Here is a 142,241-nt window from a genome sequence, read left to right as displayed (position 1 = left end):
TCTTTAAGGTGAAATCACTTTTTCATTCTTTTAGAAATTATCAAGTACTTGGATAAAATTTTTAAATGAATCCACCAACATTTGACTGTAGTGCGGTTTATTTAATTACGACCCAGGTTTTGGCCTTTTATGCCATTTTCAAGTGACTGCTGAAAGCAATAATTGCAGACAGTAAGACCATGTGAAATTTCAAAAGATGTAAAATGTCTTAAACAATGAATGTAAATTAGTGTATAATTACAAAATATGTATGTCCAGTTTATGTTATTAACATATTTAGCAGGACATTAATAAAGAAAAATATTCACTCCCCACAAAATGCCAGATGTAAAATCATCACCTCGTAAAAAGATCAGCAAATAATAGTGGGAGCAAATCATGTTTAGTATGGTAAAAACAGTTTTACTTTGGTATATAAAAGATGAACACGTCCTTGAGTCATAATGATAGTGAAATCAATGAGAATGGGTAACAGAACAACTGAACACTAAAACAACAAATGTCAAACATATATGACTATTAATGATGAATATCTCCAGAGTTTTTTTTTTTTTTTTTTTTTTGGGGGGGGGGGGGGGGGAGGGGTCAGTTATATGTTTGTTTGCCTGGCCGTGTTACAGGCAATGCGCAGGGTTATCCCAGTAGTGGGGCTGCCACTGTTCTGCCCTGAGCTGGCAAGATTTCTTTTCAGAGTTTACTTCTTTAGGAATGCTGGCTTGACCATGCCCCTAGAGACTTCCCTGCCCTCTTTGTTGGAGAGGGAAAAGAAAAATGAAAGACACCCTCAGGCCGAGAAACCTAACACTGTTGGGGTCGAAAAAGACACAAGTAAGTGGAAGTAATGTCAGACTTAACTAATGTTCTGTGTGGTTGCCATCCACATACTTCCAAGGTGGGCGCCCCTTGGGGGACTACTCTTTGTCTGGAATCTCACCAACTGACCTGTCTAGCATGGGCGACACTGCCAGGAGCATAGCTTCTGGCAGCACAGCTCAGTGGATCACTGAGACACACAAACCTCCCCACCAATGTTAAGGTGGTAGTCCTTGAATGAATATCTTCAGGCTACATATAATTATCTTTGGAGTGGTGGCACTGGGTACCATCATTTTGCAATAAACATGTATACAACTGACATCTTGGGTTGTCGGGTGTTCTGCCGGATATCAGCGTCGTACTTGCACGATATTTCGGTCACGTAGCTCGAGACCTTCATCAGGTGCGACCTGAGACTGCTCCTCGAGTGGATCTGGTCCAGTATTTATGCCTATGGACTTCCCCCTCCACCAACGGCTGCAGGCGCTTCCTCTGTGGTCCGCGCCCATTCCCTGTGACCTGCTGGAGCGTTGCTGCTCCGTTTTCCGTCCGCTGCGGTTCTAGGTGTTCCCTCTGCGGTCCGCGCCCACCAAACCCGCTCCTGGGGGTTTCATCTACGGTCTGGGGTACCAGGCGTTCCCCCTGCGGTCCGCGCCCGCTCACCACGACCTGTTGGAGCGTTGCCGCTCCGTTTTTCATCTGCTGCGGCTCTGGATGTTCCCTCTGCGGTCCGCGCCCACCAGTCCCACTTCTGGGTGTTCCATCTTCGGTCTGGTGCTCCTGGCAGTCCGTCAGGGGCTCGTTTACCATCTCCATGTCTCTGGTTCTTCTGTTTGTGTAGTGTTGCAGCTGGCCCCGTTGCTCCTTTAACAATTCCAGAGCCGGATCCCAGGCTCTGCTTAGCTGGTACCCTGTGTCACGATTCATAAGATCGTCAGCCATTTTAATCTCAATCGATTCTCTTATGACACTGTCCCAAAATCTGGGTGTTTGTGCTAGAATCTTGGTATCCTCATACTTCATGGCATGATCTAGCTCTAGACAGTGTTCAGCAATGGCTGACTTAGTCACCTGTCTTAATCTAGTGTGCCTCTGATGTTCTTTGCACCTGATCTCCACAGTTCTTGTCGTCTGGCCAATGTAGGACATGCCACATTGGCAAGGTATATTGTAAATCCCTGGTTTTCGTAACCCCAGGTCGTCTTTGACACTCCCCAGCAGTCCCCCGATCTTGTTGGATGGACAGAAAACACACTTGATATTGTGTTTACGCAGGATCCTACTGATTCTGGCAGAAATAGAGCCAGCATAGGGCAGATATGCCACCTTCCTTGCTTCATCTTGGTCTTCTTCAGGAACCTGTGGTATAGTGGCTGGTCGGAGTGCCCTCTCAATTTGTCTGTCCATGTATCCATTCTTGGAGAAAACTGTTTTGAGACGTTCTATCTCTATGGGTAGATTCTCTTGGTCTGATAGGGCACGTGCTCTGTGGACCAAAGTCTTCAGAACCCCATTCTTCTGTGCAGGGTGGTGACAACTGCTGGCCTGCAAATATAAATCAGTGTGTGTAGGTTTTCGGTACACACTGTGGCCAATTGATCCATCTGCTTTCCTCTGGACTAGTACATCCAGAAATGACAGCTGGCCATTCTTCTCCAGTTCCATGGTGAACTTGATATTAGGGTGGCATGAGTTAAGATGTTCAAGAAACTCATTGAGCCTGTCCATCCCATGTGGCCAGATCACGAAGGTGTCATCCACATACCTAAAGAAGCATGTGGGTTTAAATGTGGCTGTCTCCAATGCCCTCTCCTCAAAACTCTCCATAAACATGTTGGCAACCACAGGGGACAGTGGGCTGCCCATAGCTACACCTTCAGTTTGCTCGTAATATTGGTTTCTGTACAGGAAATACGTGGATGTCAGTGTATGACTGAACAGGTCCAACAGAGCACCATCAAATTTCTCTGCAATCAGTTCTAGTGAGTCCTTCAGTGGGACCCTGGTGAACAGCGATACCACATCAAAACTAACCATGATGTCCGAATCTGTGATGTGCAGTTGCTTGAGGCGTTGCAGGAAATCTTCTGAGTTGCGGATGTGGTGAATACATTTCCCCACATATGGAGCCAGGAGACCCTTCAGGTACTTGGCTGTTGTGTACGTAGGTGCCCCAATATTACTGACAATAGGACGTAGGGGCACACCCTCCTTGTGTATTTTTGGCAGACCATACAGTCTGGGTGGCACTGGCGCTCTTTCCCGTAGTTGTCTGATGATCTTATCGGGCATCCCTGTTTCCTTCAAGAGAGCACTAGTCTTCTTGGCCACCTTGTCCGTGGGGTCACACTCCAGAATTCTGTATGCAGGGTCCTCCAGAATTTGGCGTACTTTCTCATCATAATCCACTCGCTGCAAGATGACAGTGGAGTTCCCTTTGTCTGCTGGCAGTACCACAATGCTGTTGTCTTCCCGTAGTTTCTTGAGTGCAAGCCTCTCCTCGGTTGTGATGTTCGATTTCGGCGGCCTGGCCTTGGTGAGGGCCCTGCAGGTCTCTCGGCGGACTTCCTCTGCCACATTAGGTGGAAGTGTGGCTGCAACTTGCTCTACTGCACTGACGAAACCTGAAATGGGTACGTTTCTAGGGGTCGTAGCAAAGTTGAGACCCCTGCTGAGTACCTTTAAGGTTGTATCATCAAACTGTATGCCACTCAGATTCGTCACCGTGCGTGTCTCTTCCATCTGCTGTGCTTTCTTGCTCATGCGGTCAAACTTTGCAGATTGGCAAGATGAGGCATTCCTTCTAGCACACTCAGCTAAAGACCAGGAGGCACGGTCTACCCAATCCCAATCTTCTCTTGTTAAGGAAGCTGCCATGTACAGATGAATGTGTAACAGCTCCCTGGCCACAACATCTAACCTGTGGCGCATATCTCGAATCCTCTCTCTCACCAGTGCCATGCTAGCTCTGCGTTTTATCTTGTTCGCCGCTCTGGAGTTGATGTGATGTTTAATTCTGGCAAATACTGGTACCACTTCTCCATCTCGACACCTCAGCAAAAAGCTGAGAGAACTCAGCATCTTCCCTTTCTTCTGCCGTAGCTTGTCCAGCTTCTTGATATTCTGATACATCTCCTCCCCGTAGAGACTTTTGATGTAACTCTTCAGGCTTTCCCGGCGATCTAATGACATCTTGGGTTGTCGGGTGTTCTGCCGGATATCAGCGTCGTACTTGCACGATATTTCGGTCACGTAGCTCGAGACCTTCATCAGGTGCGACCTGAGACTGCTCCTCGAGTGGATCTGGTCCAGTATTTATGCCTATGGACTTCCCCCTCCACCAACGGCTGCAGGCGCTTCCTCTGTGGTCCGCGCCCATTCCCTGTGACCTGCTGGAGCGTTGCTGCTCCGTTTTCCGTCCGCTGCGGTTCTAGGTGTTCCCTCTGCGGTCCGCGCCCACCAAACCCGCTCCTGGGGGTTTCATCTACGGTCTGGGGTACCAGGCGTTCCCCCTGCGGTCCGCGCCCGCTCACCACGACCTGTTGGAGCGTTGCCGCTCCGTTTTTCATCTGCTGCGGCTCTGGATGTTCCCTCTGCGGTCCGCGCCCACCAGTCCCACTTCTGGGTGTTCCATCTTCGGTCTGGTGCTCCTGGCAGTCCGTCAGGGGCTCGTTTACCATCTCCATGTCTCTGGTTCTTCTGTTTGTGTAGTGTTGCAGCTGGCCCCGTTGCTCCTTTAACAATTCCAGAGCCGGATCCCAGGCTCTGCTTAGCTGGTACCCTGTGTCACGATTCATAAGATCGTCAGCCATTTTAATCTCAATCGATTCTCTTATGACACTGTCCCAAAATCTGGGTGTTTGTGCTAGAATCTTGGTATCCTCATACTTCATGGCATGATCTAGCTCTAGACAGTGTTCAGCAATGGCTGACTTAGTCACCTGTCTTAATCTAGTGTGCCTCTGATGTTCTTTGCACCTGATCTCCACAGTTCTTGTCGTCTGGCCAATGTAGGACATGCCACATTGGCAAGGTATATTGTAAATCCCTGGTTTTCGTAACCCCAGGTCGTCTTTGACACTCCCCAGCAGTCCCCCGATCTTGTTGGATGGACAGAAAACACACTTGATATTGTGTTTACGCAGGATCCTACTGATTCTGGCAGAAATAGAGCCAGCATAGGGCAGATATGCCACCTTCCTTGCTTCATCTTGGTCTTCTTCAGGAACCTGTGGTATAGTGGCTGGTCGGAGTGCCCTCTCAATTTGTCTGTCCATGTATCCATTCTTGGAGAAAACTGTTTTGAGACGTTCTATCTCTATGGGTAGATTCTCTTGGTCTGATAGGGCACGTGCTCTGTGGACCAAAGTCTTCAGAACCCCATTCTTCTGTGCAGGGTGGTGACAACTGCTGGCCTGCAAATATAAATCAGTGTGTGTAGGTTTTCGGTACACACTGTGGCCAATTGATCCATCTGCTTTCCTCTGGACTAGTACATCCAGAAATGACAGCTGGCCATTCTTCTCCAGTTCCATGGTGAACTTGATATTAGGGTGGCATGAGTTAAGATGTTCAAGAAACTCATTGAGCCTGTCCATCCCATGTGGCCAGATCACGAAGGTGTCATCCACATACCTAAAGAAGCATGTGGGTTTAAATGTGGCTGTCTCCAATGCCCTCTCCTCAAAACTCTCCATAAACATGTTGGCAACCACAGGGGACAGTGGGCTGCCCATAGCTACACCTTCAGTTTGCTCGTAATATTGGTTTCTGTACAGGAAATACGTGGATGTCAGTGTATGACTGAACAGGTCCAACAGAGCACCATCAAATTTCTCTGCAATCAGTTCTAGTGAGTCCTTCAGTGGGACCCTGGTGAACAGCGATACCACATCAAAACTAACCATGATGTCCGAATCTGTGATGTGCAGTTGCTTGAGGCGTTGCAGGAAATCTTCTGAGTTGCGGATGTGGTGAATACATTTCCCCACATATGGAGCCAGGAGACCCTTCAGGTACTTGGCTGTTGTGTACGTAGGTGCCCCAATATTACTGACAATAGGACGTAGGGGCACACCCTCCTTGTGTATTTTTGGCAGACCATAGAGTCTGGGTGGCACTGGCGCTCTTTCCCGTAGTTGTCTGATGATCTTATCGGGCATCCCTGTTTCCTTCAAGAGAGCACTAGTCTTCTTGGCCACCTTGTCCGTGGGGTCACACTCCAGAATTCTGTATGCAGGGTCCTCCAGAATTTGGCGTACTTTCTCATCATAATCCACTCGCTGCAAGATGACAGTGGAGTTCCCTTTGTCTGCTGGCAGTACCACAATGCTGTTGTCTTCCCGTAGTTTCTTGAGTGCAAGCCTCTCCTCGGTTGTGATGTTCGATTTCGGCGGCCTGGCCTTGGTGAGGGCCCTGCAGGTCTCTCGGCGGACTTCCTCTGCCACATTAGGTGGAAGTGTGGCTGCAACTTGCTCTACTGCACTGACGAAACCTGAAATGGGTACGTTTCTAGGGGTCGTAGCAAAGTTGAGACCCCTGCTGAGTACCTTTAAGGTTGTATCATCAAACTGTATGCCACTCAGATTCGTCACCGTGCGTGTCTCTTCCATCTGCTGTGCTTTCTTGCTCATGCGGTCAAACTTTGCAGATTGGCAAGATGAGGCATTCCTTCTAGCACACTCAGCTAAAGACCAGGAGGCACGGTCTACCCAATCCCAATCTTCTCTTGTTAAGGAAGCTGCCATGTACAGATGAATGTGTAACAGCTCCCTGGCCACAACATCTAACCTGTGGCACATATCTCGAATCCTCTCTCTCACCAGTGCCATGCTAGCTCTGCGTTTTATCTTGTTCGCCGCTCTGGAGTTGATGTGATGTTTAATTCTGGCAAATACTGGTACCACTTCTCCATCTCGACACCTCAGCAAAAAGCTGAGAGAACTCAGCATCTTCCCTTTCTTCTGCCGTAGCTTGTCCAGCTTCTTGATATTCTGATACATCTCCTCCCCGTAGAGACTTTTGATGTAACTCTTCAGGCTTTCCCGGCGATCTAATGACATCTTGGGTTGTCGGGTGTTCTGCCGGATATCAGCGTCGTACTTGCACGATATTTCGGTCACGTAGCTCGAGACCTTCATCAGGTGCGACCTGAGACTGCTCCTCGAGTGGATCTGGTCCAGTATTTATGCCTATGGACTTCCCCCTCCACCAACGGCTGCAGGCGCTTCCTCTGTGGTCCGCGCCCATTCCCTGTGACCTGCTGGAGCGTTGCTGCTCCGTTTTCCGTCCGCTGCGGTTCTAGGTGTTCCCTCTGCGGTCCGCGCCCACCAAACCCGCTCCTGGGGGTTTCATCTACGGTCTGGGGTACCAGGCGTTCCCCCTGCGGTCCGCGCCCGCTCACCACGACCTGTTGGAGCGTTGCCGCTCCGTTTTTCATCTGCTGCGGCTCTGGATGTTCCCTCTGCGGTCCGCGCCCACCAGTCCCACTTCTGGGTGTTCCATCTTCGGTCTGGTGCTCCTGGCAGTCCGTCAGGGGCTCGTTTACCATCTCCATGTCTCTGGTTCTTCTGTTTGTGTAGTGTTGCAGCTGGCCCCGTTGCTCCTTTAACAATTCCAGAGCCGGATCCCAGGCTCTGCTTAGCTGGTACCCTGTGTCACGATTCATAAGATCGTCAGCCATTTTAATCTCAATCGATTCTCTTATGACACTGTCCCAAAATCTGGGTGTTTGTGCTAGAATCTTGGTATCCTCATACTTCATGGCATGATCTAGCTCTAGACAGTGTTCAGCAATGGCTGACTTAGTCACCTGTCTTAATCTAGTGTGCCTCTGATGTTCTTTGCACCTGATCTCCACAGTTCTTGTCGTCTGGCCAATGTAGGACATGCCACATTGGCAAGGTATATTGTAAATCCCTGGTTTTCGTAACCCCAGGTCGTCTTTGACACTCCCCAGCAGTCCCCCGATCTTGTTGGATGGACAGAAAACACACTTGATATTGTGTTTACGCAGGATCCTACTGATTCTGGCAGAAATAGAGCCAGCATAGGGCAGATATGCCACCTTCCTTGCTTCATCTTGGTCTTCTTCAGGAACCTGTGGTATAGTGGCTGGTCGGAGTGCCCTCTCAATTTGTCTGTCCATGTATCCATTCTTGGAGAAAACTGTTTTGAGACGTTCTATCTCTATGGGTAGATTCTCTTGGTCTGATAGGGCACGTGCTCTGTGGACCAAAGTCTTCAGAACCCCATTCTTCTGTGCAGGGTGGTGACAACTGCTGGCCTGCAAATATAAATCAGTGTGTGTAGGTTTTCGGTACACACTGTGGCCAATTGATCCATCTGCTTTCCTCTGGACTAGTACATCCAGAAATGACAGCTGGCCATTCTTCTCCAGTTCCATGGTGAACTTGATATTAGGGTGGCATGAGTTAAGATGTTCAAGAAACTCATTGAGCCTGTCCATCCCATGTGGCCAGATCACGAAGGTGTCATCCACATACCTAAAGAAGCATGTGGGTTTAAATGTGGCTGTCTCCAATGCCCTCTCCTCAAAACTCTCCATAAACATGTTGGCAACCACAGGGGACAGTGGGCTGCCCATAGCTACACCTTCAGTTTGCTCGTAATATTGGTTTCTGTACAGGAAATACGTGGATGTCAGTGTATGACTGAACAGGTCCAACAGAGCACCATCAAATTTCTCTGCAATCAGTTCTAGTGAGTCCTTCAGTGGGACCCTGGTGAACAGCGATACCACATCAAAACTAACCATGATGTCCGAATCTGTGATGTGCAGTTGCTTGAGGCGTTGCAGGAAATCTTCTGAGTTGCGGATGTGGTGAATACATTTCCCCACATATGGAGCCAGGAGACCCTTCAGGTACTTGGCTGTTGTGTACGTAGGTGCCCCAATATTACTGACAATAGGACGTAGGGGCACACCCTCCTTGTGTATTTTTGGCAGACCATACAGTCTGGGTGGCACTGGCGCTCTTTCCCGTAGTTGTCTGATGATCTTATCGGGCATCCCTGTTTCCTTCAAGAGAGCACTAGTCTTCTTGGCCACCTTGTCCGTGGGGTCACACTCCAGAATTCTGTATGCAGGGTCCTCCAGAATTTGGCGTACTTTCTCATCATAATCCACTCGCTGCAAGATGACAGTGGAGTTCCCTTTGTCTGCTGGCAGTACCACAATGCTGTTGTCTTCCCGTAGTTTCTTGAGTGCAAGCCTCTCCTCGGTTGTGATGTTCGATTTCGGCGGCCTGGCCTTGGTGAGGGCCCTGCAGGTCTCTCGGCGGACTTCCTCTGCCACATTAGGTGGAAGTGTGGCTGCAACTTGCTCTACTGCACTGACGAAACCTGAAATGGGTACGTTTCTAGGGGTCGTAGCAAAGTTGAGACCCCTGCTGAGTACCTTTAAGGTTGTATCATCAAACTGTATGCCACTCAGATTCGTCACCGTGCGTGTCTCTTCCATCTGCTGTGCTTTCTTGCTCATGCGGTCAAACTTTGCAGATTGGCAAGATGAGGCATTCCTTCTAGCACACTCAGCTAAAGACCAGGAGGCACGGTCTACCCAATCCCAATCTTCTCTTGTTAAGGAAGCTGCCATGTACAGATGAATGTGTAACAGCTCCCTGGCCACAACATCTAACCTGTGGCGCATATCTCGAATCCTCTCTCTCACCAGTGCCATGCTAGCTCTGCGTTTTATCTTGTTCGCCGCTCTGGAGTTGATGTGATGTTTAATTCTGGCAAATACTGGTACCACTTCTCCATCTCGACACCTCAGCAAAAAGCTGAGAGAACTCAGCATCTTCCCTTTCTTCTGCCGTAGCTTGTCCAGCTTCTTGATATTCTGATACATCTCCTCCCCGTAGAGACTTTTGATGTAACTCTTCAGGCTTTCCCGGCGATCTAATGACATCTTGGGTTGTCGGGTGTTCTGCCGGATATCAGCGTCGTACTTGCACGATATTTCGGTCACGTAGCTCGAGACCTTCATCAGGTGCGACCTGAGACTGCTCCTCAAGTGGATCTGGTCCAGTATTTATGCCTATGGACTTCCCCCTCCACCAACGGCTGCAGGCGCTTCCTCTGTGGTCCGCGCTCATTCCCTGTGACCTGCTGGAGCGTTGCTGCTCCGTTTTCCGTCCGCTGCGGTTCTAGGTGTTCCCTCTGCGGTCCGCGCCCACCAAACCCGCTCCTGGGGGTTTCATCTACGGTCTGGGGTACCAGGCGTTCCCCCTGCGGTCCGCGCCCGCTCACCACGACCTGTTGGAGCGTTGCCGCTCCGTTTTTCATCTGCTGCGGCTCTGGATGTTCCCTCTGTGGTCCGCGCCCACCAGTCCCACTTCTGGGTGTTCCATCTTCGGTCTGGTGCTCCTGGCAGTCCGTCAGGGGCTCGTTTACCATCTCCATGTCTCTGGTTCTTCTGTTTGTGTAGTGTTGCAGCTGGCCCCGTTGCTCCTTTAACAATAGATATCGTGCAAGTACGACGCTGATATCCGGCAGAACACCCGACAACCCAAGATGTCATTAGATCGCCGGGAAAGCCTGAAGAGTTACATGTATACAACTAATCGTCAACAGCTGTAAGTGAACCCACATTAAGTTGCATGAGTAACCCAAGTCTAAAATGAACAAAATGAAATAAAATTGAAAGACAATTAATCACAAAAGAATAAAGTAAATGCCATAGATAATAAAAATACAAAAGTTAACAATAGGGGTAAAACTGTGATGGGAGGGGCCATGGCGGGTTGACGGGTAGGGTGGGAAGGGTTAGATGGATGCTGGAGAGGTGGGTATATGTAGGGGAAATGGATGGGGGTCTGGATAAAACAACAGTAGGGATATGAGTGTATATTTGATTAAATGTTAAAGTAGGAAAAATCAAAATGAGAGTGTATATGTGGGATAAAGTTAAGGGTGTTGGTTGGGGAGAGTGGGGGCAAGAAACTTCAAAGGACCTATCAGTAGGGGAGTGGTTGAAGGCTCCAAAAAAAGGGGGGGAGGGAGGTAACAAGGGACTGTGGTATACACTGACAAACAAAGTGTTATGGAACGGGCGAAGGGGGAGGGGGGGGAGGGGAGGATGGGTAGGGAAGAGTAAAGAGTGCTAAACAATTAGAATAGGTTGGTATAGCAGAGTGGAGATATGGGGATAGGGGAAAGGGAGAGAAACCAGAATATGGGGGCGGCGGGAGGGGGGGCAGGGGGGGGGGGATGCATGAATAGGGGTGTCCAAGGTGGATAGAAAACATGAGACTGCAGTCACAGTGCAATATTTATGAAATACAGTAAAAGTAAGAAAATGTATAGTAATCACACTGTGCTTATGGAATTGTAAAAATGCATCACTCTTGCATAAAATAGAGTAGTTGCCCTTTATTAGGAAAAACTCCTAATGAAAGCTACTTTGGTGTTACATACCACATATAGAATCATGTATGTCTATAGTCTATCTTAATCACAATAGATACAGATCTTATTTATTACAAGGATGTTAACTAAGGACAGTATGATGACATTATTTCCAGCACATGTAGATAATCTTGACTTGACATAGGGGCTATGTATATAAAACTTGCTGCATGTTTGGGTTGTGGAAGTAAGAACAATAGTGAATTGGAAGGATAGAAAATGTAGTTTTGGGTGTGGTGCAGGAACTTTCTCATTTAAAAAAATCATAAATCAGAAAGTATTAGAAACCTCAATTTAATTTTTTTTTCTTTACAAAGAGTAACATCTAAATTATTGTGCATTAAGTTTTCCAAAATATATCTTGAAGGTGGCCTCCATTCTGCTCAATGCATTTGGGGACTGATGACCTCAGATATTAAGTCCCATAGTACTTAGAGCCATTTGAACCATTTTGAAGAGTCAAAATCTGAAGTTTCGGTGCACTTTTTCCAACATGTCTTTGTCAATGTTGGCAATAGCAACACGAATATTGTTCCATAGCTCAGCCAGGGTTTGCGGACAATTGATATACACCAAGGATTTGAGATAGCCCCATAAGAAAAAATCGCATGGTGCTAAATCTGGTGTACATGCTGGCCACTGCAGATAGCCCCTCAAAGAGATGAGACGATCGGGGAAGTGTTCGTGCAATACGGTCAACAATATTCATGCCGTGTGAGCTGTGGTGCCATCTTGTTGGAACCAGACATCACCTACATCAATTTCTTCAAGCTCTGGAAGAAAAAACTGTTCAATCATCTGAACATAATGCTCAGAAGTACCCGTCACTACCTTATCATTATATTCGAAAAACCATGGGCCTATAATGCCAACTTTAGATAGTGCACACCAAACAGTCACACGGGTTGTATGCAGGGACTGCTCATGAAGTTCTCAGGTGTTTGTGCCACTCCAATACCACACATTTTGTTTATTCACACAGCCAGACAAATGAAAATGTGCCTTGTCGCTGAAGAACACTAAGGCGTCATGACGCAGCTCATTGATCAATGCTTCACATGCATTTTTTTGTGAAACAAAATCATGTGGATGAAGTGTGTGCACCACTGACAGTCTATACGGATGAAATTTCAACTCTTCATGAGGAATACGTCTCACTCTGCATTCAGAAATTGGGCAGCTGTATGTTTGCATGCAGATCGCTTGGGAGAAGACAAAATTGACGTCCTCACCTTCTCAATGTTTCCAGGTGTTCTGGTGGTTCTTGAAGGTACTGTTTTCTTCTTCTGCACACTTCCAGTAACCATTAAGGTGTCTATCCACATAACAATTGATTTCCCATCAGGAACACGACCTGCAAGCACGATGTGTTCTGATTGAGTTCTGATGACCAAATGTCCATTCAAAAAGTAGGCCACAACGGGGAACGCACATTTCTCTCTTGCCCAGTGCCTGATCACTACTAAACTAACCTTTTTTTAAAAAAAGTTAAGTCTCGTACTTTTGATTGCACTGAAGCCCACACAACAATGAGTAACAGCCACTGAGTGCTGCGTGTTTCAAATAAGGAAGTTCCCACGCTGCACCTTGTGTTAGAAGTAGGTCTTAGAGGAGGGAGAAGGTTAAAAATGCATGGAGAGTGAGGAGGGAGGAGGTTAAAAATGCACGGAGAGTAGGAAAGGTGGGCAGTAAACGGGGGAGGGTCATTGGGGGAGGGGGGATAAATGGGAATACAGAATAAGGTACTGTAACTGCACCACAAAAGTGCAGCATCCATGAGTGCACATGATAAACAATAGACACATATAACATATTTAACAGCTGTGATATGTCTGCATTGTAAATTCCATAGTCTGGAGTAATTGCTCCTTAGCTGGAAAATACCTAAATAAAACAAATCTGGTTTAACTAAGCAGTACACATGTCATCATGTCTTATTAGCAATGAATATAAAACCATTAAGCATTGTAGATATGGTGTGACTCAAAGAACATGTAATTTTCATATTGCCAATGACAGAAGCACCAAAACAGATGCATTTGCACACACGATCCACAATACAGCATCCAATATATACAATATTCATATAACTCATGTTCTTGGATTTTTTTAACAGTGCACATTAGCTCATAATATCTTTGTCATACTTACTGATAAGGGAAAGCTGTCGGCAACATAGAAATAAAATGCGTCATGTTATTGTAACAAATAGCAAGGCAGTTAAATATTGTGGGTATGATGAAAGCCTACAGGCACAGTATATTAGAAAATATTACATTACAACATTGGCTGTGAGTAAAAGAGTTATTTGGATTTTAACTTTTGAGATGAGGGCTTTTTAAAGACCATTTCTTTCTTTTCTTTTTTTTTCACATACATTCACATCAATATGTTGCAATGTAGTCACCATGTGGGCACCTGAAATACACTGCAGAAATTGGGCATGTATGGTAACTATGATACTCATGAATAAACATATAAACGCATTATAACTGTATGATGTGTGATAATAGAGCCTTATTGACAAACTCCTAATAAAAGAACTGTATTTTAACACAACTGTATACACCGGTGAATAATGTTCATCATATCTTATCAACAACAGATGCGCACAAGAGTAAATTAAAGAAGTACGCTAGCTGATGGAAAATGCCAAAACCTTTATTGTGCACAATCAACATTAATGGCCATTATATGATGTAGTTATATACAATTCCAATATTTGATTTATTCTCAGTATGCTGCATGTAGAATGTTCAATTGAAGGCTTTGGCGAAAAAAGGGGAAAAGTAGGCAAAACCAGCATTAATTTAATTACTAGCAGTAATAGTCAAACTTACTTCTTTTATCCACAGCAAATGTTGTAATATTTTCTAATATACTGTGCATGTAGACTTGCATCACACCTACAATATTTAACTGTCTTGCTATTTGTTACAATAAGAAACAGTATGAGGCATTTTACTTCTATGTTGCCCATAGTTTGCCCATATCAGTATGTGTGACAAAGATATTATGAATTAATGTACACTGTTAAAGAAACCATGTACATGAGTTGTATGACTGTTGTATACATTGGATGCTCTATTGTGGCTTGTGTGTGCAAAGGGATCTATTTTGGTGCTTTTGTCATTGGCAATACGAACGTTACATTCTTTGAGTCATACCCGTCTACAATGTTTAATGGTTTTATAAACATTTGCTAATAAGATATGATGTACATGTGTACTGATATATTACTGCTTAGTTAAACCAGATTTGTTGTATTTAGTTATTTCCCTACTAAGGACCAACTACTCCAGACTATGGAATTTATAATGCACTATTACATTTCTGCGGGCATATCACAGCTGTTATACACTGAAGTGCCAAAGAAACTGGTATAGGCATGCATATTCAAATACAGAGATACATAAACAAGCAGAATAAAGTGCTGCAGTCAGCAACACCCATATAAGACAGCAAGTGTCTGGCACAGTTTTTAGATTGGTTACTGCTGCTATAATGGCAGTTTATCAAGATTTAAGTGAGTTTGAATGTGGTGCTATAGTAGGCACACAAGTGATGGGACACAGCATCTCCGAGGTAATGATGAAGTGAAGATTTTTCCCATATGACCATTTCACGAGTGTACCGTGAATACCAGGAATCTGGTAAAACATCAAATCTCCAACATCGCTGTGGCCTGAAAAAGATTCTGCAAGAACAGGACCAACGACAACTGAAGAGAATTGTTCAACATGAGAGAAGTGCAACCCTTCCGCAAATTGCTGCAGACTTCAATGCTGGCCCATCAGTGTGTGAACCATTTAACGAAACATCATCGATATGGGCTTTTGGAGCTGAAGGCCCACTTGAGTAACTTTGATGACTGCTTGACATAAAGCTTCACGCCTCACCTCGACTTGCAAACACCGACACTGGACTGTTGATGACTGGAAACTTGTTGCCTGGTCGGACAAGTCTCGTTTCAAATTGTATTGCGCAGTTGGATGTCAGCAGGGGACAGTTCAAGTTGGTGGAGGCTCTGTAATGGTGTGTGGCATGTGCAGCTGGTGTGATATTGGACCCCTGATACTCTAGATATGACTCTGACAGCATCCTGTATGATCACCAACATGCATTCGTGTCCATTGTGAATTCTGGATGTATGTGGGCACTTCCAGCAGGACAATGCGACACCCCACACGTCCAGAACTGCTACAAAGTGGCCCGAGGAATACTCTTCTGAGTTTAAAGTCTTCTGCTGGCCACCAAACTCCCCAGACATGAACATTATTGAGCATATTTGGGATGTCTTGCAACGTGCTGTTCAGAAGAGATCTCCATCCCCTCATACTCTTACGGATTTATGGACAGCCCTGCAGGATTCATGGTGTCAATTCCCTACAGCACTACTTCAGACATTAGTCGAGTGCATTCTACATCGGCTGCAGCACACATGCAGGTGTATCAGCTTTTTTGGCTCTTCAGTGTACATTTTATTTGTGTATCGTGTATCATATGCATGCATGGATGCTGTACTGTTGTGGTGCAGTTGTACCTTATTCTCTATTCCCATTTATCCCCCCCCTCCCAATTGCACAATGCCTTTCCTACTCTACACACATTTTTAATCTACCCCCAACTCTAACACCTACTTTTAACACTACATTTCCTACCCTTCCAGTTTGCTACTACTCTTACACCCATAACCTAAACATGCTGCAAGTTTTATAAACATAACCCCTAAGTCAAGTCAAGATTATCAACATGTCCTGGAAATTCTGTCATCATACTGTCCTTAGTTAACATCCTTGTAATAAATAAGATTTGTATCTATTGTGATTAAGATAGATTACGCACATACATGATTCTATATGTGGTATGTAACACCAAAGAAGCTTTCATTTGGAGGTTTTCCTACTGAGGGGCAACTATTTTATGCAAGAGCAATGCATTTTTACATTTCTATAAGCACAATGTGATTGCTATATATTTTCTAACTTTTACTATATTTCATAAATATTGCTTTGTGCTGCCCCCCCCCCCCCCCTCCCCTCCCATATCTTATGGTCTCTCCCCATTTCCCTTAATCCCAGCCCTCCACTCTGCCAGCATTACTATACCAACCTAATCTAATGGTTTACCACTCTTCCCTATCCCCCTTCCCTTTCTTAATGCTTTGTTTGTCAGTATGTATCGCAATCTCTTGTTACCTCTGTCCCCCCATTTTGGAGCTTCAACCACTCACCTATTGGTAGGTCCCTTGAGGTTTCTTGCACCCTCTCTTCCCCCAGCCCCATCCAACACCCCAACTTTAACCTACATCTACACACTCACTTTGATTTTTCCTGCTTTAACATTTAATCAAATATACACTCTCATCCCTAGTGTCACTTTATCCAGCCCCCATCCATTTCCCCAACATATACCCACCTCTCCAGCATCAATTTATTCCTTCCCACCTCACCTGCCACCGACCCCCCCCCCCCCCCCCGCTCCCCCACGACCACTCCCCTAGCAGTGTTACTCCTATTGTTAACTTTCATATTTTTATTATCAATGGCACTTACTATATTGTTTTGTGATTAATTGTCTTTGAATGTGAAACTTCCTGGCAGATAAAAACTGTGTGCCAGACTGAAACTCAAACTCAGAACCTCGTAACCCATCTTCACTGTGCACATTCTGCTGCAGAGTGAAAATCTCACTCTGGAAACATCCGCCTGGCAGTGGCTAAGCCATGTCTCCGCAGTATCCTTTCTTCCAGGAGTGCTAATTCTGCGAGGTTTGCAGAAGAGCTTCTGTGAAGTTTGGAGGGTAGGAGACTAGGTACTGGCAGAATTGAAGCTGTGAGAATGGATTGTGAGTCGTGCTTGGATAGCTCAGTTGGTAGAGCACTTGCCTGTGAAAGGCAAAGGTCTCGAGTTCAAGTCTTGGTCTGGCATACAGTTTTAATCTGCCAGGAAGTTTAGTATCAGCACACACTCTGCTGCAGAGCAAAAATCTTATTCTGTTGTATAAACGTTTATTGAAAAGATGATGGTACATAGTGCCACCCCAAAGATAATTATATATAGCCTGAAGATATTTAACATTAATAGTCTTATATCTTTGACATCTGTCATTTTAATATTCAGTTGTTCTATTATGCATACTCTTTCATTTCACTATCATTATGACTCAAGGACATGTGTTATCTTTTATATACTGAAGTAAACCCGTTTTTATTACACATGACATGCTCCCACTATTGTTTACTAATCCTTTTACAAGAAGATGATTTTTACATCTGGAATTTTGTTGGGAGCGAATATTTGTCTTAATTTATAGCCAATTTTGAGCTTGATGTCCTGCTAAATATATTAATGACATAAACTACACATACATATTTTGTAATTATACACTAATTTACATTCATTGTTTAAGAAATTTTACATGTTTTGAAATTTTATGTGGTCTTACTGTATGCAATTTTTGCTTTTAGCAATCACCCGAAAATAGCGTAAAAGTTTGAAACCTGGGTCTTAATTAAATAATCAACAATACAGTCAAATGGTGGTGTGTTCATTTAAAAATTATTGTATTACTGTTGCTCAGCAACATCAAAAACTGATAAGCTCCATCTTTCACAAAACATAAGCTCTATCTCTCACAAAACATAATTGATCAAAGCAGTTAACAATAAATACTTAATCAAAAACCTGTACTATCAGATACCAACACAGAAAGAAACATCCTTGAATGTTAATTATCCAGTTAGTCACATGGTACAAGGAATATTTCATATCAATAATATCAAAAACACAAAAAATCTCTTAAAATCATATCTGTAGTTTTGATAATTCTGAGATCGGGCTTCATGGACAAATGAGCTGCTGGCCAACCACTATGTGATCCTTTAACAAGACTGATATGCTGGAGTATATGGTTAGCACACTGCCAACCCTCCTTCAACGTCTGCTCTCCCATTCAGACACCTTATTTCTTCTTCAGGCAGTGCCACTGTTGTCTTTCCAAAATTGAGAATACCCCACTCTAGAACCTTCTTACCAAGTAAAATCCTTGGTAGTATCGGGAGAGTTTTAAAAATTAATTTATCATCATCTTCATTAGTGTGGATGCAGTAAGCATCACTGAATGGTATATCTAATATATTTTTTTAAATTATGTAAGTACGTACAGAGCACATAGTAAATGATATGGGATTATAGCAGAACATGTTAATTACAGCAAACACAATTCTTTTAGATTACTGAGGGGAAAAAGTTAATAACAGTACAAATAAACTAATTTCTTGTGAACTGATAATGCGGCTGTGGTGGAAATTTTCTCTGCTCATGGATTGGGTGCTGTGTTGTCATCATCATCATCTCATCCTCACTGACGCACAAGTCACCCAATGTGGCATCACCTGAAATAAGACTTGCACCCTGTGGCCAAAATTCCTGGTATGGGGCCTCCCGGCCATCAGTGCCACACGGTCATTTCATTTCATTTCATATCTTCAAAGTTCCTGCTCACAAATATAATGTAAATTAGTTGTAAATTTCAGCTCACACATTGCAGTGTACTCTGTAATACATCAAGTCACTTGCAAATAATATTTTTTTGAGCAAAAAAACATTTGTTGACATATAAATACTTATCTTGTTGGACTGGGGCTGCCCATGATGTTGATCAAACTAGTAAATCATTCTTGTTTGCCTCAGATGTTCTGGGATGACTTTTTGGAATTTCCTCCAGTCTTAGGTGGTAGTAGGGGTTTTATTTTTCCTACATAATCTTCTCACAATCAAACCTCACACATTCTTGACTTATTTATGGTTTCTCCACTTTCAATACCTTAATTACAAGACTTATAAGAGTTACTTACTCACAATCCCTATCTTATAACCACTAACTACTGACTGTTTTTGCCTAACACTGGCCCTTGTGTAGAATTTTGACAATGTACCATCTCTTCAGTTTATTACAATTATTATTTCATGTTAATTATGGTGTCAACAAGATTAATATAGATAATTTCAATTTGATATCAAGGTCAGCAGAAAATAAAAACAAGTATCCAATTAACTACTCCATGAAATGCAAAGCTTTTGTATGTTAAACTTCACAAAATGAGCCTCTTAAACAATTAATACTGAAATATCTCAATTTTCATGAAAATTAAATTAGTATTTCAGCTCCTCACAATAAAGATAACTCCAATGGCAAAATTTAATCATTCTATACAAAAAACAGTGTTCCACTTTTTACTAAAGACTAGTATTGTGAAATACGTTTACATAATGATCACTTAGTTCCATTAACTGCTAAAATTCTATTAATCTACATTGTTCTTTAAAATTAAATGTGGTTCCCAGTGTTGTTATACAATGATTAGCATATGTAAAAAATTCAGAGATGATCAAAAGTATAAGTTTATGCAACAAAATTACAGTGAATTGTGATGTTTAGTAATCAGATGTACTGTAAAGTACAACACGTGGACTGCAGTCTGTTATATTTCAATTTACACCTGTACTTCACAAGCCACCATATGCTGTGTGGTAGAGAATAAATACTGTATCAGTATTATTTTATCCCCCCTCCCCCCTCCCTTAGTTGCATTCATGGATGGTATGTATAATCCAAGTTGCCAGCCTCAACAACCCACTCCATGTCGTGTACAGGCAAGTTGGAAGAAAACACTATTGGTAGCCCTCTACCCAGGCCTAAATTTCTGCTATACTTTACCATGATAACATCTTTCACTTTTAACAAAGTCTTGAGTACATGGGAAAAACGGAACTCAGTGAGCCCTCATCCTACAATGAAGCATAGGGCAGTTGATAGGACACTAACAAAATTGAAAATTTTGCTGAGGTTTCAGACAATGTCCTTCTTCAGAGTTAGCTAATACAAAGCATCCTTAGATATATATGACCACGTTGTCCAGCCTACTACACTGTCCTGACATTTCAGTCCAACTGTGTGTATTAATATTTTTGTTGTTTATACTCCATGTAACACTATAGCTGCAAATACTGACTACATAAGCTGGATAAGAAACTGACAAAAGAACAAGTGCACCTGCTTGTGCACGTGAAATATATTTAACAAGTGTATATATATTATCCCATCCTGGATTTTCCATTGTTTAACAAGTATATAAATTTATTCTGACAAGGACTGGAAGTAATTTCAGTTGCAGGCAACTAACCCTATTTCCTCCATCCCACATCCACATCACCTAAACGTGGTTTAGTTTTTATGGTAATTTGTTCCTCAGTTACAGGTTATGCTGTTGGAGGCTGCAGTGCATTAGCTTTGTTGTGGTCTCACAATTCTGACATGACAATCATATTTTCGGCCATTTACATAGCATTACTTGCTGTTAGTCATACTGTCAGCATGGCAGTGGTCATAGATGCCTTCCCCACATCTCTCAGGTAAAGAAATAAAAATTACTATTAGAATGTCAAATCATGAAATAGTTTACAATAGCAAAATTTTTATGAGGGGTGTCCAGTAAGCAACGCAACACTTTTTTCCTCAGCCAATTTCACTTGAAAAAAATTTGGATTTTGTTGTGACACATTCAGTCTCTTTAGCTTCATGAAGTACCAATAGGTGGTGGTGCTAGAGGTAGCATTCAAAATGACGTCTGTAATGAATGTGCATTCCAAGTAGAGAGCTGTCATTGAGTTTCTTTTGGCGGAAATCATAGGCATTCATAGGCAATTACAGAATGTCTATGGAGACATGGCAGAGAATCAAAGCACAGTGAATTGTTGGGCAAAGTGTGTGTCATAATTGCAACAAGGTTGTGTAAACCTATCTGATCCCCCCCCCCCCCCCCCCCCCCCCAATGTTGGAACATGCAGGTGCTCTCATTCAAGGTGATCTATGGATCACAATCAAGCACCTTGCTGCTCAGCCAGACATCTCCGTTGGTAATGCTGACATACTCATCAACCTTATGGGGTACTCAAAGGTGTGCACATGCTGGGTTCCTCGCTGCCTAACAGAAGACCATAAAGAGCAACAACAGACCACCTGTGCAGAATTGCTGGTGCTTTTTGAGGCTGATCGTGACAATTTTCTCTTGAACATCACCACAGGTTATCAAACATGGGTTCATCACTTCGAACCACAAACAAAATGGCAATCCATGGAGAAGCAGCACATCAGCTCTCTTCTGGAGAGAAAGTTCCAAGCTACACTCTCAGTCAGTAAAGTCATGGCAATTGTCTTATTCTGTCTGATGTCCTCCCCCACAGTGCAACAATCAACTCGGAAGTGTATTGTGATACCCACAAAAAATTGAAGAAATGACTTCAGTGTGTTTGGCACCACAAAAATCCAAATGAATTTCTCCTTCTCTGTGACAATGCAAGGCCTCATACAAATCTGCGCATCTGAGAGGGACTCACAAAACTTCATTGGAATATTCTTCTTCATCCATCTTACAGCCGGGATCTCGTACCTTCTGACTTCCATCTGTTTGGCCCAATAAAGGATGCACTCTGTGGAGAGTAGTACATAGATGATGGTGATGTTATTGATAGAGCAAGACATTGGCTTTGACGACGGCTAATAGAGTGGTATCATGTGAGCATACAAGCCCTCCCAGTAAGGTGGTGTAAAGCCATCACATTGAATGGAGTTTACGTTGAAAAATAGGATTTTGTAGGCAAAAGTTTAGGGGAATAATATGCTGTATTGGAATCCTAAATAAAACCAACCTGCATTCAGAAAAAAATGTATTGCTTTACTTATTGAATGCCCCTTGTATTTGGCACATAAAACAATAAAAACATTTGATCACTTCCTCATTTCTCACAGTTTCACTTCGTCTGAATTTGCATCTTCTGATATTCATGCTTTTAATCATCGACACCATTCTTCTCTTTCCGGTACCTTTTAATGTGAAATGAGTTAACAAGCACTAGTATTTCATTTTGATTAAAATGTATTCACATGTTACTTCAGTTTTTGTTGGTTGTGTTAATCTGCTTTTAATGAGTTCTTCATTTTACCAATGTCAAGCAATTTTCTTGCATAAATAGGATTAATGAATAACAGTTTTGAAAGGTGCTAATTTGTTTGCTATTGTAGCAACTAGTCTTGAATTTTAGTATCTTTCTTTGCGCCAAACAATACAAGAGAAACAACATAAAGACAAATCAGTTCTAAATGCAGTGTCAAAGAAAGATCAGTGGAGAACACTCATCACTGAATACACTGAAGGAGATTGAGACATAATAAGTTCTACTGTATATTCCATGTTTCAAAAACTATAGAATGGTAAAACTACATAATGATGATTTCCATGAGACTTATTACATGGTAACTGGCTTATCTTCTTCATTTGGGCTGTGAACAAGAGAGGACTTTCGATCCTTTCTTTCATTGTAATCCCTTGTTAGAAAATAATTTACACTGTCACAAACATTTACATTGACAGACAATCTGCAATAGTGTTATCCCTGTACAGTGTAAATAATGGTAAAATAACAACACAATCTGTCACAAGAGTGTTGTTGTTGATCTACACTTATAAGATACAGACAACTTCACCTTAGGATCTTTCCAATTTTTTATTTTTTGTTTATTATTTCATAACAATAGCCCATGATCTTTAAAGCTGAAGTATGCTAAATACCATCACACATTTGTTGTTGCTAATTATGTGTGTATTAATTTAATTATCACTACTTGCTAAATACGAATATTATAAAACATTTAAAAAGTAACATATAAACTGAAACTTCCAAGCAGACTAAAAATGTGTGCCGGACTAAGACTCAAACTCATTCCGGAAACATCCCCCAGGCTGTGGCTAAGATATGTCTCCACAATATCCTTTCTTGTAGGAGTGCTAATTCTTTGAGGTTTGCAGGAGAGCTTCTGTGAAGTTTGGAAGGTAGGCCCCCGAGGTACTGGTGGTAGTAAAGCTGTGAGGACGGGTTGTGAGTCATGCTTGGGTATAGCTGAGTCAGTAGAGCACTTGCTCGCAAAACACAAAGGTTCGGAGTTAGAGTTTCAGTCTGGCGTACAGTTTTAATCTGCCCGGAAGTTTCATATCAGAACACACTCCGCTGCAGAGTGAAAATTCTGGAAATGTATAAACTGATGTGTACTATTACAGAACTATGGTTCATCTATAGATCACCATCTGATATGGTGGTGTTATACTAAATTAAATCTGCCAAGTGCTCCTGTCTGCTCTCAGGTGTGAAGAGACTTAAAAAGGCCAAGCTCACACTTAGAATGTTTATGCGACCTTTTATGACGGAAGTTCCTCTTCACATCTATGAAAATTTTACAGTAATGCTACCATTATCCTGGCACTTGACTTGTACTCTGATGGATAATTTAGAATTGCTACACATTTCTTGAACTCTGTGAGTAATCAAATCATATGGTCTAGAACCTTATCTGGAATTAAATCTACATGTATACTCCATATGAAGGTGAACATTCACAATCATAAAGGCAATATAAAATTACATTTGGAATATTTTGTTGAATTTAATTTTGCCCACTGGTTGCCACAAATAAACAAAGTTACTGAATCAATTATCTCTGTAACAACAGAAGCCAAAACATCATGCCCACCTTCCTTGATTTATGGAGTCATCCATGTTTAAAGTCATAAACACTGTAGTATGAGGTACTATATCTTCAGTGCACACTTGCTGCAGTTATTTCTGTGCCATATGCTTTAAAAAATGGAATATTATAACTCATCTTATTATACCTCAATTCTGTCATCTGTGACATTTGTGTGGGTTCTTTTAACTTCAAACAATGATGTTACAAATAAGTGAATGATACAACAGTGATTTTATATACAGCTGTTATACAAAAGAGCCCACTGTTTTCAAATAAGTACAAGCAGGTAATTGTTTACAAGAGGTCAGCTCAGCTCCAATCTCTCTTGATCACACACATCTGCACGTATCTAACCTTTGAAAGACTGATGGTTCATTCATGAAAACACTGCCAGTTGTTTCAATGCTGTTGTTAACGTTTGCCAAAAAACTCAGTTTCCCTTCAAATTTGAAAATATTTATTTTCTTTATTATGCATTTCATTCACATTTTTGATTTTGTACTTTAAAAAACAAGAGACAACAGCACTTTTGTTGCCATGAATTCACCTATCGTAAATGGAATAACATTGACAACACGGTTTACTGCATTTTCCCCAAATTGTTACATTTCTTTACAGTAGTTGCTAAATAATATGTGTCTTCAATGAATCAGTTCTTGAATGCACATATCTAAGATTCAGTTCTGAGAAATATGCTCACCAGAAACTGCTTATAACCTATCTTAGGCTGTTGCTATGTGGTCTAACTGCACAAAATTTAATGGGGAAGCAAATAAAGAACTCATTTTAATAGTATTTATTCATATCTGTTATAAGCTGTCTTCTTTTATCTCACTGATGGAAACATTATAATTTTTTTCAGTAGGTAGTCACCCCATAAAGGTCAATATGTACAAAAACAATATTATACAACTTCACTACTACTTTTTGTTTCAAACAATGTTTCTTATTTTACAGGAATACAGCTGTAAGTTTATCTCTCATGTTTGGTCAGCTCGGAACAATTATAGGGAACACAGCATTTCCAGTTCTTCTGAGGATGACTTGTTCCACTCCATTTATTATTATAAGCTTCATGACAATGGGTATGTACAAATTTATTTACTACATTTACATGAACTCTAAAAAATGTAACATGAAGAGGTTTGCTGTTAAAATACAATGAGCAGACATTCCAAGAAGAGTCACGCAGCATATTACTTGGTCCCAAATACTGGGTGGTTAGAATTAAAGTTCAGCTACTCATAGAGGTCCAGTGTGGGCTGAAATCATCATAAGGCACCAAAACTTAGTAAATATGCTAATGTGTTAATGATTTACAGTGGAAAAAGATTAGTTCCAATTTTGGCCACCATGTGCAAATCTGGCACTATGTACTGTTTGTATAATGGTTTGACTTCCAAGCTACATTTGACAAACCATAAAAGTTAATAATAAAATGAACATTATGCCTTTCTCATTTGCTTAACCTTTTCTGTCCATGTCCCATTCCGTTCCTACTCCATTACGTATAGAAACATTTCAATACATTTTTTTTATTATTCTCAGCACCAGTTTTGCACCTGGTGGCCAAAATTGGAACTAATTTTTTTCCAGCATAAATTTTTGTCACATTAATACATTAGCATATCTACCACGTTCCACTGCATATGATGATTATAGCCCACATTGGACCTCTGTGGTTAGCTGCACTTTAATTATAACCATCTGGTACATCCTGAAAAATGAGTACATGCGACAATCATGGATATAAGAGCTCATACAGGGGCTTATCAACAGTAACTCATTCCATACAATAGTCTTGAATGAAATAGGAGAAGGGGGAAATGAAAGTCATATCAGACCTGTTCTTGATCAGATGCCTTAGTGTAGGTGTAGATGTACGAGTCGTAGTGTCAGAAAATTCTGTTAAATTTATCCTGAATTATGTGATAGTTCAGTGTATGATAGATGCATCTTATTTCATGAGAGCCATTCCTAAGCAAAGCTCACCTAATATGTTGTTGTTGTGGTCCTCAGTCCAGAGACTGGTTTGAGGCAGCTCTCCGTGCTACTCTATCCTGTACAAGCTTCTACATCTCCGAGTAACTATTGCAACCTACATCCTTCTGGATCTGCTTAGTATATTCATCTCTTAGTCTACCTTTATGATTTTTACCCTCCATGATTCCCTCCAATACTAAATTGGTGAGCCCTTAATGCCTCAGAACGTGTCCTACACACCGGTCCCTTCTTTTAGTCAGGTTGTGCCACAATTTCGCCTCCTCCCAATTCTATCCAGTACCTCCACATTAGTTATGTGATCTACCCATCTAATCTTCAGCACCACATTTCAAAAGCTTCTATTCTTTTCTTGTCTAAACTATTTATCGTCCATATTTCATTTATATACGAGGCTACACTCTACACAAATATTTCCAGAAAAGACTTCCCGACACTTAAATCTATATTCTATGTTAACAAATTTCTCTTCCTCAGAAACGCTTTCCTTGCCATAGCCATTTTATGTTTTATATCATCTCTACCTTGACCATGATCAGTTATTTTGCTCCCCAAATAGCAAAACTTACCTACTAATTTAAGTGTCTCACTTCCTAACCTAAGTTCCTCAGAATAACCTGATTTAATTAGACTACATTCTATTATTCTTGTTTTGCTTTTGTTGATGTCCATCTTATATCCTCCTTTCAAGACGCTGTCCATTCCGTTCAACTGCTCTTCCAGGTCCTTTGCTGTCTCTGACAGAATTGCAATGTCATTGGCAAACCTCATAGTTTTTATTCTTCTCCATTCCTACTCCAAAGTTTTGTTTTGTTTCCTTTACTGCTTGCTCAATATATAGATTCAATACCATTGGGGATAGGCTACAACCCTGTCTCACTCTCTTCTCAACCACTGCTTCCCTTTCATGCCCCTCTACTCTCATAACTGCCATCTGGTCTCCACACAAATTGTTAATAGCCTTTCGCTCCCTGTATTTTACCCCTGCCACCTTCAGAATTTTAAAGAGAGTATTCCAGTCAATATTGTCAAAAGCTTTCTCCAAGTCTACATATGCTAGAAATGTTGGTTTGCCTTTCCTTAATCTATCTTCTAAGGTAAGTCGTAGGGTCAATATTGCCTCACATGTTCCAGCATTTCTAAGGAATACAAACAGATCTTCCTTGAGGTCAACTTCTACCAGTTTTTCAATTTGTCTGTAAAAGATTTGTGTTAGTATTTTGCAGCCATGACTTATTAAACTCATTAAACTTTCTTTGGGATTGGAATTATTATATTGTTCTTGAAGTCTGAGGGTATTTCACGTGTCTCATACATCTTGCTCACTAAATGAAGAGTTTTATCATGGCTGGCTCTCCCAAGTCTATCAGTAGCTCTGATGGAATGTTGTCTACTCCCGGGGCCTTTTTTTTACTTAGGTCTTTCAGTCCTCTGTCAAATTTTCACGCAATCTTGTGTCTCTCATTTCATATTCATTACGTCCTCTTCCATTTCCATAATATTGCCCTCCAGTACATCACCCTTGTATAGACCCTCTATGTACTCCTTCCTCCATATACTCCTTCAACCTTTGTGCTTTCCTTTCTTTGCTTAGGACTGGTTTTCCATTTGAGCTACCTAACATGCATTTGCCAGTTACTTTTAATCATTGTCACTAAAATAAATCAAGTGGTATACCACCAATTTCATAGACGTTGTCCATTAATTCCTAGTATCTCATTAAGTAAGTAATGAATTTATAGTAAAAAGATACGATTAAATGTGTGCAAGATATTTTAAGCATGTATGTGTCTCCTGCAATTACTTACGTGTAAGTTAAAATTACAGTGCCATGAAAAAGGCATGCAAAAAATATGAAATTGGAATGAAGTGTACTATATCCCAGGATATGCCAATGATAAACATTTTAGAGGATCCATATGAAGTAGGTAGGAGTACCACATCTACATTCTTTATACAGGGTGTTCGGAAATTCCTGTTACAATCTTCTAGAACTTGTAGACAGAAGTCAGTACATAATATTCTTAATAGGAATCCGTGCCCCGAAATGTGCCGTTTCCGTTGTATGATGGTTTCAATTCAGATGTTTAAGTCATTCACTCCTGCTTGAAAAACTGAATTAGGAATGACACAGTACAATTATTAGGTAACAGTTCTAAAGGAAACATAATGAAACATCCATTTCACACTTACGTACATTTGTTTGTATTAACACTTAAATTTTACGTGTTTACATTATTCCAGAACAAAAAGGAACCTAGCATAATGCATGTACAGAACAGTACTGATGCATTACAACAACGGCTCAATGCAGCAACCACCACTGGTGTTACAGACATTGTACCTATGAAGCATGTTCTCGTACACACTTTCCATCATATCTGGTGTCTGTTCAGTTTGTAGTGCAGCAGCCAGAACCCTTGCCAACAGATCTTCCTCTGTCTCTACAGAAGTCTTGTAACTCAAACTTTGCATATGAGCCCACAAGTAGTAGTCCATAGGAGTTAAAACCAGCAATCACAGCAGCCATGCCGTTGGACTACCTCAGCCTATCCATCTTTCACCACATTGTCCGTTGAGATGTCTCTGAACCGCATGCGAGGAATGAAGGTAGTGAACCACCATGCTGAAACCACAACCACATTTCCTGATGGACATTCCATGCCACAGCTTCCAAGAACAGGTCCAAAATGTTCTGTCTGATGATCAAGAATGCAGGACCAGTTAGCTTCCTCAAGGAGAAGGGGATGAGTTAAACATCTGAGCTGAAACCACGACAATATTAATGAAAAGGAGATGCTGAGTCACGGATAGGCACACCAAAAAGACTGTCAAACAAGTAAGCTTCTGGCCAAAAAGGGCTTCACAGTCCTTCTCAACAACACCAGCTTTTCTGAATCGCACAGATGGGAAGTCTGTCAGCAATATGAACCATGTTCCTGTAACCCTCCTGGTCTCAACTTTCCCTGTTCCCATTCCAGCACGATACTCTATTCCACTAACACACCCACAGTCTTTTTACTTCCCTGCTTTTATGGCCCCCATCCTCTGTCTAACCTCTTGACTGCACCTAGTTGCCCTACCCCCTCCCCATCTCGTCCCCGCATGCTCCCACAAGGAGCAGTTTAGCATCCTCCACTGTTACTCTGCTATCCCCCCCCCCCCCCCCCCCCCTTGCAGCCCAGATTCTTCGTTATCCCAACCACTTAGCCTGCTGCGCCCATCATGCGATGCTATTTGCAGTCTGGCCTTGGCAGCCAGAGACTGGTTTCTTGTGTGTGTGTGTGTGTGTGTGTGTGTGTGTGTGTGTGTGTGAGCGCGCGCGCGCACGTGCGTGCATTGTATAATTCCAATAACGTCATCGACGAAAAGCTTACTTGTTGGACAGCCTTTTTGATGTGCCTATCTGTGACTCGTCATCTAGCTATACTGGTGAGTAGCAACCATCCTTTTCATAATATTGTCATTGTTCCATCCTGGATTTTCAATTGTTTAATTGAAGCCATCACAGAATTGAAATGGCATGTTTCCAGACATGGGTTCCTATTCAAAATATTGTGTACTCACTCTCCTTTACAAATCCTAGAAGTTTGTAACAGGAGTTCCCGAACAACCTGTATAACAAAATCTTTGATTTTGCTGTGTATGTTAAATGCTATAAAACTATATTTAGGAAAGTTGTATTGACAGCAATAAAACTGGCAAAGAATACATTCATCCTCCATGTAGAAAAAAGACAAAAGCAGTTTGGTATGTTGTCCAATCAGAATCAGTAATCAAAATCAAAAGATTTTGAAACTTAGATTAGAAAATTATATTAACAGTATATCCTGTTCAGAAGTCAATTTGTTTCAATGAATTCTTTCTAAATGTAATAATATTCAGATGCGGGCATGGCAGCTTATCTGGACAAGGCAAATTACCTTAAAAGATGTGAAAAATGCAATATTGCCTTAAAAAAATTGTCTAGGTTGTACGAAATACAGACGTATATAATCAACAAAAAGACTGCTAAACATGTGAGCTTTTGGCCAAAAGGCCTTCCTATAAATGGAAAACACACAGACATTCACGCAAGCACAACTCGCACTCTGGCCACTGGGGTTGGCCTCGGAGGCCAGAGACAGTGGACCTACACGTGTGAGTTGTGCTAGTGTTGTGACTGTTTGGGTGCTTTCCATGTTAGAATTTCTGTGTTTTTCCAGAATTTTTCCACATTTCAATTATCAGGAGATCAGAATCAAACCAACTTGAGTTTTTAGGTCTAAGTTTTGAGTAGGATTTAAATTCAAAGGCACACAGACTACTTAGTTAACAAATTGAATATTCATATTTACAATGTATATTTTGTTAGGTGCAACAAACATGTACTTCACACCGAGCGAGGTGGCGCAGTGGTTAGCACACTGGACTCGCATTCGGGAGGACGACGGTTCAATCCCGTCTCCAGCCATTCTGATTTAGGTTTTCCGTGATTTCCCTAAATCGTTTTAGGCAAATGCCGGGATGGTTCCTTTGAAAGGGCACGCCGATTTCCTTCCCAATCCTTCCCTAACCCGAGCTTGCGCTCCGTCTCTAATGACCTCGTTGTCGACAGGACGTTAAACACTAACCACCACCACCATGTACTTCACAAAGAAAGAGCACTGATAAGCTCACTGTAGAGTGCCCATGAACTACAGAAAGATAATCTATCATCGTTACACTGAGTCAATTTCCATCAAAATTACAGCACTCACCGAACAGAGAATTTTTAACTTCTGAAAGACCATTTAAAACTCTATGCGAAGATATACAAGTATATAGCACTAAAATTTACAATACACTAAAACAGAATACACTCATCATACATCTTGCTTAACTGAAAAGATTGCTCTCCACTCTTCTAGTGGAAGTACATCAGCTGTCTGATGTCGTAGAGTGTCAGGCAACCACCTCCACCTACTTGGTTCTTACACACAATCTATGAGTGCATCCAAGTCACCAGCTCTCAAGACTCTGCTGATAACATGATGAAATATGATCTACACAACCACAAAAAACATAAACATAAAAACAATGTAGCTCATGGCTCCTGGTATGAGGTGCAGAATAAGGGTCAGTATTTTGGTGTATAGATCATCAACAAGCTCATATCAGAAACACAGAAATTAAATGGGAACCCCATAACTTCAATGTGAAGCCACTTTTCTGTTTTACATGTTAGCATGACAACCATTAAGTTGTAAGTGATGATGAATGGACCCAGACAGAGGGTCTCTGCTAGTTACACCCAATTCCCTATTGCTTAATGAACTCTGCAATCTGATAACACTGTCCAGAGAATGGTCACTACAATAAAACTAAAATTAAATATAGATAGAGAAATTGGTACTTACCATGCAGCAAAAATGATAGGCACAAGCAGACTGCTAAGACATCATTAGTTTCTGGATCCAGAGACATTTCTATACAGCAAAAGAAATCCAAATGATGGAGGAAACAGGAATGATTACAATTCAGTTGGGGGAGATATCCAGGACCTCCAGTATAGGAACCACAATGTGGCAAGATTTCTATTCCTAACAAGGGAAACTCCCCATCAGATTTAATGGTAAGAAGGCCCAGTGGATAGCCTGTAAAAAAATGAACACAGATCAAGCATGAAAAGAGGAAGATGTACTGAACTATGAAAAAAGAAACAAAATCAAAACAGTGAACAGTCCAAGCTCAAGATCTGCAATATCGAGCAAGCATGAAGAGCGATGGTATCATGGTTATGTGGTAATGGTGTTGGACTGCGAAGGTGAAGATCCGTGTTCATGAGCTCCATTTTTTTCCCCACAAAATTATGAACTGTCCATCTGGTCACTGACATGGCTGTTCGTTGTATTCAAATTTGTATCTGTGTCATGGTGTAACACCTGTTTGTGACAGTGAGGTGTAAGGAAGGGACCTCCAGAGATCCATACCTCCTATTTGTTCTCAAGTACCACATGTTATATTTCTGTGAGAAGTCTATGTGTCATCACCCCTGCTCTCACTATCCATCACATTTACTAGTGACAGTAATGTATTCTTATCATGTGACTACTATTCTATAACCAATGTGTAGTATGACAACTACCAAGACTACAGATGGAGAAGAGACACGTCAATGACCATATGGAAAGTTCACAATTTTGTGGAAAAGATGAGCCAAGAGGGAGATTTGAACAGAGATCTCTGGCTTTGCAGTCCAACACCATGACCACACAACCACACTGCACTGATTCTTGCAATTCACTTGGTGTTCCACACCTTGAGCTTGAACCATTCACTGTTTCGATTTTGCTTCTTTTTTCACAGTTCAGTACACCTTCCTCATATTTTCATGCTTGACCCGTATTCATTTTTTGATGGACTATCTACTGGGCCATTTTAGCACTAAATCTGAGGAGAGTACGATGGGGAGTTTCCCTTCTAAGTAGTCAGAAGTAGCACAGAGGGTAACTGAAAAGCTGGAGGTGATTTTTGTAGAGACCAAGAACAGTGCCCTCTCTAAAAAAAAAAAAAAGAAGAAGAAGAAGAAGAAGAAGAAGAAGAAGAAGAAGAAGAAGAGAGGCAGCAGCAATACAAAAAAAAGGAAAGAAGAAGCTGATAGTGTATATGATGGGGCCAAATAAATATAATATTAGATGCTGTAAAAATATAAATTGGTATTATAATAATGGAAGTTCCCAGGACGGAAACAATAAATGCCCTCTCAGTCTCTGACAGCCTTTTTGGAATTCCTCATCTCATAACCTGGCTTAACCTTCTTCCCCAAATCCTGTTCCAGAACTCCAACATGACTTCCAGTAGCTCCTTGAAATATTAGCCCATTTCAGAAACTGCCATCTGGATCCATGTCTTGCATCACATCAACAATCTGACACACACTCTCTTCTTACATGCTTCCACAAATTGCACCCCAGCAGTCTCCCTAATAGTTGACTCATCATGATTGATTACACGATTACCACCGAAAGAGCTGCTTTCTTTCACCAGCACCTCTAGCCAGTGGCCAGCTGTATCTTTTTGCTACTATGTAACATGACCATCCTTAGCATCCTGCTCATCCCAAACCCATTATCTTTTTCTTAATTCTTTTGACCAATCACATTCTGACCCACAGCAGTATCTCATTTGAAGCGCAGATCTACAAACATCTAGTATAAACCTTATAGCACCATTCATAGAGGACATCTTCATGATCTGGACACATAGCAGCATTTCTGCTCTTTCAATCTGAAACTCAACACCCACTCCTAAATCCACTTGCACATTACTAACTTGGTTGCATTTCTGCAATCCTTTGGTAACATGAAAATCTTGACGTCTTGTTCTCTGGAACTGGTTGGATTTGTAACCTAACAATTCAGTGATTTTCACACCACCATTGATTTAAATTTGAGATTATCTCACATTTGTTAATGCCAAAATAAGTTATGATGATCAGATTTTTGGTTACAGTCTAAACAAACTGTAATTGACAGCCTTTAAACCATCCTTAATGCACATTTCGATAACAAATTTAGCACACGTGTCTGCAAACAATTGAGCTCCATAAATCACAATTTAAAAGAAGATCGTCAATTATTAATGCACTACAGAGTGTGTCACTGACATTTTGCTAACATGTTTTTACATAGATATGTTACTATGTTGACAACTAAAGACATACTGCTCAAACAAGTTCATAAAGACATTTACATTGACTGATTATAACACTTACATCTTTACATGTTAGTGAACTTTAACACTCAGCTGTTAATAAGGCATCAGCTACACTGAGACTCAAAGACCTATCGTCTGGTGGTTGTACTTCTAGACAAGTGTATTTGTAATTAGTGAATTCTGTATATAAATATTGCTTTACAATGAGAAAAAGGTTCAAATTACTGGTGACAGACCTATAGTGAACTAAGTAACAATTTGGTTTAACTATCTATTACATAATTGCGAAGTCAACAAAGTTAAATGGACTACTTTGTTAATAACATATGTACGTCAAAGGAAATTTACCAAGTTTCATGCAAATTTCATAGGTTTTTAATTTTTCTAATTTACTTAATTACTCAATTAGCACATTGCTCTGACAAACAAAGGTATTTTCTGGGTCAAATTAGGGCAACAAAATTGTAACATTAATTCATAAAATTAAGCTTGCTTAAAAGTCAAAATAACGGAAGTATCTTCTGGATGGAGGAAACTTCAGTTATGAATAACTTTTCAGAAAAAGTAAGATGTTTACTGGAAGAAGGAAAATCAGATCTTCCAAATGAGTTATGTTCTTTTGGAAGTAATCATTAGCCTGTGACATTTTTATGCTCACATGACAATATTATGAAAAGGATAGACTGCTACTCACCATATGGCAGAAATGTTGAGTTGCAGATAGGCACAACAAAAAGAGTGTCAAACAAGTAAGCTTTAGGTCAAAGGCCTTCTTTCAGATTAGACAAAGCTTACTTGGTTGACAGTCTTTTTGTCATGTCAATCTGTGACTCAACATCTCTGCCATATGGTGCGTAGCAAACTACCCTTTCTGTAATATTTTCATTATTCCATGCTGGATTATCCATTATTTGACTTTACTGTCACTATATTCAAACTTTGTAAATTACATGTTTCTCTTAAAATAAAATGCTTTATGAAGAACCAAACACACCACTGGAATCAGCATAGCCCAGATAATCTAGTGAATAATGAAACTTAAATAAATATCACTTGGATAAGAATTTTGATATTTTAAGTAAAAGTGGTATAGTTATAGCAATAATGGAAATTCCAGATGTAACAATACTTAAAACAAGGGATAGGCAACCACTCACCTATAGCAGACTGGTGTACGGCACATGCAGCAGAATATAGTATTAACTAACTTTCAAGCTCTGGCTCCTCTTCTAGCAGAGAGCATACACATTTTCACACACAGCCACCCAAACGCACACTATTGTGGCCATAGAGGTGAAGTGAGAGGGGGGGGGGGCAAGAGAGAGGAGGGGAGAGGGAGAGGGAGAGAGAGAGAGAGAGAGAGAGAGAGAGAGAGAGAGAGAGAGAGAGAGAGAGAGAGAAGGGGAGAAGGAGAGAGAGGGAGGGAGGGAGGGGGAGATGATCTGGACAGGGAGGGAGTGTCATAGACAGAAGAGAGAAGGAAAGAGGTAAGGTGAGGCAGTGGGTAACAGGTCAGCAGAGGTTCAGACCAGGGGAAACACGACAGGGCAGCATATGCTGGCACATCAATTCCATCAGTGTAGTTCAGAGAAACTAGTGCTGTAAGGGAGCATGTAAATCGCATGTGTCATGAAGCAGCTGTTCAATTCATCTGTTGTGCTGCGCAGCATGTTTGGTAACTGGGTAGTCAAGTTTGCAGTTTGCCATAGTTTTGCAGTGGCCATACCCGTAAGTAAACAGTTGGTTATCTGCCACGCCTACATAGAATGCTGCGCAGTAGTTGCAGCATAGCCGATATGCAACATGGTCACTTTCACATGTGGCCCCAAGTGGAAATGCCTGCGACTGTACTGCAATATGAGGTGGTGGTTTGGCATATGGGACAAGTCTTGCAACTGGGTCATCCACGAGGTAATGACCCAGGGCATGCAAGATTGGAACAGGGACAGATAAGGATATTGTGTAGGTTGGGTGGGTGGCAGAACACTACTTTGGGTGAATACAGATAGGATGACCCTTGTCTAAGGGCAGGACAAGAGGTAGTCAAAGCCCTGGTGAAAGATGTGATTTAGTTTTCCAAGGGCAACATGACACTAGACTGCTGGTCAGCAGCTGGTTAACAGGTTTATAGCTGTCAGAAGAGGACATGATATGGAGAAGTGCTTATGGATGAGCTGGATAGGATATTGTCCATCAATAAAGGCTCTGGTGAGGTTATTGGTATATTTTGACACTCCTGCTTTCCACAGCAGATGCAGCTTCCACAGGTGGTGAGGCTATAGGGAAGACTTTTTGGCATGGAACAGGTGACAGCAGTCAAATGGAGGTGCTGTTGGTGGTTGGTGCACTTAATATGAACTGATTTATTTAAGGAGCCATTTGAGAGGTGGAGATTGACATCTACGAACATGACTTGTTGAGTTGAGAAGGACCCAACAAAATGCATTTGGGAGTAGATGTCAATGCTACGGAGGAAAGAATGAAGATGGGAGAACAGAGTACAGATGAAGAAAATGTCATCAATGAATCTTAACTAGACAATGGGTTTCAGGTACTGATGGACAGAAAGGATTCCTTCTCACCAGTGAAATACAAAGAAGAAAACAATAGTTAATAACTAGAATTATAGGAGAGGGAATTATTCCACTTTGCTACATTTCATGCTTCATTTGACCCATCTCAATTCAGTGAGCTGCTTATTATATGCTGCTCTCACACTCTCAGATAGCCCCATAAAAGCCTGCGTTTATATCAAATACAACTATTGTGACGGTCACCTATTTCACATTAAAATGTTGGTCCTCTATATCCTTGGTATCTGCACTCTGCAATGGAAAGCAGAAGTTACTTAACTATGATGATAACCTTGCCACAGCCTTTAAAGACATACATATTCTGCCCAATTAGTACAGTATGAGATTCTTCATGCCAATTCTTGTGACATACCTAAATAGTTGCTATTATTAATCAATCACCAAGCAGTTCTCTTTTTACCAACCAATATCATGCAGGCCTCGAATACCTCAACCAAATCCATCATCAGAGCTTTGATTACGTCTTCTCGTACTGTGAGGTGAGGAGATTTTTTCCCATAATCCTCCCCTCATCATCCAATGTAATATTTTGTTACCCACCCAACCTACACTAAGTGCTAGCCCATCCAAATGTTAAACCTACCCCAAACCTACACCATACAGGTCAGTCCCTCTGTGGAAACCCTGTCCGTCCATCTCTCCCCCCCCCCCCCCCCCCCCCCCCCACACACACACACACACACACACACACACCATTACCTTCTGTAGTCCAGTTACAGAAATTTACTATCCTACAATCGGCAACTCCATGTACGAAAGTGGACATGTTATATTATTCCATCAGTGTGCAACATTATATCTAATGATGCCAATTAACCAGCAGTCTACCCACACTAAAGGCCATAGCCAAACAGTGGCTAGCTGTGAACTTGATTGTGTAGCTGCTGAATGCAGTATGCCACCAGTGACTTACATAGCTGCAGATATGGTAGTACCTATGCCATTTGGATACTCCTACCCAGAACCTGCTTCTCTGAATTACACAGGTAGGAACTGTCCCTCTGGCACACTCTCAATTCTCACCATTCCCTGGTTTAACCTTGTGATAGTCTCAATGCCACACTCTTACCCTTGCCCTCGTTTTCCCTCTCATGGGAGGTTGAGGAAAGGATGTAAACAACAAGAATGAGCTACATGGCTTGGTTTGCAGCAAACAATCCTTTTTTTTCCACAGTAAGCTCCTATTTGTCAATCTGTCAGACACTGTATATATGCCTGGTTAAGAGGTATTCTTCTTATAACCACTCTTGTTTTTTTCAGTGAACGCTGGTCTGACTATGTTCCTGCCAGAAACAGTCTGTGCATCATAGATATCAACATAATTCAGAAACAAGCAGTGTAAAATTAAAATTAATGTTTCAGTAAGTGGGTGAAAATATTACTTGCGTGGATGAGGCCCAATACATCAAGTAATGCTTGCATGAATAAATCTGAGCTGAGGCTCATACTTCAAAAATGTTTGAGAAACTGAAAAACTACCTCTACTCTAGTAGAAGTTGAAATTTGTGCTGCAGCATAGTGTGTTTGCTTGCGTGATCAGTAAGTTGTGATCAGTGTTAAGATTAGGTCATGCAAATGAGGTGTTGTGACTGGAAGACGTAGTTTGCATTTTACAGTACTTAAGGGGCATTGTGCCCAGGTTATCATTGTCTTACATGCTTGTTTATGAAGAATAAAATTCTAGTCAATAGTATATAGACATACACTAGTAATTATGTTGAATGAATAATAAAATCAAAATATCAATACTTTTAGTTATATTAAGTACCTTTGTACAGATCATCTACAGGTTTTGCTATATTTTTTTAAAGTATATTGAGACGAGATGGATGAATGATGATATCTTAATAGCAGGACATTTGAATCCATACTATTTATTACACAGAATCCATACTATGTATTACACAAAAATAATTACAGGTGTTTCACATATTGAATAACATTAAAAAAGCAATTATGTTGTGTAATTATATGATAGCTAAAAGACTGACTATGTTAAATTATCTTAAGTTAAAAATAGGGAAGCTTATGTAAAAAAGCAGCTCTGGGACAAGAAAAGCACACTGTGTCAGAATCATTTGAGAAAGTAGGAATTTCTGTCACCAAGCCTAGTCTCAGTTAAGTAAAAATGCTGACACTGAAGAGTTGTAATGATCGTCTACTGTCGATATATTTACTTTCTCCTGTTTTTTGCCTAGTTTCAACCAAAATACAGTAGAGAAGTTTAAACTATCAGACAGTACAAATAGATTTTAGTTTAAGGGACAACCTTGCCTGTATCGAGCCTAGCTGTATTAAATTTTTGGGTGGATATTTAAATGATAAATTACCGTGGAAGATAAATGAAAAATATATTAGTATTAAGCTGTTCAGAGTGATTTATTTTTTGAAGTATCTTATAAACTATGTACCTGAACTTAACTGATCTTATTTTATTAAATTATGCACCTGAACTTAACTGGTCTTACTTTACTCTTTTTAGAGCATTATATTCTGTGGGGCAATGTCAGTTGTGTGATGTCTTGTTATTTCAGAGAGATCCATTAGAGTAATTGCCAGGTCTCCATATAAAACACATTGTAAACATTTGTATTCTGAACAAAAAATATTACTACAATACCTTTTAATAGCTGGTCTGTTTTAATTTGTATGCAGTAGATTTCAAAAATAAAAAGTTGAAAAAACATCCCGTGTTGCAATCGAAATAGCAATAGGTACTTTTATACATAATGCTATACATTGTCAAAGTCAGTTACTAGCTACGAGCTAATGGGCCATAAATTAGTTAATAAACTTCCACTGTTTGTACAAGCTGTCCCTGAACAAGAATTTAAACAAACATTATGTGACTGGTTAGGTGCTGTCCCATTTTATGACTTTGAAGAGTTTACTAATTGTTGCATCCTTAACTGTAATTATAGTAGAACATGTTTGATATTCAGTATTGTTGTAAAGCCCTAATGATGACAAAGTTGTCATTATATCACAACAGATATTACAATTTATCACAGGTTAAGAAATGATCTGCATTCAATAACAATAGAACTTAATTACCCAGTAGAAAATTTGGAAATCAAACACAGAAAAAACATTTGATGGTATTACAATTGCAAAGTCACAATAATGACTGACTGGTGAGTGAGAACATGAATACTATAGGTCTAATATTAACAGACTATTGCAGCACTCTAGGCAAGGTAAATGGATCAGTACGATTCAGAAAGATCATTGTATCCTCAGTATGTTAGAGCTTGACACTGAGTCAGAGCCAGTATACATGCTTATCATATACTTGTTAAATAAGTACCAGATAAGAGAAATAGCAAATAAATCTATTAAATATACTCTACAAAGTTTGATAAATATAGTGGAAATCAGAGGGTACCTCATGAAAGAGATCAAAGACGATATCTTAAAAGCAGTGGGTACCTTGAGAGAATGTTTCAGTGTAATAAAAATGAATGCAAGCATGGAAAACACTAAAAATAAAGACAACATGATCTCGAAATGTGAGGTTAGCGACTCCCAATCAGAGGGAGAAGATTCCAGCACTGGGGGACAAGTGGTGACATATGTTAACTCAATACAGCAAACTGAGAGCTGCAACCATCACATACCAATACCTAGCAGGACAACCTATAACTATGAAAACCAGTGGCTTGACCACAACTCAATATTAGAGGCAAAAATTACATGTCTCATGATGGAGGATTTCACAAACAGAATAGATATTTTGATAAAGGAAGAAACTGAAAATACAACACAAAAGGGGCCAAAACCACAACAAAGACCCAACAACATGGATAGGCAAACAGAAAATGTGTTTCACTTGAAAGGAGCCGAAATGCTTACAAGAGATATGACACAAGATCAAGAAATGGAAACAAATATAAATGAACAGCAAAGGACTAAAGTTGTCTGTAGAAGAGAGAGCGACCAGCTAAGCAACATGAAACATTGACTGGTACTGGACCACGAGATGCAAATCTATGAGCTGCAGGTAAGGCTCTACATGGGACAGCTGAAACCTGAGACAGCACCGAAATAGATAAAACAATTTCCCCATAGGAAGGGAATCAAAGAGGATATGAAATGTGAAGAATTGGTAAAAAAAATACTAATACAAAGTCCTTTTAAAGTAGGCACCCTCTTTCACAATTTAGATTCAGCGAATAAAGCTGAATTCCGACCAGCAGGAATCACTGTCTGACACTTTTGCTTTCCCTGTCTTTCCCAAAAAAAAAAAAAAAAAAAAAAAAAAAAAAAAAAAAAAAAAAAAATGGAGGGGTGTCTCTTCAATAAGACACAAGGAATTGATTGACTGATTAAATGAGAGGGGGTTATGGAACCAAACAGCGAGGTCATCAGTCCTGCAAGACACAAGGAACATCACCCAAAAAATGCAAAGAAGTACGAGTAGTTGGAACCTTAAAGATCATCCCATGGAATACAGGTCTAAAAAGGGCAATGGACATGACTCAAAGAGACTTTCTATAGGAATTCAACAAAGCAATCCTAACAGAAACATTTTTAACCAAAAACTGGCAACACCTGCAATTTTACTGCACTCGTATACAAGCAAAACGAGGTGACAGAGGAAGAGACGTGGGAGGAATAACTGTCCTCATAAAGCTGGAACTAACACCGATAACCACAACTATTAAACAGGAATATGCACTCCCGGCAGAAACAAAACACATTATAAATATCAGCATACTTCTAGCCAACACAACAGCCATTGATATAAAAAAAGATGAAATAGGACAGCTGATCACTCAGAATAAACATAAGCCACTCATTATTGCCAGAGATATAAAAAAAACTACAAAGCAAAAATAATAGTGGAAAAGTTGCAGGAAGAAGACTTATCCTAGGAACAGTCCCAACAAACCTAAACACAGGGTGACAATTATTGAACTATATGAAATAAAATCGTCATAACTTCTGAACAGTTTGCTTTAGGACATTCAAAGTGCATCATTGGCCGCAGGGCATGATGGGAATTAGTATGTGCATGCACATGCACCTTGTCGGCCACTTACATGTGAAAATGTGACGGTACAGGACATTTGGGGGACTGAGAATCTGCATTTCAGGATTGAGAAGTCTCTTCACCGTCAGCGGGTGACTGTGTGGTATGCAGTTTCCAGTCATGGAAAATCGGTATGATATTCCTTGATGGCATGGTGACTACCAAATGGTACATGGAGGTTTTGGAAGATGATTTCATCCCCGTTATCCAAAGTGACCCTGATTTCAACAATATTTGATTCATGCAAGATGGAACTCGGCCCCATTCACGCAGGAGAGTGTTTGAGTCTTGGAGGAGCACTCTGGGGACCACATTCTGGCTCTGGGGTGCCCAGAGTCCACAGGTGTAAGCCTCGGTTGGCCGCCATATTCTCCGGATCTGAATACATGTTGTGAGTCTATATTACAGACAGAGTAAATGTTCAGAAACTTCAGCAGGTCATGCAGAATTTCACTATTCATCTGCAGCACATCATCACGTGGGATGGCAGGCTTATTGAACATGTCTTATCCTAAATCCAAATATCTGTAGTGACGTTTACATGTTGAATAAAGTGTGTGCACACTGTAGTTTCTAACTAATTTAAGTTTTTATCATATAGTTCAATAATTTTCACCCTGTACCTTTCCCACAATGGCGAAAGTGCAATAGACATCACTTTCATTGGAGGACCAACCATGCACAATATAACACCTCTATGGACTGCAAACCACACACCACTCTGGAAACATGTCGCTATGGAAATATGTATCCAAGGAGAGGCAAAAAGCAAAAGAAAAGGTGGAACAAGCACTTTTGAGAACAATGAGCATCAGGAACATGGAAGCAAAATCAGACGATATAAAACAAATTTAAATGCTAAGAGACAAAGTGCGACTAGAGGAAGCAACAGAGGTGTTATGAGAATTCCCAATACAAGTCGCCAATCCCAGGAACAAAATGATTGGACACTGTGTGTTACAGGTTAAGGAAAGATGTACTAGAAATCTTACATCAACAAAAACGGTGCACAGAGAACGCTACACTCATCAGGACTTATGCCGAAAAATGATATATCTATTTCAAAAAAAAAAAAAAAAAACCTCTAAAAGAAAAGGAGAACATTCCAGGAATGAGAAGGAAAGATACTAGTGGAGAGGCCATAAGAGACCAATACACTGCATCACACCCCAGAAAATGAGCAAAAACACATTACACCAGCATGAGAGAGGAGATGCACTTAAAAAACACACTGAACAAGAGATAAAAGGCAGACACGGGGGCAAACAGGAGACATTGCCACAAACAACTATGGAATGGGTCCCATTGGGCACAGAGGTCAAAGATGCCATTAACAGCACCAAGAACAAAAAAAGGTGCAGGCCCTGATAGACTGCATAATGAATATTTAAAATACAACCCAAATACTAATGCCAATGAAGACAAAACTCTACAATAAGTGCAGAGAAAAAGCCTCCATTCCATAACAGTGGAGACTATCAATAATAAAAGTGCAATATAAAGGGGAAAGGAGACTCCAAGGATCTAGCAAATACATAGGCATAGCACTAGAAAACTTATCTTTTAAAATATTCACAAAAATAATAACAGAAAGAATCAACAAGTATCTCCCTGAAAGCCAAATGGGATTCAGGAAAAGAAGACCAACTCTGACCTGCCCTTCAAGAAAGAGAAAAGTTTTATGTAGTATTTATAGACTTAACAAAAGCCTTTGTCTCTACACACAGAAAGATAGTGAAAAAAAAAAAAAAAAAAAAAAAAAAAAAAAAAAAAAAAAAAAAAAAAAAAAAAAAAAAAAAAAACTAAACGAAATCCTATGTGAAAACAACATATGGACACGAATCGTAAGTGCATTACTGTGATGGAACAAAATAAGGATCTCAGATGACCCTTCCGACCAGAGCCGATACTCCAAACAGAGTACTTGAGGCAAACCCAATAAATTCTCTGTTACTTATATTTGCAGCTAAAGAAATTGTAAGAACACCCCAAACGGAGGGTGTAATCTCACATGCATAAACAGACAATCTTGTAATAGGATCAGAGGACACTGCAAATTTACAAAAACAATAAACGATATAGAAGACTGGTGCATGAAACAATGCTTTGAAATAAATGTGGCAAAACCAGAAATGATGGTGCTCAGAAGTGCGCTTGCATTTGCTGAGATCTTCATACGGGAGAGAAAACTGAAAATCATACCAGACTTCAAGAACCTAGGGGTCACGATGCAAACAAGAGCAAAATCTTTCACAAAACAAGAAACAGAGAATGCAATGCAAGCAATAATGGCTATCCATGAAACAGAAATCTTCAGATCCCTCAGACAGAGACTGCAGTGGCTCTATTCAGAGCCAAAATCTCACCAGTACTGATGCTCAGCATAGAAATCATCGGACCACATCTCACAGTAACAAATCTGATGACACTAGGAAGAGTGCAGGTGACCTATATGAAGAAAGTGATCAGAGTGTCCAAAACAACACATTTAAGACTGGTGAGGGCATCTTCCTTCACTGAAGGCCTACAGACAAACTCTACGCTACCCAACACCAGCACTCTGGAATGTCTACTAAAAATATTTAAGGAAAGCAGGGAAGAGACGTCTCCAGAATTTTACAGCACAGGCGGCATGATCAAACATGGAAAAAGGAAAACTTTGAGATGAGACATGTGACCACCTGAACGGCAGTCCATGGTTTGCACCACCTTATTTGCAACAACACTCATATCATGAACCAAATGCAATGTGCAAGTGTAAACTGTGTCATCAAATATGCTAATGTTATTATACAGAACTCTCTACCAAGAGGACACGGACAACAAATGACTGTCAAAACCACAATATGTAAAGATTACAATTTCATGTATTATTATAATTGAACTTTGAACTTGAGTGGTTATTTGGCTGCGATAAGCGTATTTTTTTAAAATCAGGAATTGGTTGGCAAATCAAGACGGCCATGAAAGTAGCTGAACATGACAGAGGCAGACTAGTGGCACATCTGTTTAGTGCGGATATGTATTGCCTTGTAGCCTCACCAAGCATTAAACATGAATGTATGTGATGACCACGGTAAATAACTGTGGCATCCAAACCTCCAGACCACTGTCAAAGATGACGGGCAGTTTTACTAAGTGCATGTCAAAAGTAATGTGTGCTGATGCGAAAAGCTGGCAGGCTGTGGTCTCTACTGCTTCTGTTATCACATCAGTCTACACACACTCATCATTTGGCTGTGCCAGGGTTGATGCACCAATCGTCCCGCTGCTGCCAACGGTCAACAAATGGTGTAGGACAACTATATTACAAATCCTTCAAAAGTGCAGCCCAGTTAATGAGCTCCCAGCCTCCAGTATCCCACAGCATGTGCCCACCAAAACTGCATCAATAATTGTCACTGTCCTGCATGTGTAGCCATTTTTTGCTGATTTCTGTTCATAAACACAGATATTCATGTTCGAGGACAAAAATTTGCATTGAACCATTATCCGGGTGAATCAGTTTACAGCAGAATTTTTACTTTATTTTACATGGGCATTAGACCATGGTCCAAGGCACCTTTCTGTACTTTACATTTTGTCTCCTAATGCTGGAGTCATCATCACAGATTATAAATATAGCTGTTTCATACTTCAGGTAGCTCATCAAGTTGAGCTGTTTATGTGTGTCCGCATCAGGCACAGAAATATGCCTTAGACCACAACCTAATGCCGACAACACTAAATTCACCAAGGACACAAACACCAGTCGTGAAAACCTGCATTCTGTGATGATACTATTTTGTTACCAATAATACAATGATGATTAAATTGTAAGGCAGCATTTCATATTAAATTTACAAATCAATGGAAAAAATACATTGATCTACATCTACATCTACATTGATACTCCGCAAGCCATCCAACGGTGTGTGGCGGAGGGCACTTTACGTGCCACTGTCATTACCTCCCTTTCCTGTTCCAGTCGCGTATGGTTCGCAGGAAGAACGACTGTCTGAAAGCCTCCGTGCGCGCTCTAATCTCTCTAATTTTACATTCGTGATCTCCTCGGGAAGTATAAGTAGGGGGAAGCAATATATTTGATACCTCATCCAGAAACGCACCCTCTCGAAACCTGGCGAGCAAGCTACACCGCGATGCAGAGCGCCTCTCTTGCAGAGTCTGCCACTTGAGTTTATTAAACATCTCCGTAACGCTATCACGGTTACCAAATAACCCAGTGACGAAACGCGCCGCTCTTCTTTGGATCTTCTCTATCTGCTCCGTCAACCTGACCTGGTACGGATCCCACACTGATGAGCAATACTCAAGTATAGGTCGAACGAGTGTTTTGTAAGCCACCTCCTTTGTTGATGGACTACATTTTCTAAGCACTCTCCCAATGAATCTCAACCTGGTACCCGCCTTACCAACAATTAGTTTTATATGATCATTCCACTTCAAATCGTTCCGTACGCATACTCCCAGATATTTTACAGAAGTAACTGCTACCAGTGTTTGTTCCGCTATCATATAATCATACAATAAAGGATCCTTCTTTCTATGTATTCGCAATACATTACATTTGTCTATGTTAAGGGTCAGTTGCCACTCCCTGCACCAAATGCCTATCCGCTGCAGATCTTCCTGTATTTCGCTACAATTTTCTAATGCAGCAACTTCTCTGTATACTACAGCATCATCCGCGAAAAGCCGCATGGAACTTCCGACACTATCTACTAAGTCATTTATATATATTGTGAAAAGCAATGGTCCCATAACACTCCCCTGTGGCACGCCAGAGGTTACTTTAACGTCTGTAGACGTCTCTCCATTGATAACAACATGCTGTGTTCTGTTTGCTAAAAACTCTTCAATCCAGCCACACAGCTGGTCTGATATTCCGTAGGCTCTTACTTTGTTTATCAGGCGACAGTGCGGAACTGTATCGAACGCCTTCCGGAAGTCAAGAAAAATAGCATCTACCTGGGAGCCTGTATCTAATATTTTCTGGGTCTCATGAACAAATAAGGCGAGTTGGGTCTCACACGATCGCTGTTTCCGGAATCCATGTTGATTCCTACATAGTAGATTCTGGGTTTCCAGAAATGACATGATACGCGAGCAAAAAACATGTTCTAAAATTCTACAAGAGATCGACGTAAGAGATATAGGTCTATAGTTTTGCACATCTGCTCGACGACCCTTCTTGAAGACTGGGACTATCTGTGCTCTTTTCCAATCATTTGGAACCCTCCGTTCCTCTAGAGACTTGCGGTACACGGCTGTTAGAAGGGGGGCAAGTTCTTTCGCGTACTCTGTGTAGAATCGAATTGGTATCCCGTCAGGTCCAGTGGACTTTCCTCTATTGAGTGATTCCAGTTGCTTTTCTATGCCTCATGTCCTTGCAATATATCTTTAAATGATTTTTGAGGTAGGGAGACAAATATTAAAGCTGTAATGACGTTAATCTTTTCCCCCACTCCAAAAGCTTCCTGTACAATAACATAATACGCTAACCTGGAGCTTTTAAGCACATGAAAATGCTGCAGAACATAAAATGTGTACAGTCCATTTTCATGCCGATCAACTTTATCACTTTGCCATCACAGATGCCAGGTTGCCAATTCTTTAAATGAATCACTGTATTATTTTACACTTTGTTTCTCAGTTACAAAGTATACATTTCTACAACAACATTGACTAACATACTACACAAGATGTGCCAAGAGGAATGGTCAATACTAAGGGATATGACAGCAACAACCATTCTAAGTAAAAACGGCTAGTAAATGTTGCCTCTAAAATGCATACCTTAACGGGTATGAGGGCTTGTTCACATCCGCCACTGTAAAATACATATCTCCTACTAAAGAATTGTTCACAGCTCTTAAGGTATGCATTTTAGAGCTCTCGATTACTAGAATTTTTGCTTCAAGTGACCACTCCTTCTGATGCACCCTCTACATAGAATAGCAATTAAGAGATTCATTCACAGATTAAACAGGAGATTCATAAAGAAATGGATACACTAACTTATAACAATGCAGTTAATCTTTTTTTTTAAATAATTGGTTATCATTTTTCTACGCATTTCGAAAAATTCCACTTTATATTCACGAACTACAGAATTTGTCAAAATGTGAGAATTTCCACATTCTAATTGCCATCTGTAAAATATTGTTAGCTCATCTCAGAATTGGGCACATAAGTAAGAAAGCCTCCCATGAACCATGGATCTAGACAAAGTGAGGTGGCTTGAATGCCTCAAGGATACAAACAGCTGTGTTGCAGGTGCAAGCACAGAGGAGAGGTATCTGTGGAGTTGTCAAAATAATGTGTGGTTTACTGCATCAAACCAGTTGAATTCTATGTTAACTGCATCCTGTTCTTGCAGGTCCCAATATTTCCCCGAGAATCATTTGTTCCACAAGTTCTAGCTTTCTAAGTGATCCTGTTCCCACAGTGTTCAGAGTTTCTGCTGCGTATAAGGCTTCTGGATGGATCATTGTCTGATAATGTGCTACTTTTGCATTAATTGAAACAATCTTCTTGTGTTATTGTGCAAAGTGAACTAAAGACCTGGGCAGCAGTACTGCCATGTTTAGACACGAGAAATGGGGAAGGAGGAATAGTTTGTTCACATGGAGACGAATGAACAAATTTGTACGGGGGCTTGTGAGGAATGGTTGAAGCAAGATCAACCTACCGACTTCCAGCACATTGTCTGCTGAGTATGGAGCGGGGGAGGGAGGGGGGGGGGGGGGGGGGGGAGGGGGCAGTGATGACAGTGCAGAGGGAACAAGCTGCACTTACATCAAGTAGTGCTAGTTAGGCTCACATATAAATCTATGCTCCAAGGGGCACTGATATTAAGATTTAATATGGATTCCAACACTTAGAAACAATTAACAGGGCCCTTCATTAACAAGCAGCTAATGTACTTTATTACACGTCGACAAAAGTAAAAACTGAAGCAGGGCCATAGCAAAAGCTTACAGGATTCGTAAAGTCCAATATAATTTCATGTTGCCCCTACTACTGTATCAGCTCTCTCAGTTCAAATTTAAAAAGGTCATATAGCAAAATTCACATTGTAGCAACAAAAAGAAAACAAAGCAACAATCATTTTTGAATGGTAACATGCACAAACATCTGTATTAGATCACGATTGATGGCAGCTGGGCACAAAATCTAAGAAAGCCAAAGTTGACTGGCTTCTGCCAATCCAGAACTAGGGAGCCCTTGTTCACCACTTCGAGAGCACACTTTAGTAACAGTGTAGACTCCAGTATTCTTACAAGTGGAGTGCTGTTAAATGCTAGACATTTATATAACAATGTCCTCCATAGCAAAAACAACGACTAGCACTTCTTCGGAAAATATCATACAGTACCACTGACATTTATTTGCAATGTAATGTGTATGACTCCACTTTCCACATGAGTAAACCACTGGCCTCTAATCCTGATGCTTCAGTTCTTCTTGAAAACCCGAAATAGTAAGCCTTTTCTAAAACTGTACTCCCACTGATTCTGGCCCCTCTTAAAATCAAATCCTCTTGAAAAGAAAAAAAAAAAAGAAAAAAAGAGAAAAAAAATTAAAAAAGAAAAACCAGTTCCTTTGCCGCCCTTAGTCTACGAGATAAATGTGATGGTTTCGTAAAATTGGTATTTTGCCATATTTTTCATAGTATCACTAAAACTGATGCCTGTTAACATATCATCAATGGGATATTTACTGTGTGCACTTTCCTGCTTCTTTCTCCTCTTCTTCTTCTTCTTGGTGGGTACTTCAGTTTGACTCATGTTCCTTCTGACAAGTCACACTGTATTACTCAACTTCTACATTTTGCTTCTGTCACAATTTTATTTAGCAGTGTCGGAGCTACCTCAATTATCAATAAGTTTAGTGAGTTAACAGCAAGCTGCCATGGCTGTCCACAAAGGTATATTCCACAGTCCGCAATTTGTGCTGAGAGGTAACTGTGCATTACTTTATTGTGGGATGTGGCTGTACCTAGTCACATGACCACATTAGTTTCCATTAGTCTGGGTTGACAATTCACTTAATTGATAGTCATAGTGAGCGAGCGAGGGAGGGAGGGGGGGGGGGGGGAGAGAGAGAGAGAGAGAGAGAGAGAGAGAGAGAGAGAGAGAGAGAGAGAGAGAGAGAGAGAGAGTGAGTGAGTGAGTGTGTGTGTGTGTGTGTGTATTTTTTCCATCATAATTTTATCCATCTAGTAGCTGCCTTTATGTTCCTCACATATCGTTTTCTTGAGAGAGATCTGTAAACCTGTGTTAGCCACTTGTCTTTGGAGCTGGGATGTATGACGGGATGTGTCTTCTAATGGCTCAGTATGAATGCCAGGCAGTCTTCTATTATCTGTGACATACATATAAAATGAACTGCATAACCACCCTGCCCCTTGCACAATTAACTCTAAGACAATCTACTAGTTGATGCCAGACTGCCTTCAAATATGTATTTCACAGCACTTCAAATTGTGCCCATTTTATTTTGGCTTTTCAAATTATCGAGAAAGACTAACATCGCACGTTCTTTCCCATACATCCTTAAACATTCTCAGGCCCATGACTTCCTCGTAGTTGCAATCAATATGCAATCCAAGTACCGAGTTTACTTCAGCTCTCTTCCCACTCTAAACAAATGATACACTTCAAATGAAATGACTGAATTTTGTTAGTGTATTTACTGTTGCCAGACTACATATATACTATTTGCTGTCAGCAGAAGGCCACACAGTCTGACACCTTACTGGCCCATTTTACAGGAGTGAACTTGTTAACAGACACAGTAAGTAATCTACCTGTAATAAGCTTTCTGCTAGAGGCATTGCTCCAATGCCAAGGAATCATCACTAAATTGTTCACACTTTTGAGTCTGATGCCTTCTTTATGAGAAATGGTTTGAGTAGCACTTTAATGTCAAGTACTCTCATTTCCCATCGACAGTCTGCGTCGATTTCGTTCTTACAGCCCCGTCATATTCCACTCCTTTTATTTCTCATCACCATTCCATGATAACATTATATGGGAAACACAACAAGCGGTGGAGATAGGAATGTGGAAGTCCATTACTATGACTTCAATTTTCATCTTTATTGACCCATTGTGTTCCTATAAGCTTGACTTTTTTTGTGTTGGTAGTCAAGATATGTTTAAACAGGTGCCTCTGTTTTTTATCCAAACTCACCTCGAGAATCAAAGTATTACAGTTTATTGTAAAAATCTGTGGAAAGGTTGTCGCCTGTAGCTTATTAATGCACACCATGTAGAACCTGTTGACATCCGAGACAAAATTAGCTTTCAAGCTACTGCTCTTTTGACTTGCTGGCAGATTAAAATTGTGTGTCAGGCTGAGATTAAAGCACAGGACTTTTTCCTTTTGCATGCAACTTTTAGAGCACTTGACAGCAAAAGGCAAATGACCTGCATTCAAGTCCCAATACAACACAGTTTTAATCTGCCAGGAAGTTTCAAATCAGTGCACATTCTGCCGAAGAGCGAAAATTCATTCTGGATACTGCTCTTCTCGTTTAGGTACACAGTCATCCATGCAACCAAACAACCACCAATGACTGCAGTAACACTGCTTGTTTACAAGTGACTGGTCAAGCTGACAGGAGTTAGGTAAGAGTAAAGGTGTCTGGCAAATGGAAAAGTATGATCCGCACATGGAAGGAATGGAGATTTGATGGTAGGCATGATAAAGGGAGGAAGAGGTGATGAGGAAAACGAACTGAAGAGAGGGGGACAAATGTGAAAACAACAAAGAAAAAAAATCATTTTATTCATCAAAATTTTGACAATATAATGAACACAATCTGACTAGAATAGGTAGCATTCATGATCTGGCATGAGTAAGAGACTTTAAGAACAACATACCACTTATTTGTCCGACATTGGAAATAATGTCTCAGTTAGATGCAAATACTTAACAATATGTAAATAGTACAGGGCAAGAAACTACAAAAGTTGAGTATGAACTTCAACATAATTATACATCATGTCATAAATAATCATTATATACAATACAAATTATATCTAACACACAAACATGCATCAAAATGGTTGTTAAGTTACAAACACAAGTCACTTAAAAAATAAAAAATAAAAAAACTTTTCAATGTAGTAACCAATAAACTTTTTTGTACACACCAGAAAATATTTTTATGTAATCGGTGGGGACGTATTTATAATACTACTACTTTTACCTCCTATAATATAACTGCAAATGGTGTACACAGGTCTTATTCTATGTAGGCATACGACTTCAAAGAACTTCAGTCAGTGCCTATGTGCACTATCACAGAACCTTGACCTGAACTGGCATTCATATACACTTTTGTCAATAATTGTAAAAGACAATTACATTTTCTGCTTTGGCTATATTATGCTCACAGTCTTTCACTTCACAAAAACAGCTGATTTTGTAAATGTGTCATTTCCAAGTGATTACTCCTAACAGGTGCATCTGTCATTTAAACATATAATCACTGCCATAGTAGACTGACAAACTATGTTCCACACTGGCCAACAGTTTAAAGAATATTGCTTTCATGGTGGCATACATAAAAACTCTTGTTTTTTTTTGTTGCATAGAACATGTTCTATGTCATATACATTTACTATGAGTTTTTATTTTTGCCTAAATTCCACAGTGGTAAAAAATACACAAAAATATGGAAAGGATAAACTGGCATTTACCACAAAAAGGAGGTGTTGAGTAGCACAGAGGCACAACGAAAAAGAACACTACAAATAGAAAGCCAAAGGAAAATCCAGGATGGAATAACTATAGTATTATGCAAAGGATAGATTGCTACTCGTCATATAGAGGAGATGTTTAGTTGCAGGCAGACACAACAGGAAAACCATTTAAACAAATGCCGTATAATTCATCGCACAATATTTCTACTGGGCACCTGTCAGCCATCTTCTGGTGAGCCACTGAAAACTTGCTCCATTCCTAATATATAGCAAGCTGTGAATGTTCCATGCATGCATCACAATCAAGTTGGCAGACAGACCACACTTCCTCGCAGCAGCACCCTCACTGGCAGAACCACAGAACTCAGCTGTCCTCTGCATTACTAATTGCCATGGCTGTTGGCGCACTGTCATCTTTAATTACAACAAATTGTGGACACGATAGTGTTCCATGCGCTGTCCAACTGTTACTCACTAACAGAATTCATAAGCTTTTCCACCAGCATATTTCCATGGATTCTTTAATAATGGAGTCCCAAAAGGATTTTGCTGTGGTCAGAATCATAGTTTTGTCACACTCCATTGTGTGTCCAATGGAAATACAGAGTTCAGTTATAGTGGACTTGCTTAGCTGCAAAAGTTGCATGCAATGGTTATGTTCAATGCAGCATTTTTTCACAGTGTGTGTGTGTGTGTGTGTGTGTGTGTGTGTGGGGGGGGGGGGGGGGGGGGGAGGGGGGTCTGTCCTATGATGCAAGCCGTACCACAATGACAATGTATTTTGTAAATTCCAGCCTTCTGCAATAGGAAGTTGTCTTTCACTGTTCCCAAAAGGTCTGCAATCTCAGAAGGTGGATGAAAAGTCATTTCACCTGAAATTTAGAGGATTCTTGCTATTTTGAATGAAATGTTGCCACAAAATGAAGAAAAGCTAAAGATTTTGCTGATGTGTTATCCCCTTTATCGACTTCCTCATTTTTGTTTTTGAATGACAGTGCCCTGTTAATCTGCCATTGGGGATAGCCATTTATTCTGAACACTGCCTTATGTGGGCAAGCTCTTTAGGCAAACTATCTTAATCTGACACAGTGTGAGCTCTATGTACGAGTGTTTTATCCATGCTCATAGTTTGCGACGGGTGATGACAACTTGATACTTTCAAATATAAATCAGTATCAGTGGGCGTACGATAAACTGAATGCTCCAGAGAGCCATCATTCTTTCATGTAACCTAGACATTCATGAAAGGCATACAGCTATCTTTCTCTATTTCCATGGTGAACCAAATATTGTCATGGATAGAACTGAGGTGGTGAGGAAACTCCCATCCACTTATCTTCTCCCTGAGGTCACACTATGCAAGTATCATCCACATACCACCAAAATACAGTTGGTTTAACGATAGCCAATTCATGTGCTCTCTCCTCGAAATCCCTCATAAAAAGGTTGGCCACCAAGGGAGACAAAGGGCTGCCCATGATGACGCCATCAGTCTGTTAAAGTAGTCTTGGTTGAACATAAAGTATGTTGATGATAGAGCATGCTGAAACAATGCAGTGTTGTCCATCTGAAACTTTTTGCCAAGTAGTGCCAAAGAATCTGCGAGAGGTAACTTTGTAAATAGTGATACCACACTGAAGCTAACCAGCAGGTCAGAACTGCTTAGATGGAGAGCCCTCAGTCTATTGACAGCATCAGCTGAATTATGGGTGTGATGTTAACATTTGCCCACCAACTGTCCCAGCAAAGAAGCAAGATGTTTATCTAAATCATATGTAGGAGCTCAAATGTTGCTCACTATTGGACATAATGCAACAGTTTCCTTATGAACCTTTGGAAGGCCACACAGTCTTGGTGGTACACAACCATGTGGTCTTAAACTCTTAATGACCTCTTGTGGTAAGGAGGAGGAATTCAGTAGTGCAGAAGCTTTCCATTGCACACATCCTGTAGGATCGTGATCAATTTTCCTACAGGTAGAATTGCTAAGCAGACCACACATCTTATCATATGCATTATTAGGTAACAAAACAGTTTCATTACCTTCACAGGCAATCAGTACCACTACATCATGATACTTTCTTAGGTTTCATAGTTCAGACGTTCTGCAGAGGTTAATTTACTGCACTGGGGAGGAGCTTTCAAAAGAGAACAGCAAGTTTCCCTTTTTATTTCTTCTACAGCATCCACAGAAAGGCGTTGCATGGCTTCGTCACCACTCACAAAGCTAATTAAAAGCAGTGCTCTAGGTGTGAGTGCAAAATAGAGTCACTTGTTTGTATTAAGCAATGGAAGTGTGGTCCATCTGTCAACTTTATTTTGATATGTGCGTGGAAGACTCTCAGCACACTATATTTTGCTGAACAGTCTTCGGTGGCTCACCTGAAGATGACTGACAGGAGCTCAGTCAAAATATCGTGGGATGAATTAAATGATGACCAGCTGCAAGCCCAAAATTTGTTTAAACATTCAATCTGCACGGAAAATTTTAAAATTCACAACAAAAAGATGCTAAACATGTGAGCTTTCAGCCGAAAGGTCTTCTAAAATAGATAGCAGAACACGAAAACAAACACACACACTCTGTAGCTGGTCACTGGGAGAGAGAATGGTCAGAATACGGCTTTCCACAGACACGAGAAGCCAAGAAAATGTATAAATCAAAAATCATTGCAAAAGATTTTCAAAATATGCAATGAATTTAAACAAGTTAAAGTCACTTAATGAAGTAATAGTAAGAGCATTTCACAAGGCATGTACGACAGATAATTATCTACAGAGGACACACATTAGAAGCAATAAGCAAAATGGGAAAAAAATGTCATCACAGCTAATGAACACAACACCAGAAGGAACTATATCTTTTGATGCTGGAGCTCTGGAGATTTTGAACACTATACGATCTTTAGAAATTTGGGAGACCAAAGTGTAATGTCATATGCAGATGGAGCCTTATCAGAAAGGACAGAATGGGTGCCACCAGTTAAGAAAACGGAGGAAATCTTAGGAAGAAGAGACCTGATTAAAGACAACACTCTTCAGACCAAACTTCTGGTTCTCAGAGGAAAGTAAAATAGAAATGTAGAAGTTTGTGCTTATAAAATAAGATGTGTAACAGGCAGCAAGAAAATACTTAAGCATTGGTAGTATTGAGTTGCCTCATATTATAATTTCAGTACAGTAAGGCATTAAACAAAAATAGAATGATGTTCGATGACTACCATGACAAGGTTATTAGCGACAGAGCACAAACTGAGCCTACAAGTTGGGTACAGAAGTCAACTGTGATCATTACGAAGGACGGATCCAGGCATTCACCTGAAGTGATTTTTTTAAAAAAAAAAAAAAAAAAAAACCTGTGACTAATCAAACAGGAATTTGACACCTGTCCCTTCTGAATTAAGAGTCTAGAGCCTTATCCACTCCAAAACTTTGTTTGGTGTGGTATGAAAGAAAATGAAACAATTTTAAATAAAGCAGGCTTTGAAGAGAGATATTTCATTAAATCTGAACATAAATGTGGTGGAAGTGCAGATATAAGAATTATGAATTACACAGCTAATTTCAGCCTCCCTCTATTTCTCTTATTAATTACACTGCTCTCACTGTCCACCATTACAACAATACATTAGGTTTGGATACAATATCTACTTTTAACATTTTCTTTGGTGTGTGTGTGTGTGTGTGTGTGTGTGTGTGTGTGTGTGTGTGTAAGGGGGGGGGGGGGGTACCTGCCACTTAGATCCATAGGTACTTAAAATTAACTTTAACACAGAAATGTCAAGCTCCAAATAGGACATTATTTAGGTACTATAAGTTTTCTGGTCCAAGCTGCCTCTCCCCTTCGCTCAAAAAAACCAGCAATGCTCTGTAGAGAAGATAAACACCTAATTTTCGTCGCTGCTTTGAATTCCAAGTTGCAGCAGTTCCATAATACTCACTGTGACGAACATTTTTCAATGCCTTCAAACCCATAGCTTCTATCATAGCTGCCTCACGGGTGTGAGCCTCAACAGGTATAACATTTTGGAACACATGAAGGCATACAACTCCAAACCCTTCACTCCATATATCTAAAATGTATTGTACCTTCTTGTCTGAAGACTTCGATTTTGTTTTCCATAAAGAAGCTGCCTGATACAGATGAGAATATGGCCTATTTCGCACACCTTTGCCAATATAAAAGACAGATGACAGAAACGTTTGCCAGATCTGGAGAGGCTGCATTGTTTGTGTCCTACATGGAAGATTTTTGGTTACTCTTGGATCAAGTAACAGATAACAGAATGCTGATTTCGTTATACCACCTCGCCATCTTCTTTCACAACTAGGATTTGAAAATTGAGTAGCTACTTCTTGTTCCAACTTGATATAGGCAGCAAGACCATTCACCCACTCCATTGTCTTCAAGGTGCACTCAAGCTCTGGACTGTATTCTGCATAGGAAATATTAATTAAACTCTTGCAACATTCCTATCAAACAAATTTTAGTTATATTCTTTAAACTAAAATCATTTACAAAGGGATTATTTAACCCGACAGTTCTTTTATATAATTAATATATCTGAGAATTAACCAAATTTTGATCCTGCCTGAAATTTTCTCCCCTTATGTTCTATTTTTCATTATAATAATAATAAAAAAAAAATCCCCATGTAAAAAATAAAACCAGGGATTTACTTGACAATACTTGACAATCAGGTACTTGTGACAGCATTGAAATCTTATATTGTTGCAGTGTTCTCTCCTACACAATTAGCCGCAATAGTCAATGAAGTGTCAGTTGCATTTTACTGATTTCCTCAAACAAGATTAATGGCATTTGTTAAAAATGCCATATTCTTCACCTCAGATACTGTTTACACTGACTGGGAGCAAGGGGGGGGGGGGGTGTCGAGTCATATAGAGCACCCCACCATGTTGACAAGTACAGTGGCAGTGTACATAAATACTCCACGACGTGCACAATTCTGTGTGTTGTGTTACCCCCTCTGATTTTCAACTAGTTTAGTGTTCCGAGCTTCGTGTGCTAGAGACTCTTACATACCTATAAGTGCGAGTATTAATGTAATGTAATATGTAGAAATAAATCATTAACTCTCTGAAGTTAGTGACACAAACATTTCAAAATAATGTTAGAGGAGATAGAAGGAAATACTAAGAAAAACAAACATGAAATTACTACAAAACTTTTGGCAGATATTTAAAAAGAAATACGATAGTTTAACAGGAATATGGTACAAGGAAGTGTCTATCTTTTAAAGTTAGCATAAAATGGTGATTATTTGTTCTAAGATCTATGACTCTGAACTCGTCACATGCAACCGTCTGCTATATGCCCAATTATATTTTTGTACTTACACACTAAAACTCTGAATTTAATTATGGTAAACAAATGCATTTATTTCCACTCTACCCACTTGGTCAGGCTATGACACATTTATGTCTCGAATACAAGCCTCAGAAAATGTCATTATCCACTAATACAACATGTAACACATCCAAACTCTTCAATGATGTAGTCTGCAAACCTACTACCTGTGCACAACTTAAATGCTGTGACAATGCATCTATATTGCCACATGCCAGACACATGTCTGCACTGGTTTGGAGGTTGATAAGAACTAGTGGTGATGTGGAAGAATAAGTAAACAAAATAAATATACACTGTCTAACAAAAAGTGAATCACCCCTAAGGGAAGGAGGAAATGGAACTGAGAGGTAAGCAATTTTATTTCAGTGATTACAGAATTGAATCACATTTAAAAAGAACCTGGCAGTATAAGCCCACTTATCAGTATGAACTTGTACCTCCCACCCCCTCCCCCTCTTTCCTGGATGGATGCAATAATTCAGCTGGGAAAGTGTCGAAACACCTATATCCTCTCCTGAGGCAAGCTGGCCCAAAACTGTTTTAATTAGTCCTTGATATTGTGGATACCGACAATCGAATAGAGTTGAAGTCCACGTCGGTCTCACACGTTATGTCAGTGACAAACCTGGGGATCTTGCTGGCCACGGGAGTATCTCAACAGCATAGAAACAGTTCACAGAGACGTGTGCTGTGTGCAGACAAACATTTTCCTGTTGAAAATTGCTACCACAGCACTGCTCCACGAGAAGTAATGCACAAGGCTGCAGGATGTCTGCAACAAGTCATTGTACTGTCCGAGTTCCCTCTATGGCTACAAGCATAACTTGAAGACATACCCTATGGGCACCCTCACCTCAATTCCAGGGATAATACCACTGTGCCTCTCGAAACCACTGGAAAAATGGGACCGCTTTCGAGATAGTCACTATACTCACCGACATTCATCTGGCGTAGTGCAAAACTGCAATTCATCAGCGAACACAATGCGACGCCATTTATTAGCAGTCCACATTTCCCAGTTACAGCACCACTTCAAATGCAGTCACTTTTAGTGTTGTGTTAACAGCAGCCTACACAAGGCTGCTGCTAGTCTCCAACCAATGGAGTGGTATGACACACAACATTGTAGGGAGTCCACTACTTGCTCTCAGACGGCAAGCAGAGATGTTAAGGGGTTATGATGTGCTTGGTGCACAGTATAGTGATGCTACATTGTGATGGTCAAGCATGCTCAACTGGATAACTGATGAGGAGCATACCTCATGCTACCACACAGTTCAACAGTATGCCACTATTACATCCCAATAACTCGCAAATCTGGATACGGCAAGATTCAACCCGCCTACAAAATGGAGACCTACAAAGAGGTCCTTTTCGAACTTTGTCATATCTCACATGAGTATGTGACATTTCCGTGTCCTTCATAGTAATTACTCAACATCGGACACTCTTCACACCCCTTATATACCCTACTGGGCCTAACAACAACACTAAACACAAATAACACTAATGCACTCTAGTGGTTGTTCTATCAATCACAGATAATTGTAACCCTAATCCCTCACCTACTGACGTTGTGCATGTATATGAAGTTACATTGACATCCAACCTGGGCGTCCCTCCTAAGAATCACCGTGCAATTTTTCTCTGCTGTTTCGGCAGATATTTGCAAATTCATTTTTGCAATGTGTAGCTGGAGACAGCGGAAACAAACACTGCTCATGACATTTTCTATGCAATGCCCAGTGTCGACAGAAAGCATCAGTTTGTTTTTGTTACAAACAAAGTAATGTTTAAGGAGGAATGTGTGTTATTTGATACGGCATTTCCAAATTAGTCTAGTGCAATATTAGTTTCATTGATATGTATTAACAGAGACAGTAAAATATTAAGAATAACCAATGCACCAGCAGTAACTGAGCAGTGCTGCTGCATGGTTGTAGCAGTCAGTGCGGGCCAGATTGATGCTGCCACTGTTAGGATACTGGTTATTCTTCTTGTTTTACTGTCGCCGTTAATACACATCAATAAAACAAATATCACACCAGATTAATTTGCAACCACTTTATCAAATAGGAACGTAAATTTCCATTTTAAAAATACCCGTTTGTAATGGGAAAAACCCCTGCTTTCTGTCGACAATTGACATCATGTCAAAGATAGGCTGAACAGTATTTGTTTAGCCTGACGCCACCTAGACACCACAAAAACCAGATTGCAAATATCTGTGAAAGAGCAGAGAAAATGCATCTGACAACTCTTAGGACAAATACACTGCATGCGTGTGTGCACACGATACGGATAAATAGAACCAATAAAATGCAAAGAAGGCAAACTTTTAACCTCATCAGCATACAGATATTCTTATCAATAAAATTAAAAAGAAGAATACTGATATGTTCCTCAAAACTAAAAGAAAATTAATCGAACTTGCCTAAATAAAAAAAAAGTGACACAAAGGAGTTTGGAGAATTCGCCCCAATAAAACTGTACTGTCTTCTGAGAGGTTGTACCAGTCACCAGTAGAATGAAGAAAATTATTTCTTTCATATCTTGCAGCTGCCATAAAACAGGACCTTTCGACAACTACTGATGAGAAATCTAAGAGGACTATGAGACAATGGATCCAGAATGACCAACAAGAGCCATTAGTGTTTGAACTCAAGATAGGTGCAGATAATTAAGAGCTACAGAGAAAAACGAAAGTTAACAACCTTGCTAAAAACACACAAACTTTCCACATAAATAGCTCACAGAATGCTGTAGGGGTTTCAGACAAATTAGAGAAATTGCTATAGGACCAAACAGAAAGATACTGGGCAGATGTTATCAGAAACACACGGTTATGTTACAGTAAACAAAATACAGTGGTAACTAAGGAAAACTCATCACACTGACATGCTTTCAGGTTAGTTGCACATACACCATCAACACCGGTTATGTGCTTACTCACAATAAGCTGACTGAAATGCACTAACTCCCAGATGCAATAGTACATGGTCGACTAATAGCAAGTTTATTAGTCTTAATGTTGGTCTGCCTTGGCCAATTTATCTTTCTACTTATACATCCAAGCATATTGTAACGTCCTATTCCTAATACTTCTCCACGATTTAGGAACAATTTCACTGATAACCCTGTCTGATGCTATGCTAACCTAGTCATTGCTAAATGACAGTGCATTTCAAACTAGATTTTTTGCTACACTTTCAGTACCAATTCTCCAGCACTTCATCTACAAACATTTTGAACAGTGTGGAATCCAAACTGACCTGCCTCAATTCTTCTGTTACCAGGAATTAAAAAGATAGCATTTTATTTATTTTACATCACTATTGCAGCATAAGTCAAAAATCTAAATCTTCTACAAACCTTGAACATACTCCTCCTCATACATTTTCACAGAATACCTTGTGGAACCATGTCCCACGTTCAGCACATCAACTAAAATCAAACTGTGCAATCCGGTCTCTAATAACTTTTTCCTACAAGGTTGTGTGTTCTAACAACTATCAATACAGCAACATCTAGCTCCCATACCATACCCTTTCCATAGCAAGCAGACGCGGAAGTGTGCCGACTCTCCGCACCTTAGCATTAGGTAGTATAGGGAGCGGCATGCCCCACACTACAAGCAGCACTAACACTTTATACTCAACTTTGTGCATTTCGGTATAGGAATGTGTATTTTGTGTGCTTATTTTGTGGGTTTGCTTACCGTGTTGTGTGAGGAACTTTGAATAGTTGCAGTATGCTGTTATAAAATGGTGGTAGGATTTCTGTTTACTCATATTTAAACAAGATAAGGGAAGAAATAGCCCACTTGTTAGTTCCAGTGTACTGATCCAGTTATAGAGAAAGTAAAGGCAAATACATTTCAGAACTCCAAAAAAGGGAGTAGAATTTTTAAAATCACAGAACAGTTCCTCCAAACTACAGATATATGACCCAAAACTGATTACTGTAAGGATCATGTTTCATAGAGGAACTTACTACAAAAAAGGATATGTTTAGCATCCCAGAGAAACACTCGCAGAAGAGAAGTTGCAGCCCAGAATATTGTAAACCAGAAAAAGATGTGATGTATGCCATTGTTTCTTCAGTCGAGGAAAATATACAGAATGAATCAATGCCAGACGCAACAGTAGTTTCAATAAAAAGAACACTGAAATGTAAGAAACTGAAACTTGTGTAATTACATAATAAACTGAGGTCAGTGAATGACAAAATAAATCCACTGCAAAAGCAATTTCTAGATTAAAAGCGTACGATTACTCAAATGAGACCCTCTACTACCTATACAACTCCAAACAAGGTAATAAGCATAGCTGACACCATAAGAAAGAAATGGTAACTGATAAATAACAAAGAATTCAATATGATCACGTGTTTCTTTTTGACATTCTACTTTTAGAAAATAAGTCACCCAAATAATAAAGACATTGTTTGCTGCATGGACTGTCCACACTTGTTTGGAAACAACTCCTAAATTTATTACTTAGTCTCAAATAGACATACAGAATTAAGAATTAATACACATACTGTGGAAGCAATTAGGAATTATTACAAGAGGAAAATAAATGCATAGTTATGTTGATTTTTCAAGAAAATAAGTTCCAGCAAGACCTGCAGTTCAGTTATGCTTGGCTGAAAATCTGATTCCATTAATGCAGAGAAATACACTTCAGATGATTGTAAGAGTAAACTTTCAAATCATGCTCTTCCACTCCGTAATTGGATTCAACTTTCGCAGTATATGTGAGTTGCAACACAGCTTCTGGTGACGACGTGTCACAGACACTGATTCAAGTGATTATCCAGCTTGAGCTATCCAGAACAAGAATTATTTCATTCACTTCTGATGACAGTCAACTGAATAAATAGGTCTGGTGATGTCTACAAAATGGTTCAGTAACTCAGTGGCCAATGCAACGGCACAATCTTCTTGAGGGGAAAATATGCTATAAGATTAGGTGGTAGCAAGTCAACAAAATCTGAACTGATTATTCATCACACAAAGTCCTCAAGAAATGTCAAAGTATGTCTGGAACTAATCTAAACCAGTCGGCAATTTACATTCTCTGAGGTATGGTAACTAAACCCACATTTTTTCATTTTGTTATGAAATGATCCTGTTCGTGTATTATGTTGACCTGTTTCAACTCCAGCAATAAGCACGCCTTTTATGTGGTGCTCCCAAAACCGGATTTCCCAATACCGCCTCTGGGTGGTCATGAAAACACTTCAAAGCTGATTCTGGAAATCCGCTTCTAGTTACTGGTTTTCCAATTATGTAATCAAATCTCACTCTCATGTAAATGCAACTGGATTTGAAACATGCTTGCGTTGTCAAGTTATTTCTTGTTTTCAGAATATTTGGTTAATATGGATTTATTGTGCAGTGAAGGAGAAGCAGAAATATTGGATCGAGCATGAAACTGCCTACCTGTAAACATTTAATTTAAAAGAAATAACAACTGTGTCGGCTGGATCAGAAGCTGGATCAACTGTTTTCCATACGCCATATTTAACTGGGCTAAAAATCTGCATCACACCTTAACATGTAAACAAGGCAGTTTTCACCTTTTGGAAGATGTGTCGCATGTAAACGTAGTGAAGGTGTGCTTCCTTGGGTCACAAGCGGAGCAACTAACATCGCACGGTGGAACCCGTCAACTAGGGGAATCGGCACACTTTCTCCTCTACTCGCTACGGCCTTACATTTAACATTTATCCCTTGACGATTCTTAGTCAGCATAGCATCCCATTTTATTAATCATATGATTTCTGTTTTCTTTCCCCCAATATTCTATTACCTTATCTCCCCCACCCCCCCCCCCCCCCCCCACCCAAGCAACTTAGAAATATTTTAGGTAGGATCTGAAATAATTTATATGATGCGGCTTTTATTAGTTCAATGTTAAAGTTGCCAGGTTCAGAGGATTTCCCACTTTCTCTGTCTGTAATGCCACTAACTTGCTAAGAGTTTATCGTTTCATATTTCTCCACAATATGGGTTTCTGTACCTGCTGTTTCCATAAGTTTGATTGCAATAAGTAAGGAATTTCTAGTAGTACGTTTTCCACTAATCAATATCTATTAAAATAATTCCAACTTTATCTTTAGTCTCAGTCAAGCATTATAAAACATCTGAAGGTTCATTTAGTCTTATTTCCCAAACATGGGTATATTTTTTCGCAAGTATTTGCCAGGGCCGGTTCTTTCATTCAGCAAGAAAGTTTGCATGTTCTCTAGTCCACCCATTCAGCCAATTTCATTACTGAGCACTTAAGTATATTCATCCTTCCTCACCTCTGTAGGTTTTCCATTCTTCATTCCACTATTGTGCCTTTTGTTGTTTCACAGTTAACTATCGTCATTCCCAGTCTTGCTTGTATCCATATTAATGACTCAGCCTCTTAACTATTTGGCGAGTTGTTACCTTTATTCCTTAAACTAACAATTCAGATACACTAAAAAGATCAGAAATTAGTCCTAACTTCTGCAAGTAATGACAATGTGGGCATTTCCAAAATCTGTATATTATAGCTAAAGAAAAAATTAACTTACCAATATTTCTTTGCCCCGGGTTACAAAATTCACCAGTCTTCTTCAGTTTGACAAGTTTCTTTAAATACAATCTCTTTGTTGTTTTGGTAATTGGCCCTGGAATACAGTTTCTCTCTTTCAGTTCTGCCCGCAGAGATTCTGTATCATAATCCACGTTCAGTTTGAGTGAAGACAATGTTGATGATGATGACAGTGAATCTACAGTAAGAAACAGAAAAACAAAATGGTCATCACATTAATTTATTTGAAACGGGGAAAAATAAAGAAACAGGTGCCTATATGCCTGAGGGAAATTAAAAATGAACGTCATCTACAGCTTTGCTCTAGGAATCAAATTTGCATTGACATGGGGTAGTAAAGGCAATGATCTGAAGCTGTTAGGTGAAGATTAAATAAGAACCATATATTTAGCACGAACTTGCAAACCCATACAACCATACTTTACATTCTGAAAAGTCATCTGCTGTTTTGAGGATCGTATTCTCTTAGTTAAATTGTAAACATGCCAGAACTGGATTGACAACCTCAACTTTTACAATAAACTGAATTTCTGAAGGGACAGATTAAGGGTTTGCGGGAGACTATGGAGCCTTCCTTAGAATTACCCAACATGTTACTTGTTGAGTGTCATGCTGCACATCAATACTGCTCCTGCAAAGTCAAGGAACCTGCACTTGCTGCACCTCTGTTTCAGATGGAAGCATCATAAATATTCATATCTGAACAGCCACATCAGATGATCAGCCATCGCTGGCTGCAAGGTGAACACAATGCTGTATGCATTGCATGCACCTGGATCATCAAAAACCATTTGCTGAATGGCAAGCTATTTACATTGGTCTGTCTCACCGTCCTGCCTCTTACACAGAACCCTACTATACTCCTCTGATTTAACAAATGAAACAGCTGGGATATGACCATCATAGAGCAGGAACAGATTGGTGGTTGCTTCTCAGTACGGTGTCGACCAGAAGTAGGAATCATCATAGTGACTCGGACAATGATTTATGGCACTATGATTAGTGGAGCCACAACATAAAATGACTGTACACGTCTGGTATTCAATCAAATATAAATGGTCATCCAGCATATTTCAATCAGACATGATCCATTTTCACATTATCCAACAAGCTCTCCAAGATTTTCATTTCCCTGACCAGATCTATCCACAGACCCCCAAAATCAGCCTGCATTACTAGCAACATTCCTTTAACAGTTGCAGCATCAGGCAAAAGTAACACATAATAGCATCTCTCCAAGTTAATATTATACATATCAATGACCATCTCTGCACGTGAATCCATGTATGTACAGTACTGAGAGGAGGCTATACAAGAAACTGAAATCAGTGTCCAAGAGACTACCATTCTAATGATCAACGTTTAAGCAGGCACTGCTGCATTCTACCACATTAAGTGGACTTTCTAGTCTACCATCAATGGACACCTCAAAGCACCCAATATTAAAGCTGCTGTAAACCAAAGTGAGCCAGTGAGCCTCTTAGTAATAACATTGTTCTTTTTCAACCGGTTTTTGTATCTCAAGCCGAAGTTGTAGACCTAAAAAGCTTGCAGTTTGTTATAAAAGCAATCAGTTTTGAAAGCAGTTAGAAATACAGACACTGCATTATTCAACATCTTCACAGGCTTATCTTGATGGAGGTAGAGTTTTACTCATTTGTTCACAACATTCTTGCTAATTTTTTCAACAACTACTAAGAATTTGATATCCATCCCCCCCACTTCATAACATGGTACAAACATTTTCACCCATGAGAGGACACACTTCAGAACCATCACTGCATTAAACACATTAAAACTCCATTGTATCACGTTTATGAAATTATTAAATTTTCACTACATTATTGCCTGAGGTACGATAATTGATTCCACCAGCATTTTTTGGTATGCAAATACTATCAAGTTGTTTTGAAACACCTTATTGCATGTCTTACACTAAAATGGAACAGCCAATGTGCCAAATATCTTATATCACCTAAGCACTTGAAAATCACTTTAAAATGGCTGTGTACCTCATACTGTCACCTAGCGAAAATTTCATCTCAAAAATACAATTGACAACAGTGTCAACCAGCCAGCCACTGTGAAAGTAGTCCTATCACCTTCAAGTGGCTTGAATCAAATTGACCGAAAGTCTGAAAACTGCATGTATACCTTCTGGAGAATTACATATAGCACAGATGTAAAAGCTTTGTCGATGCATACGTTATGTCTAAACCAGCAGTTAAATAGTTCAGGATGGATCAGCTATCACAGCCATTCATTCCATCTGTCATTTTGATAATTAAACACTTAGCTGTGAGTGCACAAATGAAGATTGGTCTGAGAAAACATCTGCAATCATTATAGCCAGTGACCCAACCATGAACCACAGATCTTGCTGAGGTATGGTGGCTTGCATGACTCAACAACTAAGATGATAATCATACTGAATTCACAAAGAAGGGGTATCTGCGGATAGGACAGATTGACCAGTGGTTCCTGAAGGTGGTCAAGCAGCCCTTTTGTTTTCAGCCCTTTCAGTAATTGCAATGGCAACAGTCTGGATGACTGACTAATCTGACTTTTTGCTATTAACCAACATGACCTTGCAATGAGTAAAAATTTCTCGGTGTACATGCCACGTCAAATCAGGATAAATCTCCAAGCTTTCGACCACTACCTCCACGGTCGTCGTCGGGGCTGAAACTGACTGTTGTGAACTAGCGAGGTTCCCCCTTTTTATATGCAAAGGGCGGCTTCTTATTAGCTGGAATACGTCAGCGATATGGCGCGTAGCGAAGTGGTGCCCTCTACTTCCATAGATGTAGTTGCTATCCCGCGTTGCTTGCAGCGCCATCCCTTGAATCAGGAGGTAAAGTGCGAGAAATTTTTTCTCTGTGATATTTCTTTATCCAGTGCACTCTTCCAAGTGTTGCTAAGTGCATAGCCGTTGTCTCTATTAAAGTTATTATCGCTAAGTCTAATTTCGACTGCTTCCCGGATCACAGAGTCCCAGTAATTCGATGTGTGGGCTATTACTCTGGTTTCTTCAAATAAAATCTTATGCTTGTTAAGCAGGCTATGTTCAGCCACCGCTGATTTTTCCAAATACCTGTATTTCAGGTGGCGTTGGTGCTCGATGCAGCGGTCGGCAACGGTTCTTACAGACTGGCCCACGTAATTCTTGCCGCATTCACAAGGAATAGTATAAATTCCCGGCACTCTTAAGCCGAGACTATCTTTGACTGGTCTCAACATTTCCTTAATTTTCCTAGGTGGTCGGAAAACTGGTTTTATTCCTTGCCTCTTCAGGACTCAGGCTATCTTGCTCGTTGTAGCACCACAAAAAGGAAGCCGCGCTATGTGATGGTCCTCTTCTTGTATGTGGCCGGCATCGTGTCTTACTTTCTTGGACAATACTGATTTAATTTCACCGGCAGAATAACCATTCCTCTTGAAAACAGTCGTCAAATGGTTAATCTCGGGACTGAGGTGGTCCTTGTCGGAAATAGTCCTGGCTCTGTGTACTAAAGTATTCAGCATAGCTCTCTTCTGAGACGGATGATGGAAGCTATGGGTCTGTATGGGTTGGCTTCCTGTACACAGAATGGCCCAGTCGTCCATCCGGCTTTCGCTCTACCAACACATCTAAAAAAGGTAACTTCCCTTCCTTCTCTACCTCGAATGTAAATTTTATGTTTGGATGTACACCATTCAGATGTTCGACGAACTGCTGCAGCGTGTCGCTGCCGTGTGGGCAGATTAAAAAAGTATCGTCGACGTATCTGTAGAAGCATGATGGGCGGAGGTGAGCACTGCTCAGGGCTCGTTCTTCGAAGTCCTCCATGAAAAAATTCGCTATTGCTGGTGACAGTGGCGAACCCATGGCTGTTCCATTTCATAATAATTTCCACTGTATAAAAAATAAGTGGTCATCAAGGTATGCCAGAACAACTTCAAAATTTCTGAGGAGAAATGAGCAGGCAACAGTTGTAATGTGTCATCCACAGGTACTTTGGTGAACAGAGAAACCATGTCGAGGCTGACCATGATATCACTTGGGCCTATCTTCATCTGTTTTATGATATCAACAAACATTTTTGAATTTTTAATATGATGTGGGCAGTGACCAACTATAGGCGCCAACAATTTAGTTAAGTGCTTTGCAAGCTTGTACGTAGGAGAGCCAATAGCGCTAACAATCGGTCTCAACGCTGCATCGAGCACCAACGCCACCTGAAATACAGGTATTTGGAAAAATCAGTGGTGGCTGAACATAGCCTGCTTAACAAGCATAAGATTTTATTTGAAGAAACCAGAGTAATAGCCCACACATCGAATTACTGGGACTCTGTGATCCGGGAAGCAGTCGAAATTAGACTTAGCGATAATAACTTTAATAGAGACAACGGCTATGCACTTAGCAACACTTGGAAGAGTGCACTGGATAAAGAAATATCACAGAGAAAAAATTTCTCGCACTTTACCTCCTGATTCAAGGGATGGCGCTGCAAGCAACGCGGGATAGCAACTACATCTATGGAAGTAGAGGGCACCACTTCGCTACGCGCCATATCGCTGACGTATTCCAGCTAATAAGAAGCCGCCCTTTGCATATAAAAAGTGGGAACCTCGCTAGTTCACAACAGTCAGTTTTAGCCCCGACGACGACCATGGAGGTAGTGGTCGAAAGCTTGGAGATTTATCCTGATTTGATGCGGCATGTACACCGGGAAATTTTTACTCAAGAAATACGTCGCGAAAGACTTCGTAGCCATGACCTTGCAATGCTCTTACAGTGAATGGCTGAAAGTATGCGAAACTATGCCCATATTGTGTTTTTGTTCCCTGGGAGCCAGCACCTCTAGTGTGTGGCTTAATGATGATAGTATCCTCTTAGGAAAAATAATCTGGATATAAAACAGTTCCCCATTCAGATCTCTGGGTGGGAACTACTCAGGAGGACATCAGGAAAAGCAAGACCGGCATACTTCATGTTGAAGCGTAAAATGTTAGGTCCCTTAATCAGGTAGGTAGATTACGGAATTAAAAAAAAGAAATGAAGAGGCTGAAATTAGATAAAAATGGGACTTAGTGGAATGTTGTAAGAAGAACAGGACTCCTGGCCAAGTTTTTGCAACACAAATTCAGAAAAGAAATTGCATAAGTGGGTCTAATACATAATAAAATAGTAATGCAGGCAAGCTACTATGAACAGGAGTGCACCATGGAGGAGTGCGATGTTCGGATACAGTATTACTAGTGTCCTGCTTGACACAGTCAAGTCGTTTAAACATCTGGGTGTAATGTTACAAAGTGATACAAGGTGGAACAAGCATGTGAGAACTGTGGTAGGGAAGCCAAATGGCTGACTTTGGTTTATTGAGAGAATTTCAGGAAAGAGTGGTTCAGCTGTACAAGAGATCGTATATGGGACACTGGTGTGACCTATTCTTGAGTACTGTTCAAGTGTCTGGGATCCGTACCAGGTCAGATTGAAGGAAGACATCGAAGCAATTCAGAGGTGGGCTGCTAGATTTGGCACCAGTAGGTCCGAACAACAATTAACTGTTACGGAGATGCTTCGGGAGCTCAAGTGGGAACCACTGGAGGGAAGGCAACATTCTTTTTGAAAAACACTATTGAGAAAATTTAGAGAACTGCCCAATGATTCTACTGCTGCCAACATATATTGCATGTAAGAACCACAAATATAAGATACAAGAGATTAGGGCTCATATGGAGGCATATAGGCAGTCATTTTTCCCTAACTATTTGCAAGTGGAACAGGAAAGGAAATGACAAATAGTGGTACAGGGTACCCTCCACCATGCACTGTATGGTGGCTTGCGGAGTATCCATTTAGATGTAGAACAGCAAATCTAATGTGCAAGGTCTGTTCAAAAAATTCTAGATCATTTGTAATTTTGCACCTGTGATTAATGTGTAACTGCTGAAAGTTTTATTGTTTCATGTCTCTTAGTTATTGTTCAGTGCTGTATTGAGTAGAACGTTGTGTGTCACAGTCTGCAAATTTCAAGATGGCAGAGTTCGAGGAGCAGTGCATCTACGTTAAATTTTGTGAGAAACTCAAGAAAACCTTTACAGAGATACACTAAATGATGCGGGAAGCCTACAGTGATGAGTGCTTAAGCAGTGCTTAGTGTTACAAATGCTTCACACAGTTTAAAAATGGCTGGACAGAAGTTAAAGTTGACCCTCATTCAGGATGCCCTCTGACATACACCAACAATGCTCATGTCAGGACCGCCAATGAAACTGTGCATCCCAATTGCACAAATAAGAATGAGATGTGCCTTATGAGAATCATAACTGGTGACAGTTATGATGTTGAGACCAAGGTTCAATCTTTACAATGGATCGGAGAAGATTCTCCAAGACTAAAAAAAGCTCATCAGGTCAGGTCAAATGTCAAAGCAATGACAACAAACTTGGGACAACAATACAGAAAGAGAAGTGGGTGAAGATGAAACAAGAGATACAATACTGTGAGGAGGATTTTACAGAGCACCCAAAACACCTGGAGTAGGACATTAAAACTTTTCTATCAAGATATATGAGACAAGTGAACACCCTCATACTTCAGAAAGAATGTAATACTTCCAGTTCCAAAGTTTGCAGGTGCTGACAGGGGTCAATACAACTGAACTATCAGCTAAGTCACTTTTGCAAAATATTGACGTGAATTATTTAAAGAAGAATGGAGAAAGTGGTAGAGGCCAGTCATCGTGAACATCAGCTTGGGTTCTACAGAAATGTAGTAACATGTACAGCAATACAGACCAAATGACTTATTTTGAAAGATAGGCAAACCTACATTTATATATTTGTAGAGAAAGCTTTTGACAATGTCCACTGGACTACACTCTTTGAAATTTTGAAGTCAGCAAGGATAAAGTACAGGAACTGAAAGGTTATTCATATCTTGTACGGTAATGAGATGCTCATTATAAAGTGACTTAGGACATGAAAGTGATGCAGTAGTTGGGAAGGGAGTGAAGACAGGGTTGTAGCCTATCCCTGACATCATTCAGTCCATACATTGAGTGTTTTGAAATGGAATTAAAGTTCAGGGAAAAGAAAAAAAAATTTTGCTGCAGTTTGGAAGTGACATTTTAATTCTATCAGAGATGGCTAAGGACTTTAAGAGCAGTTGAATGCAATGGGTAGTGTCTTGAAAAAGACAACAGTCAAAGAAAATTGATTGATGCTGAGGGAATAAGATTAGGAAATGAGACACTAAAAGTAGTAGAAAACTTTTGTCAGGTGTCAAGATGGATAACCTATAGCAACAGAATTAATTTTGCTGTCTATCAAACCTTTTACATCACTAGGTACGTGATAAAAATGCACCCTTTTTTGTGCTAAAGACAACCTTAATGTGGAGCAATGCATGGCAACAGGTAGACTCCACATTTCTAGACCTCCAGAAAGCATTTGATACAGTGTCCCACTGCAGACTCAATGGAGGTACTTGCATATGAAATAGGTTCCCAGGTATGTGAGTGACTCTAAGACTTCAAAAATAATAGGATCAAGTATATAGTCCTTGATGCTAAGTGCGCATCAGAAACAAGGGTATTTGCCAGAAGTGCCCGAGGAAGTGTGATAGGATTGCTTTCATCCTCGGTATAATAAATGATCTGGCGGACAGGGTAGGCAGCAATCTGCGGTTGTTTGCTGATGATGCTGTGGTGTACAGAAAGGTGTCCAAGTTGAGTGACTATAGGAGGATGCAAAATGACTGACAAAATTTCTCATTGGTGTAACGAATGGCAGCTAGCTTTAAAAAGTAGAAAAATGTAAGTTAATGCAGATGAGTAAGGAAAACAAACCCATAATGTTCAGATACAGCATTAGTAGTGACACAGTCACATTGTTTAAATATATGGGCATAAAGTTGCAAAGCGATATGAAATGGTACAAGCATGTGAGGACTGTGGTAGGGATGGCAATAGTTGACTATGATTTACTGGGAGAATTTTTTGAAAGTGTGGTTCATCTGTAAAGAAGAGCAATTATAGGATGCTACTGTGACACAGTCTTGAGTGCTGCTAGAGTTTTTGAGATCCATACCAGATTGGAATAAAAGAAGACAAAGAAGCAATTCAGAGGTGTGCTGCTAGATTCGTCACCAATAGGTTCAAACAACACACAAGTGTTATGGAGATGTTTGGGAACTCAAAAGGGACTCTTTGGAGGGAAGGTAACACTCTTCAAGTAACACTACTGAGAAAATTTAGAAAACCACCATATGAAGCTCACTGCAGAATGTCTACTGCAGCCAACATACATTTCGTGCAACCATCACAAAGATAAGCTACAAATAACTAGGGTTCATATGGCGGCTTGTAGACAGGCTTTTTCCCCTCCCTCTATTCGATAGTGGAAAGGGGAAAGGAAGTGACCAGTGTACCCTCCGCCATGTACCACATGGTAGCTTGTGGAGTATGTGTGTGAATGCACATTTTTTTCTTCTGGTATTTCAACTATGTACATCCTTGTTCCTTTTTAACTGCAAAGCATAATCTATAACAAATTTCACTAGGGAATAAATATACTATGCAGCATCAGTCAAAATACTCAATTCCTTAAACAGATGTCTTCAAGATGATTGCAGGTGAGCACCATGAATTACTCTTACAGCAAGGTTTTGAGCAATGAATACACTCTTAAAGATGAGTTAGCCTACAACATGATTTCATATGACATTGTTGAATGAAAGTAAACAAACGTGTGTGTGTGTGTGTGTGTGTGTGTGTGTGTGTGTGTGTGTGTGTGTGTGTGTGTGTGAGTGTGTGTAACCCTCTCCTGTAGCAAGGAATCTGAGTGTTACAGTGAGCCTGTCTTCTGAAGATGTAGCAGTTCTTAAATGAATATTGTGCTTTGTGATATGAGGATACACTTCACTGAGCACATACAGAAATGTATGCTCATCCATTCTTAAATAATTGATGTACGACTTGACATCTTCCACTGTAAGCTCACGTAACAAGTTTTGTTGAATGCTTTTATCGTGTCGTCGTAAAACCCACAGCTTCACACAGATTAGATTAGTTTTTCGTTCCATAGAGTCGTGCTGAGGAGATCCTCGTGAATGTGGAACATGTCAATTTTTTTTAAAAGCTGAAATAACAATACTAACAGTATGAATAAATACAATACATCATTTGTTTCTATTAAAAAATTCGTCAATGGAGTAGAAGGAGTTTGCCACTAGTAAGTCTTTCAGGCTCCTTTTAAACTGATCTTTATTTGTAACTAAACTTTTTATGTTTGCTGGCAAATTATTGAAGATGAGTGTTCCTGAGTAGTGGATCCCTTTTTGAACTAAAGTAAGTGCTTTTAATTTTTTGTGCAGATCATTTTTGTTCCTGGTATTGTATGTACGAACTGAGTTGTTTGTTGGAAAAACAATAAATTATTTAGTATACCCAGTTCTTTGAAGAGGTTTTTGCAGGACGTCCGTGAATTTACTCCACAAATAATACGTATTACACGCTTTTGGACTCTGAAAACTTTTGTTTGACTTTAAGATTTACCCCAAAATATTATACCATATGACATTATGGAACGAAAGTTGGCAAAGTATGCCAGCTTTTTCATTTTTATGTTGCCTATGTCTGCTAACACTCGAATTGCAAATACAGATTTGTTAAGGCATTTCTGCAGTTCTGTGGTGTGCTCCTCCCAACTGAATTTATTATCAAGCTGTAATCCCAGGAATTTATGACTGTCAACCTCGTATGCATGGTTCCTTTTTTTTGCCCCATTTCTTTCCAACACGTGCACACAATGCAGTTGTGGTACGTGCAACTGCTGCGGTTAATAACAAGTTGTTGTCAGCCATCTTGAACTTTGACGAAAAATTTGATGACAGTGTAATACCCCTTCTAGCGCTACGTCAAAGGTCTTTGTCAAATATATTTGACGGAATATTTGATCACATTTTTGATCAAATCTTTGACAAAGATATTTGATAGTGTAATACCAGCCTCAGCGATACAGTTAGCCATGCCACAGGTGCAGCCACTATGGAGGGGTATCTGTTGAGAGGCCAGATGAACATGTGGTTCCAGAAGAGGGGCTGCAACCTTTTCAGTAGTTGTAGGAGCAGCAGTCTGGATGACCCACTGGTCTGGCCCTGTAACGTCAGCCAAAACAGCCTTGCTGTACTGGTACTGTGAATGGCTGAAAGCAAGGAGAAACTACATCCATAACTTTTCCTGAGGGAATGCAGGTTAAATGGTGATGGCACCCTCTTGGGTAAAATATTCTGGAGGAAAATAGTCCCCCATTTGGATCTCCAGGTGGGGACCACTCAGGATGTCATTATCAGGAGAAATAAAACTGGTGTTCTACAGATTGGAGTGGGGACTATCAAATCCCTTAATCAGGCAGGCAGGTTAGAAAATTTAAAAATAGAAATGGATAGGTTAAAGCCAGATACAGTGGGAATTAGTGGAGTTCGGTGGCTGGAGAAACAGGGCTTCTGGTCAGGTAAATATAGGGTTATAAATACAAAGTGAAATAGGGGTAACACATAAGTAGGTTTAATAATGAATAACAAAATAGGAACACAGATACGCTGTAGTGAACACATTATTGTAGACCAGTTAGACAAGAAACTCACGCCCAACACAGTAGTACAAGTTTATATGACAACTAGATCCGTGGATGAGGAGAAGACAGAGGAAATGTATGATGAGGTAAAAAATTATCCAGACAGTTAAGGGAGACGAAAACTTAATAGTCACACCGGAGTGGAATTTAACAGAAGGAAAAGGAAGAGAGGGAAAAGAAGTAGGTGAATATAGCTTGAGCGAAAGAAACTAAAGACGAAGCCGTCTGGTAGAATTTCGCACAGAGCATTACTTAATAATAGCTAATACGTGGTTTAAGAATCATGAAAGAAAGTTGTAAATGTGGAAGAGACCTGGAGACATTGGAAGGTTTTGGAACCAGATTTTAAATTGCAAGACATTTCCTAGGGCAGATGTGGACTCTGACCACAATTTATTGATTATAAACTGCAGGTTGAAACTGTAAAAAGTGGGAATTTAAGGAGATGGGACCTGGATAAATTGAGAGAACCGGAGATTGCAGAGAGTTTCAGAGGGAGCATTGGGGACCAACTGACAAGAACAGGGGAAAGGAACACAGTACAAAAAGATTGGGTAGCTTTGAGAGATGAAATAGTGAAGGCAGGAGAGGATCAAGTAGGTAAAAAAGGCGAGGGCTAGGAGAAATCCTTGGCTTACACAAGAGAATCTGAATTTAATCGATGAAAGGAGAAAATTTATAAATGCAATAAATGAGGTAGGTGAAATGGAATAAAAACACCTAAAAAATGAGATCAACAGGAAGTGCAAAATGGCTAAGCAGGAATGGCTGAAAGACAAATTTAAGAATGTGGAAGCATATATCGCTACGGGTAAGATAGATGCCTCCTATAGGAAAATTAAAGAGACCTTTGGAGAAAAAGAGAACCACTTGTATCAATATCAAGAGCTCAGATGGAAAACCAGTCCTAAGCAAAGAAGGGGAAACAAAGGTGGAAGGGGTACATACAGGGTCTGTAAAAGGGACATGCACTTCAGGGCACCATTATGGGAATGTAAGAGGACAGATGAAGAAGACAAGGGTGATATGCTACTGTGAGAAGAATTTGACTGTGCACTGGAAGACTTAAGTCAAAACAAGGCTCCAGGAGTACCGAATATTCCTCTAGAGCTACTGATAGCCTTAGAAAAACCAGCCATGACAAAACCCTTCCATCTGACAAGCAAGATGTACAAGATAGGGGACATACCCTCAGACTTCGAGAAGAATATAGTAATTCCAATTCCAAAGAAAGCAGGTGCCGACAGGTGTGAAAATTCCCAAACCATCAGTTTAATACGTCAAAGTTGCAAAATACTAACACAAATCCTTTAAAAAAGAATGCAAAAGCTGGTAGAAGCCGACGCTGAGGAAGATCAGTCTGGATTCTGGAGAAATGTACGAACACATGAACCAATACTGACCCTATGACTTCTCATAAAAGATAGGTTATAGAAAGATAAACCAACGTTTCTAGCATTTGTAGACTTGGAGAAAGTTTTTGACAATGTTGACTGGAATACTCTCTTTCAAATTCTAAAGGTGGTAGGCGTAAAATACAAGAAGTGAAAGGCTATTTACAATTTGTATAGGAACCACATGGCAGTTATAAGAGTTGAGGGGCATGAAAGGGAAGCAGTGGGTGAGAAGGGTTGAGACAGGGTTGTAGCTTAGACCCAGTGTTATCAATCTCTATATTGAGCAAACAGTAAAGGAAACAAAAGAAAAATTTGAAGTATGGATTCAAGTCCAGGGAGAAGAAATAAAAACTTTAAGGTTTGCCAATGACATTTTAGTTCTGTCACAGACAGCAAAGGACTCTGAAGAGCAGTTGAATGGAATGGACAGTTTCTTGAAAGAAGGATGTAAGATGAATATCAACAAAAGCAACAGGAGGATAATGGAATGATGAGGGAATTAGATTAGGAAATAAGACACTTAAAGTAGTAGATGAGTTTTGCTATTTGGGCTGCAAAATACCTGATGATGGGCAAAGAAGGGAGGATATAAAATGTAGACTGGCAATGGCAAGAAAAAGTGTTTCTGAAGAAGATAAACTTGTTAACATCGAGTATAGATTTAAGTGTCAGGAAGTTCTTTCTGAAAGTATCTGTATGGCGTGTAGCCATGCATGGGAAGTGAAACACGGGTGATGAACAATTTAGACAAAGAGAGTGTAGAAGGTTTTGAGATGTGGTGCTACAGGATAAAGTCTAAGATGGGTAGATCATGTAACTAATTAGGAGGTATTGAATGGAATTGGAAGAAGTGAAATTTTTGGTACAACCTGACTAAAAGAAGGGATCAGTTGGTAGGACACATTCTGAGGTATCAAGAGATCACCAATTTAGTACTGGAGGGAAGTGTGGAGGGTAAAAATCACATAGGGAGATGAATAAAGTACGCAGATTCAGAAGGATGTAGGTTGCACTAGTTACTCAGAAATAAAGAGGCTTGCACAGGATAGTGCAAGATGGAGAGCTGCATCAAACCAGTCTTTGGACTGAAAACCACAACAACACAACTGTCTTATCTCTCCTCAATAATTACAATGATTCAATGGGCAAATGTGGCTGAACTAAGTTGTTTCAGGAGGTCCAGAATGTGTTTCTCTAGTTTCAGTTCTCATTAATATGGACACCAAAAAATTGAATTTTCCACTCTCATTATTATTTCCGCACCATGTCCTACACTCATCATTGGTGTAGTTTCTCTTGCTGTGCAGCACTCAATATGCTACCATTTGTTCTGTTGCTGTATATCTGTTACAATACTAGTATCATCCACAAAAAGAACTAATTTTGCTTCTTGTGTATTAGACAAAATATTGTTTACATATATGAGGAACAGCAGCAGACATAAGAATGAGCCTTGGGTAACCCCATACACGATTTCTCCCCAGTCAGATTACTTACATTGACTGACTTACTAAACACAATTTTCTGCAGTCTTTTACACTGAGGTGACAAAAGTCATGGGGTACGTCATAATATCATGCCAGACCTTTTGTTCAGTGTAGCGCAGCAACTCGATGAGGTATGATCAAGTAGTTGGAGGTCCCCTACAGAAATATTGAGCCATGCTGCCTCTATAGCCGTCTAGTGTGAAAATGTTGCCGGTGTAGGATTTTTGTGCACCAACTCACCTCCCAATAATGTCCCATAAATGTTTGTTGGGATTCATGTCTGGCAATCTGCTCTGGCAATCATTGCTCTGATTGTCCAGAACGTTCTTCAACCAATCATGAACAATTGTGGCCTGGTGACATGGCGTATTGTCATCCATAAACATTCTATTGTTACTTGGTAACAAGAAGCCTGTGAATATTTGCAAATGATCTCCAAGTAGCCAAACACAAACATTTCCACCAGCTAAACACAGCCCACACCATTATGGAGCCATCACCTGCTTGCACAGTGCCTTGCTAACAACTTAAGTCCATCGCTTCGTGAGGTTTGTGCCACACTCAAACCCTATAATCAGCTCCTATGAACTGAAATCTCGACTCATCTGACACACCATTGTTTTCCAGTCGGTCCAACCAATAAGATCACAAGCCCAGGAGCGGGACTCAAGGTGACGTGCTGTTAACAAAGGCACTTGCATCTATCGTCTGCTGACATCGTCATTAACGCCAAATTTTGCCACACTGTCCTAACGAATCTGTTCACTGTACGTCTGACACTGATTTCTGCGCTTTCTCCACCGAGTGATGCTTGTCTGACAACTTTCAACAACCACTGCTGCTCTCCGTCATTAAGTGAAGGGCATCAGCCACTGTGTTAGTCTGTGGTGAGAGGTAATGCCTGAAATTTGGTAATTGCAGCACCCACTTGATACAGAGGATCTCTGAATACTGAATTCTGTTGCTTCCCGTTGTGTAGCCATAATCAGTCAAACCTTTTCACACAAATTACCTGAGTACATATGGCAGCTCTGCCAATGCATTGACCTTTTATATCTGTTTAAGTGATACTACCACCACGTGTGTATGTGCATATCAGTATCACATGACTTTCATCATCTCAATGTAGGTAGGGATAGCATCCACTGATTGGCTAGAGTATTAGTTCCATAAAATCTCAGTCTGTCTGAGATAATACTGCAATTCAAACAGTCAAATGCATTATAAATGTCACTTTAAGTACAAACCAGTGCCATTTTCTTCTTTAGTGCTTGTAAAGTTTGGTGAGTGAATGTGTAAATGGTATTCTCAACTGAGCAACTCTTCTGGAATCCAAAGTGCAACTTACTGAGGATATTATTGTTGCTACAGTGGGATACTATTCTATGTATAGAAAACATCACCTCAAAATTTTTGGAAAATGATTTTAGTAGTGAAACAAGTCAATAGTTGCCCTTCTTACAAAGGGTGATAACAATGGCATATTTCAATCCCTTTGCAAAAATTCTACAAGTTAGTGATGCACCACATATTTCAGGAAAGACAGCAGTTATTATATGGAAACAAGTCTCTAGAACTCTGTTGGAAACACTACTCAATCCAGATGAGCTTTAATTACCGATATCAAATTGTGCAATCCAAATAAGGTTTCCAGATCAGTTTTTCTATGACAATTCTTTAGAAAATCACATTGAAATCACCACAGATTTAACTGCTCACTGATGTCTAACAGATAGCATAGTAAGGGATCTATGTGCCTCAATTACAATTAAAAGTAAACTATTTTTCAATGTTAATTCACATGCACACACTTCTAAGTGCTGATCACAACAAAATCTTGTTTCAGTGTTCTTTGAGCTTGTACTCTGTCTTAAAAACTCTCTTTCTAAATTAGTTCCACACCAGTAAGATCTCCGAGTGTAATCTTTTAACTTCCCTAACCCTGTGGTTACATGGTGCTCAGGTAGACATAGGATGTCTATCTCCATGGTTCTCTCAATTTTCGAGAAACACAAGAACCTCTCCCATCTTATTACTCATCCTATATTCTGATGAAATAAGCTAAGCTTACTTTTCATGCATTCTTCAGTTATTTTAATATCTTTCACAATAAGACACCTTAAAGAAGCTACCCCTCTGACACCAGTAACCAAAGAGATCTTACTTTCTGTGATAGTGCTATCCCTATACATTTTCGGCAAGATGCTGAGCCACCTTACCTTTCCTTCTCTTATTTCCACCTCTCAACTGTATCAATAGGCACTGTACACTTATGAGAGTCCATTCCACTTAGTACCAGCCTGCTCAACTCCTTGCTCACATGACTCACAGTGGGATTAATCTAGGCTGGTCACTGTAGTGTAGAATCTCCAGAAGACTCTTGCTTATGCACATAGTTGCTGCTCCTATTTCTTCCAGTCATCCATAATTCTGTAATTTTTGTCTTTAACCAAGCTGTTCCCTGCTCCACCTACTATGATCACTTGATTCTCTTTACAAAAATCTTTCCAGAAATTTTCCATGTCCTGTCAACCTGGCTAAAGCTAGCACTTTGCTTCACAATGGTTGTGATCAGGTACCAGTTCCTTATTTGTCCTGTATCATCCAGCCTACACCCCTGCCATGGCTACTACCTCGTAGCAAGATTCTTCTTCCCGATCTCTTTTGGTACCTATGTACACTTAGTTTCTATTCACTCAGTCTGCTGCACCCTGCTATGACCTACACTGGATAACGCTATTCCCCTCTTACTTCAGGTAAGAAGTTAGACTTATTAGATATTATAAGCTCAAATGTGTAAGTCTAAGAGCAATTCTCCTTTCACCCACTGTTTGATACCTTTACTCAGTTCCCACAGTCCTTTTCCCCTTTCAGCCTTTCTAGGTCAAATTGTACATCATCTAATTCAGCCTGGAAGGCACAAATTTTTGCTTCCTCTTCCGCAATTCTCTTGACTTTTTGCACAGCCTGCAGTTCCTTGGGAGAACCTATAAGGATTCTCCACTCAGTTCCCACTATGATCACCTCAATGGGGCTCCAGCCCACAATCTAAACATACCATTCCCTGTCTGATTAACCGAAGGCAACATCTACACTTATCACACACTGCAATACAAATTAAACACTTAGAAATAGATTCAAATAACTTTACACACTTTCCACTAAATGGATACTTATTTATGAGCCATAAAAGTTATGCCTATAGATTAGTGTTTCAGGTGTTTGATACAACCTAAAAAGTTAGTTATTTCCATTTAAAACAAGAACTTTTCACTCATTCAACTGCAGTATCTTAAGTTATCCACAATAAAATATAACTTTCAATCACTACTTGAAGGTAGACAATGCTTACTATTGGCAAAAATAAGGTGTATTAGAGTTCTTTGGGCAGCAAATTAGCTAGTGATGGTCAAAGTAGGGAAGATATAAAATGCAAATTGGGAACAGCAAGAAAAGCATTTCCGAGAAAAGCTATTCATTAACTTTTAATCAAAAAATTTTTGGAAGATATGTGTCTTTAACATAGCACAGTAGGGATGTGAAACATGGATGACAGGCAATTCAGAGAAGACAAACTTTTGAGATGTCATGCTACTGAAGAGTCCTGAAGATTAGAAGGTAGATCAAATAACAAATGAGGAGGTATTGAATCGAACTGGGGGGCAAAACGAAATTTATGGTGCAACTTCACTACAAGAACGGATAGCTTGATGCGACCAAGAAATTGTCAATCTGATAATGGAAGGATATGTGGGAGGATAAAAATTGTAGTGGGCGGCCAGTAAACAGGTTGAAACAGATGTAAAGCGTGGTAGTAGCACAGATATGAAGAGGCTTGGACAGGATAGGCTAACATGGAAAGCTGCATCAAACTAGTCTTTGGACTGAAGACCACAACACAACAGCACTCACACAGTGGACCTAATATGACTGTGTGTTCCAAAACTATTTAGTTTTTCTTATAATAGCTTTAATCATTATCAATGTTTTGTTACACACACTAATTTGTCAATGCACGATGAGGGTACCCAGAACTCTATCCCTGGGTGAGGAGACACACCACATTCAGGTGTGAACTAATAACTTTCATGCCCGGAGCAAAATATCAATTTCTTAAGCTCTAATGTGAAGTGTGATGAACTGCGGGTTTCTAAGTCTGGTGCTATAGCAGCAGTTAACTATGCAGAAATGCCAATGTGCAACAAGATCTTTGCATTATATCCACGAAAATCATCATCATCACCATCATCATCAGGTAGTTCGGTGTAGTTGTTCTCCACTAAGGGTAACCAATGACTACAAACATTAATGCTTGAAAGACAAATTATTGCCAAACACCACTTGCTTGTTGTGAATTGTCCTTTGTAATGTTAATGCACATCCATTGCAATTTGCTCGCCAATTTTATGAGTTCCCTTTGTCATTCAACATGTCATGAAATTTCATCATCAAGTTGACATGCCAGCAAACTGATTACAGTAGCTTTCTAGATGTTTCTGTTTAGCCCACATTTCCTCATTTTGGTCCTTTAAGTGATTCATATATTAGTTTTGTGGCTCTGCACATTTCTGTAGCAAGACTTCAGCTCGTAGTATCTAATATGATTTGGCAGATAGGTATCTGCCATATGAACAATACATACAATCTGCCATAACTAATGCTTGGTGGTTATGCTGCTGCAAATATGTGGGAACTGGTGTGCATCCCATTTATACATACACTCCAAGAAGACAGCTTTTACAATACATCTCTACACACCTCAACATGCTCTTTGTACCTAAACCACCCCTCAAAGCCATCAAAACACTGGTATTATTATGGCAAAAAACACATATTTTCATTTATTTCTCAAAGTAAATTCTTCATGAAGACAAAGCAACAGCTTAACACATTTACTTAACTAAAATCCACCTAAGTCTCTTTCAAATCTTACTCCACCTTCCTGGATTTTGACCTCCCAGTCAACACCTCCCAACCCCCCCCCCCCCCTTCCAAAACAATCAGCAGCAGCCCACTCATTACACAGTACCATCCAGGCCATCAAAGCTTCAATAGATTACCCCTCCAGAGCTAAGATGTTCCCCTGAAAACTCTCATGACATCACCTCTTCCTGATACATCTACATCTATCCTACTACAAAAGCCACTATATAGTGCACTGCAGTACCAATACAGTTCATTTCCTTTTCCCTTCTACTCATAAATGAAGTGAGAGAAAAAAGATTCTCTAAGCCTCCACAAGAGCCCGAGTTTCTTTTACCTTGTCTTTGCAGTGCTTATACGAAATGTACATTGATGGCAGCATAATTTTGCTGCAGTTAGCAGCAAATACCAGTTCTCTTACATTTTCTCCAGTGTCTTGTGTAACAAAGTCACCTTCCCTCCAGGGATTTCCCATTTGACTGTATAAAACATCTCCATGATATTCGTATGTTGATAAGAATCTATTGGTAATAAATCTAGAATCACACCTCTGAATTGCCACAATGTCTTCCTTTAATCAGACCTGGTGGGCATTCCAAACACTATTCAAGAATGGGCAGCATTAGTGTTCTACAAGTGGTCTCCTTCACAAATGAGCTACACTTTCATAAAATTCACCTGATAAACCGAAGTCTACAATTTGCCTTTTTTCCTCACCTTCATTAGTTTACATTTTTCTGTATTTAGATCATCCTGCCCATTTATAAAACCAATAGAAATTCCATCTCAGTCATCCTGTATCATCCTTGTCACTCAGTGACAATATTTTTTCCATATACTACATTGCAATACTTTCCCATATAATACATTATCACTAGCAAACATTTGCAGACTGCTGCTCACCCTACCCATCAGCAGATCGTATGGAACATTCCTGACGATACCCTTGTCTCTGATGAACACTTGCCACTGAGTATGACACATGGGTGTTCTATTACTTAAAAAGTCTTTGGGCCACTGACATGTCTGGGAACCTACTCTGTATGCTCAGACATTTATTAAAAGTGAGCAGTGGGACACTGTGTCAAGCACTTCCTGGATATCTAAGAATATGGAATGTGCCAGTTGCCCTTCATCCATGGCTCACAGGATATCATGGGAGAAAAGGACAAGCTGAGTTTCAAGCAAGTGATGCTTTCTAGATCTGTGCTAATTTGTGGACAGAAGCTTTTCTGTCTTCAGGGAACTTACTATATCTGAACTTAGAAAATATCAGGCATTCTGCAGCAAACCAATATTAAAAATATTGGTCTGTAATTTTGCAAGTCTTCTTTTACCCTTTTACATACAGAAATCACGTGCACTTTTTTTCCAGCCACCTGGGATTGCGCTGGCTGACAGATTCAGGATAAATGTAAGCTAAGAAGGAGCCAACGGTGTGGAATACTCTCTGTACAACCGAATATGGGTTCCATCTAGATCTGGCAACTTGTTTGTTTTTAACTATTTCAGTTGCTTCGCAATGCCAGGGATGCCTATTGCTCTGTCCTCCATAAGGGTGCCTGCTCAACACTCAAATGGTGGTATGTCTGTACAACTGTACTGCATGAATGATTCCTTAAAAGTGAAATTTAAAACTTTGGCTTTTCTTTTGCTGTTTTCTATTGCCACACCAGTCATAGCTTTGTCACCAATAATAAAGCTGCTGGATACAAATATTAATAAACCGCTGTTTTGAATCATTTTTTGTTTCCACTTACCAGGCAATGAGAGGTTTACACAGCATTCTGCAGGAATCTTCACACTTTCAAAAACATCATCAGGAATGCTAAGGAAGGAAATAAAAAGCATGAATCAGTACACACACACATTTTATACGATAGTTTACTTTAAGAAACTTAAAAATATTACAGCCAGGGTGGGTTGAGGAATGTAGGAGAGTATTGTGAAGATAGATGGATAAGGAAAAGGAAAGAATGAAGAGGTGGTGGAAAGAAGGGGGAGGGCTACAATGAGAAAAAAATGATCGTCTAAGTCTGAGAGGTCCGACAGGCTAGTGTGTGTGCATTCTTTATCAAAGTGGTTTACAGCTGTGTGAAACCCCCCACCCCCTTCCCGCCAGGTATTGTGTGTGTGTGTGTGTGTGTGTGTGTGTGTGTGTGTGTGTGTGTGTGTGTGTGCGTGTGCGTGTGCGCGCGCGCGCACAAATTGCCAGATGAGACTGTTCAGACTCCAAGAAGAAGGTTATACCACCTAACCTTGTAATCCCTGTAGTGTTCCCACCAGCTTGTGTGTCTAACATTTTATGAATAAATAGTTGATCTTAGTAGCACTCTACCAAACCCCAGTATCTTCTGCTTACGAAAAGTCATTTCACACAAGTGTATTGTGGTAACAACAAGTACAAGAATATATAAAAACAATCCGTATTTCATACATTTAATAAAAAGACTACTAAAGCTGATTTAATAATGATACTGGAATATTTCTGTTATGGAGCTCCAGGAAGAATGCCGAAGCTGATAAAATCCAATTTGTTTCACTGTCACTTTACATTGGTTGGCTGGGGATTAAGGGACTGAACGACAGGGTCATCTGACCCTCGGTCACGGGACAGTTCATCTGGAGTTAATGATGTCAGCCAGATATCAGATTGAACTGGTATAGTGAGGTAAGTAGGTGTGGTAAAATCGAAGCAATGTTGTGCCAGGGAAGAAAAATAACTGCATGAGAGATGAAAGTATAGTGTCAAGCCACCTTGCAGGGCAGAGAGCATCTAATCCCCGGAGACTATAACAGGGGTATGATGCTAATTCCTTCTAGCTGAATGGTGAGAAGATCAGTAATACTAAAAGTGAAAAGGATAAAAGCCTTATGGTCATCAGTAATCAGACAATAGTAAAAGAAGGTGCCACAAATAATCAGATCAGCATGTGGGTCGACATAGTTGAGAGTCCTCAAGGGCTCGTGTAGCGGAGGCAATCCTCCCACAACTGTCCCCCCCCCCCCCCCCCCCCCAATCTGCTACAGTGAATGCATTAAGACAAACAAAACCACCTCTCTCAGAGGAAGCATAAAAGCAGTTTCTGTCATCAGTACCTTAAGACAAGAAACTTAAGGTCTGGTCTTCATCAGTGTGTTAATGAAGAGGCACTGCCTACAAAAGTAAAACAGGTTGCAGCAGGAAAAGGACTAACTACATCTACATATAATTAAAACAGAGTAAAGGAGAGATGACCAAGATGGCTAGCAGAGGTATGGTCTTGGGACCACCAGGCCCCACAACACACCAGAAGGCAACCCAACACAATCCGCCCAACCCTACCCCTAAAGTAGTTTAAAACATTAAAACTGAGAACGAAAACCAGATTCTTTAAGGAATCAAAGTACCAATTTAACTGTATGTACATCATCTGCCATCATCAGAGACAACAGAATACTTGGATCATCATGATTGGTGTGGAGAGCCAGGAAGATGGGACATTCTATCAGGATACGATCTACTGCCTATGACGCTCTACAACAATGCCATGGGGAAGGCTCATTTTATAATATAAACTATGGCTTAATCTGGTATGATTGATTTGGAGACAATATGGGATGGTGGAGTCCTTCCAGGAGGAACTGAATGAGGAGTACCAGCAGCTGCTGTCTCCTCAATACAGTTTATTAGAGAGGGCATTAGCCCACCAGATGTTCAGAGTGAGTAGAAGCCTCGTCTGCACCCACAAACATGCACCCGGGATCATCAAAGCAATTGTTGGGCAAGTGGTATATTCTCCAGTCAAACAGTCGGCCTGTCTGTTCCTTGGGTTACCCACATGACTTAGGAGTCAGAGAAAAACAACTGACAGGTAACACAACCAAGGTCAGGTCAGAAGATCATGAATATGAGATATCAGAATATGACAAGAGTAATATTGATCAGTGGCTTGGACACTGCTCATTGAGCCACTATTAATTAAAATGCAATCTAGGGTGGTATGTTTAATAAAAAATATGACTTAATGGCTATCGGTTTCTCTATAAAGATACTACCTATTACAAGCAACAAATGATGTTACAAGCCAAGACATATAAGTACGTCCCAGCCCATCTACGACTTAAAGTCGCCATTGTAAATAATGGCAGCAACCTAACACTCCTGAAGAACTTAGAGGAACAGGCACACAAAGGTCATGGGGCGATAAACTGTAGATCGTTCAAATAAATCTGTCATAATTCGTGGTCTGGGTACTAACCGACAAGGAATGCATGGGAATATACAGTGGGTACACTCTAAAAGAGAGGCAGGGGCAGGGGGTATGGCGAGGTTCAGGCATAGGGGCTTCAGACACTTTTCAACAGGGAAAGCTCACCACAAGGAAACCGTCAGGTGTTCGGACAAAGCTAAAAAATTTTATAAATAAAAATACAGGACATTCAAATAGTAATTATAATAAAACACAATTTTGCAACAAGGCACGCAATTCAAAAATCATTATGACAAGTGTTACATTATGTCATACTTGACAGCCAATGCCCTCTTATTTTTACTCCCCACATGTAAAAGAATGTAACACAATGTAACGCTTGTCTTAATGTTTTTTTGAATTGTGCACCTCCAGACAAAATTTTATTTTATTACAATTACTTTTTGGATTCCCTGTATTTTTACATATAAAATTTTTTATGTTTAACCCACTCTTTTACCTAGGGTCAATAAACAGAGTGCTTTTGTCATCCAGTATGATGTAAACTGGGGTTATCTGTATGAATCTGTCAACAGTGGCCTCCGTTGGACTAATGCTTGTACATGCCGGAGTTAGACTGGACTATGTACCGTTATACTCTCTTTGTCAGAAAGTAGGAACAAATGCTGTTTTTCTGTTACCTCGTATGTGTTCATCCTTGAAATGACCTTTGCCATGTTTCCGTGCACACTCATTAGGTGGCAGGGCTGTGCTTAGCAACACACTGTTTGGGTTCTTGGTGCATTAGTTACAGTGACAATGAATGAGGTCTGTGAGCAAAGAGTGAGCATTAAGTTCTGCATTAACCTCAGCAAAACTCCTAGTGAAACATGGACAATGATTAAGCAAGTACATGCAGGCAAGGCACTTTCGGAAGTCAGGTTTTCGAGTGCCACAACAAGTTTCCTGAATGGAGAGATTCAGTGCAAGACAACCCAGAGTTGGTTGTCAGCCTACAGCATATACCGATGCAAACTTGCGGTGTGTAAGGCATTGTTGCAAGAAGACCATCATATAACTGTGCATGTAATATCAGAAGAACTTAATTTGAATCATCATGTGTGTCATAAGATTTTATGCAAAGATTTAGGGAAATGGAAACTTATTGCAAAACTCGTCCCTTGCACCCTAACAGATGAACAGAAAGAGTAAAGATGAAGAATTTCTGCTGAAATACTGGACTGAGCCAGACGTAATCCTAGATTTCTGTAAAAGATTATTGCTGGGGATGAAAGTTGGTGCTACCAGTATGAACTTCACACAAATTGTCAATGTGCTGAATGGTGGAGCCATGGATCACCAGCCTCGAAAAGAGTCAAACCACAACCTTCAAGAACAAAGACAATGATCACATTCTTTGATAGTAAAAGATTAATTCATCATCAGTATGTTCCTCCAGGTCACATAGTGAACCAAACTCTTTACATTGAAAGTCTTGAAATGTTTGCAACACGCAATTTGATGTCACCGTCCTGATTTGTGACATTCCCAGGACAATGCAAGACCCCATACTGCTTTACCTGTAACCAAGACGTTCTGTTTCTGCCATCCCACATCCACCATGTTCACCTGACTTCTCATCTAGCAATTTTTTCTTTTCCCAAAAGTGAAGAAGTGACTGAAAGGAAAGCTTCATCAAGATATCACAGACATCCAAGAGGCTGTGACAAAAGATGTTAACAAGCAATTCAGTAGAAACTTTTCCTGCTTGCTTTCAATACCTCCAGAAACATTGGCAACTGTGTATTGATAGCCAAATACTTCGACAAGAGCCAGGATCATTACTTGGTAGATGTAATTTTGTATTTTTTTAAAACCTGTCTGGTAACCTTTCCGACAAAGAGAGTAATTATGCTTAATCTACATGACTATTTATAAAGGCACATGATTGTGGAATTTTGATTGTGTACAACAACTGTGACATGGCATTTGATCAATGGGCTGTTTCTACGCCTGATTCTTGTATTTGTATTTATAGCACTGATGATAGCTGCACTGTCAGCTGAAATCGATCTGCAATGCTATTAAAAAAGACATACGACATTACGACCAATGCTGACCTACTGTCTGTTCTCAAGTAGTAACAATTTTTATGATTTAACATTTGAGCTACTCTGAACACCACAGCAGACGACTCTCCAGAGTAATCGATCCTCAAAGAGGGAAAAATTCGTATATGTTTGCAGTTTTTTGAACATGGATGATTAAAATTACACAAGGGTCCAATATTGTGCCTGTGTTGTTTGCTAGCAATTTGTTTTTCCCTCCTGGAGTAATTTAAACTACACTAAAACTGTACAAATTCCATTGGCTTGTGATTCTGGCACTGACACCATTTAGTAACACACATTTACATTAAATGTATTTGCAATTGTGAATAAAGACAACCATCAGCTGTAGAATGGAATGACAACAATGAAAATTTATGCTGGACGGGACTCAAACCCGGATTTCCTGCTTGCCGTGAGTGGTCGCCTTACCATGTTGTTATCCATGCACAATTCATGGCCAAACCCAAACTTCCATACGTCGTGAACCATGCGTCTACGCCCTGGACTCCATTAAGTATATTCTAGTACAGGTCAGACGCTGAACTTTAATGTTGTCATTCCATGCTACAGCTAATTGTTGTCATTATTTGCAATTGCGAATACATTTAATGTATTTCAGAACAGCTGTAGTCCCTGCAGAGCCTATTCCTTTGGACATGCATGCATGTCCACAGGAACTTTGAATTGTAATCAGAGTAACACAGGCACTGCAATATCATAAGACACATTTACTTGAGAAAGATAGATATCAATGCCAATACAATTTCAAAAATGCTCTTGTATTTTTGGCTATATTTTAGCTGTGGTAATGCATGGTCTAAAGTGTGGCAATCAGCAATCTGCCTGCTCTCTCATTCTCAATATAAGATTTGTAAATCAAATGCACGTTTGACAAACAGCACCAGTTCACAAGAACTGTTAAGAATTATGAAAAAATAAATGCTTTATTAAGAAGCTAAGATTTTACATTACCAGGCGCGAAAACAATCAATTTGTTAACCATGCTATTTTTTCAAAATTTTAGTGGAACTAGAAAAGAACACAAAATGAAAATTGGCAGTTCTCTTTTTTCCCAAGGAAAGTAAAATTTCTGATGAAGAAATAGGTGGCATAGTCTTACATACCTTCAAGCATTTTTACAGTGTGAAATTAGAGAAGTGTATTTTCCTTCTTTCCCAAAGCATGACAAAAATGTAAATAAAATAGCTAACATATGTACATATTCCAGGCCACTGATGATGCCTTGCAGAAAATAAAGGCGAAACGCGTATGGAATGCTTGAACAAGTGTGAAAGATATCAAATGCAGTTGCTCCTTGTGTGCAAAGCAACCACACTGACATCTTCAACTTTTATAGTCCTGTCTTCCTCAGTTGCGTGTAATATTACGGTATATTAATAATTTTTACTTATGGACCGTCTGAAAGAAAGGAAAACTCTTCCCCACATCATCTGGAGACACACACACACACACACACACACACACACACACACACACACAGAACAAAAAAATATATATCACACCAAAACACACACACACACACACACACACACACACACACACACAAATGCATACACGAACAGACCACAGATACTTCAATAGTTACACTCATAAGTTTGGCAATAACATTCGATCTTTGGCAAAAACATTTGACAGTCGGCAACAGAAACCAAAACATTGCTTTAAAACAAGCGTTCAGTGCATAGTGTTGTGGAATGCGGAAAAAAACTGCACATTGGCGTTCATAAGAAGAAGAAGAAGAACAACAAAAATGCAACAGGAGCGTAATATGTAGGAAATTGTCCACACAACCTGTAAGTACAGTTCAAAACATTACTACTTAATAGGAAATACCAACCACCAGAACTGTTTATAACCTATAGGCACAATGACAAAAATGTAAATAAAATAGCTAACATATGTACATATTCCAGGCCACTGATGATGCCTTGCAGAAAATAAAGGCGAAACGCGTATGGCACTAAAATTGTGTTTTATTCAGTTGCTGTCAGACGGTCCATAAGTAAAAATTAATATACTGTAACAACCACACTGACATTTGCTGGACTTCCAAGGCACTACAAGCACTGAACAATTCCAGCATGCACGAACACCAATGCAGACATCTGGTACAGACTGAACAATAGGGGGTGAAAGACCGCACATCTGACATACAAGGTTTTTAATCCAAGCATTTCAATCTTGGTCTTTCATACCTATTGTTTTCTCTTGATTCTTGTACATTACCTATCTTTCCCTGAGGTTCACTCTTATTTTTCTTTGTAATTTCTAACACCTTGCTCCATTTTCTAGGTCGACAGATCCCAAGAATACATCCTAATTTTTCCAAGACTTTCTTCCATTATCAATTGCAATGTCAGAACTGTCTTTCTGGTGTCTATCTTTTTGAAAGGTAAATTGATCAACATCTAACAAATTCTCAGTTTTCTTTTTCATTCTTCTGTATATTATTCTTCTTAGCAATGTGGATGCATGAGCTATTAAGCCAACTGTGTGATGGTTCTCACACTGATCCATTCTTGCTATCTTCAGGACTGCGTAGCTGCTATTTTTCCGAAAGGCTCCTGGTATTTCTAGACTCATATTCTGCAAACCAACTAGAACAGTCATTAGGTTGCCGCCTCTCCCAATTTTTTCTAGAAATTCTGAAGGAATGTTATCTCTATTTTCTGCCTTACTTGACTGCAAGTGTTTCAAAGTTCTGTTTAACTCTTATTCTAATACTGGACCCCTATATCTTCCATATTGACTTCTGTTTATACTACTTCATAAGGCAGTTCCTCACCTTCAAAGCAGCCTTCAATGTGCTGCTTCTACCTGTCCATCATTCTTCTGTGCTGCACCAAAGGTTGTGTTCACTTTTCTATATTGTGGGTCAGTCCTCACAATGATCATTTCTGTTTCAATTTCTTGAGATTTTTCCTGCAGCCATTTTTCCTTGGCTTCCCTGCACCTCCTACTATTTAATTTCTGAGTGACATATTGCTGTATCCCTGTCTTTCCCTGAACACTGTGCACTTACTTCAATTGGTTGATCAAAGAAGGATTTCTTCAGTTATACAAGATCACTTCACAGTTGCCTTCCTTATCTTTATATTTCTCTGTTCATTTTCTGTGTCTGCCTTTTTTGAGATATCCATTCCTTTTTCAAATGAACTGCCTACTGTGGCATTCATAATAACAGCATATAAAGCCTTAGAGAACTTCAGATATGCCTCATCATTCCTCATTTCTTCAGTATGCCACTTCTTTCCACATTGATTCTTCTGGACAATATTCAAGCTCCAGTCTAACTCTTCAATATTAAATTGTGATCCAAGTCTATATCTGCTCCTGGTACACCTCACAATCCAATATCTGATTTTTTCAGATCGTATATCTAACTCGACCACAGAAAACGTGCGCATTTCATCCGTTATTAAACCTGGGGCGAAGTTTGTTGATGTAACAAGCTCTGTAAACAACGACTGCACCGATTTTACAGAAAGTGATGTCGTCGTTATTATAGCAGGTTCAAACGACGTTTATTGCAACGAGACCAGTTCATTTATTAAAAAGTTGATTGTTATGTTAATGATGTTGTCCCATACAAATGTGATCTTGTCAAATATTCCGGCGAGATTTGATCTGCCTGACTGGTCGTGTGTGAACCGAGAAATCCGATCTACAAATAAAAAATTAAAACATTTCTGCTCCAAGTTAAAAAATGTGAGACTGCTGGACCTTAACAGGTATCAAAGAAGCAGCTTCACTGTACATGGACTACATCTTAATCGTCTGGGCAAGAATATTCTAGCAACTGACATCAACAGAGCTATTGAGGAAACAAAATGCGATAATTAAAATGTGATACCTTGTACCTCAGATGTCATACACACGAAAGACGGAAGTGATAATGATATATGCCTGCAGAGCAAGCAAACCGAAATAATTCCTCACTGCAGTGTCAAGACTGTTGATTTTTTAGGATAAAAAAGTCCCTCAGTGTTCCCAATTTAGAAACTATCAATTTGTGTGATAATGTTAACCTTGAGAAGGATATATCCTCTCATGATTGTACTAATGTATCATTTTTACAATATAATGTTGAAGGCTTGGGTAACAAAATCGATGTATTTGAGGCCTTAGTTACAGATCTAGCTCCACATGTAATCGTGGTTACAGAGCATCAAAAAGCTAACCATAATATTCAGTATTGTAAGTTACAGGAGTATAATCTTACATCGTTTTTTTGTAGAACAGAACATAAAGGAGGGGATGTTGCTACTTATGTAAGGAAATGTAACCTAATAAGTTCTGTAGAAAAAGTATCATGGGTTAAGGGTTATTGTATCGAGAAAGACTTTGAAGCAGTGATAATTAAGTTAATGATTGTATCCGTCCCACTTATTGTGCTAGGTATATATCGAGCCCCTTCTGGTAATCTCGAGGTTTTCCTGGCAGCACTGGATAGTGTATTGGGGAAGCTAAGCAAGGGTGGCAATACAGTAAATATTGTAATGTTAGGAGACTTTAATATAAACACACTAAGCAACAGCCAGGAATGCAAAGGTTTACAAGACTGCATAAGATCCTATGATATTAAAGATCTACTTGGTCATGTGCCCACTAGAATAACTGAGTCAAGCAGCCGTTCCATAGGTCATGTGATGACCAATTATGAAAATGTTGTTTCGGCACAGACTGTAAATGGGCACATATCTGATCATCTAGGACAATTATTAGTGATTGGTTGTCTTCATAAACTTAAACAAAACAAAAAATTTGAGAATAGAAGATTATTTTCTGAATACAACATCACCTTGCTAAAGAATACTTTGGGTCAAGAATCTTGGGAATCAGTTTATAGAGAAAGGGGAGTTGACAGCAAATGGGAAGTATTTGTAAAAATTTTAACTAGACATATTGATATTACTATCCCAGCAAAGATGATGAATGTAAATAAAAATAAACCTCCAGTAGTCAAACGTGTAAAACTTGATGAAAAAACGAAATGACTCAAAGAAGGAATGGAGTATATGTATAAGCTACACAGAGAAACCAGTCTTGATTCATACAAAGAGGATTATAAAAAATATAAATATGAGTATCGCAAGGAAGTAAGGAGAAGGAAAGTAGAACATATTAGTAAACAGATCCGAAATTCTGACTGTGTCTCAAAGTCGTGCTGGGCAGTAGTTAATGATATGAGGAACACTGATTCAAAAACTAAAATTAATAATATAGAGTTAAGTTTACATAATGATAATTTTTCTGATCCTTATATAGTTAGCAATATATTTAATGATTACTTTATAGATGCTATTGAAAATGATACTTGCATGAAACAGGAGAGGCCGTTTAAATATGATAAGGAAAAGGAAAGGGACTCTTGTATGCTACCTACAGTAACCATCAAGGACGTAACAGAGCTAATTGACAACCTAAAAAATAAAAGATCAGCTGGATGGGATGAATTATCTCCTTTTCTACTGAAAAAATGCAAGGGTGAGTTAGCCAGACCGTTAGTCTATCTAATAAATTGTGTACTTGAAGAAGGTGTGTTTCCGAAGAAACTGAAACTTGCTTTAGTTAAACCTTTATATAAAAAAGGGGAAAGAAAACAACCACAGAACTACAGACCAGTTGCCTTAACGTCAGTGTTTGGTAAATTAATTGAAAAAATAATGCTAGAAATCCTAATTGAGCACTATAATATGAATAACTTAATAGGAGATTTCCAACATGGCTTTAGAAGTGGTCAGAGCACCATATCTGCAGCAGTGCAGTTTGTACACTGTCTGATGGAGAAAATAAATGAGGGATACGAAACGGCAGGAGTGTTTTTAGATCTTTCCAAAGCGTTTGACAGAGTCCATCATGGCGCTCTTTTAAGTAAACTTGCTTATAATGGTGTCAGTGGGAAACTGTTGCTTTTAATAGAATCTTACCTTAAAGATAGACAACAATGCACAGAAGTTGTGTATGATAATGGAGAGGTAATTGCAAAAAGAAGATCAAAGATAAGAAACATAAATTTTGGTGTGCCACAAGGCTCTATCTTGGGCCCCTTCTTGTTTATTTGCTACGTGAATGATTTCCCAAAAGTATTAGACACCAGTCATCGTATTACTATGTATGCTGATGACACCTCTGGGGTTTGCTGGGCACGTAGTAATGATGACCTAAATTCAGTGGTACAGAATTTTGTTGAAAAAGCCCAAACACATTTTGAAAAAGAAAACCTGAGGGTCAATATTAACAAAACTAATTTAATTTATTTTAAGACAAGTAGTTCAAATAAAAATACTGTTCTAAATGAGGACATTCAGGAAAATACCTGTTCAGAATGTAAATTTCTGGGGATATATATAGATGACAGACTTTCGTGGAATCAGCAAATAGATCATGTCTGTGGTAAAATAACATCTAGTCTGTATTTACTAAGGAGATTAGTTCAATATTTAGATATCGAAGTAATAAAAATAGCGTATTTTGGGTTGGTGCATCCCCATCTATCTTATGGAATTGTATTGTGGGGTGGGTGTAGCCAATACAATATAAAAAGGGTATTTGTATTGCAGAAAAGAGTAATAAGAACTATGGCAAAAGTAAGACCCAGAACTTCATGTAAAAACCTGTTTATTAAGTTTAATATTATGACTATCTATGCAGTATATATGTTTCAATCAATATTATTAGTGAAAAAAGACAAAAAAGTGACAAACAGGAATATGGAAATCCATGATTACAATACAAGACAAAAATCAGACTTTCATATGGTGAGCAGACGATTGAATCTAACAACAAATACCCCATTCATTAAGGGAGCAATATTTTATAATTCTCTGCCAAACAACCTGAAACAGCTTTCTGGTAGAATTTTTAAAAACGAGTTAAAAAAATGGCTTGTATTGATGTGCCCATACAGTATGGTGCTGACATGATTTGACCTCAGGAATGCTATATTAAATATACTTAAATGATATTTTACTTAGTAGCATGTAATCTATTTATATTGTGTATCAATAATCTGAATGTAATTATTATAACATTGCCCATGCATGTTAAATACATGTTTCGAGCTGTAAGATAAATAAATAAATAAATAAATGTCTAGCCATGACATAATTCAACTGGAACCTTCCTGTGTCTCCAGTCCTTTTCCAAGTATACCTCTTCAACTTGGGATTTTTGAACAGTATATTCACTCTCATTAGTGGAAAGCCCTTATTCTCTCACAACTGTTTCTTCTGTTCCTTTCCCTACTAGTATATCTCAATTCTCAATAATTGTTAGATCATCATCTCCATTTACACAATTGGAACTACACTAAATGCAGAAGTTGTTGACACACAGTGAGGGTTAGTCACTGGTCCAACAGAAGTCACTTGTGCACCACACCAATGGCAGTAAGGAACAGTGTAACACTCAGCATGGAACGCTGTAGGATGGCATTCTCTTGGACCCAAATTGAGAGGAGGTATAGAAACTAATGAATAAAAAGTGGTAAGACACCTTGAATTCCCGTCATGGAATGCAAGTGCAATAGATGGCATAGGTCAAAAACAACAGCACTCAGAAGTTGGTATTTAGAAAAATCCTGTCAGATTGCTGTTTCCGATTTAACCAGTTGGTAGGTTGTGGATCATCCCTTTCAGAAACCACACTTGCAAAGGACAAAAAGCCTGGTGATTAGAGAACCCAGCTCAATTGTCATGCTATCATCCTTTCAAGCAGTCTGCAGAGCACACTGTTGAGATTGATCAATCTGTGGCTGTCTATGGACATTGGAATTTTGAGTGGGTGATGACATTACCTCTCTACTGCAAAGGGAAAACATCTTCCAGCCAAATATAGTTGAAGAATCTTATTCAGAACTGAACCAGAGTCTGGAGCCTGATCACAAAATGAGACACTTCCCAGTCAGTGATAGGTTCCTGGTAGAATCCAGAATTACAGAGATTAATGAATAAAGGATATCTTCAACTTGTCCTTTATGCATTTGGAAAGTAGCTGGATAATAAGAGGATGCTGACACTGTCACAAATTGGTGATTGAGAAGTTTTCAGCAAGAACCTACTCACTGGTAGAAATACCACCACGCAGGAGACCCAGAACAGTTGTTAATGTTTGTTGGCCCACTGGACTAGGGAGCTCAGTCCACACTTCAGGTGAAGATTTGTGCGCTCCCAAGGCAGAGATGATGCACTCCTGACATCCCTTCTTATTTCATTGAACTAAGTTCCAAGCCTTTGCACAGAACCACTTGAAAGTAATGAGGGTAGTCTGCTACACACTTTGCTTCAGACTTCAAAGGCCCTTTGATGATAGTGAGTAACTGTTGCACTGTGTCTCCTTCACTAGGATACCATCTGCCAGTGGAGAAGGACTGTAGAAAGGGAACTGCAGTTATGGTGGCACAGGTGGTAATGTAAGAAAACCTCATCTACAAAGCCAAACAGAGGGGACAAAGGTGACAGTACAGCTGGGCTACTGACAATTGGTTCTTCAGGGACCACAAAACAGCAACTTGTCTATCAAGTAGTGAGAAAAAGTGAAAGGCTCACCACAAAGTGATAGGTATCACAAAGATTGTTTAATAGCAACTATTGTAGAAGATTGGAGGAAGAGACTTTAAGAATAATAGCCATGGACAGTACTACAGTGCGTACGGGTACAGTCTTTGAGAAGACAGATCAAGATCAGAAAGCAGACAGTCAATCAGAATTCCATACAAAATGAAATGTTATTCCTTCACAAAGGGCATTGTGGTTTGAAATTTGTAAGTAGTGGAAAGGGGGAGATGATAGTAAGGAGTGGAATGGAGCTCTCTGATTATTATGCCCATCTCAAGATATGTGAGTGTCCTGCCTAGAGATGAACAAACTTTGCAAATGGTAAGTGCTGGCATCATTTTCACACACACTGTTATCACCCCCAATGCGGTATGGAGAGGAAACCATTCACTGACATCTGTTCAAACCAAAACACTTACCACATGGTCTTTGGGGGCCTGTATGATTCCGACCGAATGCACAGTAACCTCAAAGATTTGGATCACGACCGTCATTGAAATCTGTTTTTTGGATGGCACATAGATGGGGACAAGTTGATATTAATTGATGTCCTGGCATGTGAAATTAATATCCATTACAATTCCGAAGTATTCTCACATTAAGCATGCCCTGGTTAGCTGTGAAGGGGCAAAGACGACTGGGTGATGTGTATCATCAATGAAGATACATTCCGAATCTGAGGACATAGGGGCTGTCTGGCACCTCTGGTCTCAGAGTAGTCTCCTCATGAGATTTCTTCTTGTTCTACTTTACTACTTTAGATAGTCAGCACTCATGTAACAGCTTATCTGTTGGTGAAGGTAAGAACTGAAGAGGGACAGGGAGCCTTATGACTCACTGTTTGTGGGCCTTTCAGCCGCCGGATCGTGTCCTACTGCTGATGTGCAAATTTCCACGGAAAGTGTTCTCTAAAGGGAGCCCTGTAATCAGTAGGCCTTTGGAGAAAAACACAGATTCTCCAGTAGGGTGCAGTGAGTATAAGTCCTGAAAATAGTGCTGCAGGACCACAAGATAAGGGAAGGAGAGTGTGGTGGAGGGGCGGCACTTGTCTCTAACCCCCCCTCCGAATGTTGCGGATACTCCAATGGATAATTGACATAGGGAGGACAGAAAAGGGAAGAATCTCACCACGGTTGCCGTTAACTCAATGACCTCTGAGAGCCAGAGGCCGACAGTGTGGAACAACATTCAGCCAAAGGCAGAAGATCCTGATCCTTAGGTTGTTTGGGGGCAGTTCCTGCCACCAGCGATCGGCCAGTTGATAGGTGGCCAGCGGTGTGCCTTGGTGACACGGAAGACAGCCGAGAACGGTTACCGCGGGTGGCACTGTACATGAGATTTGATGTTGCGGAGAAGGAGAGGAAATCCGTTTCTTATAAGCCTTCTTGGAAACAGGACATTGAGATGAGGGAGGAATCGATGGTTGTGAAGTTGGGTACATAAAAAATCGTTGCGAGTAGGCTCTTTTTTGGAAGTCCATGCATCTAATTTTGGGGCTTGTGATTTAGCAGAAGCCGATGAACGGTGAGCTGTAGAGTGAGCAGGTGATAGTGGGGAGGTTGAACGGATGATCTTTGCATTGGCCAATCTGACGACCATGACACTAAAGGTGAGATCGCAGGTCTGTGTGGCTACCTCCTTGGTAGGCCGAGGAGATGCAAGGACAGTGCTATATTTACCTGCTGGGGGCACAGTGGGCTTTCGACTGGCGAATAACTTATGAGCAACAAATGTAGACACCTTTTCCTTCACTTGGGTTTCCTGAATAATTCGTTCATCTTTGAAAATAGGGCAATCTCTAGAGGAAGCAGCATGGTCGTCATACAGTTGATGCAATGAGAGGGGAAGTGGACAATCACCCTCATTGGCATCCCTGCCACACGTAACGCATTTGGCCATATTGGAACATGACTGGCTGGTATGATTAAACCACCGACACCGATAGCGACACGTAGGACTGGGGATGTAAGGGTGAACTGAAATTATCTCATATCCTGCTTTAATGTTCAATGGAAGTTGAACTCTGTCAAACTTCAAGAAGAGTATGGGTTGGTACCAAGCCCTTACCAACCCTTTTCATTAGTCAATGTACAGCCGTTATGCCCTGGTCAGACAGGTAGTTTTGACTGTCCTCATCGGACAATCTGTTGATTGAGCATGTATAAATCACTCCGCATGATGAATTTAAAGTGTGGTGCGCTTCCACCCGGACAGGGAAAGTGTGTAGTAGTGTATTTCACAGCAATTTTTATGCCTGGAGGGCAATGACTCACTCTAAAAACAAGGTTTCTTAACCAGGAACAAGACATTACAGGACCTGCAATTGTATCGACACCTTTCTGAATAATGAAAGGGTTGACTGTGGAGAATCTTCACCTTCATCAGACTGAGAAACAACTAGGAACTGTGGCACTGATGGAAGAATTGTTCGTGGCCGAAACTTCTCTAACTTTCGCTTGTGAGCAGAAGTTGTAGAAGTAGAGGAAACCATTGTGAAAGTATCCCCTATGATTACTGGCGTCTCCGATGGTGTGCTCCTTCCTAGTGGGGGTCCCTCTCTGAGAGCACTCCCGCCTTAGGTGATTGTTTACACCTCAGGTCACACCTCCTGAGAAAGGGACGGTGGGACCAATCTGCACATTCGGAAGGTACCAGCTCGGGTAATCGCCCCTCCCTGGGCCTGGCCTTTACCAGGGGGTACGTACGTATCCTACCTGTCAACCCGGGGCAGGGAATTATGTGTTACCCCGTCACTGGCTACGTGTGGGTCGGCCTTCAGACGTGCACAGATGGGAAAGAAAAGGAAAGAAGAGTGGTCTCAAATGCTGCAGCGGAGAAGAGGGTAAAGAGAAGAGGCAAGGAAAAGAGAAGGTCAAAGGGAGGACAGAGACTTTCCAGCACAGAGAGCAAAGAAGAGAAACTATGTCTTACAGTTACAAGCATCCGTCTCCGGACGTAGGCACAAAACATACTCCCAAAGAGAAGGGGAAGGGGAAGGGAAGACGTGGGGGGAGGGAAGGATGGGGGACGGGGAAGGATGTGGAAAAGGAAAGGATAGGGCGCACTAGCTCAGGGTCCCGTGCTCATCACGCACGTATCCACAGAAGAATTGTGGAACCCTGGGGATCTTTAACATCTGAAGCATCGCATTGAGTTAGCAACAACTGGGAGAACCTTAAGATGGGTATATTCTCGCATAGTTCTGCACTTCTATGGTGCCCATATTTTTCCATTCTTCACATAACTTCACAGTGTCCACCTCAATTATATCGGAGCCTGTAACCATGCCTTACTAAAGGTAAGAGTGGTATGCAACTCAGCCTCAACTGGATTGTCACCTAATGCTTGTATCCCAGAAGCTTCGATACTTTGTTTGAATTAGCAGTTTCCACTAGAAGTGTTCCACTAGAAGCGTTCCACTAGAAGCGTTCCACTAGAAGCGTTCCACTAGAAGTGTTCCATTATGAAATCGTTTAACACTTTTCAGGGCCCCAGCAATACCTTCAAATGCCTTGCAAATACAGAAAGGGGAGATCTTCTCAACCATTTCTCCCGTTCTCTCGATAACAATGAAAGTGCTTTGCACATTAATGTCCTGTTACTACAATTCTGAGACTTCTTTTTGGGAGGACTGACCAACTGAGCTCTCTTTGAAGAGTGGGTGTACGTTCTACTTGGCGGTATACCCACCCCATCAGGAATAGTGGTTTGATGAGACTGTTCCATAGGGATCCCACAAGACACTACAGAAACAACCATGGACACAGGCAGAGCCCTGCATGCCTGAGCAAGCCCTATACAACTGAAGGGAAGGTGGTTGGGGGGGGGGGGGGGGGGGGTGGCAGGTGCCCCAGAGGTTGCTCACTAAAGACTGTTTTACATCAACAGCCATTCACCTCATCAGCATGTAGCACACCTTGAGGTTGAGGTTTTTTTTTTTGTTTTTGTTTGTTTAAATAGAGGTGTGTACATTTCTTGTAGTCCAGGTGGTGAGGAGGAGGAGGAGATTAGTGTTTAACGTCCCGTCGACAACGAGGTCATTAGAGACGGAGCGCAAGCTCGGGCGAGGGAAGGATGGGGAAGGAAATCGGCCGTGCCCTTTCAAATGAACCATCCCGGCATTTGCCTGAAGCGATTTAGGGAAATCACGGAAAACCTAAATCAGGATGGCCGGAGACGGGATTGAACCGTCGTCCTCCCGAATGCGAGTCCAGTGTGCTAACCACTGCGCCACCCCGCTCGGTCCAGGTGGTGAAGCCAAGGCCCCCATTCTCTGAAACGCACAACATTCCACTGCTGTGCCACGCAGTCATCGTCTAAGCATGCCCAGAGCTTACGGTAACAGAGGATTGGTGGCGCTTACCAGTCCCCAGCTCAGGAACCTGGGGTCACCAAGCCTGTATACAGCAACCAAATGCTGAGTCCTTGGAGGGACTTGTAATTTATAAGGAGAGCTCAAAAAGCTTCCATCTGAAGACAATAAAGTCCAGAATCTGGGTGTCAATAAGCCAGTCTACCGGGGTTTGTCCTTCTGCAACCGTGAAAAGAATGACAGCACATTAGTCCTGACTGGATGCCATATTTAACATTTTCACATTTACCACCCCCCCAATGTGCAATGGCCACATCCTCATGAGAATTCTCTTCTGGTTCCATCAGTAGAACAGAGGGTATAGCATGTAGGGCTCTCCAAATCTGCCATTCCTTGTAGTCATTCTTCAGGAACACAACTCTCAGATGTTCAAGTTTTCTGTCAATACTTTGTTGTCAGACAGTGTGTGAACCCTACGTATTAATGTTTTGAGCATGCCGTTCCTCTGAAATGGGTGGTGGTCCCTGTTTGCAAGTAAGTATAGGTCAGCATGCATCATCATCTGGCACAAATGATCTGTCCACTCTTTTAAGAACGACACCCAGAGGGGGGACCACTCCACCCACTTCAAATTCCACGGTGAAATTGATTTCTGGTGTATGGAACTGAGATGTATAAGGAAGTCATTCAGCATGTGGCCACATGATTGTGTGATCTACAAGGTGCACAACTTTGCTTCTGCCGTTTGCTGGTAAGTGGCGCCACGGTAAATAGCAGTAGAAAGAAACAGTTTGCTGACGTCATGCAGTTAGCTTGGACCTTGGTCAACATAACCTTATTCAAACATTAGTCGATCGTGTTGCATATCAGTTATTCTTGATTGAAAACGTCAGTTTACGAGCCTAATTCTCGCCATTTGCGGGAGGTGTTACTGTTTTGTTTCAATATGAAGAAAACAGCAGCCAAGTCTCATCAAATGCTCTCAAGTACGTATGGTAAGGACACTATTAGTGAAAGAACATGTCACGAGTGGTTGCAACACTTGAAGAACGGTGATTTTAACATCATACACTGGCATAATGGTGGAAGAGAGAATGTTTTTGAAGATGTAGAATTGCAGACATTGCTGAGTGAAGACTCGTGTCAAACTCAAGAAGAATTGGCACGATTGGTGGGAGTGACACAACAAGACATTTTAACACATCTCAAAGCTATGGGCATGGTTCAGGAAGAAGGAACTTGGGTCCCGTGTGAGCTGAAACCAAGAGACGTTGAAAGGTATTTGCGTGTTTGTGGACAGCTACTTCAGAAGCAAAAACGGAAGAGATTTCTGCATCGCATTGAGACCGGGGATGAAAAATGGGTTCATTACAATAACCCTAAAACACAAAAAAATCATGGGGATATCCCAGCCATGCTTCCACGTCAACATCGTGTACTATAAGGTGTTAAAACGAAGTGAAAAAATCACAGGTGCTTGTTATCGAACGCAATTAATGTGTTTGACTAGAGCATTAAAACACAAATGGCCACAATACAGCGAGAGGCACGATAAAGTGATTTTGCAGCATGACAATACTCGACCCAATGTTGCAAAAGAGCTCAAAATGTACTTGGAAACGTTAAAATGGTAAGTCCTACCCTACCTGCCATATTCTCCAGACATTGCTCTCTCTAACTATCACCCGTTTAGATCAATGGCGCATGGCCTGGCTGACCAACACTTCCAATCTCATGAAGAAGCCACAAATTGGATCGATTCATGGATCGCTTCAAAAGATGAACAATTTTTTCGACGCAGGATTTGTACACTGCCTGAAAGATGGGAGAAAGTAGTGGCCAAAAATGGAAAATACTTCGAATGATACATGTGTAACCAATTTGTTTCACTAAAGCCTCAAATGTTGGGGGAAAATGGTGGAAGCAAAGTTGTACACCTTGTACGTAGTGGAAGAAATAGATGTATTTCCATTGGACTAATTCAAGGGCTTCTCCTCAAAATATTCCATATATATACTGGTGACAACTGGTGAATCTCAAAACTTAACTAAAAAGGTTGGCCATCTGTAAATTTCTTGCCGATAAGTTCTAACGATTCTTGTTAAGGCTCTCTGGTAAAAAGAGAGAATGTCAAAACTCACAAGGATGTCAGTATCTATAAGATTACAGTTGTTAAGGTGTCCCACAAAATCTACATAGCTGCAAATGTGATGCGAACACTTCCAGACGCAAGGACTAAGCAAATCCTTTAGGAACTTTAGTATTTCAGAGCACTAATGTTGATGATAGTGGGGCATAAAACCCTATCATTGTGAATCTTCAGCAACCCATAAAGTCTAGGTGAAACTGATGTTCTCTGTCTTACCTTTTTAACAACCTCATCTGGCAAGCCATATTCTTTGAGAAGCACAATGTCTTCCTCTCAACCTTCTTAGTGGGGTCAGGGTCGACCTTTCAGTATGAACTATCTTCTAGCAGGCCCCAGATTTTCTCAATGTAGCCCTGGTGAGCTAGAGCCACAGTTTACCAGATAAGGGCAACACAACACCAGGATCTTCTCTTAATTTTGTTACAGCTGCCCTCTCCTTGCTAAAGATATTCGGTTTCATAGCTTTTGTCTGTCTGAGAGCATAACAAACTGAATGACTTCCTTATACACAGAAATTCCACATACTGCAACATCAATTTTGTCACAGAAGTCTAAGTGGATGAAGTGTTCCCCTTTCTGTATGTCATCGTTAAAAGAAGTGTGGATAGCACTTTTAGCCAGTGTGTAGCAGAAGCAGATGCACACCAACCTAAAATGCGGACAGCTGCCACCATCTGGCTCAGAGGAATAGTGTGCTCAAGACGTAGGTACATAAAGCTCGCATCCTGTAAGTATCAATAAAACACTTCTACATCTGAGAGCCTGTGTTCCAGAAAAATGGCTAAAAGCAGTGCAAATTTGGAGAGCTCCACGTCCTGTACCCTCTGTACAACCGGCAGAACCAGAGCAGGATTCTCACGAGGACACAGCCATTGCATTTACTCCTTTTTGTGGCACATTGTCCAGGAAGATAGGACAAATTCACCAGAAACACCAAGTGAAGATGGTCTCCCGTCCAACAGCGAAAACATGGGCATTGCTTGGTAGTGTGACGACAACCTTGCACTATGGAAACCAGAGCCTACCAGATACCCTGCCGATGTAGTAAGACATACATATGTTACATGGTGCGTAACGTCAAAGATCATTGCCAGGAACACCAGCAGCACACACTACTGCAGCAGCCTAACAAGATGGCAGTCCCCGAACATGGCCTGATGGAATTACATGGAATGGGTTATGACCATGTTCAACTTCTGGGACAGTTGTCTTTGAGAAATCTATTGTGATCCTATTAAGAGAACTGCCGATAAATTGCAAAAATGGGTACATACTGGGAACACATTATGAAAATGGTCAAGAGGTGAAAATGAGAAGACATTAAACAGACAATGGGGGCAGGTGGAGGAACAGTAGAAGTGCTGGCAGCACACACATCTGGTCACAAACCTAGGGCAGAGAGCACACACATCTGGTCACAAACCTAGGGCAGAGCACTGTGTTGGCAGAAGGAGTGTGGGCAGGGATGCAGGGTGCAGATGGCCAATAGAGCAGCCGATCAGAAGGAGCTGACAGGAGACAAAACTGCAGTGCTGGCCCCACCATCAGTTAGTAACATATTGCACATACATAGGAAAAAGTCCACTACTAAGCAACTACACTACTGATAAATTGCTGGTAACAAGTAACTACTATTAAATATCTAGGAATTTCTATCCAGAGCAACTGTATGTGGAATGACCACATAAAACTAGTAGTAGGAAACGCACATGCCAGACGGATTAATAGGAAGAAATCTAAACTTTAAAAAAATGGGTTGCAAGGCATTTGTTCAACCAATTCTCAAATATTTTTCATCAGTCTGGGACCCTTACCTGGCAGGACTGATAGGGGGGGGGGGGGGGGGTAGGGGGGGGGGGAGAGGGAGAGGGAGAGGGAGAGGGAGAGGGAGAGGGAGAGAGAGAGAGAGAGAGAAGATCCAGTGATAAGTGGCGCATTTGGTTCTGGTATCATTTAGTCTGTGCAAGAGCATTGCAGACGAGCTCAAAAATCTCTAGTAGCAGACACTGCCACAGGTGACATGCCTTACGGATAGGTTCGTTTTTGAAATTTCAAGATACGTTACAGGAAGTCAGACAACATATTAATTACTCCCACAAAAGTCACACAAAATAACCACAGCAAGAAAATTCAAGAAATTATAGCTCTATCAGAGGCTCATTGATAATCATTCTTCTTTTGTGAATGAAAAAGGGAAGGGGGACCAATTAGTGGTACCACAAGTACCCTCCGCCACACACTGTCAGTGGCTTGTGGAGTATTTATGTAAATGTAGAAAAAGTGAGAAAAGCCTCACTATGTCGTAAGAATAAACAAGTGTGCCAATAATGAATCTGTCCTACAAACCAAGTCTGAGTGAACATGTAGTAAGAGTAGCAGTGCAGGGAAGAGAAAAAAAAAAGAGGCTCTGGACTCTGCTCACCACACCCATGCCCACAAAAGAGGTGAGAGACCCCTGGCAAGGCTTCACTTAACCCAACAGCATCAAATAAGGAACTGTTCTCGCAAGATGTAGCTAGGGCATTTAAATCTTAGAACAATGCTCAGCTTGTAATTGCCTATTCACTCTAGGAATGCATTGAGTTCAATTTCTAGCTAATAGTTTGCTCATAAATGTATGCCAAAACGAAGCAAGTTCTGTGTGTCACATGGTCACTGATCTCCAGAAGCAAACATGCGGAAATGCATAGTTCACGGTGATGAGGTTTCACAGCAACTGATAAGAGCGTTCACAGCTACTCGAGTAATCTGTTCACAGGCAACCTTCAGTGGAGTACCACCACCATGAGACTTCATTCAAAACCACGGGCTGATTTCCCAAAGGACACACCCCCAACAGAGAACAGAAAACATGTCGCAAAAATGTGTCTTATGCACCACTCAAGAGGAAAAAGAAGTGAATGAGAATGCCAATGAGTTAAAAGTTAGGTGCTGCTCTACATTTAGATGGTACAAATGGCTCTAAGCACTATGGGACTTGACATCTGAGGTCAGCAGTTCCCTATACTTAGAACTACTTAAACCTAACTAACCTAAGGATATCACACACATCCATGCCCGAGGCAGGATTCGAACCTGCGACCGTAGCAGCAGCGCGGTTCCAGACTGAAGTGCCTAGAACCACTCCACCACAGCAGCCGGCTACATTTAAATGACTTTTGAGGTCTGCCATACCCAAAAATCATACTGGCTGATACACACAATGATCATACTAGCAGATATGTATTAAATCTGATGTCACAGCAACCAGTAGGGTATTTAAATATGACTTCATTGAGTTAAAGAGAGAATAGGTGATGATATGGAAAGAATATTTTTGAAAAACAAAGAGATAGTTAATTGCAAGTACCGTATTCCACACTATGTTTTTCTAGACAGAATGTCATTTTAACTGTACAATTTCTCTGTTCCACTTACCTGCACTTTTCAGTTAAGATTCTACGTTCTTTAAGGACTATTCCATTTTCTTCATCTGTATATCTATATTCTTCAGTTATACTGAAATATGATCCACTGCTGGATGATGAGTCTGAACTGCACGTACAGAAGTTAACATAATCAGAGGTCTTTGTTGATCGACCAGAATCACTTGTTCCTTCTAGGCAGATATGCAAATCTGATTTTGGAGAAGTATCTTCACTTAGAATCTTTTGTAAGGATTGAACACTTTTCTCCAATACCACTCCTGCTATCAAGTCACTACCTGCATTTGTAGTTGCAGCCAATTCTGGTTTCTGATTTTTATTTACTTTTAGCTGTCCCTCATAAGATGCATCCCTTTCATAAGAAAGGTGTTTTTTCTTTGGAGTACTTTGAAACATCCAGCAGACAATACTGCCTTCATCATACTTTCCAGGTGTACAATTCATACCTTTGTGAGTATCTTTATCCAAGAAACCATTGTTAAGTTCTGAATGAGAAAGCTCTGAACGTGAACACGTCCTTAAACTAAGGTTTCTCCTGGATAAAGAATGCGATGAATCTAAAGTCTCAATGCCATCACAGCTACTATCCACTGATAACTTTTCCAATGAGCATGTTACAGAGTGCAGCATATTTTCAGTGATGTGCTTCACAGCTTCATTTGTACTATTTTCTTGCTGATCAACAGTCATACAAGAACTGTTGAAGTCACAGTGTGTACTATTACTGCCCAAGTTCCTGCCAAAACGTGGCAAAAGTTTTCTTCTCGATTTCGCTGAATTGCCCGATGTAAATGATTTTGTTGAAAATACTGATGAAGACTGCTTGTATTCAAATGATACACATTTTTCAGTAGCAGATTTTTGGATGCTCGCCTCTGAGCATATTGAAGACATATCAGAATTTTGATCTGATGATATAACTTTACATTCACTTGAATAGTTGTTCTTATCTGAAGTTTCACTACTACTTAATGTTATACATTCTATGACTCTGCTTGCATCTTTAGTAGAAATACTGGAATCTGAGAAGAACAAATTGCTGCATCCTGAGGAATGTACACCACTCTTTGGCATTTGTATATGCTTTTTACTTTTTTCATTGGAAGACTGCTTCAAATTGTCAACTAGATTATTACCCACATATAGATCTGAATAACGACCAGAAAAAAGTGAAACGGAATCCTTTAATGTCGACCGACTTTCAGGAACAGTGGAGCTAACGCCACATTCCAAAAGGATATCACCATTGGAGAGGATAACTTTTTCTGAAAAAGACAAGAAAACATCATATCATAAAAGACAGCAGGTGTATCAATAGCACACGAAGTGTATGAAATAAGATTACTACTTGCTGTATCTTCCCCACTCAATAACACGCACAAACACAGTGCAGTGTTAACTCTTAATAACTTCATTCTATGAGCATATAAAACTCCAAATTTTTCTTAATCAGCATACTTATGAAACTGAAGCACATTAGTATCACTCTTTATACACTTAAATAAAAGTGCAGAAAAGTAACCACTCATAAAACTGATGTGTGGCATACCAAATTACACGACAAGACACATCACCAAGGTTCATGATTTTTCATTCTAGCTCACTCAATTGAACATACATTGATTGCAAGTAGAGGCATTTGAGGTCAATGTGACTGTGTGAATGAGAATACAATAGATCACAGGAACTGAAAAGCTAATGACATCTCTGCACTGACAGTCTCTTATGAAACTCTTATCAGTCACGTACAGGTGAGTGGTAAGTCCTACTAAACCATTTATCATCATCATCATCATCATCATCATCATCATCATCAATTGATGTCACCAAGATAGCAGTACAAGACTATAATCCAAACATTCACATGATACAAAAATCTACTCACCAAGCGGTGGCAGAACACACACATACACAAAATATTATGATTAGGCAAGGTTTAGGAGCCAGTGGGTCCTCCTCCAGGCAGAAGGGTAGAAGGGGAAGGAAGAGGGGTGAAGGAAAAGGACTGGGGAGGTCTAAGGAAACGGGTAAATTTCAGGAAAGTCACACAGAACCACAGATCAGGGGGAGACTTACCTGAAGGGATGAGAAGGAACGACTGATTGTTGGGGATTGCACCGAACGAGATTTGAAAACCTGATATTTTAAGATGGAAGACAGGGTAATATGCAAGAGTTTACTACTAAAACATCACACACGAGTTAATAAGAGAGAAAAGCTAAGTGCATTGTATGTAACAGAGGAAGGAGGGGGACGATGAAAAATAGACAGGTAAAAAATGAACTATGTAGAAAACTAAAATGGAGTGAAGAAGTAGTTACTGTGAAGAAATGCCAAGGCGGAAGAAATTAACATAATTAAGGTAGGTGGGTGGCGAGAAACAAGGACTTGTTGTAATGCTGGTTTCCACGTGTGGGTTTCTGAGAAAAATGGTGTCTGGAGGAAGAATCCAGATTGCATGTGTGGTGATGGTTGGTTCAAAAGAGGAGGGGAAGGGGAGGGAAAGGGGGGGGGGGGTTGGAAGGGACCAAACTGCAAGGTCATCGGTCCCTTGTTCCCAGTAAAATAATTACACAAGGGACAGAAGAGAAGACTGGAGACGTTAGCAGAATAACAGGAGACAGGAAGAAGCAGAAAAACGACAGAACAACCAACACTGCTACAGACAAAACAGGAAAAGAAAACCACAGAGAGAAGCAAGAAACAGGTCGAAGGGATAAAAACAAGAAGCAGATGACCGTAGCTGACCAACCACGACAACAAAAAGGAAAAGCTAGCTACTCTATGACACATTAAAACATCCACCCTAAAAGCATTAGAGTGGAGAACACAAAAGATACAAAGGACATGCGCTAAAACTTACGTAGAATGATAAAACCCACCATCATGCATAAAACTTAAAACTACATTAGCTGATGAAGCACTGTCAGCTAAAATTAATGGCAACAAGTCCAGTAACTGAAGAGTCTGTCACAGGGCAGCCAAAGAAGGACAGCTCGCCAAGATATAGGCCTCTGTCAGCCAGGCGCAGGAGGTAGCCGAGTGTAACCCAAGTGTGGCCAATGCGGAGCCGGCAGAGAACCACAGAGTCCCTGCGAGAGGCCTGCATGGAAGACCTTCGAAGTCTCCTTAATGTCACGCAGTTTGTTGTGCGTGCTGAGGTTATGCCATTTCGTCTCCCAAAGCCACAAAACCTTGTGGCGTAGTACTGAATGCAGGTCAGATGTAGAGAAGCCAATCTCCATACGCAGTTCCCGCGTAGACTGGTTTGCCAGCCTGTCGGCAAGTTTGTTGTGTGAAATTCAGACGTGACGTGGGGTCTAGACAAACACCACTGAACGACTGGACCATTTGAGGGCATAGATGGCAACCCAGTTCTAAGCAAAGAAGGGAAAGCAGAAAGGTGGAAGGAGTATATAGAGGGTCTATACAAGGGCGATGTACTTGAGGACAATATTATGGAAATGGAAGAGGATGTAGATGAAGATGAAATGGGAGATACGATACTGCGTGAAGAGTTTGACAGAGCACTGAAAGACCTGAGTCGAAACAAGGCCCCAGGAGTAGACAACATTCCATTAGAACTACTGATGGCCTTGGGAGAGCCAGTCCTGACAAAACTCTACCATCTGGTGAGCAAGATGTATGAGACACGTGAAATACCCTCAGACTTCAAGAAGAATATAATAATTCCAATCCAAAAGAAAGCAGGTGTTGACAGATGTGAAAATTACCGAACTATCAGTTTAATAAGTCACAGCTGCAAAATACTAACGCGAATTCTTTACAGACGAATGGAAAAACTGGTAGAAGCGGACCTCGGGGAAGATCAGTTTGGATTCCGTAGAAATATTGGAACACGTGAGGCAATACTAACCTTACGACTTATCTTAGAAGAAAGATTAAGAAAAGGCAAACCTACGTTTCTAGCATTTGTAGACTTAGAGAAAGCTTTTGACAATGTTGACTGGAATACTCTCTTTCACATTCTAAAGGTGGCAGGGGTAAAATACAGGGAGCGAAAGGCTATTTACGATTTGTACAGAAACCAGATGGCAGTTATAAGAGTCGAGGGGCATGAAAGGGAAGCAGTGGTTGGGAAGGGAGTGAGACAGGGTTGTAGTCTCTCCCCGATGTTATTCAATCTGTATATTGAGCAAGCAGTAAAGGAAACAAAAGAAAAGTTCAGAGTAGGTATTAAAATTCATGGAGAAGAAGTAAAAACTTTGAGGTTCGCCGATGACATTGTAATTCTGTCAGAGACAGCAAAGGACTTGGAAGAGCAGTTGAACGGAATGGAAAGGGTCTTGAAAGGAGGATATAAGATGAACATCAACAAAAGAAAAACGAGGATAATGGAATGCAGTCAAATTAAATCGGGTGATGCTGAGGGAATTAGATTAGGAAATGAGACACTTAAAGTAGTAAATGAGTTTTGCTATTTAGGGAGTAAAATAACTGATGATGGTCGAAGTAGAGAGGATATAAAATGTAAACTGGCAATGGCAAGGAAATCGTTTCTGAAGAAGAGAAATTTGTTAACATCGAGTATAGATTTAAGTGTCAGGAAGTCGTTTCTGAAAGTATTTGTATGGAGTGTAGCCAGGTATGGAAGTGAAACATGGACGATAAATAGTTTGGACAAGAAGAGAATAGAAGCTTTCGAAATGTGGTGCTACAGAAGAATGCTGAAGATTAGATGGGTAGATCACGTAACTAATGAGGAAGTATTGAATAGGATTGGGGAGAAGAAAACTTTGTGGCACAACTTGACTAGAAGAAGGGATCGGTTGGTAGGACATGATTTGAGGCATCAAGGGATCACAAATTTAGCATTGGAGGGCAGCGTGGAGGGTAAAAATCTTAGAGGGAGACCAAGAGATGACTACACTAAGCAGATTCAGAAGGATGTAGGTTGCAGTAGGTACTGGGAGATGAAGCTTGCACAGGATAGAGTAGCATGGAGAGCTGCATCAAACCAGTCTCAGGACTGAAGACCACAACAACAACAGATGGTCTCCTTGATGGTCGATACCAAAGGACAGCGAGGGTAGCATTGGTTGATAGCTTGTAGGCTGCTGAAGGAGTCAGTACACTGAAGAAACAACTCCCCACGGCATGAAGGTATGTGCTCAAGAGCACGAGATAGCCACCAGCTCAGCAGTGAAAACACAGTAGCCATCGGGCAAGAAATGCTGTTCAAAATGTCTTCCATGGACATATGCGAAGCAGACGTATGCACCAACCACTGAGCCATTTGTGTAAACCACTTTGTTGCCTTGGTACATGTCAAGAATCAAGAGAAAGTGGCAGCAGAGCGCCGCAGGGTTAACCGAGTCCTTAGGGCCGTGTGAAAGATCCAGGCAAAGTCGCAGCCTAGGTGTAGACCATGGAGGTCTACGTGAATGGACCTCAAGTATAGATGGTAAAGGCAAAGACTCCAGTTTCAAAAGAAGGGATTGGACACAAACTGCAATTGGAAGCCCTGACTTGGGCCGCCAATGCGGGAGATGAACCACCGTGCGTGGGAAAAGGAGATGGTGATTCAAATGTGCAGGAGAACTACAAACTTTTGAAACTTAACTGGCCAGCAGTTATGCATGCCTAACCTGCAAGGGAGGGACTCCGGCCTCCATAAAGATGCTGGTCACTGGACCGTCCTAAAAGTTACTGTCGCTGGGCAAACATCACAGTGATGCACTGGGTCGAGTAAATGCAACACTGAGTGCGCCAACGAGCCATAAACCAGACCCCCATAGTCAAGGCAGGATTGAACAAGGGCTCTGTAGAGCTGCAGCAGCGTAGAGCGATCTGCACCCCATTTGGTGTTGCTCAGGCAGCGGAGGGCATTGAGGTGCTGCCAGCACTTCCGCTTAAGCTGACTAAGGTGAGGAAGCCACGTCAATCAGGGGTCTAAAACAAGTCCTAAGAATCAATATGTCTCCAATACAGTGAGTGGATCATCATGAAGGCAAAGTTCTGGTTCCGGATGAACAGTACAATGCCAACAGAAGTGCATGACACACGACTTCGCGGATGAAAACTGGAAGCCGTGGGCTAGAGTCCATGACTGCAGCCTTGTGGATGGCTCCCTGTACGTGCCCCTCAGCAACACGAGTACTGGTGGAGCAGTATGAAATGCAGAAGTCATCTGCATACAGAGAGAGAGAGAGAGAGAGAGAGAGAGAGAGAGAGAGAGAGAGAGAGAGAGAGACGGACGCCCCTACAGCTGCTGCTAGACCATTAATGGCCACTAAAAATAGAGGTACACTCAATACGGAGCCCTGTGGGACCCCATTCGTCTGGAGGCACCAACTTGGACACGGGAAGTACAAAGCAATAGGAAATTTTGGATAAAAACCGGGCACGGGCCTTTGAGACCCCCCACTTGTATAATATTGCAAGGATATGTTGTCGCCAGGTGGTGTCACACGCTTTTCGTAAATCATAAAAGACGGCAACCAGGTGTTGACGTCTGGTAAAGGCTGTTTGGATGGCAGATTCAAGGGACACAAGATTATCAGTGGTAGAGCGATACTGGCGGAAACTGTCCTGACATGGAGCTTGTAGGCCACGTGACTCCAGGACCCAACCCAACCGCCAACACCATACATTCCAGCAGCTTATAAAGAATGTTCAGGGGGGGGCGGGACTGATAGCTATCCCGATCAACAGGGTTTTTACTGGGTTTGAGCACCAGAATGATGATGTTCTCCCACCATTGTAATGGAAAGATGCCATCACACCAGATCCAGTTGAAGATCACTACGAGGTGTCACTTGTAGTCAGATGAGATATGTTTAATCATCCGACTGAATCCAATCTGCCCCAGAAGCTGTGTCGGGGCAATGTGCGAGGGCACTGAGGAACTCCCACTCTGTGAATGGGGGGTTATAGGAATCACTATGGTGTGTAGTAAATGAGAGGACTTTCCCTTCCAGCCGCCATTTGAGAGTGCGAAAGAATGGGGGTAATTTTCCGACGCAGAGGCTCGAGCATAGTGCCCGGCAAAGTGCCCGGCAATCGCGTTTGCATCAGTAGATAACATGCCATTTATGTTAACACCAGGAACACCTGTTGGGGTCTGGTACCCAAAAACTCATTTGATCTTTGCCCAGACTTGGGAAGGTGACATGTGGCACCCAGTGGTCGCCTTTTTATAAAATGCGAATGCGGGCATGGAGCCGTTTAAAGGCTATGAGGTACTCCAGGTAAGGGTGCCACTTATGCCACTGTACAGCTTGCCAACTCTCCTTAATTGCCCCAGCGACTTCCAGCATCCACCAAGGGACTGTCTTTCGCTGGGGGCACCCTAAAGAGCGAGGGATAGCGTTTTCCGCCGCAGAAACAATCTTAGTTACCTGCTCAACCACCATACTGATGTTACCATGTGGGGGAGATTCAACGGTGATAACAGAGGTGAAAGTTTCCCAGTCCGCCTTGTTTAAAGCCATCTGGGCAGTTGTCCATGGGCCTGACGCCAGGGCAGTGACAGAACAATGGGAAAGTGGTCACTACCACACAGGTGGTCGTGTGCTCTCCAGTGGACAGATGGGAGAAGACCAGGACTGCAAGCCGAGAGATCAATGTATAAATATGTGCCATGTGCCACACTGAAATGTGTGGTGGGCCCAGTATTTAAGAGGCAGAGATCACATTGTCACACTAAATTTTCAATATCTCTGCCACGGCCAGTAAGAACTGTGCCACTCCACAAGGTGTTATGAGCGTTAAAATCTCCCAAAAGTAGGATAGATATACGGAGTTGATCAATCAGTGCAGCCAATACATTCAGGGGTACCGCACCATCGGCAGAAAGATATACAATACATACAATTATTTGCTGTGTTGTCCTTATTCTGACAACAACAGCTTCAAGAGGGGTTTGAAGGGGCACAGTTTCACTAAAGACAGAGTTTAGGACATAAAAGTGAACTCTACCCGACACTATTATGGTACCTACTATTCCTGTAGCATCCCTAATAGCTGCGGAGGGGAGGGGTCCGCATTGCTGGGAGCCAGGTTTCCTGGAGGGCAATGCAGAGAGCAGGTGTAAAGCTTAACAGTTGGTGTAGCTCAGCCAGGTAGTGGAAAAAACCACCGCAATTCCACTGGAGGATGACGTCATCGTGAGACTGGGAAGGCATGGAACATTCAATGAGGCAGTTTACACCTCAGGGTCACCTGTTGCCACCAACTTTTTGTCTGAGCGGTCTATATCCATTGTGTCTCAAGGTCTGGTGAGATCTAGGTCGTCAGCGAACACCAGAATCTCCACCTCATCCGCAGATGCAGAGCATATAGGTAGCGGTGTTGTTGGTGCTACCGCAATTCCCTTGGTCTTAGTGACCTTCTTTTTGGATTCCTTTCACTGTTCCTTGGGTTTCCCTGGCTCGGAGGACTGATTCAGTCTCCGGGACTGAGAAGGAGCGTGAAGCCCTATGACCAGCTGCTTTTGGGCTCTTCAGCCAATGGTAGGTGTAATCTTTCCTACCAGCAGAAACCTGGGAAGGGAGTGACCCAAGGGACCCCTTTCTAGTGAGAGGGGAGAGGAGCTGAAGAAGACTTGCGCTTCTCCAGCTCAGAAGTGGGAACTGAACTCCCCGATGGTTGGCGGGGGCGGGGGGTGGGGATGTAGGTGGTGTGGGTGCAACAGGGAGGGAAGTGCCCAGACTGCAAAAGAAGGTCCCTGTGGAATATAATACCCTGGACCATATTTAAACTCTTATGGAGTGTGATCGTAACAGAAACACCCCCCAACTCTTCACAAGCGAGTAATGCCTGTGACTGAGCAGAGGGTGTTGTTTTTATCAAGACTGACCCAGAGCACATTTTGGACAAGCCCTCCACCTCCCCAATCATGTCCTCCAAATGCTCCACAAAAAACCGATGCTTCATGGAAATGAAAAATTCCCCATCAACTCTCGTACATACGAGGCACCGAGGCGAATAAGCTTCACTGCCATCCTTAGCCTCGCATTCCTCCCATGGTGTGGCCAGGGAGGGGAATGATTTGTGGTCCTATTTCTTAGTATTGAAGTTAGACTTTGCCCGTTTAGAGACTGCTGGCAGCAGACCACCAGCACGGGATGATGTACTATGCTTCACGGAGTATCATCCGCCCTGATGCCACCCACTCCAAGCAGGGGCCCTCCCCAAGGGCACCATCCAGCCTCAGCAAGGGCCACCTGGCAGGATAGACACTGCCAGGTGCCCCAACACCCCAGGGAGATGAACATCTACTCTGTGGCATATGTGCAGCACAGGCATCAGCAGAGCGATCCCTGTGTTGTCAGGGGGCTACAACCAACAGGGTAAATGGCAGCCCCACCACAACAGACTGGATACCGTGCTGGATATGAGGTGCTAAGAAGTCCACAGTCATCATCAGCACAGAAAGCAACACTGCACAGTGCAAGGTGGAAAATGCACCCGGGAAGATGCCCTCATTCAAGATATGGAGAATGAGGGGGACTGATATGCGACGATGAGAAAGTGGGCTAAAGATCTCAATGCATGGCGGACACAACGCACCACGGAAAGCGCCCTTCCCCAGTCAGCTCGCTCTTCGGAAAAATTTAGAAAGATGGAGTTGAAACCCGATCATCACATAAAGGCCGAAACGTTTGAGACTCCTTTTCGTTGCCTCTTATGACAGGCAGGAATACCTTGGGCCTATTCTAACCCTCGGACAAGCAGGAGGGGGAGGGGGGGGGGGGTCGCCCTGTGTGGTGAAACAGGCGTGGAGATCACGACTGTCATGTTGTAGAACATGCTCTGCAACTGGACATTGGGTGTTGCCAGTATACAGCCTCTGCCTATTCCCATTCATTGCAACTGGTAATTTGGCGGTTGCCATGCCGATGTAAAAGGTCGAACAGTGTTTACGTAACACTCGTTATATGATGTGTGTTGTTTCACAGGTGGCCCTCCCTTTGATAGTGTATATTTGTCAGTTACAGGACTATAGCTCAATTCTTTTATCTTGGCGGCTCGCGCATGCCCGCCCAGACGCTGGAGATTGCTGCGTTGCCAGTTGCACACGACGCACGCGCCAATAGAAGCAGCGCCATAGTATAGCATAGTTCGCAAGCTTACGTGTAGGGGGGAGCGCGCAGTTCATGAAGTAAAGCCACCACGGCCGCATTAACCCTTTCGCTGCTACAAAGACGTGCTCCCTGCATTCCGCGCTGTGGGCGATTTTGTCACTGTACTGCTCGCCTGTGCAGACACATTGTGTTCCGACTGCTTTGACACTCTTTATCATTCGATTCCACAAAAACTATTTGGCTCAAAAATTAGATTTTTACCTATCTTCTTGACTGATACCTTCCCCCCATAAATGACTTAATTTTGTTTCGATGTTCAACGCAGTTACTATGCAGCATTAAATATAGTAAACCTTTGCACGAAATTTTGAAGAGTTTGCAGAGGTAAAAGTCCATAGAGTATACTTTCCGTATGGTCGATTTTAGTTGCCACAATGTTGAGAATGATATGTGGACAAGATACCTATATATTTCATTTAATTTAAGTACCGCATAGGTGTCGTATGTAATATTGAGAATAATTCCACCTTTCGCGACTGTAACAAAAGTTTTACTTACACTGGGCACGTTTGGCTTTATTTTAAAGCACTTCAATCAATCAAAAGGAAGTAGACAAAATACATTAAACAAAACTGTGGACTTACAAAAACATTAGGACTTGAATATACCGTCTGTCAGTGAAGTGCTCAGAGCTACGTCAAATATAATTTTGTGTGTGGCACACACAAACAGCATTTATATGCTAAAACACTGATGAGCCAACACAGACGTTGAATATTGTGCTACCGCAGCACAAAACTACGAAAGGTGACTTGGCAATGGAGGACACAAAATACAGTCCTCTTATGATGCTTCAAAAGAGAGAAACACGTCTGGTCTAAATAAGTCGCTTATTACAGTTGCAGAAGAGGGATATATTTCAATACCATTGGTAAAACTGCGACTGTGGAACAAAAACAAGAAATAGAACGTGAATACCATTGTGTCTGTGCCATACCTTTCTCCGATGGAAGTGCTTTAAAATAAAGCCAAACTTTTATTACAGTCGCGAAAGACTGAATATTTCTCAATATTACATACGACACCTATGTGGCACTTAAATTAAATGAGATATTCTTATACAGTAAATTCCATATGAAATTTAGGTATCTTGTCCACATTTCATTCTCAACATTGTGGCAACTAAAATCGACCATACGGAAAGTATACGCTATGGACTTTTACCTCTGCAAACTCTTCAAAATTTCGTGCAATGGTTTACTACATTTAATGCTGCACATCAAAACAAAATTAAGTCATTTATGGGGGGAAGGTATCAGGCAAGAAGACGTGTAAAAATCAAATTTTTTGGCCAAATAGTTTTTGTGAAATCGAATGATAAGTGTGTCAAAGCAGTGGGAACACCATGTGTCTGCACAGGCGAGAAGTGCAGTGATGACAAAATCATGGACAGCGCGGAATGCGGGGGAGCACGTGTCTGCAGCAGCGAAAGAGTTAATGAAGAGGCAAAGCACTAGAAATTTCATTCAAACGAATAAAATTCGTGAAGTAAGGCACTCCAATATTGTTTTTAAATAAAGAAAATATTAAGCACCGCACAAGGTTTGAACTCGTAACCTTTCACTTGGCAGCCCAACACCTTAACCGTTCCGCTACCTCAGCTCATCGAACAGTGTAACTCCGTAAGGACTCTAACACCTCACGCAACTACTTATAAACACTGTTGGTATGACTATGAATTACTCACGCTTCGTCGAAGTACAATAGGAAATATACAATTACCGCTGTTCTTTATTGCCAAAAAGCAATTCGTGAGATTGAAACAAACACCTTTCCTTGCTATCGCCTGAATTAGGAGTCTTATTGCTTGTTTGGTTTAATTAATTAATAGAATATGAAGCAATTGGTATAAAGAATGCTTTTTCCAAACTTTCTGTAAAAGAAAGTCTGCTATCAAAACATTGCTTTTGTTCTATTACTTTATTTATGACTGAACGTTTCTAAAACTGAAGACACTCGTCCGTGCTCTGCACTGCTGTCGAGATCTGGCAACGTCGTTCTCTGTTCATTGGCTGACTGTGTTTTGTGACGTCAGATGCGCAGAACGAACCTAAACTCGGCCGCCAAGATATATGACGCGCACTTTAGTACAGGTGGTGGTATGGTAGGAGGGTGCATAGAGCAAGTCTTGCAGTGGGAACAGTCACAGGGATAGGAGCCACAGGTTAGGGAGATGGGTGCAGAAGGAGCATATGGTCTGACGAGAATGTTGTGGAGATTGGGAAGGCAACAAAAAGCTATTCTAGATGTGGTGGGCAAAATCTCAGATAGAACGCATCTAGAATAGCTTTTCGTTGCCCTCCCAATCTCCGCAATATTCTTGTCAGCCCCTATGCTCCCCCTCTGCACCCATCTCCCTACCCTATGGCTCCTACCCCTGTGACTGTCCCCGCTACAAGACTTGTCCTATGCACCCTGATACCACCACCTACATCACTCCAACAACTGGCAAAACACACTATCAAAAGGGAGAGCCACCTGTAAAACGACAGGTCGTACACTAACTATTATCTAAACACTGTTTGACCTTCTAAATTGGCATGACAACCACCAAATTATCAGTTAGGATGAATGGGCATAGGTAGAGGGTGTATATTGGCAACAAGCAATATCCTGTAGCATAGCATGTTCTACAACATGACAATTGTGACCTCGGTGCCAATTCCATCTGGATCCTTCCTCCAGACACCATTTTTCTCAGAACTCCACATGTGAGGACTAGTGTTACAACATGTCCTCGGTTCTTGCCACCCACCTGGCCTTAATTATGTTAATTTTTTCCGCCTTCTTTAGTTTTCTACACATTTCGTTTTCTTACCTGTCCATTTTTTGCCACCGCCTTCCTCCTCTGTTATGCATAATAGACTTAGTTTTTCACTCTTATTAATTCATGCACAATGTTTAAGCAGTAATTTCTGTCTTGCATGTTACCCTGTCTTCCACCTTTAAGATCTCAGGTTTTCAAATCTTGTCCAGTGCAGTCCCCAACAATCAGTCTTTCCTTCTCATCCCGTCCGGTAAGTCTCTCCTGACCCGTGATTCTGGGTGACTTTCCCAAAATCTACCCCTTATCTTAGACCTCCACCTGAAGGAGGATCTACTGGCTCTGAAAGTTTTCCTAATTATAATCTTTTATGTGTGTGTTCTGCCACCGTTTGGTGAGTACTTTCACATGAGAAGCAAAAATTTACACACAAACTATGATTCTCACCAAATCCTGGAAAAATACATAAAATGAATAATTATGAGGAGTTGGCCCATCTGCATCAAGAAGATGAGTGATATACAGAACACATTCTGTATGTCACTGACAATGATCATCACATTGCACTACACTACCCATCACTGAAGACTGACTCTCCTGTTCACAAGCTCTTTAAAGATTTAACACTTAGTTCTTTGGGTCTTAAATGAATGAGCATCTCAACCCTGGAATGGCCGCAGAGAAACAGTTAGCTCGGTTTGAATGGTTCAAGTAGATGATATGCAATAGCGCACTGCATTTAACATATTTTCCTTCAGTAATGCACTATTTCCAGTTTTATTTACCTCATGACATCAGTTATCTCCCCTCGGCACTGGGGTGTCTAACAGAACTGGTTCTTTTCCTAAAATCAAACAGTTCAGCTGTGCCAATTACAGCTTGCAACTCAATACAGAAACTCAGACTCTCCTTACTGTTTTCGGTAAGCACTGCCTTATTATGAATGGTATTCTGCCACCCACCAGACCTATGCGATATCCTTGTCCATCCCCACTCCACACCTGTTCCCAACCCCTTACCTCATGGGTCATGTCCCTGCAAACACTTAGATGCAAGACCTATCCCACACATCGTCCCACCACAACCTAACCCAATCTAGTCAGAGGCATTCCCTATCCCGTCAGAGGCAGGGCCATCTGCTTCACGTGCTTCTACAGCTCGTCATGTGAATAAAGTTTTGTCAGACACTTCCTCTCACATTCAGCACAATGCGAGGAAACTTTTTGTAACTTTGAACATTTGCGGACGTTCTGTTCGCATGCAGCTGGACACTGGTGCGTCATTTTCTTTCCTGAACAGATCGATGTATGACTTGCTTGGCTCGCCCCCGCTTCGTCGTTCACATTCCACACTGACTGCTTTTACTGGACAGGAAATCTCAGTGCTCGGCGTGTGTAGTTTGCAAGCCACGTATGGTGCAACACCCCGTACAGTGTCTTTCCATGTGCTCCGCTCGAGTGATGCTACGAACATTTTTGGCATGGACGCATTTGAACTTTTTGGCCTCGCAATTCAGGACAATGTACTTTGTATCAACACTAGTGGCCATGCAGACAGTGTTGCCGCACTATGCGATGATTTTACTGAACTGTTTTCTGATGGCCTTGGTTGTGCCACAGACTTTGCAGTGCATGTTGTAGTTAAAGACAATGCCACACCTATTTTCGGGCGAGCACGTCTGGTACAGCACGCACTGTACGACGCTGTAGCTGCTGAACTTGTGCATTTTCAAGACAGTGGTGTCATTGAACCTGTTTCTGCTTCGCCTATAGTGTGTGTGAAGAAACCAAATGGTCATCTCTGTATTTGTGCTGACTAAGTCTACAGTAAATCCCCAGACAGTGGTAGCTACGTTTCCCTTACCGCATCCTGAAGACATTTTTGATAAGCTTGGTGTGGAAAAATTCTTTTCCACGATTGACTAGCAGGACGCATACTTTCAGATTCCGCTCGACGAACAGTCACAGTGCTAATTTAAGATCAACACCCACCTTGGATTTTTCAAGTTTCGCCGCCTTCTGTTTGGTTGTGCTTCGGCTCCTGCTACTTTTTAGTCTTAGGCTGCGTTCACACTGCCGGCCGGGCCGAGCCGAGCCTGGCCGGGCCGGGCCGCCGCCCGCTTTGATATCAAGCACATGGTTTTGAATTGCGGTGTTCACACTGGCGGCCGGGCCGCGCCGACACGGCGTGAGCCTCCCGGAGCCGAGCCGGCGACATCTCGAGTGTTTAATATTGCCGGCAGCTTCTGCAGTACACGCATCGTTCGTCTCCCCTCTGCTTTCATCACAAGTATGACTGCACATGTCTTATTTTAAGATGTTACCTCACATTTCACAATCAGTGAGGATAAATTACGTTTATTATAATGACACATGCGAAATTACTTTTACTTCATTTATTTAATCTACTGTGTGTACATGCATTTACAACAATAGCTTGCCAGCGATCGCGGCATTGCCGCCACTGAATAGTTCGCATTTACTTGTAAACGGAGACAGATATGAGTGTCACTGAGGGACGGAAATGTGTCCCTACCAGATGACAATGCATTGTGAAGTCATGCTGTGCACGTTACTATAAGCTGTTGTCTGTGACATCTTTTTGCGATGTTCTTACTTTAATGAATGCAGAATAACATATATATGACATTAACTTGTGTTCGGCTAGTATGACAGTAACTATGCAGTTTCCAGATTATGGAACGAAGTAACCAAGGAGTGTGTTTCAGATAGTACACACAAATATAAATTATTTTCCTTTATAGTTTTATTTGTTTTATTTACGATGAAATGAGATACACAAAAATACAGTAAATAGTTAAGTACTTTCAATTCCAAAATTTATTTTTGAAAGGTTTTTTAATTATTTTAAGTTGCATTTTTAACGAAATATTCAACAAAAGTGTTCCTGACAGTTTTCGACCGTAATGTGGAATTTCTGTTGAATGTGGCACCAGCTGTCTGCATATCAGCGTTGTTACAAAACTTTTCAGCTTCAACATTGCATCCTTCTCTGTCAATGACAATATTATGAAGTAGACAAATGCACTTGACTATGTGATCAGCTACGTTAATGGATGTTTCAATTTCCTTCCTCAGTAGTCTCCATTTATTGGTCATTATACCAAATGCACATTCAACAACTTTTCGTGCTCTGGAATGCATATCACTGTATAGAATCTTCTCGTTGTTCAAATTTCTGCGAGGAAAAGGTCTCATCAAAATGACGTACGGCAGTTCCTGACACATTCCTTTAAGTCTTGTTGGTGGCGGTAATAACAGCTCCCCATTTGTAAGTTTCTTATCTAACATACTTTCTTTAAACACGCCTGCATCAGACTGTTTACCGTAGGCACCAACATCTACAGCTATAAATTTGTAATTTGCATCAGCAACTGCTTGGAGTACAATCAGATAATACTGTTTGTAATTGTAAAACATGCTGCCAGAAAGTTTAGGACATTGGACACGCATGTGCTTCCCGTCTATACATACAACAGAGTTTGGAAATCCCCATCTCGTATGCATTTCACTGGCAATTTCTTTAAATCGAGAAACAGTTGGAGTTGGTAAATGAATGGGAGCAAGTGACTCCCATATGGCCATACAAACGTCTTTCACCACCACTGATACGGTGGACACTCCTAATCGGAATGACGATGCTAGTGCATGAAAGGGGATGCCAGTGGACAGATACCTGAGTAAAAAAATCGTAAAATGTGTTACTTAAGTGTGGTGTTGGGCGAAGTTTTTACAGTTTTGTTTGCACGGTAGATATTTACTTAGTCCATGTCATTTCACAGTTATACAACAATAAATAATTAAAGAGACATTTTCTTGCATCCTTCTATATTCTTTCAATTAGAATAATGAAATCGAAATGCAAAGACCTGAGAGACAGTTACAGAGAATAACTTTTATAACTTGGCAAAATAAGGTCATGTGATCCAGTGAATAGTATACTAAAATGCAATTCCACTCGGGCTTTGTTCTGTCATATGATTTTCCTGAGTTCCAAGAGCTATGCACAGTTCCTTATCAGTGGAAATAGAACCACTGAGTCAAAGGGCATTATCTCAAAACTCTTCGCCTATCAATCTGTCTATCTTACAAGGTAATGAAAAGAATTATGTGGGGTCATCAGTGGCCCCACATGATGAACCATCACCACTGCCAAGTACTGCATCATGAAGAAAAAAGAAGAAAAAACTTGGAAAATTCTGAAGGAGTGTTTCTGTGATTCTTCGTTGAAGGCACAGCAAGACATTACCCAAAATGACGAAGCTAATTATTTCCTAATGATTCTCAGGAGTCCCATAAACTCTCTTCCCCTCAGAGGTAAGCATTTGTGAAATTTAAAATACAAAAGCATGACTACAATTAATTGGAGGTAGTGAATGCCGTACAAAGTTCTACTGCAAACCAAAAAGTGTATACTAACGAATCTTACCCTATCGTTATACACAATTTTTCTTCTGCTGTTATACTTCTGCGGAAATTTGTGTTCTGTTTTGAAATTTTGTCTTGAATGTTCTGCAGCACATACTGAAATGTATTATGATTCATTCTGTAATATGAATAAAATTTTTCAGGACAGTTTTTAAGTTCTTCATGTAAAGAAAAAAACTCTCCTAAATGTCTGTCGCTATTTATGGGATGAATCCATAACCCCCTAGTTCTTCTGTACTTCAAAACTCGACGAGTTACTGCAGAGTCAAAACAATACCAATAAAAGAGTGAAGACATTGTTCTACACGACAGCACAGACTAGCTAAAGGCGAGCAACTGTTGACTGCAGCTACGTTTTCTACTGACTTGCTTGTCAGCTGTCGAAGGGTGGGGATCTTTTTTAAATTTATTTATTTGGCCTCCGGCAGCTAACAGCCATTTAGCCAAAGAGTGGGGATTACCTTGACAATGCAGCGCAGCCCGCCAAGGAAGAAAAAAAAAAAAACAATGAAGAACAATGAAACGCACATCTGTGTCGATCTACAGTAGTTTCATTAACTCCCCATTATTTTTTCTGTCGAAGTAGACAACGAGACTACAGAATTGCGCTTCAGTTTCTGCAGTAAAGGTATCACAAATCTCCAGTTTGCTTTTGTGATTAGTTTTACAATGCATCAGGTGCAAGATCTCTTCTTAGATTAATATATTCTTATCTTTTAGTTCGAAATGTACATTATACTAATTGTAGGATGTTGATGACAAATAATTGTTTGTCTTTTGTGATGCAACGTGTGGCCAATTATAAAAGCATAGCAGATGATTGTCCAGTAGCCGGGGGGAAAAATTATTATACATTTGGATTTATCTAGACAATGAGACCATTAAAATAATACGAGGGTCCGACACTAGGTCTGCGCTGATCACAAGTAATTAGTTTTTTTCTGTCCTGCATTATATGACTACACTAAACCAAGCTGTAACTGCGCGAACTCCGTGGTTTGCGGACGCGGCACTGACGCCACTGAGTAGCTCGCATTACTTGTGACCGGAGACAGATATCAGTATCATTATCATTATCATTTCAAAAACTTTTTGGTACTTTTAGCTACATTTCATTTCCAACAATGTATGGTCTAAAACGGATCTAACAGTAAGCTACCTGCTACATAACTTTTTCACTACAAGATTTGTAAATCAAGTGCACAACGTTGACAAATAGCATCATTTCACAATGACTGTTAAGAAATATGGAAAGATAAATGATTCAATACGAAGCTAAGATGTTACAATACAACGTGTACAAAAATCAGATTTTTTAGCCGCACACTTTCTTCAAAATCGGTTGAGAAGCGTTACGAAACTAAGAAATCACGCGAAACGAAAAGTAGACTTTTTCTTATTTCACGACGTAAGTAACGCTTTTACGGAAAAAATAAGTTCATAAAACGATGGGGCGAAGTCTTATATACGGCTAAGAGTTTTTAAAACATGAAAATCGGAGAAGTGGATTTTCCTCCATTTCACCGTCCCGGCTCGGCGCGGCGCGCAATGTGAATGCACTACACGTCGGCCTGAGCTGGCTAGGCACGAGCCGAGCCAGTACGCGTCATCCCTGGCCGGCCCGGTCGGCAGTGTGAACGCAGCCTTACTTGCAGCAGTTGTTTGCCACTGTCCCTGGTTGCTCAAATTACGTGGACGATATAGTTGTATCAGGTCGCACCCCAGGTAAACATTTACAGAATTTGTGTGCCTTATTTACTGTACTTTTGCAGGCACGACTAAAGTGTAACAGAGATAAGTGCAAATTTTTTCGAACTGAGATTCAGTATTTAGGACATATGATTAATGGACAAGGTATCCACCCCTCGCCGTCACATCTCAGTGCTATTAGAGACTTGCCAGCGCCCAGGAACTTGAAAGAACTTCCGTCTGTGTTGGGCAAAAATCATATATTATATTCAGCACAGATTGCAGTGCCTTTGCATCATCTTCAGTGTAAGAACGTTCCTTTTGCTTGGTCTTCGGAATGTGACGCTACTTTCCACAAGCTCAAATCTGCTTTGTTGAGTGATCTCTGTTTGATTCCTGTCGATCCCCCCAACCCAGTTGTTTTGGCTGTTGATGCATCCTCTCACAGCATTGGAGCGGTTCTCCCTAACCGCATTAATTCGCTTTTGCGTCTAAGTTGCTCAATTCTGCCCAGCAAAACTGTTCTCAAATCAAGAAAGAAGCTTTAGCTATTGTCTATGGAATGTCAAAGTTTCATGATTTTTTTGTACGGTCGCAAGTTCTATTTGGTCACCGACCATAAGCCTTTGATGTTGTTATTTCACCCGTCAAAGCCAGTACCGGCCCGTACTGCACAAAAGTTGCAACATTGGTCTTTGTTTTTGTCTAACTACAGTCACGAAATCTTGTTAAGGCCTATGGCCCAGCATTGCAATGCTGATGCCTTTGTCCTGTCTCCCTATCAGTCCTGACGAAGAGTTTGATTCTTCCGAATGGTCATGCATGTTCATTGATTTGCAAGATAAGGAATTAGCTGATGGTCTCCGGTGGATTTTCGTCGCATTGCTTCCGTGACAGCCACTGACGCTTCTTTGCAGATTCTTTTGCAGTATATTCGTACTCAATGGACTCCATCTGCTACGCAGATTCGAGATCCACTTGTTCGACATTACTTTGCACAATGTCACAACTTGTCTGTACACCATGACGTTATCTTGTTACGAACTGACAATGATCAGTCTCATGTGGTTGTACCTCATTCGTTACAATCTGAAATTCTGGGGGTATAGTGCAGATGAAGCAATTAACACATCATCACTGCACTTGAGTCGGCATTGATAAACAAATTGAGAATTTGCTTGCTAACTGTCACTCTTGCACGGAGCATCAATCTGCTCCCTGCCAGCACTTCTCTGCGTGGCTGACTCCTACTGCACCTTGGCAGCACGTTCATATTGATTTTGCAGGTCCTTTCTGAGACACCCGCTGGTTGATAGTTATTTATGCGTACAGCAACTTCCCCTTTGTTGTACCTATGTCTTCTTCTACATCTGCAAGTACTGTTCGGGTTTTAACATCTATTTTTTGCATTGAGGGCCTTCCTGAAGTTATTGTCTCTGACAATGGCCCCCAATTCGTGTCCTCAGAGTTGGGAGCGTTCTGTGCTGCTAATGGCATTCATTCACCATCTGAACTCTGCCCCGTTACATCCCCAGTCAATCAGTGAGGCTGAACACTTTGTGCGTACGTTTAAAGCGCAGATGAGTAAGTTGCAAGCCACGCACTCTCGCGAGTGAGCACTCTGGACTTTCCTTGCTTCATATCGCTCTCAGCCGCACAGCACCCATTCCCCAGTGGAATTGCTACATGGCCGCACCCATCGGTCACTCCTGCAGCTTTTGCACCCGCCACCATGCGATCCCGCTGCTTCACCTCGTTCTGGCTTCGCACCGTGTGTTTGGTGTTCTATCGCGTTTTCTCTGGCAGGCAGCGCTGGGAGCAGGGGCGCATTCTTCGCCGGCTTGGCCATGCCTTATTTCTCATTTCTGGTTGCTGCAGCACAGCACTGTCAAGGGACTCCGGAACCAGATTCATTTGTGGCATCCTCAGTTTTCTGCCGCTGGTTGTTTCCGCCAGAATTGGAGGCTTCGCGGCTTCTGCCGCCTCAGCCCACGACTCCGACAGCGGTGCCACCGCCACCATGCATCGCTGCTGGGTATGCTCAGATAAGGAGGGGAGCAACGACCTCCATGGGCAACGGCAGCGGTGGCGTGACGGCAGCCTCAGCGTCCATCGGTTCTGTGAGAATCTTTTTGTTGTGCCTGTCTGCAACTTAGCATCTCTGGTATATGGTAAGTAGCAACTTTCTTTCTCTAATATTGTTATATTCCATCATGGATTTTCTATTGTTTAATATTAAAAATGTTTTAGTCTGAGAGCAAAAAGATTTTGTGCACGTTCTTACATTATAAGCATAAGAAAAAGTGCACAGTTTCATGAAAATCTAAGGTGATGGGTGACATGACATGCATGATATGATGTTGAATGACCCTGCCTTCATACTGTTGTTTCCAATACAGAGAAACAGAAACATCACACAAGAAACTTAAATTCATATTTTTAAAACAAATGTGAATGCTGTCCTCCAATATGTCAGTGAAAGGTGAAAAGTAAATAAAAAGGTAACTTCTTCAATATTCATTTTATATATATTTTCGAGGATTTGGTGAGAATAATAGATGCGCGTAAATTTCTGTTTCTCATGTGAAAGTTCAGGACAACAAAAACAATCAATTTTTGAAAAAAATAAGATGATTGGCTGGATAAAAAAAAGTACTCACCAAGCAGTGGCAGAACACACAAAAAAGATTATAACTAGGCAAACTTTCGGAGCCAGTGGATCCTCCTCCAGGTGAAAGGGTTGAAGGGGAAGGAAGAAGGGTGAAGGAGGAGGACTGGAGAGGTCTAGGAAAAGAGGTAGATTCTAGGAAAGTCGCCCAGAATCACGGGTCACGAGAGACTTACCAGACAGGATGAGAAGGAAAGACTGATTGTTGGGGGGCTGCACTGGACAAGATTTGAAAACCTGAGAGCTTAAAGGTGGAAGACAGCGTAACATGCAAGACAGATTCGAACTGTGTTCGACTGTCTTGTGAACTGCGTAGGCTAACCACATTACCATACCAACTTCTTAGAATCGGCACCTTCGCACACATACATCAGGTACATAACAGACGCATAAAACTTCTCTTGCGACTTTCTTGGAACTGCTATAGTAGTGATCTTGCTACTTGCACTTTATGTTGTTTTAATGACTTACTAAAGGTGTACAAAGTTTGAAATAAATCAGTGATTCCAACAGCAGGGCCTCCCCTTGTAAGCATATCAAAAATATACAGTCTATATAAGGAAGAATGTATGGACTTCAAACCAGCCAGCAAAATAACTTTTAGAAGACCATTTGATCAGAACTACAGTCTTGCCTTATGCAAACTTAAAAAGGAAATGTCAAAAATGTGTGAGTCATGAGAAAGCATATAATTATGAAGAAAAGAAAGCAATGGAAAAAGAGTATAATGAGCATATTGCAAGGAAAAATGAGTGCAATCAAGAAATAGCTACTGATTATGGAAGATGTAAAGCAGGCAAGAGCTCTGTATCCTTGACTCATTTCATTTACAGTCTGTCTTGCAAGTGAAGTCAGTTAAATGTCCTGTAGTCTGAAAATATGAGCAAACAATTTGACTATCTATGAACTTTCTTAGACAAATGATGCATTCTGCTATGCTCGGATTGAACTGAAAGTGAGGTAGCTCAGAAATCTGTACCTGTATCATGAGATGGATTAAACAGATTCAACCAAATATACAACATATTTCATTATCCTCTGACAGCTGCAGAGATCAGAACACAAATCAAAACAATTGCACTGTTCCTGTACTTGGTTCAGACAACAAATTCAGACATTATTGAACCTGAGATTCTTTTATCTGGTGAAACATTCATGGAAGTACATAACTTTTGTTTCATTATAGTTGTTAAAGTTGGCCAAGTGCTTCAAAGTTTTGCAAATTTGCAACTTACTGCATGGCACTATGACAGAGTGCGAAGATGGGGGAGCTACAGATGCTACAGCCAATAGCAGATCAATTACAAGGGTGTAATAGTGACATCGCATAATTTAGATGGGAACTGATGAGTGGTGAGAAAGGGCTTTAAAGAGTCAAAACATTTCATGTAGCAGATGCTGTGCGTCCTGGACTGGATGACTTCTGTAAGGCTCTAGAGAATCTTGATCTCGGGTTTACCGACAGATAAAGGAGCTCTGTATCCTTCACACTAACAGAGTCAGCGATTGATTTTGGGTGGCAACTGGCTGCACTGTAATAGTTTGTAGCTTTGATTAGTCTAAGTGCACAATGTACTTTAGAAGATTTCGCCTTTTGTAATGCTAGGCACTTATCATTGAGCAGTTTCATTGCAGACTGGAATTTTTCCGCTAATGACATATGCGAGCAGTGAAGTTTTATTAGCAAGTGTGTACACACACATGAACAGTTCAGTTTCTCATAAATTGTGAGCAAGTCCTTGAGTTTATTTTGCAAACTGACTGGTGCTACAGTTACAGTATCAGTGCCAGTAACGAAGCAATACAGTACATAAAAAAGAGCAATTTAAACTGTATTGATTGTGTTGCCTGGCTTATTTGTTACAAGACACCAGCTACATAATTTTAATCAAAAGATGGGTAACTATTCTGCAAGGAAATTGTAAACTTGTGATGACGTAAGAAGAGAAACGCATTGCAGTGATATCCAATTTGTCACCGGACAAAATGTGATGATCCAAAATTCAGATAAAATACAATCATACATTTCTGTTCCCCTGCCAAGAAAGAGTTGTAATACACAACGAGGAGTCACAGGTTGCAAATACAGTTTAATAATAATAAGAAATACACACAAAACTTAACCAATATTAAATACATAATGACTGTTTCATTTGTTGGTGATTGATTAATAACAGCTGACTTAACGAATACTTACATATGCTATCTCACTAATTCCACTTAATAACAATTAAAGCAACAGCATTTAAGAGACAGGAACTATTAGATGTAAAATAGTAACTGAAAATAAACAAATGGCACAATGTAAATGAATACAACAAATTCTTAAGAATAGAGTTGATTTAATTTTACACAGCTGGAGCTATTTCAAATTTGCATTGGGAAAGAATGAAGAATAAGGGAGGAAGTAAGCAGTGGGAGGAGGACAAGAGGGAAGACAAAAGAGTAGAAGATTAGACCTTGAAGTACTCTCAACAATTTAGTTGTTACAGGCTGAACACAAGCTCTCTGAACAAGGAAAGGAATGGAAATTCAGCCACAACCCTTTGAAAGGAAACAAGAGAGGCTTCTTTTTTTTTTTTTTTTCAACCTTCCCCCCCAGGGGCGGGGTGGGAATGGGAGGGCAAAGAAGGGGGGGGGGGGGGGGAGGGGGCAGGATGAAGTGGTGATTGGGGTGAAAGCACATACTTACTTCACATTATGGAGTTGCTCAGCACCAATCATTCAGGCTGAATTTCCAATCTTTTTTGTCTTTTATTTCATTCTACATAAAACCTAAAAGTTTCAACAATAACTTATTCAAAAAAATTTTTATATACAGGCTGTAGTGTAGCTGCTGTCTTTAAGTGATACATCGTACCTTTCTCTGGAATCTGCAGGAACTAGTGGAACAACACCAGTATCACCTCAGAACTAATAAGTTGTGTCAGGCAATCTGATTATTCCAAACAAATATTATCAAACTTACCAAGATTTACCTCATACTTTGGTTTCTCAATGGAGCTGTTATTGGCTTGCTGCAGAGAAATATCTTTCAAATGAAACTGATGAAGTACTTCAGCTACATTCCAATGAGCCTCCTGGACAGCATAATGAAATGCAGTACAGCTTTCATTATCCTGAAGCCATGGATCCCCACCATTCAGAAGCAAAAGCCTCAGCAGATCTGCATGGCCCCAAGCAGCAGCAACATGTACTGGTGTCAACCCATCCGAATTCCTGTATATTAAGAAATGATAATGTTGCCTGTCCTTTCCATAGATAAATTTGTTACAATAACAACTCACAACATCACAAATAACACTTTTTAGCATATTTAATAATTGCTTGGACTGCAATGAATTCAAAACCTAGTTCTAAAAAGAAATAATCAGAATGTCCCACATAAATTAATTTTTCCCTAAATTAGCGATAGAAGACAAACTGAAACAAAAAATCTTCCGTTCTGGGACCAACAAGAATGTTAAGATAGAAATGTCAAGATAAATCTTAATAGTCAGGGTTAAGAAGGGCCATGGGCAATAAACATAGGAATTGCATTGAAAAGTTCACCTACTCAAGCTGACAAATTTTACTAAGAGTTGGTGCCATAAGCCAAAGCACAGAAAGTTAAATTATCTGAAATTTGTAGATTCAAATTGAAATCACAGCATCAGCCATAATTAGAACAGGTGAATGTCAGAAGCATATAAGGAATGACAACGTAATAAAAAATTTGATTTTCAGTACTACATGTCACACACAATCATGAAAAAAAATATATTACGTCAAATATAGTCACAAAAAGTGGAATCATTGAGGTGATATGCCTTATACTACATGAACATGCTGAAATCTAATGGTTATGAATTTATGTGAAATCTCAAAGCTTTTTAAATAAAATTAACATTCCAGTTTGTTGAGACAGTCACTGTAGAATGTTTGACTTTGTTGATAGCGCCACAAGTTCACCTCTGATTGCCCCATTTTAGCACTACCAAAGTGAAGTCCTCGAAGGTCTTCAAGTTTTGAAAGCAGATAAAATCTGATGGGGCCAAAGTAGAGACTGTATGGAGGATAATCAATGACAGTGAACCCACGATATCTGATTGTTGCAGATGTCTGATCTCACTTGTGTGGTCTGGAATTGTCATTCTGAAGAAAAGGGTGCTTGATGTGTGGACGAACTCTTTGCATCAGAAGCTCAATTACAGCATGCTGTTTCTCATGCGCTGAAATAGTTACATTATATCATGCTAGATGCTATAATTCATAGCCATCTAGCAGCAGAGGGCTGCAAATGTGTAGACAATAAGAAGGGAGATGTAGAATGAAAATGAACTTCGTTTTATTTTAAAAAATTCATGAGTTTTCACATAAATAATTCAGAGGCATTTTTCATCATGCCCTTTCATAATGGCGTGCACTTAAAAAGGCAGGTATACGACAGTGTCAGATGGACAGCATTCTTTTAACACTGTTCTCTAAAACATATACATGGAAGGATATCATTCTTGGTTGTTTACTCAATATTTTTGTATCTTCCTGATGTCACCCATTATGAACACTACAGTGGCAGAATAAATGTCAGCACACAAACAGAAAAAATAAACACTAAAAATTCAATGTGCAACCAGAGATGCATACTATACGCATGCTGATGCACCATGCCAGACAATGGCTCTTGGTAGATCTTTCCACAAGCACTTTACTTTGTCTATATCCAGTAGGAAAAAAGGCAACTGGAGATCAGTATGGAACAAACATGGTGTTTTCAACTGGAAAAAATACTATCTAAGGATGAAATAACTTAAGGTTTGCCCCTCCTCATACAAAGTTATGTTGCTGATAGTTAGGACAGCATCAGTCGTATTTATAGTTATATCAAGACAGCAGTTATCAACACACAGTCATTGCACCTGTGTATAAGTGGGTAGATCACTACTCACCAAACAGACGAAACACACAAAACACTTAATAGAAGACAGTGACAGAAAGAGATTAAGCAAAATATATAAGTGCAAATATCAATGTAAATTACTATACAGGCAACAATAATAACAAAAGGTACAGAAACATCAGTTATATGACTGGCAAGCAGTTAGCATGCTTTACAGATCTATATACATGGAGCTACATGTTGCTAATAAGTTTGTTTCAGGTAGAAGATACAAACAATGGGTTTTAGACAGAACCCTTGTTAAATAATGAGTTTCATTGCAATTTTCCAGCCAAAATCTGTCAACACAGCCCTCAAAAACTCAAACCACGTGAAAGTTGGCTAATAATTCCATGAGAGAAACACTTAATCACTACAATTAAATGAAGCTCTAGGTCCCAGTACATTCCTGTCACAAACTATACAGAATTTTCAGCAGAGCTGGTTCCATTTTCAACCACAGTATACTGTAGATCCCTCAAACAAAAAGCTACGCTTAATGATGGGGAAAAAAAGCACAGGTCACAACCCTATATAAGGAAGGTAACAGAACTATATAAGGAAGGTAACAGACCTATATAAGGAAGGTAACAGACCTATATAAGAAAGGTAACAGAAGTTATCCACAAAACTATTGTCTAATATCCTTGACATCCATTTGTTGTCAACTCTTACAACATATTCTGAGATCGAGCAAACTGAGTTACCTCAAAGAGAATGATCTCCTCCAGGCCAGTCACCACATATTCTGAAAACGCCGATCATGTGAAACTCAACTTTCACTTACCTCACATAACATCCTGTAAGTCATGAATCACAGAAATCATGATGGAAGCAATGTTTCTTGACTTCTGAAACAAAATTGGCTCCATACCACAACAAAAGTGTTTTCACGTGGAGTGTGAAACAAAATTGGTGACCTGATTGAGGATTCCATGGTAGGGAAGATGCAGCATGTTGTCTTGAACAGAGAGTCAACAGAATTAGAAATAGCTTCAGGGGTGACACAGAAGTGTGCTGCAGGTCCTTTTCTTCATGTTGTATATTAAAGACCAAGCACACAATAGCAACCCAAAACTTAACAGACAGCCAATGGAGTTACCAGGATCGATAACAGCTAACACACTGTGTTTAACAATTTGTATGAATATCACATAGGCTCAGTCACAGATAAAACAGCTGGCAGTTTTCATTTGCAGGATACTGGAAAAATACTGTCGGTCAACAAAGGAGACAGTTTACATAGTGTTTGTGCTTCTCATCTTAGAACGTGCTGAAATGTATGGAACCCATACAAAACTGGACTAACAGAAGAAACTGAATGTATATGAAGAAGAGCAGCACAAATGGTCACAGGTCTCTCTGATTCATAGTAATGTTAAAGACCTTTATTGGTAGGCTAAGATGAATGCAAATTATTCCATAACAGAGTGTATACGTGGACAACGAAAAAAAAAAAAAAAAAAATCCCGGATTTTTCCCCGCATCAAAATGCACTTTCTCCCGGCTGAAAACATACTTTTTCCATGTTATTAAGTGACAGTATATTTTCCCTTGGAACTGTAAAACTTATCAGTCCTTTGAATGGTAATGTTTGTAGACACGGGTGTAGAATTTCCTGGCACATTAGAAAACGAAACTCAGGGAACAAACTCTGGAAAGATTTTTGATGTGCAGCAACATGTACGCTGCATATTTTCGTATTATGAAAATATAAATTCATATTCCACCAAACATCGCATGTTACTTTCCGAACCATTGTAATCGAGATTGCGATGCGCTTTTGTAAGCCAGTCATAGCTCATGTAACGTGATCCCGCCAGCCGATGACAGCGGTTAATCAGACCACAGGACACATGATGTAGTCAGCTAACGGCAACATCAGAGTTAAGTAGTGCGGATACACCAACAGCAAAAGTTATGTTTTAAATTAATATACATAGTGTTGCTACAAGGAAAGCAAAGCTTACACATATAATATTGGTCTCTAAGGTTAATAAGCTGCAAGAGAAGCTAAGTTTTCACATATAATGTTGACATTTTTTGCACGTTACACTTTAAAATATATCACACAAACTTACCAGTAAATTTTTTAACCGAGTCCAGTGACCTGTCCTCAAAGTTTTCCACAAATAAATTAGCTGCCGCAGAGGAGAAAGAGCTTCCCATAGCAATACATCAATTTGTTCATAATAACAACATGAATGTCTGATCTAGGCTCAAAATTCTTCTAACTGGCTCGTCATCAAATACTGTTTGATTTAAGAAATTCATCGTACACTCTCGCACCTAGTTCAACTTGCGTAAAAGGAAATTTACTTTGAAAATAACGCTTTTCAACCAACCATTCGCAATATTTTCCCATGACCTGTTACAAATAGGTTCGTTTCAGTAGTCGTCAGAGAGTGCCAGATAACAGGCACCACCGCGCTTTGGCAACTGCTATGATGCATGAAGCCCATATGTTCGTACGTGTAAAACATTGAAAGATCTTACAGTATGTCATAAAAGAAAAGAAAAACATCAGAGGATACTCCAACAGCATCGGAATTTCGTGAACCATACTAAAATGGCACATTTAAAGTGCATACTTAAAGAGCACATTCGTATGTCCAGATTCCCAATGAAGTAGGCCTCGACCTGATATTAAGCTTTTCATTGTTGGTTTCAGAATGTAAATTTTCTTGGAGTACCAGTACTGTATTAACTCATTTTTGATTCTTTATTAGGCCATAATGCCACGTGCTAGAAGATGAAAAAGTGCACTTGAAATGCAGCGAGCAGTTGAAATTAGCCAATAGTGTGGAACTAAACACTGTACCAAACACATTGACTGCTTCAGCATAAAATATTAATAAAAACCAAATTTCTTTTGCAAACCGACAAAAATAACTTCATTGTTCTACAAGGCGATTCATGCATGGCTGTCAGAAAAGTGGAAATAAAATCTGAAACTAATAACGTATATTAGCCTTCCGTAATTATGTGAACGTATTTTAATTCACTTGATAGCTCCCGCCCACAGAAATCCATTTTATTTTCATTTGACGTGAGAGCAGTAAACGAAGAGTAAATAGCAAAATCATTAAATGTAAACACAGGTCACGTAGAGACTAAATACTTCCCCACTATAATTCTCACTGCTCTGCACATCAGTCCCGGATCTATGATATTTCCGAACCGGGGCAATACTAAGATAGTGGCGTCCCCCGCCCCTCCCCTCCCAGCCCCCCCACCCCTGGCCCCCTCCCTCGAGCATTTGAGATAAGACGTCAAAAATTTTAAAAAATCGAATTTTCAAAAATATGATAATTCTGTAGCGCACATCTTTCTGAAGAGTCTCATACGTAAAACATATGTTCAAGGAAATGTAAGACATATTATTTGGTCTTACATGTGCCAGAGCGCAGTGCCACCCCTCTTCATACAGCATTCTTCTATCGCACAACACTGTATTTCGCTCTGTGGAACTGAATCGTGTATATTTTGTACTGGATGCCATCAAACTACATTCAGGACAGTGGAAATTAAAATGTCCTGTGGTGCCTCTCCTGCTCCCAGTAGACCGGTTTGACATCCTGCCCCTCTTTAAAAAAAATAAGTAAATAAAAATAAAAAACACACAATTAATACTGGATGGGATTATTTGTAATCGGGAGAACGAGAACTCTGCAGAAAATTTGCACTCTTTATTGCCTGTTAGCTAATAACTTGCTGTTTTGTTTGACATAAAATTAAATATAGGATACATAAAACAAGTAAAGACCTTAAGTCCTAGCTTTTCTTCCTCTCTAATCTTGCTACAGCTTTACATGGCGTGCTTTCCTTTCTGGGAAAGAATCTATTACCTCATCAAAGTTCGTCAAACTTTTTGCTACATGAAAAATTGAAATGTCGTCGTTGAATTGTGAAAAAGCTGTTAATACAAATAGTATCCAAGAGTGGTGTGGCGATCTGATTACATGTGTTTTGTCACTGTCTGCTAGATAAAATGAAATAAGCCTGCCTAATATTGCAGCAATTTTAACACACACCAAATAAACGAGACTGTTTTGGCAACAATGGTCATATTTATAACACGATATAATTCACGGAGTACCAATATCAAATGTCTATTAGGTCTACTACAATCAAAAAGCAAGACACTATCCAAATTGAACCCTGCCTGGAACACTTCCGTCCTCTGTCACAGCGGGACCCACCTCCTCTTCCTCAAAATCACCCTCTCCAAACCTTCCAGGAATTTCTGACTTCCAGCCTTGCCTCTCAATCCTTCTTAAAAAACCTTAATCCTACTCCCAACATCACCACTGCTGAAGCCCAGGCTATCCGTGATCTGAAGGCTGACCGGTCCATCGTCATCCTTCCGGCGGACAAGGGTTCCACGACCGTGGTACTTGATCGTCGGGAGTATGTGGGTGAGGGACTGCGTCAGCTTTCAGACAACACCACATACAAAGTTTGCCAAGGTAATCCCATTCCTGATGTCCAGGCGGAGCTTCAAGGAATCCTCAGAACCTTAGGCCCCCTGCAAAACCTTTCACCTGACTCCATCAACCTCCTGACCCCACCGACACCCCGCACCCCTACCTTCTACCTTCTTCCTAAAATTCACAAACCCAATCATCCCGGCTGCCCCATTGTAGCTGGTTACCAAGCCCCCACAGAACATATCTCTGCCTACGTAGATCAACACCTTCAACCCATTACATGCAGTCTCCCATCCTTCATCAAAGACACCAACCACTTTCTCGAACGCCTGGAATCCTTACCCAATCCGTTACCCCCCGGAAACCATCCTTGTAACCATTGATGCCACTTCCTTACACAGAAATATCCCGCACGTCCAGGGCCTCGCTGCGATGGAGCACTTCCTTTCACGCCGATCACCTGCCACCCTACCTAAAACCTCTTTCCTCATTACCTTAGCCAGCTTCATCCTGACCCACAACTTCTTCACTTTTGAAGGCCATACATACCAACAATTAAGGGGAACAGCCATGGATACCAGGATGGCCCCCTCGTACGCCAACCTATTCATGGGTCGCTTATAGGAAGCCTTCTTGGTTACCCAAGCCTACCAACCCAAAGTTTGGTACAGATTTATTGATGACATCTTCATGATCTGGACTCACAGTGAAGAAGAACTCCAGAATTTCCTCTCCAACCTCAACTCCTTTGGTTCCATCTGATTCACCTGCTCCCACTCCAAATCCCATGCCACTTTCCTTGATGTTGACTTCCACCTGTCCAATGGCCAGCTTCACACGTCCGTCCACATCAAACCCACCAACAAGCAACAGTACCTCCATTATGACAGCTGCCACCCATTCCACATCAAACGGTCCCTTCCCTACAGCCTAGGTCTTCATGGCAAATGAATCTGCTCCAGTCCGGAATCCCTGAACCATTACACCAACAACCTGACAACAGCTACCGCATCCCGCAACTACCCTCCGACCTGGTACAGAAGCAAATAACCAGAGCCACTTCCTCATCCTCTCAAACCCAGAACCTCCCACAGAAGAAACACAAAAGTGCCCCACTTGTGACAGGATACTTTCCGGGACTGGATCAGACACTGAATGTGGCTCTCCAGCAGGGATACGACTTCCTCAAATCCTGCCCTGAAATGAGATCCATCCTTCATGAAATCCTCCCCACTCCACCAAGAGTGTCTTTCCGCCATCCACCTAACCTTCGTAACCTCTTAGTTCATCCCTACGAAATCCCCAAACCACCTTCCCTACCCTCTGGCTCCTACCCTTGTAACCGCCCCCGGTGTAAAACCTGTCCCATGCACCCTCCCACCACCACCTACTCCAGTCCTGTAACCCGGAAGGTGTACACGATCAAAGGCAGAGCCACGTGTGAAAGCACCCACGTGATTTACCAACTGACCTGCCTACACTGTGACGCATTCTATGTGGGAATGACCAGCAACAAACTGTCCATTCGCATGAATGGACACAAGCAGCCAGTGTTTGTTAGTAATGAGGATCACCCTGTGGCTAAACATGCCTTGGTGCACGGCCAGCACATCTTGGCACAGTGTTACACCGTCCGGGTTATCTGGATACTTCCCACTAACACCAACCTATCCGAACTCCGGAGATGGGAACTTGCTCTTCAATATATCCTCTCTTCCCGTTATCCACCAGGCCTCAATCTCCGCTAATTTCAAGTTGCCGCCACTCATACCTCACCTGTCATTCAACAACATCTTTGCCTCTGCACTTCCGCCTCGACTGACATCTCTGCCCAAACTCTTCGCCTCTGTATATGTCTGCTTGTGTCTGTATATGTGTGGATGGATATGTGTGTGTGTGTGTGTGTGTGTGTGTGTGTGTGTGTGTGTGTGTGTGTGTGTGTGTGTGTGGGCGCGCGCGCGCAAGCGAGCGAGCGAGTGTATACCCGTCCTTTTTTCCCCCCTAAGGTAAGTCTTTCCGCTCCCGGGATTGGAATGATTCCTTACCCTCTCCCTTAAAACCCACTTCCTTTCATCTTTCCCTCTCCTTCCCTCTTTCCTGATGAGGGAACAGTTTGTTGCGAAAGCTTGAATTTTGTGTGTATGTATGTGTCTGTTTGTGTTTCTATCGACCTGCCAGCGCTTTCGTATGGTAAGTAACATCATCTTTGTTTTTATATATATATATGGGAGCAAACTGCAGATGTCATCGGTCCCTACGCTTACACACTAACTAATCTAACTTCCACTAATGACAACACATAGACCCATGTCTGAGGGATGATTCGAACCTTCGACGGGGGGAGCCGCTCGAACCGTGACAAGTCGCCCTACACTGCGTGAACTGTGACAAGTCGCTCTAGACTGCACGGCTACCCCGTGCGGCTTTTGATTCATTCAGAGATAAACTTACAGAGTGTATTCAAAAACCAACAGGAAGGCGCACGAAAAGCATATGAGTAATCGATAGACCAACGTGCGCTGGGTGCTACGCGCTTTGTGAAACAAGGTTTTTTCTCCTTCTTGAAGTCTGGGGGTATTTCGCCTGTCTCATACATCTTGCTCACCAGATGGTAGAGTTTTGTCAGAACTGGCTCTCCCAAGGCCATCAGTAGATCCAATGGAATGTTGTCTACTCCCAGGGTTTTGTTTCGACTCAGGTCTTTCAGTGCTACTTTTGTGGTACTTATGCAAAATGTGCATTGGTGGCAGTAGTATAGTTCTGCAGTCAGCCTCAGATGCCCATCCTCTAATTTTTTTTTCTCAATAGTGCTCATCAAAAAGAACTTCGCTTTTCCTCCAGTGACTCCCATTTGAGTTCCCAAAGCACCTCCGCAATACTTGTATGTTGTTTGAACCTACTGGCAAAAAATTTAAGACGCCATCTCTGAACTGCTTTGATGTCTTTCTTTAACCCAACAAGGTGCAGATCCCAAACACTCCAGCAATACTAAAGAATGGGTTGCATTAGTGTCCTATATAATGTCTCCTTTACAGATGAACCACACTTTCCTAAAATACGGTCTCCTTTACATATAAAACACACTTTCCTAAAATTCTCCCAATAAACCAAAGTCTACCATTTGCATTCCCTACTAAAATCCTAAAATGCTCTTTCAATTTCATATCGTTTGCAACATTATGCCTAGATATTTAATCGACATAACTGTGTTGAGCAGCACACTATTAATACTGTATTCAAACATTATGCATTGGTTTTTCCTCCTCGTATGTATCAACTTTGATTTTTCTGCATTTGGAGCTAAAACAATAGTGATCTACTGACCAGTTAACAAAGAAAAGGGAACAATGAATACTAGAAATGAAGACAGCAATTTCTAGTTTTCAAATACTAATAATGTATTCAGAGATCATCTTACAAGTAACTAATGGAAATAGAAAACGGAATAAGTAATATATGAAAGACAAGTTGAAAATTTTAACTATGACTACCACATAGAGAAAATACAGTCTACTATTTACTATGGACTCTTATTATCCTCGTTTTACAGTAAAAAACAAAAAGACTTCAAATACTGTCCTATTATACTCATTCTTACCTGATGTTTGGATCACCTCCATGCTGTAGAAATAATTTTGCTACTTCCTCAGCAAACAACAGTGAATCACACCCAACAACATAATGAAGAGGAGTGAAGTCCTTTTCTGGAAGCAGTGTGTTTGGATTAGCCTTCTCGTTTTCCAAAAGTTGTCTAATGTGACTGGAACAGTAATGTTAAAAGTTAGAAAAAATGTATGATGGACAGAAGGACATGTTTGAATGCAGCACATGACAGCAATGTCTTTAGCGCCCAAGTGAAAACAGATTGAGGGGTGTCCATAAAATACACAAAACAGGAAGATAAAATAGAATGTAAAGCACATGTAGCAAAAGTTGGAAAACTATGTGCGTACCCACACAGAACCACGGAATGAAGTATTGCATCAGTAGTACAACATTAACGACACAGGAAGAAAGTGTAATACAGAGCTAAAACAATATAGCAGATGGACATGGCTGACTGGAGGGGAAAAAAAAAGAGGGAGAGGGGGAGAGGGAGAGGGGGGGGGGGGGGGGAGAGAGAGAGAGAGAGAGAGAGAGAGAGAGAGAGAGAGAGAGAGAGAGAGAGGTCAGCCACTCTGCAACACACTAAAAGCTCCAGCCTAAAAGTTTAGGCCAG

General features: G+C 40.9%; 1 protein-coding gene across 1 annotated transcript; it reads right to left on the bottom strand.

Annotated features, from left to right (window-relative positions):
* Positions 1-55,661: 55,661 nt before the first annotated feature.
* LOC124798917 lies at positions 55,662-141,784 on the bottom strand (the record flags this gene model as incomplete). The annotated part of the gene is made up of 7 exons (XM_047262449.1): positions 55,662-56,280; positions 62,672-62,702; positions 63,829-63,993; positions 84,009-84,076; positions 106,989-108,261; positions 131,643-131,893; positions 141,621-141,784. Coding segments are annotated over 7 exons (2,571 nt in total), but the record flags the coding sequence as incomplete, so codon positions are not given.
* Between the last annotated feature and the right edge of the window lie 457 nt (positions 141,785-142,241).

This window comes from Schistocerca piceifrons, chromosome 5 (genome assembly GCF_021461385.2).
Source record: "Schistocerca piceifrons isolate TAMUIC-IGC-003096 chromosome 5, iqSchPice1.1, whole genome shotgun sequence".
NCBI lineage: Eukaryota > Metazoa > Arthropoda > Insecta > Orthoptera > Acrididae > Schistocerca > Schistocerca piceifrons.
Note: the sequence above shows the minus strand (reverse complement) of the source record. Positions and strands in the feature narration are given on the sequence as shown.